General features: G+C 37.0%; 2 protein-coding genes and 1 long non-coding RNA gene across 9 annotated transcripts in view; 2 read left to right on the forward strand and 1 right to left on the reverse strand.

The window, feature by feature from the left end:
• The first annotated feature begins 5605 nt into the window (after positions 1 to 5605).
• On the forward strand, positions 5606 to 101770 carry SCEL (sciellin). Of its 6 annotated transcripts, none has more exons than XM_068676715.1 (21): positions 5606 to 5702; positions 49164 to 49272; positions 49930 to 49964; positions 51294 to 51493; positions 58378 to 58451; positions 62788 to 62902; positions 63567 to 63629; positions 63955 to 64026; positions 69432 to 69500; positions 71264 to 71329; positions 74895 to 74960; positions 76636 to 76671; positions 77859 to 77945; positions 88303 to 88362; positions 90045 to 90101; positions 91168 to 91227; positions 92669 to 92758; positions 94574 to 94648; positions 95994 to 96102; positions 98852 to 98954; positions 100001 to 101770. In XM_068676715.1, the coding sequence occupies exons 5-21, from the start codon at positions 58409 to 58411 to the stop codon at positions 100015 to 100017; spliced, it is 1188 nt and encodes a 395-aa protein (XP_068532816.1). In that variant the 5' UTR covers positions 5606 to 5702; positions 49164 to 49272; positions 49930 to 49964; positions 51294 to 51493; positions 58378 to 58408; the 3' UTR covers positions 100018 to 101770. The 6 variants fall into 6 exon arrangements, with proteins under 6 accessions (XP_068532816.1, XP_068532820.1, XP_068532811.1 ...); XM_068676719.1 differs by lacking the exon at positions 5606 to 5702 and adding an exon at positions 27724 to 28058 and having other exon boundaries at positions 63958 to 64026; XM_068676710.1 differs by lacking the exon at positions 5606 to 5702 and adding an exon at positions 27735 to 28058.
• On the reverse strand, positions 11405 to 14157 carry LOC137850124 (uncharacterized). The gene is made up of 4 exons (XR_011092280.1): positions 13996 to 14157; positions 13093 to 13202; positions 12807 to 12858; positions 11405 to 12546 (listed from the first exon to the last, which is right to left on the reverse strand). It is a non-coding gene; the product is annotated as an uncharacterized lncRNA (long non-coding RNA).
• Positions 101771 to 113496: 11726 nt separating the features above from the next.
• The window catches only part of SLAIN1 (SLAIN motif family member 1), a 49542-nt gene continuing 18859 nt past the window's right edge, over positions 113497 to 144179 (forward strand). Inside the window, exons 1-4 of one of the 2 annotated variants that reach the window (XM_068676738.1) lie at positions 113497 to 114115; positions 117354 to 117493; positions 141366 to 141515; positions 143365 to 143514. In XM_068676738.1, the coding sequence (XP_068532839.1) occupies positions 113712 to 114115; positions 117354 to 117493; positions 141366 to 141515; positions 143365 to 143514 (844 nt within the window). In that variant the 5' untranslated portion in view covers positions 113497 to 113711. The remainder of the gene's footprint in view (positions 114116 to 117353; positions 117494 to 141365; positions 141516 to 143364; positions 143515 to 144179) is intronic. The other variant, XM_068676732.1, reaches the window with a different exon arrangement.

The raw sequence follows: 144179 nt of genomic DNA on the forward strand, positions 1-144179 counted from the left end.
AAGAGAATATTATGCACATCAGAAGGCCCTGAGCTCTAGAGAACGATGGGATTTTAGATGTCTTTTGGTTAAGTCTAGACATTTTCCTGTTTAGCATGCCATCTGTTTTGAATTCCACCCTGAGACATCTCCTTTTACAGTGACAATGCAGGTCATTCTCAAGAGACATTTTGTTCACTTAGCTTTTAGGCATCTAACTTTTTTCTCTGGATTAGTCCCAAAACCACCTCTGATTTATTTTTTTATTTTGTATTATTGATTTTCTATGAAATGAAAGTTAAACATCATTCTGAAGAAACAATATTGCTTTTTGCATATATAAAGTTGTCTCCTGTTTTGACAAGCAGTTAAAGCAACAAAACTATCTCTTTCTAACACACATACATGTATGTTGTATTAAAAGGCAGCACAGCCTGTGTTAAAGACAGGTGCAGTCACACTGCTGTCAGAGGTGGTGAGCTGTGAGCTAAATGAAGCATCCGTGAAGGACCCCAGTAATTAATCCTATTCCTGCTCTAGTCTCTACTGAAAGGGCACTTATGAGTAGAGGAAGCTTGACCTATTATTCACAAATACGTAGTTCCTCAGCTCAGGATACTCATAAGTGTTTGAGAACATGGTCAGCGAGTCCTCCACAACTCTGTCAGATGCACTTTACATTGATCGCCTAACAACCAATGGACAAAATTTTATTTATTATTATATGCAGTGCAGGTTGGCAATAGATTTGTAAGGACAACTGCCTGAGCTTATGTTGAGAATCATTTAAGTCTAACACCCATTTTAATCCTCTGAGCCATGCCAGATCTCTAACAATCCTATGATTAAAGAACCAGCACATTTAAATTAATATTTAATTTACAGAGCTAGTTGAAATGCAGTAAAGATTTGCTGCATTCTTCCAAAATTATGGGGAATTATGCTATCATTTTAGCAAATAACTTGAGATGTGGCACTCCTGGTGAAATATCAACAGGACAATACTATATTTTCTGCTTAATTGTATTACCCTGCTTGCAAGCCTCTGTCTGCACCATAACCCTGTAACAACTGTGGTTAACCACTGTCTGTCTGCAGTTCAAGCAGTTCTTTGAAGAACAAAAGCGTTTAATCTGTACTTTACTATTTATTTATCTATTGTATTACTGTGTCGAATGCGTCTAAAAAGTTGATATGTTAAATACACAACTTGACTCCAAATTTCATCATATTTGTTATGTCTCCTTACAGGAGCTTCTGATATTTTTAAGCCAGATTATATTTTTGTCTTTGTAATTGACCCATAATATTTCCAGGATGTTCCTTGCTACAAAGACAGAACTGCCAGCTAATTTGTTGGTTCCTTCCAAATTTTTTTAAACTTTGTGAGGATTTGGCATCCTAGATTCCTATCTTGTAAGGGGAGCACTGACTCATCTCCATCAAAGGAATCTTACTGCCAAATCAGGGCAACACAACAGTGAAGCCAAGAGGGTTTCACTGGCAATGCATTAAAACCAAAACAAAACCAAAAAACATTAAAGCTTCAAGAAAGAGGACCTGAAGTATTGATTCAGACAAGCATACCAACTTTTTTGAGTTCTTACTCTTCAGTCACAATCCTGAAGGTATAGATGGCATATCCCCAGGGACCATACTGACTTTTGGAGGATCAGCATAGGCAAACACAGCTGTAAACCTGACGTCCAAACACTGAGTAAACTACCTGCAGTTTCTGAAGTTTGCACAAAATATGCTGCTTCTAATGAGCTCCATTTTTCAAATCATCTCTAAGTTCTTAAGGCTGAACATTTTAATATAGATCAAAGACACTCGTACAGTGATTCTAGCCATAAACCAATAAATGCATAAAATAGAATATGTCATTAAAAAATATGGTTTTGAGGCAGTCCAAGCGATGAATGCCGGATTATATAAATGCATTAAAAAAAAAAAAAAAAAAAAGGAATGGTTTCAACACTTTTTTGTACTATGCTAAATTGCATTTTTTCTTTGTTTTACCCCCCCCCCCCTCCTTTTAATGCTTCTCTTTGGAATCCAGCCCCGTGGTATGATACATAACCTTGTAACATCATTGCTTTCCTTTCTCAGTAATTTTCTGTAATATGTAACATCAATTTGTAATCATGTTTTTACAAAATTAAAGACATTATATCATGGGCCTAGCGAGAATTGTTATAGTGTGCTTTTCCAGTAGAAAGGTAAAACTTACCTTTAGTAGCAGACCAAATAAACAATCAACAAGAAGTTCTAGAAAGATTCAGCCTTGTTATAAAGGAAACACATACATCCTACAATTAGTTTGGGAGAGTTTCAAGACACTGTAAAACTTCTGATAAACATAGCAACAATCCCTTGTACTGAATATTTCAAATCATTTAGATAAAAGCAATAATAAAACATGAATACTGTCCCTGCCTGAAATAAGTATTAGGTATGTTAAAATAACAGGTTACAGATTAAAATGACACTTCAGATCAAAATATGTTCTCAGTTGCAGCTGAGTTAACAGTGAGTGATTTATTGAACTCAGTGGAGACATTCTAATGAGAGCAGCTATAAAGTGGTTTCACAAGATAGTCACATCAGTTGTAAAATAATGCATATTAGTATCTCTCCCTCAGCATCTCAGTGTGAGAGAGAGGTGAGCAAAAGCTTATCTACATAAAAGGAAAAACAGCTATAAAACCACAGTGGAAACTGGAAGTTCAGGGATTCAACTAATTAATGCAACAAATTCCCTATGAGAAAGTTTTCCTGTCCTTTTTGATATATATATACAAATATAATTGTTAGAACACCTATTGTTCCATTTCCATCCCAATTATTCTGTCAAGGATGGGTATGTTTGTGTTGTAGTGGAACCTAAGAAACACAATCAGGACCCCATCATGCTAAACAACCAACAGAAATACCACGCTGGCAATCGAGAGACAACTATTTGCATTTGAAAAAAAGAATGAAATTAATTTGCTGCACTGAGGTCTTAATCCTTCTATTCCTGCAGGTAACTCAATTCAAGTCAATGGGATCACTTGCTTGAGTAAAACAAGCAGGATTTAGTTCCTCCTTAGTGCTGTGCATTAATTAAAATGAGGGGAAGAGAGCAGTAGAGCAGTCATACAACAGGCTTGCCTTCAAGTCTTTTGTGTCTGCCGAGAGGAAAAGGGACACTCAGAACTGCAGTTTTCCTTTCAAAAGACAGATTGTACACGCTGTTCTTTTCACATTTCAGTCTTTCATTGAGGAACAATAAAAGATATTGCACTTTCCTCTGCAAGACTTGTTTGCACAGGAAAATCCAGTAGTGCATTTATAGTAGTATTTATTTAATCAGACCAGTGTAACGACCCATTGCTAATACTGTTATGCTGGAATAGTTACACCATACGTTTCTCCATTTTAGACAGCAGCTTTGTTCTGGAAGTATGATCATTTGAAAGGTGAACCCGCTGCTACAACTACAGAAGTACTCACTACCCAGGATTATCTCCCATGTAGTTTAGGTGTCCTCCTGCATACTTCCTGGTGCTCCCTTTATTTAAAAAATAATAAATAAAAAATAAATCTCAAATTTGTATTTACAAAAAGAGCACCAGCAACATCCACAATGTCACCACTGTATGGGCTTATCATAGCTACCTACAATACTTCCCGTCAATATGATTCAGGAGGACTAATCCCCATCCAACAAGGCATACAGAGTTGCAAAACCCCATCATATAATTTGGGCTATTTTACAGTCAGCCTTGACTTCTCCACTGTGATGTTTGTTAGCCCATTGCTCCCTTATCTCACAAGCCACTGCTTCCCTTCTGGCTAGGGACCAGAAATAAGTTCAAGTTTTTGGCAATGCAGACAGGTTTTGTGGACAAGCAGGTTTCTAGGAAGCTAGTGGAATCCCATGTGGTTAAGAGAGGGTGGGGAAAGGTATGTAGGGCTCCAAGGAAACTACAGATAGGATCAATATGTTCTGAGAATAAAGGGCTTTGAGATGCTGCAAAAAGACATGGACTCCCTCATTCCTCTCCAAGACCACCACACCCTCTCAGACTTCTTTTTTCCTCATTCCTGTAGTGATCTGCACAGACCTTTTGCTTATTACTTTTCACCCTCTAGAGTTTCCTGAAATCATTGAAGAGGACAACAAAGTCAAGGTTTTCCCATTGCAGAGGAAGAAAGGAACAAAACACACAAAAGCCAGAACCGTACCATATATTTGTAAAGTCCCCAACACATTCCCTCCCCAAGAGGGACAAGGGATTGTGTAATCAGAGACATTACTTCTCAGGCTAAAGCAGCTCCATCACCTACCCTCAGAAGCAGGTGCATCAATCTACCTTGCCTTAAAATTGTTGCAGGATAGTATATATAGAGACAGCCTCAGAACCTAATTCAAACCATAGGGCAAGAGCTCCAAATGAATTGACTAAAAACAAACAGACAAAAACAAACAAATAAAAACCTTATCTGTCCCTTATTTATTTTCCCTCCTCAGTAGTTCTCCCTGTACTATTTTTTTTCCTCTTAATCTGCAAGACCAAAATACCTCCAAGCCAAGTCACACACCTGGCTCCCCTACCAGCTGCTTTTTATTGTCAGCTTGGGCACAGGTGGAAAAGGAAATTAACCATCATTAACCATTTTTGTGCTCTTTCTCTATAGGACACGTATACCTCATTTTATGAGCCTATACATAAATGTTTTTTATTCTCTTTTCAGTGTTTTCATAACTAGGCTAAAAACAATAAGCCAACATACCCAATGCTCATTTCCAAGGTGATGTCCCAGCCCTGTAATTCTAACAAAAGGCAGTGTGAAAAGTGTAATGAATCTGTTTATGCACTTCTTAAACAGAAGAGGAAATAAAACTACTCGTTTTTTGTTTTTCCTTTTTTGTAGAAAACAACAGAGCAAACATTATTATAACCAAATTGGGAATATAAAATGAGTACAGTATCATAGCAACAGACAGAATTTTTTTTTTTATCAATATTTGTATGGGTTTGAACATCCCTTTTATTTGTGTAGTATATTGATACTTCATAATTAAAATGTAGTAAATTAACGGTATAAATTAGGCTGTCAAAATGGAAGATTTTACATTCCTTATCATCAGTATTTATTTAGCACCATAAGAGTGAATTCTGATTTCCAAACATTTTTTTTTTTTTTTTAACTGTGGAAGACAGATCACAAGAAAAGGAGTGGTAAGTCCTGCCACACTGGGAGAAAAAATCCTCAAATATTTTTGGAATGGACTTCGTGCTTCACAGTTTTCAAGTCAATTTGCAAATTAACAATTTTCTGAAATTAACTTTCATTCCAACGGAGTAACTTGTCAACATGACATGTAATATGAAAACCTTGTTTTATTGAAATTAATGGCAAAAAATACTATCTTCTATAGGATTTAGTGTGTATCAGTCTAGAATTGTGGTTCAGTTGTAGCTTGATTTTCTTTTTTTAGGTGTTTTCTTGCAAAAGGTTGCTTAGGTCTATTTTGTCCAAGCTCTTAAATATTGTGTGCTGTAACCAAGCAACATGACTAGTATTTTGCAAAGCATCTAACTAGCTTCCTATACTGGGGCTAAATTCACAGAAAAATGTGCTGTTACAATATGTACCTTGTAAAGATATTGCCGCCTAGCAAAATCCCTCCATAGCACCATGGGATGAGGGTACCATGCACACCTGCGGAGGTATTTATGTCTGTGCATGTGTGTGTGTTTGTGTGTGCATGTATGTGTGTGTAGGGCTTATGAATGGGGAGCATTAAACAAGCAAGAAAAGTAAACAGCTAGTCAGTAAGAAATGTGGGGGGAAATGCATTTTCAAAAACAACAACAACAACAACAACAACAAACAACAAACAGTAATTTAATCCTGGGTTACAAGATGTACTTTCATTAAACTAGGACCCAGAGTAATGAGTAATACTGTCGATCAGGCTTCATTCTTGTGCTATCTGCCTGTCCCTGTCACATTTCAGTTGTTTTATTCGAGGTAGAAAAGATTCAATAGGAAGGCTTGAGTGTATTTCCTCTTTCCAGGATAGCCTTCGTACTGTGTAAAGAATGGAAATGGTTTTGAGGCATGTGGAGAATGCAGCCGAAATCACCTAATGCAGCTGAATCACCCTCCAACTATATTTTAGCAAACAAGCATGGATTTTGAGACATGATTTTAATTTGTAGGAATCAGTTTCTGTGAGAGGCACTTGCTCCATCTGTGACCTAGCCTCTCTTGTCTGGCTAGAAGAACTTCCAGTGGTACCCTTCTCCTTTGTCAAAAGGCAATTAGGAGGAAGCAAAAGTGTCCCTATTCCTCTGCAAGGTAACTTCATCAATTTTCCCTAAAACTCAGTGCAAACTGGTGGTTCTGGATGCATTGCACCAGTTAGGGCTTGACAGAATGCCTGTGGTTAGCCCAGGGGCACTTTTGTAGAAAGAGCAAAACAATCTTGGCTAAATATGTCCAAAATAGAGGCAGGGAGTAGCTAACAGGCAGCATGGACAGACAGAGTCTAGTGGTTAGAAGTGCAGCTTCAGTAGAATTATAGTTTTTCAGCCCTTTAAAATATGGTACTAAGGCTTTGAAAGTCCTTCAAAAATTGTGTAACTTCCTCTAACAAAGGGAAGTCTTTAGATAAGACTTTACAGTTCTGGTTGTTTTGAACCACAGTATTTTGATCTGATTCTAAACTAAAATGTATTGATTTTTCTGATGATGGGGGACAAAGTCTGGTCCTTTATAGAAGTTCTGCCAAGTATAGAGAAAATCTAGAAAAATATAATGGGTTTATTCAGATATGCATGGAATGTCAATTTCTCTACAAGCTGATGGCTATCAGCCTGTACTAGCAATGGCTAGTAATATACTAGCAATGACTAATTCATTTTAAAGAAAGGGATGATAAGTAAAGAAGTATTCAGGCTGTTGTGTCTTATCTTCTCTTTGCTTTAATGCTGTTATTACTTCATGCTCTTTTTCTCCTGATTGGCATAAATCCATGAGAAAAATTCCTTTCATTTTAAGGAGGAAATTCTTGAAATCAGAACTCTCCTCTTGCACCAAAAATCAGTGTAGCACAGGAAAGACAACTGTTTCCCCGAACTGGTACCTGAGGGTGTTATCACACTCTGAAACAGCTTGTCTGCACCAGAACATTATTTCTTTTGGAAAAATGGATACTTTTTCACTGGGGTTTCAGTCAAACTTCTTTTTTCCTGTAACTGTTAACCTCCCCCTGCCTCCAAATTGCTATTGTAGAGGTAGCTTTTCTTTAAATTAAAGAGACAGTTTCATAGTGTCCTTCCATTGTGCAATAGCAATGGAATATGGCCTATAGTCCTTTGTCATTCAAAAATGCATGCTTTCAGTTGAAAAGGTGCATTTTTCTTTTCCTTGGTCTTTCTTCCCAAATACGTTGAAGTCTGAGAAATGATGCAGCAGATGCTGAGCTGAAAACTAGAAGATATATAATGATTTAAGTGTCAGCTGCCTATTATTTACTGTTCTTTTAGTTCACTATGATAGAAGACTGCAGCTGTGCAAATTAGAAAAAAAAAATTAAAAAGCTCATATATTTCATTACATCTTTCTACTGCTAGGGTTGTTTATTTTCAAAACAATATATTCTTTGCTGATTAAAATCAATATATATTTTATTATGACTTTCACATAGTAATTTTCCTGTTGCCAGTGGCAACTACAAAAGGAGTAAATACAAACAGCTAGTTTATTCCATGCTTGTTTGCTGGTTGTTACAGTGACATGGGTGAAGCACTTAGGGGATTAACCCATTGTCATCATTTTGCACTGGTAAATTAGGGGATTATTGTCTTTGTTACAGCCTCAGTAGACCCCAAGAAGGCATTAAGTCAGAGGGGCTATTTTCTAGCTTGTCTCCACATGGGAATTTTGGAATGAGGTGGGTTTTTATGGTTGACTTCATCATGTCTTTATGCCAAGGATCATAGATGCTATTAGGCATTGGCCATTAGTTATTGCTTAGGAATGTTTTAAAAATCAAAACCCTGGAAAACTGTCTCTTTTTTAAATTATTATTTTATTTCTCTTTTGTTTTAAGATCTCTTATAATTCAAAACTAATTCCTGACCAAGATCACTCAGAGGGTTAGGAAACATAGCCTGTGAGGAAGGATTGACTGAACTGTGTCAACAGAGAGAAGATTGTAAAGAAAATGTGTTCAGATAGTAAAAAACAGCTTCTTAAGTGATGGAAATCTAACTATTCTCTGATACATGTGCTTAAGATAAGAAATACTAGGTTTAAACAAGAAGTTAGGTTAGATATTGAAATGAACTTTCTAATGGCAGAAAGAGAAAACATTAAAAACATGTTATGGATCAATTTACCAAGAGTGACACTGGCAGAGGCAGGGCAAGGAAAGGTGCAAGACAGGGACCCCTTGGTCTGCTCAGAAGAGTGAAACCTGAGAAGAGATGATTTTGTGCTGTGCCTGCCAAAATATGTGTGCCATCTGAGCTGCCTTCAGATAGCAGTTACCTGCTACCTGCAGTAGCAGTCTCTATGACACCTTAGGAACACCGTTAATACATGCACATGGGTTTTTGTGAAACTTGCCCTACCTTTCAAGGAGTTATATATAAAGTAGTAGAAATAAATATTTTGGCTGGACTACAGCTGAACTGTGAACATGGTATAGAGGAAGTTCCCTATATCATTTTGCAATTTGATGTTTGCATTTTAATCTCTTCTTCTAAAACTGTTATAATTCATCATTGATTTAGCTTCAGTGTCACAACTCAGTCCTACGGCTCAAAAGAGATATTCTTAAGAATGACAATTTATAACGCTGAAAATTCATGAATGTTCACAAAAAAAAGCAAGCAACTGCCACCAACAACATTTTTATTCCACATATTAAACTTGCTGATTTTCTGTTTTGTATTCTGGTTTAGGCTTCAATCTAACCTGGATTCAATAAGAAAAGCCAACTTTTCCCTCTGAACCTGTCTTTTCAATATTTAGGCACAAATTACAATACAGAAATGAGCAGTATCACTATATTTTTTTGCTGATATTAGAAAAGATACTACCTGAAGTGGTTATAGAGATCAGTGAAGTATCTTTGCAGGAGATGACTAAATTACTTAAAAATTACAAACTATGGAATGACTGAAGATATTGAAGAGAACACTTAGACTATGGAGCCAGTGACCTCTAAAACAAAAGGTCCAGTTCTGATTCTATTCACAGAATCATAGAATCATTAAGGTTGGAAAAGACCTTCAAGATCATCTGGTCCAACCATCACTCTACCACCAATGCCACCCACTAAATCATGTCCCTAAGCAACACATCCAACCTTTCCTTGAACACCCCAGGGACAATGACTCCACCACCTCCCTGGGCAACCCATTCCAATGCCTGACTGCTCATTCCGAGAAGAAATGTCTCCTCATTTCTAACTTGAACCTCCCCATGTGCCACTTGAGGCCTTTCCCTGTACTATCACTAGTTACCTGCAAGAAGAGGCCTACCCCCAGCTCCCCACACCTTCTTTTCAGGTAGCTGTAGAGAACAATAAGGTCTCCCCTGAGCCTCCTCTTCTCCAGACTAAATAATCCCAGTTCCCTCAGCTGCTTCTCACAGGACTTGTGTCCCAGGCCCTTCACCAGTTAGTTTTGTAGTCTTTCTCTGGACATGTTCCAGGGCCTTGATGTCTTTCTTGTAGTGAGGGACCCAAAGCTGAATACAGCAGTCGAAGTGCGACCTCACCAGAGCAGAGTACAGGGGGATGATCACCTCCCTGATCCTGCTGGCTACACTATTCCTGATACAAGCCGGGATGCCACTGGCCTTCTTGGACACCTGGACACAATGCTGGCTCACGTTCAGGTAAGCATCAGTCAGCACCCCCTCTGGGTGATCCTTTTCCTCTGCACAGCCTTCCAGCTCCTCTACCCCAAGCCTGTAGCACTTCATGGGGTTGTTGTGGCCAAAGTGCGGGACCCAGTACTTAGCCATGTTGAACCTCAATTGCAAATACTTGAAAGTTGTCATAATTTTTCTGTGGGCTACAAAGAAATCTTAGGTTTTACTCTTTTACTTTGCAGATAAAACTCACCCCTCCATATATAAATAGCCAAATGTTTTAAGAAAGGCAAACTGTTCCATAATATTTTGGTGTTCTCTTGTGACACTCTCACATCTTCTAAGAGCAGACTCATTTTTCCTTCCTTTTTGTACCCATCACCCAATACGTGACATTTCATCTGTTGGACGGATAAGAGATTATGCTGCTGTGGCAGTTAATCACTTGTAGTCAGGGATACAAATATCACAGTGGAGCTGGATGAGTTAAATTTAATGGGTGTGTAACTGACAGGAATATACAGGATAAGCATTTTTTATTACGTACTTCTCAGTGCCACTCAGTTCACAGCATGCTCCACAAACATTGGCAAGGAAATATGTCATGTGTCAGGGAATGAGTAATAGAGATTTGTGTGAATTATGGATGCCAGAGAATGTCTAATTATAGCTCATGAAAGGCCAAACAATAGGGGTTAAAAACACCAGAAACATTTCCCCAAACAGAAGATGGATTAACAAGTCTTGGAGAGAACTGCCAATATTAATAGTCACTAAAATTCCTGTGTGGCCAAGAACCCATGGATAAAAGACTAGCCTAGATCTGTGGAAAAGAGGGTCTGGTTGTGACAGAGGACAGGATGAAATGAACGTCACTTGTTGAAAAAGATTTCCAGAATCTTAAATATAAAGCAATGTGTTAAACTAGGCTGGAAGCAGGGAAGGAGCAGCTTTTTCCTAACTAAAAAAAAAAAAATAATAATAAAAATCTGACTTGTACTTCCAACACACAAAATAAGGCAGCAGATGGAGTTGCTAGGAGACAGAAGGCAAAGAATGAGAGTATGAATGTGCTCTAGTGTCTACACAATAGCAAAGAGTACATGAAACAAGCCAGAGCTACAGATCTCGCTGTCAGCTATTACTACTACAAGTGATGAAATATAGTCTTTGTGCTAACCAGGTAAATGATAAACCTGAACAATTTTAATAAGATAATCTATGAGAGTAATACTATGTGATATTTAATTATTGTCTGTAGGAGACCTTTGCAGCCACAGAACTACAGTATAATTCAGGTGGGAAGGACTTCAGGATGTCTCTAGTCCAACCTCCTGCTTAAAGCTTGGGCAGCTTTATTAGTCCAAATGAAATTGGTTACACCTTCTGTCACAAAGGTTGAAAAACATCTCATAAAGCTACTGAAAGTACTAGTTTGAGATCAAATATTGAATTCAGGAGATGTCTACTAGTTTTCTGTGGGATTAAGTGTTATCATCTGATAATAGCTGCTAAGGATCTAAAAAAAAAAATCCTTGAAAGATCTGTTTGTATTCTTATGAGATACGGTATTGCAAACATCAGAGCTGACATGAAAAATACCAAGATAAATTTAGCAGAACAGAAAAAAAATAACAAAGCTTTTTTGGGAACCTGGAAAATACAGGTAATAAAGCATTTGGACAAAACCACAAAAAGCACAGAAAATAGAAACAGGCATTGGGGTGAAAGTGGACAATGAATTAGGGAGGAGTCACCAAACATGAAGACTGTGCAGTGCAGGAATCTGTGCACAGCGTGAAGCCCTGGAGCAATGCTGGTGGTTAAGCAAACCTGATCTACAGCATTCAGCCATTCAGCACAAGCCAGCTCAGTGATTAAATGAACAAAACAAAACAAAAACAGAAAAAAAGAAACGTGTAAAGATGTTCAGTACATGGCTAGCTGATACCAGTTCTCCAGGACTGGCTTGTGCACAACCTGTCTGTAAGGATCCAGTGGGGATACCATGACTGTGTCTGTGCTGGTGCCACCATCTGCTGCAGGGATGTACATGTATTTTCCATCCTTTAACGAGTGAATTGTGTCCTACAGCTTGCCACACTCCCCGTTGAGCAGCCCAGCCCTATCTGTAGCATGTAGCATTTGGATATTGCTGGTACAGCAGCTATCCCTTGCAGTCATTTACTCATAAGCATCTCTAATGCTGGTGTATTTGTGCGTGATGCCAAGGGTGTGTTTGCCTAAGGAGTTGTGTGTTATGACAGCTCACCCCCTGGTAGGATGGTGTTCAAAGGCTGGGCAGGATAGAGTCAGTGAGAGTTGTCTTGATTCACCCTCAACCCTTATTGGAGCAGGCCCTGAGAAGCTTTTATCAGGGAATCAGTTCCATGTTTGAGCTGGGTGGAAACCAAGCTGTCCTAACCCATGAATGATCAGCAAGTGCATGTGGGCAATAGAGGCAGCCCCAACTGGCAGCTCAGATGTACCCAGAACCTGTGCTTCTAGGTGCTTTAACTCACTCCTAGCATCTGGCAAACCTTCAAAGTGAAAGTGGGCATGTTTATTCTAGGAAACCCAGAGGTCACAGTCTTCATTGCAATACTGGAAACCCTCTTTCTGCTAATTTTCATGTCTCCTGGTCCAAAGGAGCATACACATTTACAATGTTTTTCCATGTGCCTATGGAATATAAATATGTAAACACCAGACTTGTAGAGAAATCATTTAATAAGATAACATCTATTTAATATCTGTATAAAAATAAATAGCTATTAATATTCCTTCTCTTATTATTCAGTGGCATTATGTCTATTGCTCTAAGAGGCAGAATTTACAGGATGGGATTAAATTAGATAAGAAAAAAAAATCAAAGTGAGTGGTGAGAACATTTTGCAGTGTCAGCATGCACTGTGGCTGGGACAAGTTTGACAAGTGCTTACCAAAAGATCTGTCAGGGCACTGCACTTTCACCATACCTCAGCTGGAGGAAAGCTAGGAAGGAGCAGAGAGCAGAGGATGAAACAAACCATCCCTCAAGATGGTTCAAGAGTTCTTTCATGCCCTTACCACTATGTCTTGACTTTCTCTGCCTATACAACTGAAGTGGTAAAGGTTGTGTATTATTTTCCTAGGGGTGCTGCATTGAGCAAGTGTTGAAAGAAAGACTGACTACTATGTTAGGATATGTAGCATAAATGCTGAACACCACCAGGCCAAACACATTACCTGATTTGGCGCAGCAAGTCATCTATGGCTCTTTTTGTGCCTTGCTTCTTTCTGCAAAGTCAGCTTTATTTTTCTTTTTCTCTGCAGAATCACAGGTCTCAACAATACTGCTATGAAATTTAAACAAACAGAACAACAGTCAGTCCGTACAAAGCCTCTCATGCCACTGTGGTCTCATTCACATTACCATGTATTTCGACAGCCTCATTAATACATGATTCTGATTACAATTCTGAAACTCTCAGTAGCTCCATTGTGGAATATTTGACAATTTATTTAGGCTTCTTCATCATTCTGAACATTAGAAGTGAATTGCTCTTCAGGAATGTCATGAAATTTACAGGCTTTAGTTGTCTGAATGGTCGAGATCTCATCTTTGAACAACTTCTTACAATTATTTTTTGTAAGATGAAACCTTGCAAATGACATCTCTAATTTTTCCAAAACTTTGCCCAAAATATAGCTCTCTGTTACTAAAGCAATAACGTTTTGAATCTTTATTTATCTTCGTTTCCAAACTGTTAGTATATTAAGAACATCAAGATAATTGATACAACAGAAAAAAAAGGGAAAAAAAGGTTGTGAGAAACTGTTTTCAAAATCCTCTTCCCACCCACAAGAATTTAAAGAACAATATAAAGTGAGTTAAGGTAGCAACATTCTCTGTAAACCTGCTTGCAACCATTCATATTTTAATGCCACATATAACTCGGTGATTTTTTTTAATTTATTCATTCTTTGTCCTTAAGCTCAATATTATAATAATGATTTTAAAAAGTAATACATTAAAAAATGCATTGTAGCCTGTATGCAGAAGCATGGCTCCCTGACTCACACCTATGTATGCATGTCAACTATTATATTTTAAATACACAAAAGAAGAAAACACAATCTTTCAGATACCTTGAAGTGTTTGTTCACGTACAAGGCAGGAAAATAGAGAAAATTCTGCAGTGATACAGAATTGGGTGATACAATCTAGTGGAGGACTAGATCTGATAAAAGCTAAGGCATCTATTCATCCCAATCCCTTTTGGCTTCTTCAGAGTGCCTAAATTAGGAACTAAATGCCATCTGCCACCTACATAGTCAGTCGTGGGAGATAAATTAGTGTGCCCTGCAGTCCTGTACCCCTCCCTGATTGCCCAGATAGGGGAGAGCTGCTAGAGAACATGGTGGTTCCCTTCTGTCTTCTGCACCTGTACCTCATTCACCTGGAAATCAAGACAGACAATAGAACCTCTCTTGGGTGTCTTGCATGTCTTAGTGCTGGGTTGGGCATGCACCCAAGTCTGGGAACCCTAATGGGTCCCCAGGGGCATTTCCAGAAAGTAATTCAACTCTGAGACACTCCCTGGATCTGAGTCTCTTAATAAACTCCAAAAAATCCCTAGGCGCATTATTAAAATGGCCAGAGAGGTAAGGTGAATCCAGGTCTTAGGAACCCAGAAATGAGGACAGCAACATCCTGAATTTTGGGTACATTGCTGGATTTAATATTATGTACATAGTCTTTCTAAATGGTGAAATGCCTCACTCAGAGGGTGGTGAGGGAATGGGTTTCCCAGGTAGGTTGTAGATGCCCCATACCTGGAGGCATTCAAGGCCAGGCTGGATGTGGCTCTGGGCAGCCTGTTCTAGTGGTTGGCAACCCTACCCAGAGCAGGAGGGGTGATAGGTCTTTAAGGTCTTTTTCAACCCAGGCCATTCTATGATTCTATGGGAGCCAGTGGCCTGTTCCAATGCCCGACCACCCTCTCAGTGTTGGAATCTTCTCCTGATATCCAACCCGAACCTCCCCTGTCTCTGCTTTATGCAACTGTCTTCACATCTGACCTTACACTGTACCTAGGGAAAAAATAAAGTTGAATTGCTACTCTTATGTAACCTTATTTCATTGCAGTTAGTCTTATTCTCAGAGAAAATACTGGACTGGGATCTGTGGGCAGGTGAGACAGAGAAAGGGTGTCAGGGGATACTTGGGATATGAATGGAAGGTCAACCCATAAAGGATGTTAAACAAGAAAGTGGCTGGTGAGTCTGGATAGAAGGCAGTCAAACCTCAAATGTTGGATATTGAGGGGCACGCTGTCAGAATACTGCTTCCTCTTCAGCCCCTTTTAGAAAGAGAAAAAACTAATTGCTTCCAAAGGCTGCCTATCTGCTCATCTTTCGCTTCACATACATGTCTCAGGCATATCTGTGGTACTTGGACTACTGTGTAGTCTGCTATCATTCCACACCTTGGCTTTCTGTGGCATGAAATCATTAGTTGGTTCAGACTTGTCAGGATGAGCTCTGCTCTGGGGTACAGTGGGAGGACATCCCTGCAGAGCCAAGCTCAGAGGCAATGCTGCCACAAAGGCAGCAGGTGCTGCGTCAGGTGGCACCGGTGAATCAGGACATGGATTTTTCTCTCCTATGTCTGTATTAAAACCCACTTTCAAGATAGCTTTGTCAGATCAGCCATTTTTTGTGACTCCTGTTGGAACAGAAACTGCTTACGGGCACTTCCATTCCCCAAATAGATCTGTTCTCTGCACTCCAAATCATCGTCACGAGTTGTTATACGGGTGTGGCATTTTAATCAACACAGAGGTAATGGCTGAAGCAATTTCATGTTGCAGTAAGAAAAGGTTTAAGATCTGTTATCTTTCATTAGAATCTAGCGTGTTATTTAGTAGTACAAATGCCATTGCAGAACAGGTTCGTGCAGGAAATGAAGACACTTCAGCGAAAGTAAACGTAGGATAAAATCAACATTCATTTTATTTCACTCCCTTTAAAAGGAAAATACCCACATCAGTTTTGGCTCAATGACATGCAAATTTTTTTTTTATTTTTTTTTTTTCTGTTCTGGGGTTTGAATTAACACCTAGCTGAAATAGTTGCTAATATGCTTTAGTGATTCATCGTGTACCAAAACTAAATTTATCTTCTGATAGAACGAGAGAAACAGTCAAAATATAGTGTTTAATCTATTTTAATGAATTCCTAAAGAAGGGTGAGTCTAATATCCTCTTTTGACTTAGTTGTGGTAAGAATGCTAGAGGGAAGGAATTTAAAACTAATGAGTCTAAATATGTTTTTCTTAATTTACAAGTGCCATTGAAATATTCCTTATTTGTTTCAAAGTAATTTTGAAGGGAATGGAAGCAGGTTTGTAACCTGGCTAATTGGATAATCTCAAAAGGTGTAATGATATGAAATTACCACTCCTTTCTTTGAGGAAAAAAAATAAAAAAAGCAATTATTACAATTTGCCAGCCTAACTGTTGAGGATTTCATTTGACTTCATACTGCATCTTCAGTCATGGTAAGCCTTTCCAGCAAATTCAAATAATTTAAAAGAGTGTACTTTTGCCACTGAATTTGCTCGTTAATTTTGTCTACAAACTGTAAACCCATTTTAAAGGATTTTAAAAAGCAGTCCTCAGTTTTGCAAAAAATAGACTCAATATTCTCTTCTGAGTAAAGAAAATAGGCAGTAATACTATTTATACACATACATATTTATGTTTAGGACTAATTTGCACCTTTTAAAATTAAATCATTTTACCTTCTCGTTTTTATCTAAGTGATATTCTAGTCTAAGTGATATAGTATATTTGCTCCTTCCATTCTGCTTGATTAGCCCTCAATACCTAACAAGTTTGTCTAAAAAGTTGACCAATCTGGGGAGTTTACTCTGCATTTTGAACTTCCAACAAAAGCCTATGACTTGGGAAGCCTGTCTTAGCTTGCTGTAATACACACATCTCCCATAGTAATGGAAAATAGTGAACCAAAATACAAAGTAGAACAAAAAAATCTTGAAGTGTGAAAATCTTGAGCACACCTGCAAACTCTGTTAAGTAAAAGAATCCATGTGTTTTAAATACACAAAATTTTCTGAGGACCCAGTTTCCCTTGTCTCCTCAGAAGAGCAAGCACTCCACCTGCTTCCATTTCTACTTAAATTAACATCAACCCTTATCCAGCCACAGGTTATAAGCTGTTATTTTCACCTCTTGAAGTCTCCTGGTCCCTCCACAGATGTTATTAAAGTTAGGAATCCTACTGATTTCATACCATTCCTAGCAGTAAATGTTAACAGCTTTTGTCTCATCCACATGTGAAATACAAGGGCTACCCTGTACTCATAAATCCTGTAGTCCTAGGATCTTCTGGCCAGCTGGCATGGACTGATGTTGTTTGTGCCACTGAAGTCTCATAAACAAGCTTGCTACACCCAAGCTGCCTATTGAGAAATGGTCCCTGGCCTTTTCTTACTCTGTATCTTTGCTGAGGGTTTGTTTGGGAACTTGTTTGCTGGTCAGGGCCAGAAACATACCAGAGTCTTTTTTAGCAGTTTATCAGTAGAGATAGGAAAATAGCAGTGTCACGGTCTGTGTGCCAATCTACCAATATAGGCATAACCAGGTGGCTTTGTTTTTTAAGGACGTCCTTGGATCTCCTTCTGGATCCACAGTCTCCTCTGGACATGGTGGGGGCACCTCCAAGTGGTCGTCTCTCCCTACCCAGCTTAGCTAGTGGTAGTAGAAGTGAGGAGGGCACCCCTCGCAAAACTCTTCTGGAGTATCCTTGTTCTGGCTTTGGGAAACAGAGAAAATTCTTGGTTTTGCTGTAGAGGAACAGTGTTTGCTTCTTTTTCACAGACAGCAGTTTCATTGTCTGCCCTCTCTGGGAAAGCAAAAGTTTCTCAAGGGTCAGAATTTTATGGAGGAGCTGTAGGAGATTCTGAAAATTTTTATTCAACAGGGACAATTGTATTTCTGATAGGTTCATGATTGGAAGATTTGTTTCATCTAACGCATTTAGAACCTGGCAAAAACAGGTACTATTTCCTTAATTACAGAAATAACAGGTTAGCAGTCCAATATTTCCAATCCAGTACAAAGAGGTCCTTAGGAGTGAGCTGAGGTAGCAGTTTCTCTGCCCCATGCAAACTTGACTCTCCTTTGTGATTTGTTCCTGTAAACTTGCAGCCACGAGCACCAAATCATGAAGCTGAAGTGTAAAAATACCACTAAACTGTATGAAGAAATAACTTGCATAATACCAAGCTCCCAAGATTTCTCTTTCTAATTTTATCATCACCTTTATTTTTATGTTTTTTTTTTTTGTTTGTTTGTTTTTTGTTTTTTGTTTTTTGTCACACAGTAAGAAGGGCAGAGTCACATTCTTGCATCTTATGATTAGGTATGTAAGTCAGCTGAGTCCTAGTGTGAAAAAAGAAAACAAAGCATTTCTAGTTCGCACCAAACATTTCTTTTAACTGTAGCTCCTTTAATTGATCATGGGCCTGCCAGATTTGAGGCAACAGAATAAACAGACTTAAGAGATGCTGTTAGCTCCAAGTATGGTCCTTTTTCACTGAGGCACTTTTTGGTTTTATTTGCTACATATTATTTTATTCAGTGTTGTTTTTAGGCTGAGTTGGAATGTAACATTGTTGTGTCAGGTCAAAAGGGAAAATGCCAGCCAGTGTTTCCCTGTGGTTGCACACACGTAACATCATCATGTCCTTTCAATGAACTCTGCCATTATTCCTGAGACAGAACTGTTATGTTAGCTTGCATCACTGCAGATATTATCAGTTATAAAAATATGCAGCTTTTTATAAGCTACGTGTTCATAGTCAAAGGAAAATACCAACAAACCTTGTCATGAAATATTATCAAATCTAACTTTCCAGAACAGATTTTTTTTCCTCCCTTCCTTCCTCCTTTCCTTCCTTTCTTTCTTCTGTCTGTCCTTCTGTACTCTCATATTGGATTTTTTTTTTTTTTTTTTCAGGTGGGCAAAGAGAGAGGTATATAATAGTTAGTAAGGCCCAGACCTTGGACTGGGTTTACACTAACCTTTGGCAGTGTTTGTCTGTATAACTTGATCAAGCAAAGCCCCCTTTTCTCTTTTGTTTCTAAAATAGAGGGTAACAAGCTTGCCTTTTTTTTTTTTTCCTGTAAATTCTTCAGAGTCTTTTTATAAAAATCTATTATTATATCTGATAGAATTCCTCCAAGTAGTATTTAGAGGCTTTTAGAGAATGAGAGGAGAGTATTAATTCATTATTTGACTTATTTTGAATCTCAGCCTTTTGAATGACAGAAATGCAATGCCCATTACCTTGGAGATGGACACATCTGCAAATCTGTTAGAGTTAAGTAACAGAGTACTGCTTGCACAAGCTGTAATTTAAAGGTCGAAAAATCTTGCATCATCCCTGAAATATAATACCACAGATGCTCGGTTTTCCAATGCTGCATTTTAAAAAGCTCTGGGACAACTTCTTAAGTAAGTCCTTACACAGTTCTGTTCAGTCCTTTTGAAGAGAAGATATCTAATTCAGTTTATCACCTTTATTTTGATGGGGAAATGTTTTGAATAAAGATACATTAAAAACCAAGAATGTATAGTTGAGCAAATAGCCCCGTATACATGTATCTGATGTTCTAGAAGCAATAGAAGCAATGTGTTAGCATGTTAATGGCCTAAACTATTCCTGCCTCTGAGGAAGGGTTACTTACCATAAGCATACTGCTACACTGATAATGTTACATAGCTTTTAGCCTAAATTGAGCTGAAAAACACAGTAATGCATTTCAGATATACACATAGCTAGATACATCCAGCCAGATAGAAACTAATTGTTCATCTCCAAAAGGGCATTTACATCATGAAGTTGGTTATTCTCTGTGTTTATCCCAGGTTCCAGCTCCCAGTATTGCAGACAGGTTAATTCAGCCTGATCTGGAACAGAGTAGTTCCTTTGGAGGGTGAGAAGGATAGAGCTGGGAACTTGTTTATGCTGGAGTCTATGTTACACCAAATGAGCACAGGGCCATCTATACCTCCTGCCATGGAAGCCAGGGGCCTTCACGCTTTGGTGGGGGTGAGAAAAGTAGATAAACCATGACCAAACAGCTTTACAAAAAAAGTTGTCCTTTATTTGGAAGGTTCCTTGCTCAGATGCTGGTTTCTCCATGACTTGGCCATTTTTGTTTTCTTTCCTCAGCTTAACAATCCATGTAGGTACCAAATCAAGGTGTGTGGTTACAAACACAATGACTGCCGAGAAACTTGCAGAAGAAATGCAAGTAACTTTAATTTAGATGATAGAAAGCTAGGCCTCCACCTTTGGAGATTTAGCTTGAAACTGGAAATCAGCTTCTCCTTTGCTACATTTTGCAGTGAAGTCATAATTACGTGTTTGGCGTTAGTCTGTTGCCATGGATCGTAGGAATCAGGGGAGGCCATGATGACGTTGAAAGGTCACTTCAATCTCTAATGGCTATGGTTCTGGGAATGACTAATGTCATTGTGCTGGTACAAATGTAGTGCAGGAATGGTATGATGAGCAGTGACTGACTTGTGTTTAAGCATAAATATCTCCAAGATTTAAAAGAGAGGATGATAGAAGCATATCAAAAAGGTTTATTTTTAAATTTTTCTTTATTTATTTTCTTTCTGTCCTTCTCCCCTTTTAAAATTGGTGTACTTTCATTTTGTTCTTCTCTGAGTGAGATTGTATGGTCATTGGATGAGGTCATTTCACTTATACAAATTATAACTTAACAAAGTGTGTGTATCAATAGATGTTATTTCTCATATAAATTTATGATCACTTTTAAAATGTCATCCTTAGATAATGCTTTACAGGGGAACAAGTTTGACTAATAACCATCATTATTTTTGTTTTCCTATAAATATTTCAGGACTGTCTTTAAGATGTGACACTTCTTGTCTCATCATAGGAAATAAAGTATATTATAAAGTTTATTTTCCAAAGCACATGTTTGAAGTGTTTATCTGAATCAACGGAGTTTGTGCTTGGTTTGGGACAGTTGGGTTTGATCTGGCAGAACAGCATGACTGAGTCATTCTGAATTAATACAGCCCTAATGGTTATGTCAGAAATGCTTTAGGGGATGGGAAGGAGACAGAGCACAGATTTCTACTACAGCAAAAAAATGGCAAAACAAAAGGAAGTAAAGAGTATGCCAATAGTGAAAGCTGTCTTGTAGAATCTCTGTGTAGCTCTGATTAAAACCTTTTGTTTACTTAGTGAATTTGACAGGAAATTAAAAAAAAAAAAAAAAAAGGCTTCCCAACATTGCCTTCTCCTTTCTGTTTCTTTATATCTTTTCCTTCCTTCCTTCCTTCCTTCCTTCCTTCCTTCCTTCCTTCCTTCCTTCCTTCCCTTCCTCCCTCCATCCTTTCTCAAATTTTAAGTGAATCCATTCTATAGTCTGTCTTTTTATTAAATTTTGATTAAATTCTATTAACAGACAATTTTATTAAATTCTTTTTATTAAATTTTATTAAATAAATTAAATTAAATTTAACTGTAATTTTTTTTAGTTGTACCCATTTTCTACCTGTGAAATGTTTATTAATTGATCAGTATTACCACATATGTGTTGTTTTATATTTCACTTCGTCATTTAGAGGAGTTCATTTCACATTTTGCATTCTTGAGAACTGTTTGTAGAAGGTTTCCTTTGTTTGCAAATAGACATCTAGACCAAGCTACTACTCACTGCTACTGTGAAATAGTATCTCCATCTCTGTCTGGACAATACACACAGCTTCATGACAGGTCTGAACTGCTCTTTGTTTTAATGCCCTCTGTCAGTTGTGACATTTAACATTTGCAATTCCCACAACCGGTATTCCAGATGAAAATTTCCTCTTGCCCTTCAATCACTTGTTTCCCAGAAGTATAACTGGAAGATAAATTAAGTGTCCAGAGGAGAGGAAGGCTTAGATTAAAACCTGAATAACCTAGAATGCTCTTCCCACTGCCAATAAAGACTGTGCTTTCAGCATCTGACCTATCCCATAGAAAAGCACTTCATTTAGACAGTATTGCCTGTCAGTCCAAAAGCAACCCAAAAGCTCAAGTATCTTCAAGTTTTAACCTGTGGTGAAATAATCCAGTCCTGATATGAACCAGTGTCCGTGTTCTTGCCAGCCTGGGCTGACTACAATACCTTTGGCCATAGTTTGTCATGACTTTTGGATACATCAACACAGCTGAAAGGAAAGAGAAAGGGATGAATGTTTGAGCCCACAGGCTGGCTTGTGTCCATCTTGCCTATGGCTCATCCCTTCTCTAACACACTTCTTTTGGAGACAGTTGTGGTCCACAGTGGAGCCACAGAAAAAAGAAAAGTTAGGCAGTATGAGTGATGGAAGATCCTGAGCAGGAGCTCACAGACTACCCTTATTTATTTAGCAGTGTGTTAAAGAGTCTTTGGGACTAAATCAGTGAGTGGTCTCGAGCTGATAAGAGAATCAAAAATAAATAAATGAAACCCAAATCCACACTGATGAAAAACCGTCCCAAAATGATGGCAGGATGTTCTGGCCAGTATATTATTCTAAAGCTGCCCTTTGGCAGCAAAGGAGATTTTGCATTGTGTCAGCAGCTTTAATGGGAATTTCTTCCTGAAGGCTAGGGAAAGAGTGATGTTGCCTGTATTTCCCCGGTTCTGCTAGCAGAGAGGACTCTTCACTTTTTTCCACATCCCCTGTCATTAGCAAGTCGTTTCCTGCCCTCTATGGGCTCTGCCTCCCGAGAAGCAGTTTAGGTATGCCCTGGTGTTCCTCCTGTCCATTCTCACAGCTTTTACTTATTTGAAAAGCAGTGAAATCCTTTCGTTTCTAAAGAAAGACTGCAAGTTACCTGAGGTAAATTACCTTTTGTTGCTCAAAAAATCAGTAAATAATCAAACATTAGATTGCCTTTGTGATGCACTTCATAGTCAGGGGACTTGCCTAGGTGACAATGGAAGATCAGGATAAAAATCTCTAACTTCCCCTGCTTAATCCTTAGCATTAATCACACATCTCCACTCCTCTTTGAGTGTACATTGCCATTCTCAGAGGCAGCTGCACTGTGCCATCAGCAGGAGAATAAACAAAGGAAAAGTAAATCCCTGTGTTAATCTCAAGTGCAGAGATATTTTTTCTCCAATAATAAAATATCTTCTGATGTTGCACAACTGCACCATTGGAGCATATGTCTTGTGCCTTGGCACATGCTGCAGATGATCAAAGCAGCAGCATTTGTTAGTTTAAAACAATATAAAAAATAAAGGGTGGCAGAACATCTAGGGTTGAATATAACACCATGAAACAATGATGAAGCAGAGGATTCAAACTTTATGAAGTGCTTTTTCAGCAGTTCACCAATGCACAGAATACCACTGTCAGCTAGATCAGATGCCTAGTTCTGAAATAATTCAACAGATATTCTCCCCATTTTCATTCTCACAGAAATTACTTATATAGATTTTGTACATGTAGATATTTTTTTTCAGTATCTATTCCTTGATTCCATACATAACCATCAACATAATGCTGTCTTCCACGACACTGAGAAACATTTTTTTCCCCAACATTTTTCTTTGCTTGCTAAGCAAATTTAAACTGCATTATTAAATGAATAGTGATCAATCCTATGCAATCTGTTCATTAGTAAGTATTTCTCAAAATACAGCAGATTCTATTTGCAATATTTCTTTGTTTATACAAAAATAATATTGAAACAAATAATAACCTTTTCATAGTATTTCTATGAATGATAGCTTCATTCCATACCATCAAACAGTACAAAGAAGGCAAATACTCTCAATTCAGAACAAATCTTTGCAATACATAGTTTTAGGCACCTGGTTCTTTTCAGGAACATGAAGACTAAAGTATTGCTTGTGAGTAATTGTCAGTATCAGTAATCTTCACATGATTTATTAATGCATTGCTAAAAAGCTCTGATGTAACTGTCCAGCGCTGTTTTATTTTTCCTATAGGGAGAAAAAAAATAAATCCCAAGCACGGTCATCATCAGCTGGCTTGTGTCCAATAATTCCAAGCAGTACTATTTAAAATTAATTTAAACGTCCAAGAACTGGGCATTAACTTCTCTCATATGTCAGGAGAGTAGGTAATAAAATAAAACCAATCAGTCAAACCGTAGCAGTCCTTTCCTCTGTAATAGTGGGAGGAGAGGGTGAGATCACCAGTTGTGCAAAGCTTAAGTGACCAGCTGACTTCTTTGTCTGCCAGCCTGCATGCTCTCCACTAGCAAAGCAAGCTAGGAAACATTTCTCCCTGGTACTTTGTGAATAAGCAGCTTTCACATATAGCCCCATCTGCACTTATGAACCTATGTGATACGGTGAGAGTCCTCCTGAAGACAGTGTATGCCTCCATAAATTGTATTTCTTCTTACATTGCACCTGTGAAAAGAGACAGCTTAGTTAATGAGTGATGCATAGCTTTAATTCTCATGGTTGTGAATATGAGCAAGGCACCTGAGAACACTGAAAGTGATTATTCTGTCTTACCTTCTGTTTTAGCTCCTGGGACTGGCTTTGTTCATAGCAGATATTATGAGAATTTCTCACCATCTTTAAGACTGTCATTTGACCTTTGTGGCTTGGAATGGTTTATGATGTGATGTCTCAATTCTGAAGAATGGATGGAGGCAGTTAGGGGCTGAGCTACCTTGTATGGAAGAAATAGTCTTTGCTGATGAAGTCAAATTTTCCTTCTGCTTAATGTATTAAAGGACCACATGGCCTTCCTGCATGGGAATGGGCTGCTTTCATTTGTGAGTTCTATATTTGAGAACAAAAACAGTCTATTTCAATTTATGTATAGTATGCATGCCTATGATTTGTGTTCAGTCTTCTGGAGATTTGTAGGAGATTTTGTACTGTAGGTTAACACAAAACTGTGAACTGAACTCATTCTTAAGATACAGCTCATATGCTTCTGTATATTGCAAGTAGGAAGACAAGATTTCGTTTTCCACATGCCAAATGGACTTATATTTAAAACACAGATATAAGAGGATGTTATTATCCAAAATCCAACTTTTTTTTTTTTTTTTTTTTCATAAAATGAAGGAGAAGTTGTGCCGCCTTGTAACTGTTTTTTCGGTATACTGAGGAAAAACCAGTGGGCAAGAGTTGTTCAACAGTTCCCTTCATTCCTGCTGGAAAGGAAAGTATTTTTCAGCATCTCCAGGTAGAAATTGCAGCAGACAGGGATGAATGAGAGGAGGAGCTTAATATACTGTAGTTACTCTGAATTAAGATTAAAATGCTGCTTGATAGCTGCTGGCTTTTTTTAGTAGCAATTATTTTGAGTGCATGATAATACTTGTTAGCGACTGCATCTGCTTTAAGCTCTCCACTCCTTGATATGTTCTTGAACTTCTGCCATTTTGCAAGGGGCACTGAATCGAAGGTTTTGATAGGTTGGGGGGCACTGATATTATACAATTAGCATGTCCTGAATTACTACTCAAGAATCAGTCTTGCAGGCAGTGTACATTTTTGTGGAATTGCATTCATGGTTGACTGACATTAAATGACAGTGTTGTCTTATTAAAATGCTGTTAAAACTTCTACTTATCATCAACCATCGACCCATATTCAGCTATGCTAAAATTGTAACATATCGTTAGTTATGAATTATTTTGATAGAAAATTCCTGTGCCAACCTAATATATCAATGTGTAAGTGCCAGTAGTCTCCACTGAGTACTGGCATATACTGGGTTATTTGTATGTGTACTACCATTGCAGTTTATGCTATCCATGATTCACTTATAAAATACCATTCAGACCATCAGTCTAATTAAATAACTTAAAAGAGATTTGATGTACAGACTGAATTAAACACAACTGGTTAGTATGTTCAGGCATGAGTGTGTCTATATATACAGAGCTCATAATAAATTACTTTCAGTACCTATCAGTTACAAAGATGAAGACCAGCATCCAAAAGCTCACCAAACAACACAGATAAACTATTTTTGGCTTTAGATAAGGTTTTTACTTCTAAAAGTATTCTACAGGCAGCAGTTGTGTGTCTAAGATGCTTATCACAGAATCACAGAATCATAGAATCTCTAGGTTGGAAGAGACCTCTAGATCATTGAGTCCAACCTCTAACCTAACACTAACAGTCCCCACTAAACCATTGATTATGTTTTAATCAAGGACTGTCAAACTTTTCGACAACTAAGGGAGAGATTACTTTATTGCTGTTTACTCAAGGATCAGATGGCAAATAAATTTTACAGTTTTAAAGGATGATGGAAAATGATCTGAGGACCATGTGAGAGTTCCTCCATGGCCTGCCACTTTGATGGCCTAATTTGAGTAATGAGAAAATTTTACTATGCCCTGCATACAAATTCCACAAATAACTGTGTTACAGATGTGGCATTGCTGCAAAGATCCAGTTTTCTATTATCTTTGATAAAGCAGAATCTCTACTGCAGTGTGATAAAGTAAAATATTACCCATATTTCACATAAAAATATGTGAAAAAAACATTATCTATAAACAAAATTCAAAGCAGTTCAATAGCCTTGACTCTATAGGATGTCAAGGTAAAGATCAAAGTATTCTCTTTCATGATAATAATTTATGACTGTGCAGTATCGTAGGGACAAAAAAGCAGATTCATTAGTGGATGAGTAGAGTAGGTGATATAAGTAAACACACTAGAACAAATCCTGACTTCAATGAAGTAATTCTTATTTGTCTAATTTCATTTATCTCTAATTTCTCTAATTAGTCTAATTTAGTATAAAATTTGTCTAATTTTGTTTATTCTTTAATTTTCTTAACAAACAATTTGCAGCCTGTGTTTTATTTGTTTATTTATTTAGTTTACTTTATTAAAGATAGCAGGAGTCTACAAAGAACATGAATATGTCTTTCTCTTTGTATGTACAGTTTATTTCTATGCCTTTGAAACACAGATTTCTGAAGTCCTCTGTTGCAAAAGCACAGCTCTAGCTTGCCTGTTTGATATATTCCTTCGACAGTTTTTATACAAGGTTCCTGTTTTAGAGTGGCATTTAGTGGCTTTTGTGAATGAACACAGATTCCTGCTGGTCACCTGCTTAAAATAATGTCTGTCTGCAAAGATACTTTACAGTGCCAAGACTTGTGTAACATGAGATATTAACCTGGGAAAGCAAATTGTTATTCCCACGATATGTAACACAGAGGCATGCTCTAAAGAGCTCAGCTGAATGGCCATTGCTTCACTGCAACTTTTCTCCTGGAAAAAAAAAAAAAGAAAAAAAAAAAAAAAGTATGGAAAGATTTCAGATTACACTATTAGCTGGAATTTATCTTGACCAAAACAAACTTGAATTTAAAGGCAGACTGTCCGAGGAAAGAGTGGAAACAGGCCAGGGAAATTTGTCATGAGGGGTTTTCTGGTAGAAGGAGCTGGCTGGAAACAAATATGGAAGAATGCAAAGAAGGTGCTAGAAGAGTAAGATGGAGAGCAAGAAAATAGGCTCTGTGGGAAGCCTCCCCTCACTGCAGTGCTCTGCAGTGCCTTGTGGCAATGCCATTACTCTGTTGAGATCAATGGGATTTTTGCTCCTGGCTTTTGTGCAGCAAGGATCCCATTCTTGTTGCTTATCTCTAATACCTGACCTTGCAGGCAAGGAAGTTATTGCAATTTAGAGTGCCTCAAAAAATAACTTGTGTCACATGCCTACTGGGTTCAGTAGGAAGATAGTCTTCATGTGTCAGAAGGGCAGATATATTTATTGCATCTAAAGATCATCCCAGTCAGATTTCTGTATCAGATCACTTTGTTTACAGAGCAGGAGGAAAGCTGGGCATGTCTGGATTTATTCCCACATGTTGACTCACAACTATCCTACTCAAAGCCAAAACCACTCCTAGTAACACAGTCACCAGCAGCAACTGCCAACCAGCCAGAGCAGATAACAGCAGAGACAAACTTTCAATCTGCTTTAACCTGAAACTTGAATCTTGGTGGAAGAGGGATTCGAGCTATAGGAAGTAGTGACTGGAGGCATATTAAGGGACCTCTCATCAGCGATCAATAGACCCACAGTGGAAGTTCTTGCATCTGGAAAAGTCTTTCTAGCTACTCTCTTCAGTGCCAAAATTGGTAAGTCAATGTTATAGCATTAAGTTTGCCTGGGGAACTTTGAAATGGGGAGTAATTTAAAAAACATACAAACAAACAAGCAAATGCATTTGTGTTTGATACTCAGTGTTTTCCATATAGATTCTTCTAAATTTACAAGTAGCATTTCCCCTTCCAGTCCTGCTGTGTGTAATCTGGGCTCTGATTGTCATTTTTTTTTTTTTTTTTAATTCTCTTCTCTAATGCTTGACTTCTTTAAGTTGATATCAGGAAACTGATCAGGTATTTAGATAGACTGTATTAAAATTGATATAAAATCCAATTCATACATACTTAGCAGGGTGGGAATAGTAAGACAAATAGAAAAGATGCCAAAGTTTTCTGGTATTGTTTCAAGTGGAGATGATACTGAATGTACACAGAACATGGTTTCTTAAGGATGTGTTGCCATTCTACATTTAACAATTGCTTTATTTTATTTGGGAGTTCATTACCTTTCAGTCATAACTAAAGGATAATTGACACTGTTTTATTGTACTGCAAGGAGATTTCCATGCTCTTTAACAAGTGTCTTCTCTAAAAGATGTCTAGAACTAACTTAGACACTGTTTGTTCTGCAGAATCTTTTTCTTTATAAAAGCTTTGAGGAAATATACAGTCTTTCAACGGTAGGTTGAATTCAATGACATCTACACTGACTTCCTCAAAACTCTTCCAAACCCAAAGCTTTTACTTCATTGTTATATTTATATCTTGCCCTATCTGTGTCCTTGCACCCATCACACACAAACCTTCTCCAGGAATGATGACAGTAGGCCTTATGCAGCTACTTGATACACACTCTTTGAGTTTAGTGTAGCATTTGTTCCTATAGAGTTTAGAAAATATATACAACATCATTTAATCTAAGACATTGAATAGAAGTACTCAGTAGACAGAAGGTTATATTTACTTGGATCAGGAACAATAGGCTTAGTTATTCACCAAGCTTCAACAGGTTTCGAATTCAGTTAAGATTTTGACTTGCATTCCATCAGTATGAATACTTGCTCTGGTATGTAAGCCAACTGACTAAGTCACCTCAGGCAGTTGAAATCTACTTCAAACAGTCTGTAAAACCAGCCTGTTTGAAGCCAGCTAGCATCTGCTGTCTTATTGTGTGAAAAGATGGACAAAGAGGCAGAATTTGGACTAACATGTAGAATGAAGTAGAGCAAGGTACTGGGGATAACGAATATATTAATTAAAAAATAGAAAAATTTGGAAGAGGTGAAAATATTTCTGAAAACCTCACAGTTTGTTATGTATTTATACTGGATGCAGGCAGAGTACCACTCACGTTTTAAAGAGTTATGTTATGAACTATAAATAAAACTAGGGTTGTCCCTTGCTGTTATACCAGCTTCTTAACCATTTCAAATTCTGCAAACTGTACTGAAAGGGACTAGGGATCACTAGGCCAGTCTCTTCTGAGTTTGTGTAAAACATGGCTGCATCTTTTCAGCAGGATGGTCTTATGCTAAGATTGCTTTTTCCTGGAAAGAAGATGAAAATGCCTGAATGTCAAATCCTGACCAGCACTGCTGTTGTGCAGCTCAGTTCTGCATTGTGGTTTGCAGTGAAATGCTACATCATTCCTCTTTATTTCTTATGGGCTTTTGCTGCAGTTGCATTCTGCATATGGATTTTTCTGGAGCCAAGTTTTCCACAAGCAACAGAATATCTAAAGCCATCAAAAGATGGCTATCATCCAAAACTAAATATCATTTCAGTTCCCTTTCTTGATCTGAAGAAATTTGGAATGATAATAAAGAGGCTCCTAAAACTGTGTTACACAAAAGAGTAAAATGAGGGTGACTCTTTTCTTGCTGTGCTTTTCTTGTTGCATAACCATGAGATGGAATATATATATATACATTTCTATTTTAACTATTTATCTGTGACAAGCAAATGGCAGCAAGCAAAAGCTGCTCATTCTAAGTATTCAATCTAAAGTTTTGCAAAACTGAAAAACAATAGGGGAAAAATTTTATATGTTGAATTCTGGTACCAGTTTTCACAGAAATACTTGAACAACGATCAATACAAATACATCTGAGCATTTTGAATTCACGTATCCCAAAATTTAAAGTAAGCCATCAAGGAAAGAAAATCAAATATTCAAGTTTAAGAAGTTTAGGGAGATGATTTCCTCTTCTTCTTGTGCCCAAGAAGTGAAAATCACAGAGGTCTCCGGTGCAATTAAGCAGGTTTAAGCTGCCATTTCTGGCTTCTGGGATTTCAGTCATGTGTGTTGGAGAAAGCTCTTCCATTTGCTGTGCTGCAGATTATTTGATAACAGATCTTATTTTTATTACTTTGTTTCCACCTAGTGTTCAAACTGCAAATTACACTAAATTGTAAGTATGTTCTAGAACCAGTACCTGCAGATCAGCATTGGGCTCAGCTAGGAGGGATTTGCATCAAAAATAAGCAAATGGATATAGTAATATTAAATATTTCTTTTACAGTATTGCTACTATTTGCAGTAGATTCTAGACTAAAGGATGTCAAGCATCTACTATGATCTTTGCTACACAGTCTGTTAAGGAGCAGGAGTATCAGTCATGATCTAAATGTCAGAATCCTTCATGGATATAATTTTTTTTTTTGTGTGAGGTCTGCTGTTAACTGAAGACGAACACACCGTGGTCACTGAAAGGCATTCATTACTCTCATGGGCAAGTGTGTGCTAAGAATGAAGTCCAGAAGGCACTCACTAAACTACATGGAGGTTTCCAGGTGAACTTACCTGGATAGTCTTTACCATATGCCAGTAAAGTATTTTCATGCTTTATAACAACCATAAGATTTTAATAACAGATACTGGAGGCTTCAAAAACTCCATTGTGTTGCAGGAAGAAATAAAAGAGAAATTTTTGTGTTGAACTATGAAAAATATTTTTTTCTGGTTTGTTTGGGAGGTTCAGTAGAACATAGCTAGAATACACAGCTTGCGGCTCTACCTTGTGAAATGTAGCAGGAGGCTTAAGGACAGATAAAAAGCATGTATAGACAGTGATGTTTTAAATTCTGTTATAAGACAAAATAAATTGTGCCTTGGTCTTATACATTTTAATATGTTATATATGCTTACAAAAATTAAAAATAAAATAAAATACTAGTATTGCTAATCTCAGACAGCAATTCATACAACACAAGTACGACAACAGCTTTGATAGCTATGTGATATTTTTTATTTATGCTTTTCTTATAAAATTCTAGATACAATAATTCTGTTTATTTGCCTGTTCTTGTAAGTAGAGCAAAATAGCTAAAATACCTAACTGTACCACATACATCATCTGAAAAAATACAGAATTATTATTTATCCAAGCTTCTAAGCTTCTAATGTCTGATGTGTATGGGGACAGAATTACTTGTCTTGAGGATTTGTAATTTGGACTTTTTCTTTAGGAAAAATGCTTTTTTTTTTTTTTTTTTTTTTTTTTTTTTTTTTTTTTCCCCTTACATTTGCTCTTTGAGCACATGCAAAAGTTAATGTCCAGATTAAGGAACTAACTAATAGTTTCTTGGTCCTTCATTCAGGACAGTGTACTAGCTGTTGTGGTCACCTTCTTCACCTTTTTTTTTTTTTTTTTTTTTTTTAAGTGTCCAGCACTGCATTAGGCATTGCCTAACAACCTGCACTGCACCTTTCAGGCCTTCATCTGAGGAAGTATCTCCTCTAAATAAGTAGATACTTGTCACCCATTTGAGGTGTGGCTTAGACACCAAGGTGCTTGCTCCAAACCAGGCAGATAGCTATGCAGACGTATACGTGTATGTGGCTGGAGAACTCTGAATAAAAGGGAATTTACATTTTGCAAGAGATAGGCAAGAGGCTGGCTAATGTTTCTAGAGTTAAAACTTTGTATATAAATTTCATTTTCATAGCAAATCTTTTTCCTTGATTTGTAAAGTGGTGTATTAATATCATAGACGTGTAAGACAAAGAGTCCTTTCTGTTGAAATGTGGTTTTGTTTTGATTTACAGACTGCTTATAGTGACATTAAAAGACCAATTAATTTAACTTCTCTAAAGACTAAGTGCATATGGATCTACAGGTCAGCAGTTGTCTATCAGAACCTGCTTGTTAAAATATTGGATTATTTTAACAACTGTGAGCATTACTGTCTGAACTTGGAGCTACAGAATGGTTCAAGTCTAGATCAGTTGCTACTACCCAACCTTCCTGCTTGAGTAGTAAACCCAAATTTTATTTATGGCATTTTTTTTTTCTTATTTGTGAAATAATCTTAACTGAGTTGAGCTTTTAATGGTGACTCCATGGAGAGGGTTAGGAAGGAAAGAACACTATTTTATGATATTCTCTGTTGTTACCTGAAAGCCCTATCCCTGCCAGAGAGATTCCTGCATTGAAGTGTAGATTTGCTAGATTTGTAGGTTTGCTAGGTCTGAGTCCCAAAATCATCTGGCAAGACCTGTAAACTAGGGAAGGCATCACTGTGGATGTAGCTCTATGGTGAAGATGCACCCATCTTGGAACAGCTGCTTTTGTTTTGGATCATGGTAAGCTGAAGGACTATTTTATTTTGCACAGTTACCTGATCATATGAAGACAATCTCAGCTTTTATGGTACTTTAAGCAGAGTGGGACTGGGATGGTTTCCTTTTGAGGGGATGGAAGGCAAGACTTTGCTACAGGAGAAAAAACATACTGTCAATATCTAAAACCAACAAACTAGTGCAAGCAGAGTAAATTATTTTTGACAGTATGGGAAACCTCAAGATTACCTGATATAATTAAAATCAGTACATTCACCTCTAAGTAATCATTTGTAATAATAGGTGTCATATTTCTTACCCTATCATCCTTTAAGGAACTGCTCTTGGCAAAATAAATAGATTTCCTTGGAGGACTGCATTTATGCAAATAGATTGTGATTAAACTAAATTAGCACTAAGTATCCTCTTCAGCCTTGTATATACAATCCTGTCCTGGGATCTTTGGGCTAATGAGTATGTGGATGAAAATGTTTTATGAGAGATACTGTGGAAAACTAAATTATTAGAGTGTAAAGTAAGGAGGAAGCTGACTTTGATTTTTGCAACATTTTAATGCTGGTACTATATAGTTTGAATCACTCTTTTCTATTAAGAAGGCTAGTAGAAAGAAGGGCACTTTTGACTAATGTTCTTTTTTGATGCTTTCCATTACAGAGGAATGGCCACACTAGATTAGACATAAAGAACCATACAGGCCAGGAACTTGTTTCTGACAGAGCTCAGTCAGATGCCTCAGAGGAAGGATCTGCATTGCAAGGATCTGCAGTCAGACGTAAGGGCATGGCTCACCCTCTAGCATGAAGATAATAAAGCTGTTCATATACCTAGAACAGTCTGGTGATACCAGAAATAATGAATTAACTGTTCACAAATTTTCTCTCTCTTGTACTGTGTGTGAAATACAGCCAAGCTCCCAAGCCTGATCCTTGCTTGAAGCCTGGATGTAGCAAATGTAACAGTTGTCATAAGCTGGAGGCATCACAGTGGGCTGGGAAGTAGGGGTAGCAACAGCTGTGGGCAGAGCAGCCCAGGACCCATAAGAATTCACACCTGCACATGCCTAAGCAAGTGGACTGAAAAATCCTATCTGCTGATAAACGTTTTAAAAGGGAGTAATCTAACCCCTTGTGTTTGGTGCTGTTTCGTGAGGATTTCAGAACTTCCATGTGTCCCAGGTTTTATGGGGAGAACTTTTGGAGGTCTCAGCAAGAACATCAGAGCAGTTTAGGGAAAGTCAGACATAGCCACAGCATTCAGGGAGGCGTCTGCCACTTACACTGGCATGCAAAGCTCTGAGTCAGCTTTGTATGGAGTCAGAGACCTTAAATGAGGCATGGAAGCAGAGACACACAAATATGGAGCTACTTGAAATTCACTTTTTCTTTGTAGACACTTACAAGTAGTCAATACAAAAACACTGAGGGTTGGGGATTTCCTACACCTAGCTGTTACCTTTTTCTGAGGTCTATCCATCTGGGACCAGAAACAGACTAGTATCCACCATTGTTTCTTCAAAGTTCTGACTAAGGACTACTCTAGTAAAAACAAATTGAGGAGAAAGTAATACAAGGGACACACAGCTGCCTTGTTTTCAGAGACTCTGTATAAGTAGAACTCCTCCTGTTATTATGGCATGCTGCTCATGACAACTATAGAGAAAGCTTGTCATCTGGAACATTAATTTTTCACAGGACCATATTTAAGCTCAGTAAACATTTTTTTTTTTATTTTTTTTTTTTACAATTGTAAAGTATACTGTGGAATTAAAATATATAAATTTATTGTTAAAGTTTCCCTCATCTGTGCATTATCTATGATGTCTGCTTCTAATGCATAGATGTATATTTGCCTGAATGCATATTCTGTACCTTGTTGAATAAATCAAAGCTGTTATGTATTCCAGCTTTCATAGTTCTATTGCTTATGAGATATTGTGCCTGTGAATTCAGGTTAGCTTGGATGTTCTTTACAGATCAACATCTTTAGTACTTACACAATCCTGCAAGTGACTAAATATTATTTGGCTCAGAGCAAAGAATCACAATATAATATGCCTTCTTATGATGTTTATCTCCTTTGCTCATAACAGAAATTTTTATCTGTTTTTAAGAAGCCTCTTGTACATGAATTTCACTTTTTGAGCTTGTACTATACTTTCTTTTCACAAACTTCTTAATAGTCACCTCTGTTGCAACAGAAGAATGAAAATAAATCGGTACATTTATTTTCATAATTAATTAATTAATTATAAGCCAGAAGAGGAGATAGTTTACATTTCATTGACTTTATAATAATAGATATGCAAATGTACATGTGATTACCTCCTTCCGTCTTGTTCATTATTACATGAAAAGCTCAGGGAAGCCCTTAATCTTTTTTACCAACCATAGTTGTCAGAGATAGGATGTGGTAAGGATGGGAGAAAAAAAAAGGAAGGAAACAGGTTAGCACTGTCCGATGAAAAGGTGTACATAATTACAGAGAAAGTGTGGACTCTTCTTAAAGTTAGTAATTCTGGCTTCGTCTTCTGGGAAGTAGCCATTTATACAGTGTACATACAGCTTAGGAAATTGACACTCATAAGAGGAAGGAAAGAATATGTTTTAGATGGTTGAGTCTAACCTAATCAAGTTACTGGTGGTGTACCCCAGGGCTTAACACTGGGCCAATACTGTTTAGCATCTTTGTTAACAATCCGGATGAAGGAACAGAGTGCTCTCCCAGCAAGTTCACAGATGATACAAAACTGGGTGGGCTGGCTGATGTGCCAGTTGGTTGTAGACCTTGACAAGCTGGAGAATGAGACAGAGGGTAATCTCATGAAGTTCAACTTCATGGAGTAAAAGCATGGGAACGAGGGTAAAGGCAAAATCCTACATCCAGGGAAGATTAACCCCAGGCACAAGTACATGCTGGAGGCTGGCAGACTGGAAAGTGGCTTTGCTGAGAAGGTCCTTAGAGTGGAAATTGCCCAGGAGCTGGAAAACAAGATGACCATAAGCCAGCAATGAACCCTCATGGCACAAAAGGGCCGACGGTATCCTGGGCAGGTTGAGGGAAGTGATCATTCACAGAATCACAGAATTTCTAGGTTGGAAGAGACCTCCTCCCTACTTTGCACCAGTGAGGCTGCCTCTGGAGTACCATGCCCAGGTCTGGGCTCCTCAGTATAAGAATGATATGCACTTACTGGAGCAAGTCCAGCACTGGGCCACAGAGGTGATTAAGTGCTGGGAACATCTATCACATGAGGAAAAGCAGAGAGAGCTGGGACTGTTTTGCCTGGAGAGGTCTCAGGGGGATCTCGTCAATTTGAATAAATACCTGCTGGGAGGGAATCAAGAAGAGGAAGTCAGACTCTTCTCATTAGTGCCCACTGACAGGATAAGAGGCAATGGGAAGAAACTGAAAATCTTGAAATTCCATCTGAACGCAAGAAAACACTTTTTTACTATGTGGTGTGGTCAAGCATGGGAACAGATTGTCGAGAGAGGCTGTGGAGTCTCCATCCTCAGTGGTATTCAAAACTCAACCAGACCACCATCCAGGACAACATACTCTAGCTGGTCATACTTAAACTGGGGTGTTGGACTACATGAGCTTAAGAAGTCCCTTCCAACCTCAACAATTCTGTGCTTCAGTGAATTGATCCTATTATTTGATTAAAGTCTGCCTGCAAGTGTAGTAGTGTAAAAACATAGGAAAATATTTCTTTTCAGTTTTGAGTTGTTGACCAATTTAGTGGTGAGTTGACTTCCTTAATGCCTAAAGTGATAATGGTTCCTATCACTCAAATCCCATCCTCTAGTTTTGTCCTTCCCAATAGTGCTTGGAAGATATCAAAGATCACTAATATAGAAACAAATTTGAGATGAAAAAGAAAAGTTCTTCCATATGGAAAATATGATGTATGGATAATATTTGGCAAATGCTTCTCCCATATGTATACATGTAGACATATAAGCAAGATGTGATTTGTAGATGAGAGGAAAGCTAGCACAGTACTTTAAGACTTTATGAAAATCAGGACATACTCTGAAAGAAGCAGAAGAATCTATCTGAAGATAGATTGTTCATTCTAAAAGATGGCATGTCCTTTAGGTTGAAATCCTGTGGGAAATTTCTCTTGTAAGACTGTAGCTGCTAGGGCAGGGAAAATACTCTGTATTCTGGAGGAAGATTATGACTAAAACCAACATGACTGAATTTACAGAGAAGTTAAAATACTAAATTTTGAGGTGTGAACTGTTCTTTTGTTTCAATAGTTGCTAAATTAAGGTACTAGCTTTAAAAGATGGCTTCATGACTGGTGTAAACCTCCTAATAGTACCCTGACAAATGAGTGGTGTTGCCCTACCAGTATCTTTTTTTTTTTTCTTCTCTCTTTTATTTTTATTTATTTATTTATTTTATTTTATTTTTGCTATAGGCTTTATTTCAGTTCTTTTGGTCATGAGACCTGCAGTGAATTGGATCAGTTTACTGACATGACTGAGTTGATGTAAGAGACTATTGCATGAACATGGCCAAGGGCAGGACGAGGAAGACAGAACTGCTCCTTCTGGTGGGAATGTGGTATTAGATCAGTTTAAACTGATAATGAAACCGCGCCCTTGCTGCTAACCACAAAAGCTATTGTCAGCACCCGTTTACTGGATCACTGCACTGTACAGTTAGGTTAGTGACAGAGACACTGATTCATGGCAATCTCTGGGGTGTTTCCTGAACAGATAGTCACTGCAGTTACACCTCTGACCATTTAAGAGGCTGAACTCACAAAATCCTTAGAAAATTTACAGTAAGAGGCTATCACTGAACTTGGCCTGATGTGCAAACCACTGCAGACTGTATATTTGCGGTATTGTCTTCAAATCTCTCAGCTCCCATGTTTTCAGCTAAGCAACCATCCTTCCTCATCCTGTGCGTTTGCCTTTATTTGCTACTTCTGCAGCATAATTCAGATGCTACTCTGTCCTGACCACAGGCCATGTGGAAAGAATTGCTAACATGCCACACATTTTTCATGACATAGCTCTCATGCAACATCACTGCTCATCTGATCACAGATTTTCTAGAATATAAAATTTTTCCTATTTATTTCAACTCCTCTTCAGCTACTTTGCTACCTACTTTCAAATTTCTGTTTCCATTTACTCCCCTTCTTCCAAACAGTGGCACTTGCAAGTCATGTCCCCACTGTGCTCTTTTCATGGATTAAGTTTTGGTCTGACTAACAATGATCTTTGTGTGTGTCATGGTGCTCACCTAGTACCTTTGGAAGATCAAATTTAAAACATGTATTTTCTCAAATAAGTACTGGAACTTTTGGTGCTAGAAGTTTTGATTATATAGAACAAGATAGTACTTCAAGTAATATTGTATAATGTAATGGAAAACATCCAAATTTTAACATATTTATCAGCTGAACAACAACAACAACAACAACAACAACAACAAAATTTCTCTAAGAAAGTGAGGTTAAATGCTTCCAAACAAAAACTTCAGTGTTATTTGCAATAATGGTATGCTGAAATTTGTATATACATTGTGCTCTGCTAATTTTGTTCTCCTGTAGTAAGCAAGCAATTGAAATTGATATTCCATTCATCTTTTGTGAAAGCAAAAAAGATTGTTCTTATTTTCAATTGAAATGATCTCTAGTTCCAGTAGAGATCTTTACCCAGAAGGAGAAAATAACCTTTAATTCTCCAAGGTTCAAAGCCAGCACTATGTATAAGAAAGATTCAAAATAATGCCTGTTCTCCATGCAAAACATCTGGGAAACAAGAGAATCTGAGTTCATCAACATGTGATTTTTGAGAAGGTACCTGGGAACTTGAAAACCAGGTTTCATACTTCATACAGGTATTTCAGACACTAAAGTGGTGGCCCGAGCAACACTTGCAAGTAACTTCTGTACTGCTCTGAGTGGAGAAATAATTTGATCCAAGTGTTGTTTGTCCTCACCACAGCTATTTTTACAGAAAACCACAAGATTTTACTGGCTGAGCTCGATGGCATGTGAATTTTGCTCTCCAAGGAGCATGAAGACCAGCAGTTTTGGCAGTTTCATTTCCTTACTGATGACAAAAAACAAAAAAAAAGACAGAGAGAGAGACCAGCGTGACACATACTGCGACACTGGATTTTGTGGTATCACTTAAACAGAGAGGCAGGGTGCAGCTCAACTGTTTTTAACCACAGAAACAGAAAATGTTATTTGGCAGGAAGGAGGAAGTACACCAAATCTACTATGTCTCAAACCTGACTGTGTCTCTTTAAAATGTTCTTAAACCTGTTTAACACACCCCTACTTTTCACCACTCCCTGGGAACATGCGCCTCATATAGCAACTTGTAAATCAAGAAAAACCAAACCCAGCAATTTATTCTCTAGTATGTGGTGGCTATTCTCACACACCCATGCTGGCTGTATAATTAAGCTACAGCATAGCTCACTGACATGGAACTTTCTTCTGCAACTTAAAATGGTAAAACCACTACGGGTTTAAAAGTTTAAAATATTCTAGAGCAGAATTGAAAGTTTCAAAATAAAAATTGAGAAAAGATAAATAATTCAAATACTGTGATTTAGGCACAATACTATGGAGGTTCTGCTCACGGATACATAGATGATGTCAAATCTCAATTGTACTGGTTTATCTGTAGCTCAGGACTCTGAACAGAATGAAAAAAGTTAACTACAAGACAGCTAAAAATTAAAGTTTTAGTTTTAGTTTAGCAAGAGGGTTTGAATCCAGAAAGATCTGACATATTCCTTCTAGAAATATTCCCTTTGTACCCATGAATGACAGGGAAGGAATTGCCTAAAAAACTCAATGATTTTTTTTTTGTTTGTTTGTTTTCTCTCTGTCCACTAATCTTGCATGTTTCCTGTGGGTTAGACTCCAACATACCCAGTTTAGAGTTTCCTTGCCATGCTTTTTCTGTAAGTGGCCACAGTGTTGCTGGAAAGCTGTTTTCTACAATGCATCACAGGACATGCAGTTTGCTTGAAGATTAGACAAATTTTGATTTAGTATAGGTGCTGTTATTTTCGAGGGTGCAGAATAAGATTTGCAACTATTTGCAACAATTTTGGCCAGAGACAGAGGAAAAAAAAATCTGCATGCATGTTTCCTTTTGTTTGAAATTTGGCAAGAATCATGGCTTTCTACAAGAGCAAAATTTAATTTGAAATCCTGCCATTACATGGGATTCATCTGACATGTCTATGTGTTTACAGTGTAGATGCCTACATCTGACTTGTCATCTTAGGCTCCATTTCAAGACAGCGGAAAGAAATAGCAACTCCTGGAGCCCAATGCTCTGACCTACTTTAGTCATTTACATTAGAGTGAAATGAATTTCATTAGTGGAGTCTTGGGTGACAAATGTAGAAGCGGGAGTCTGACTTCAGATGTTGCCTTGCTATTTTGTTAAGCAAGGCCTGCTTGGAAAGTCTTGCCCAGCACTGAGGAACTGAGTGTTTGAACATAGCTGTCACCAGTTTGGATTCTCCTTTCATTGAGTAGAATTCAGATTATTTACTTAGGCATTAATTTTCATTTAGTTTTCTCAGGCTAATAGCCTGAAAAAGGATCCAGAGCAGCCCACATTTGAAATTACTGGGTTCTTCATGGAATGCTCCTACAGCACCATGGCAGGATCCGGAATGTCAGGAACTGATCTGGGTCTCCATGATTACATCCAGATAATTATAATTCTGTCCAGACTCTTTTCCTTCTAATAACACACAAATTATTTTGGAAACATCCTGTTTTAAAGCCCAGCCTTCTTTCCCTTGCACCTAACAACAACAACAACAAACAAATGAAAAACAACAGCATCAAAAATAAATGAAAAAATCTTCAGCCCAACCCTTCACGTACTGAACATTAAAACTCACTTGAAAGACTGTTTCTGTCAACATTCTTTCCAAACTACTTACAGTTTTTAAAACAATTATTCAAAAAAAATATATGATTTACTCAGAATAAGAGGGAAGGAGAAGTTTGTATTTCAAATATATTCTAACACTCTATTGACAAGTTTCAACATACAAATATTTTATAAAGGCAAGAAGAGAACTCAATCATTTATTCAACTTCTCACCCCACTATGACTTACGTGATATGTGTTGGTTTTGGAAAATTATTCTCTTTTTTTTCACATAGTTTCTTTGTGATTGAAATCTGCACCTGAAATTTATTCCTTGGAATATGCTCAGAAATGCTATTGATCCTTCTACTTCTGTGGACAAGGGAGGGCAACAAAACATCTGAATTATTGTCCAGAGAAGCTTGGAGGGGGACAAGGAGTGAAAATGCCACATCTATAATGCCATTTTCTATTTTACTCCTGCAGCTGACCTACATTTCAACACATATCACAAATCTACCTTGTGATTTTATCTGTCCTTTGAATAGATGAGCAATTTTATTTGACTGCAAAGGTAGTTTTAAGCAAAGGGTCTTAAATATGCACTAGCAAATATACAGTGCTCTCCATAATCACATATGTACATACTCTTCCCATTTGCCATGTAACTAGAGAATAAATTCAGTCTGAAGAAACAAATAAATTTGCTGAATGATTCAGTTAAGTGGCTGAAAGTCAGCCCCTTCACTAAAGAGACTGGCTTATTTTAATACCGAAGCATAAACTTTCAAAAAAAAAAAAAATAATAATAATCTGGTATCACTTTGATGTGGTTTAACCTGGCAGGCAGCTAAGCACCACACAGCTATTTGCTCACTCCCTGCCTCCCCCAGTGGGATGGAGGAGATAATAAAAAAAAGGTAAAAACTCATGGTTGTGATAAAGACAGTTTAATAGGGCAGAGGATGAAGGGATAATAATAATAATAATAACAACAACAATAACAATAATAATAATAAATACTGTACAAAGCATGTGATGCACAATGCAATTGCTCACCACCCACTGACTGATGTCCAGCCAGACCCACAACAGTGGCTGCCACCCCAACCAACTCCCTCCAGCTTTATAGCTGAGCATGCTGCCCTGTGGTATGGGACATCCCTTTGGCCAGTTTGGGCCAGCTGTCCTGGTTCTGTTCCCTCCCAGCTCCTGGTGCACCTCCAGCCTCCCTGCTGGCAGGGACATGAGAAGCTTGAAAGTCCTTGACTCTGCAGGTACTGCTCTGCAACAACTAAACCATTGGTGTGCTATTGGCATTATTCTCATCCTAAATCCAAAGCACAGCAACATGCCAGCTACTAGGAAGAAAACTAACTCTATCTCAGATGAAATCAGGACACAACTTAATCATATTGCTATTTGTTTACATCAGCATCAAATAATTAGGAACAATTTAATACAATTTTAGTTATGTACATTATAAAAATGTTGACCATAGGGGTAAACCATTGGAGTGGCAGTCTTTGGTCAGCCCAAAGGTCTACTTAACCCAATATTCTGTCTCCAACAGTGGCCAAAAGCAGATGCTTAGGGAAGCATGGAAGAACAGGGAAAGCACTGATTTCCCTAAGTGTCCTTATAGGCTCTATCAATTTGTACATTTGAGTCTTAGCCAAATGTAGTTTCTGTTTACTTAGTAACAATCAATGGATTTTACTTTGACAAGCTTATTGCCATTCTCATTCAACTCTTTTATATATCAGTATGTACTAATGCATATATGTGTATAAGTACATGTACACACTCACAGAGCAACAGAGATATACACAGATATGTACAGATATATAGGGAATGGGGGAAAAGATACCTTTCTGCCATTGTCATGTTTGACTTTGATGTGGATAGGGAATGGGATCATGCTCTGTTATGCTTGGAAGGCATACGCAGCAGTTATGTGTGCTGGTAACACAAATGTGGAAGCACCAAATGAAGATTTAATTAAATAGATGGAATATTGTTGCACCGGTCCATCAGTTTTTAGACTGACAATACATTTCCATATAGGTTTTTAAATGACAGGCAATTGTTAATTTCTGTATCACCTAATTCATTCCTAATAATAAAAGATACAGTGATCATTATAACAACAAAAGCTTCTTAGCCCTCACAGATGAATCCAGCACCATACCAAGCTAAAGAGAGAAACCCAATCTATCAGATAAGTATAATTTGAACCTCCTCACATAGATATTATTTTATGGAGTAGATACATCTCTGTATCTACTCTATTAAAAGAACAGCCTGTGGGGATGTCTTCAATGTATTTAAAGTGCCCATGGACAATTCATTTCTTTAAGAAAATATTAGTTAGGTAACAGGAAGGCACGTTCCTCTCTTCAATTTCTCCTTTGGCATCTTTTAACAAGATGTCTTCCCTGAGGTTGCTAACATGGCTTCTTTCCTAGAGCTCTCAATGAGGATTTCTAGGTGATGGGGATATTGCAAAGTCTTGCTTATAATTTAATGAAAAAACACAGCTAATCATAATTCTCACAGTCCCACTACTATTGTAGCCACTCCCATTTGTGTTCTTTGTTAATGATAACACAATAATAAATAAGCTATTTATCAGTAACATGAGCTATAAAACTGATTACAGCCATTCAGCTGGTACCATGCAAATGTCACTTGACTTAGCCAGATTTTTCAGCACAATAATCTTTAGACAACTGATTTTATCAGTAATTTTTATTTTGTTTTATTTTATGTTTGTTTTTTTTTTTTTTTTTTTTTTTAAGCTAAGATAGTAATGGTACTGGTACAAGATTAAGATACACAAGATTAGCATACTGTGGATGAGACTTTCAGGGATTTTTGCAAGATATTCCACTCATTTGCAGAGTAGGGAGGTATTCAAATTATGCAAAAAGCAGGCCTATTAACATTGAAGATTATATATCTGCCATGAAATGTGTTGGCACCTGCTATGATTAGCATGTTTTCTCTATGAAGCAATTTTAGAAAGGGAAACAGAAGAAACTGTTCAGCCATTTTCTGTGGCAACTAAAAGCATTGAAATGGTTTAGACACTTTGCATACTATTTATAGCATTTCTATTTTTTCCTTCTTTAGCTTATGAACTCTGCCACACCTTTTGGGAGAACAATGGGCTGCCAAATACATCTGAAAAGTCACTGATTTCCTAGCATTTAAAAAATGCATATGAAAAAGCTCTGATAGTGCTCCTTCCTGTACTCAGTAAGGTGTGGTTAAACAACCGTAGTGCATACCTTACACATACCAGCCAAAAGGTCTTCCCCAGGAATGGCAATCTGTAGTAGCAGTAGCAAATACAAGCTGGGTTGGCAAATAAATAAATAAATACATACATACATACATTTAAAAAATCCATAAAACCCACCCTTATGCCTGGTGCACTTGTACCAGTCTAAGACTTAATGAAATATTTTTCTCAATTTAACAGAAACATAATCTACTAAAAGTGGTTTAAATTGTTTTGTCTCTGCACAACAGCTCTTTCTACCTGATATTACAAAAAGATCCTCCTCTCTAAATACTTCAATCACACAATTCATAAACTTCTGAAAAATAACATAAAAAGAAAGGGAAAAAATCCAAATATGATATATAAATAATCATTTAGGCAGAGGTGGGATCAATATCTGTATGCTTTAGTAAAAGCATTGTAGAGCGATTCTCTCCAATGAATATTTAAACTTTACCAAGGTAAAATAACTGTGGTAATTGTGATCCCTCCCACAGAAGACACCTTACAACTCAGCCGTTAAAGTAGCTTACTGGCAGAAACGGGCTGCTTTCAAAAGGATCTGAACCCAAGCCTCTCCCCATCATATTTAAGAAGGCCTGTCAGTCAGGTGAAGACCCTGGTGACTGGAAAAAGGAAAATATCACTCCCATTTTTCAAAAGGGTAGAAACGAGCACCTGGGGAACTACGGACCAGAAAGCCTCACCTCTGCCTGGCAAGATCATGGAACAGATCCTCTTGGAAGTGATGTTAAGACATGCAAGATAAGGAGGTGATCTGAGAGAGTCAGCATGGCTTCACCAAGGGCAAATTGTACCTGACAAATCTGGTAGTCTTATATGATGGAGTGACTGCATCAGTTAACAAGGGAAGACTGACCGATGTCATCTACTTGGACTTCTGTAAGGCTTCTGACACAGTCACAGAATGGATGAGATTGGAAGGGACCTCTGAAGATCATCTAGTCCCACACGACATCCTGATCTCCAAATTGGAGTGATATGGATTTGAAGGGTGGACTATTCACTGGATAAGGAATTGGCTTGAAGGCCACACCCAGAGAGAGGTGGTCAATAGCTATGACCAGGTGGAGGCCAGTGATGAGCAGTGTCCCTCAGGGGTCTGTCCTGGGACTGGTATTGTTTAATATCTTCAAGAACAACATAGACAGTGGAATTGAGTGCACCCTCAGCAAGTTTGCACCAAGCTGAGTGGTGCAGAGAAGGAAGGGATGCCATCCAAAGGGACCTGGACAAACTTGAAAAGTGGTCCCATGTAAACCTAATGAGGTTCAACAAGGCCAAGTGCAAGGTGTTGCATCTGGGCCGGGGCAATCCCAAATATGAGTACAGGTTGGGAGAAGAACTCATTGAGAGTAGCCCTGCAGAGAAGGACTTGGGTATTCTGGTGAATGAAAAGCTTGACAGGAGCCATCAGTGTGTGCGTGCAGCTCAGAAGGCTTACTGCATCCTGGGCTGTATCAAAGAGAATTGGCCAGCAGGTCAAGAGAGGGGATTGTCCCCCTGTGCTCTGCCCTTATGGGGCCCCACCTGGAGTGGAGGAAGTATGTGGGGCTGTTGGAACAGGTCCAGAGGAGGGCCACGAAGATGTTCAAAGTGCTGGAGCACCTCTGTGAGGAAAGGCTGAGAGAGCTGGGGCTGTTCAACCTGAAGAAGTGAAGGCGCCAGGGTGACCTCACTGTACCTTTTCAGTACTTAGAAGGGGCTCGTAAAAAAAGATGGAGAGTAGTTTTGCTCAGGCAGATAATGATAGGACAAGCGGGAATGGTTTTTAACTAAAACGGGAGATTTAGATTAGATGTTAGGAGGAAATTCTTTACTCAGAGGGTTATGAGGCATTGGAATAGGTTACCCAAAGAAGCTGTGGATGCCCCATCCCTGGAGGTGTTCAAGACCAGGTTGTACCAGGCCCTGGGCAACCTGATTTGGTGGATGGCATCCCTGCCTATGGCAGATGGGGTGGAATGATTTTTAATGTCCCTTCCTACCTCAACCATTCTATGATTCTGTGAACTTGGGCTAAATAGTCTAAATGATTTTTCCAAGTTGGAAGGTTGTTGCTTTCTCTTTCTGTCCTTTGATATGATATTTCTATCGTTAGGCATGCTCTGAGATAAGCCTAGCAGGCAGATTAGGCAGAGAAATTCTGACCTCTGAACACCAGGGGAGGAAAAAGAGTTATTAATAAGGAGTGCAGGCTCTTGGCAATGCCAGTAGTTAGGCTTTGCAAGGCTGCCCAGGAAATTGCTTATCTACCTTTACAATATACATCCTAGTCTGAGCTAGGATGCCCATGGACATCTCCCATCAAATCAATAAGTTTTTGTTTGTTTGTTTGTTTTTGAGATGTCTTCCCATGTGCAGGAGAACCAGAATCTATAGGGGAAAAGAAATCTACAGGTGGTTTCAGAAATCCTGTGGGGATCTAATGTTGGAATAACCTACCTGTGGAAAAAAAAAACCATATTTCTTATTCCTCTATCTCCTCTCTGTTGCAGCTGTGAATCTTACTGGGATTCATGAACTATTTCTAGCCTAGTTCTGAGTCACAAATATGTCTTGGTAAGTGTGTACCTATTGGCAATATGTTCCCTTGGTAAACTGTTGTCACTAGGGTTGAAATGTACCCTGTACACAGAGTTAGCAAAAGTTCTAAGCATACCCTAATTTTATGAAGTAGGGCTGGAGTGGAAATGAGGGGAGGAGTCACCTTCAAGGGAAAGATGTCACCCCATGTATGAGTACCATTTCCTTACATTTATAGCTTTATGTTTGCTGGGCTGGGTTCTGTCTTCCATAAATCACCCTTTCCTTTTGACTTACTTGTTAAAACTGCTGCATACATATGTAGGTGATCCTAGACCAAGCCTTAGCAAGAAAAATATGTTGGTAGCACAGCAGTGCAACCCTCCTCCCAAATAAAGGTTACATTAACTACCTGTTTCTGCCTGCTAACCCATGCGGGCTGGCAACCTGTCATCATCCACTGCTGACACCTCTGTATGTTATAATTTTGTCACCTTTTGACACAAGTTATGTTGAACATGATTCACTTGGGAAAAATCAGGTTAAATGAGTTGGGCCACACTCCTTAACTAAGTAGGGGTAGACTTGAGCAATATCCCCCATTTGTCAGTGCCATTATCTGTTAGTGTACTCCTTGACATAGTTTTGTCCTTGCCAGTGAGTTCCTTCTGAAACAAACAAACAAACAAACAAACAAACAAACAAACACCTTAGGTATGGATATGTCTAGTAGAAGCCCTGTATTGTTTCTCATAGGAGTGGGGACAAGGCTACACTCCTTTTTGGAAAGCAAGTTTAGCCCTATTGATGCAAACCATGCTGTATCACTTCCCCTTATGCCAGGGAATGGGCTTGGTATGTTTAACTATGTAGGATACATATAGCTATTTTATTTGGATCTTGAAACTGAAAAATTAGAACATCACTTGCTAGAATGTCTTTAAGTCTTTTGGATACAACAATAACAATAATAGCATCTGATATCCTGGAAGACGTGTTTCCCAATCCTAAATAGAAGGTCCAAAGTATTAAAGGACTTTTCTTTTGTAGGGTTGTGCTTATGAAAATAATGTGTTCAGTAAAGTATTCCTTCCTTTTTGGGAGGAGTCACAGAGTTGTATTTGTCCAAAAAGTTGCCTGCTGAGTCATCGCTCATTCCTGTCTCTCTCTTGTGTACCCACATAACAGCTCAACAGGGCTAGGCTGCAGTATGCTGTTTTCATATGATGGCCACTTTATAAACCTTAGTAAGGATTTGGAGGTAGAACAATACTTTGTAGTATGTTTTGTACTTAAAAATGGAAACCCAACAAAAAATGACAAGAAAACCCTGTAGAGAAAATACATTTTAGGAGCTGTCGAGAGACATAGACTTTATAGAAAAATATAAGCTAAAGCTAAGTACATGGAACACAACTATCCTGTTTGGAGAGAGGCAGGAATCAGGAAGGGCAATAACATATTATCACTGTAGGGTGCTACGTAGGTTTGACTTTACTAACACTGAATAAGCCATTCAAATCTAAATGATGGTCTTTCTGAATGAGTTATGTACACTTTTCTGCCAGTGCTACACAACTTTAAAAGTCAACACTCCCCTCTAGAAGCTAGCAATTTATTAGGAGGCATTTTAAGAATTCTTTGACTGACTAAAGAAGTTTGATTGTCAAAGAAGAATTCAAATAAACTTGTTAAGAAATGGCCTCCAAACTTTGCTAGCAGTCTGATCAGCAAGAGATAGAGACACCTGATTACTAATCACTAATGTGTCTATATTACTTTTTAATTTAATTTATTTATTTTTTAAATGAGTTAATATAAGGAGGAATTCTAAGTCACTTCTTGCTTTCCTTCATATGCCTGTGTCAGATCTTATACGCTGCTAATAGGAATCACGCTATCAGAATGATTTTGGTGGAGTTACACCTCATTGTATCAGCTGAGAATTGTGGCTATTTGTGTATGTATCTACTTTTTAAAGAAGCTTATCTCTCTTTTGTTTGTTTGTTTGTTTGTTTTTCCTCGAAAGAAGCAGAGTATTTGCACAATTCACAACAAGTATAGACACAGTGGCAATAGGTAGATATTAAATTAGTGACTGTTGTCACTAAAGCTATTTTATTTTATAGTTTGAACTCACAAAGAGTTCATTCAACTCTGATACATCAATAGGACAGCATGGCCCAATGCTGTGAACTACTGGATTAGGTAAATTGCATCCTTTAGTTGAAAGTCATTGGTGGACAATACAGAGACATATATTCACTTGTATTTTTTGCATTTCTGTGTCTTGACACTGAAAAATCTGTGTCCAGAATACTCCGTCTGTGCTATATCTGGGGAATTTTATCATAGGCAAGGAATGGAATGAGGGAGACATGATTCAAATTTACATAGTCTGATCAATTGTTTCACTCTATGTTTCTGTCCCTCCTTCACTTAAATAGGGCCTTAAAGTAGGGACTAAAACCAAGACTTCTCTAATGCTGACTGCAGAATAGTTCACACAATCTGTGGGTTATACAGAGATCCAGAGGCAAAATTTGAGTTCCTCTGAATTTCTGAAAGCTAAATTTCTTCTGAGTATGGGAAGTTAGTTTATGGGAAATAGTTATGGTTCACTTTCACTGTACACTTATGCTCAAGATGTTGAATTCCTGATATGTGTTACTGCATTATATATTCCTCATTCACCAGGTGAAATACTTGTACAATTACCATTGAGAAAATCAGACAGAATGATTAGCAGTTAGTCATATTTGCTTTAATTTGAAGAATAATTTTTGTTTGTTTTGTTTTGCTTTGTTTGTTTGTTTTCTCTTTTCTTTTTATTTTTCCAGCTTTGAAGCATTAAATAATTACCGTAACTAATGTCAAAAATTTACCAGCCAATAACACCACTGACTGTTGCAGATCAGACAGTCTGGCCTGCTTTTTTCCTAAGCTGAGGTAAGTACCATTGGTAGAATTCCTTATATTTATGCATTTTCCTGTGGAGGTTCTATGCTGCCATGTCAGCAAGACTTTCTTAAAGCAAACCTCTGACTTTGGGTAGCAGAACTGGCTTGCTGTGTCCCATAGTTTTTTTTTTTTTGCTGAGTTCAAAGGTTATAAATACAGGAAAGTATCTATTTAATTTCTATAGACTATTGGTTGCATTTCTTTTTGTGTTTCTCAACATTTTGGCCAAAGAAGGCCATGCTGTGAGACAGGTTAAGTTTATCTCTGATTTGTGAGCAGAACATTTTTGGTTGAATTGAAAATGTCAACAAAGTAATGTCATCCAGCACCTGGACTCTGAAAGAAAAACCCTTCAAAAGAAAAACATATTCTGACGCTCAGGTGTTGTTGTTACAAATCAAAGCTATTTTTCCATTTCAACTGAAAACAGTATTAGAATTTCTTTTTAACTTAATTCCCACTGTGCATTGCTTATGAAGAAGGACTTCTGTTTCATTTGGGAGGCATGCATGTTAGAAATGTAAAACTGCAATATGTATGAACAGAGATGCATTCAAAACATTTTCATCTTGATTGTAAAAATTTAAAGATATAGTATAGCATACTTGAACACACTATGATTGTTGTAAATATTTTTACTTTCAGAAACCTGAAGGCTGAGATGTACAAAGTTCAGAAAGGTATGCTTGCATTCATTAATTGTGAAACTTGTGGTAGGTGGTAGTTTATACTTAGTGTTTTCTGGTCTGTGGCTTCATCAGCTGCATTTCTTCAGATGTAACCAATGTTTAGACGGTAACTGCATGCTAACTACCAAGCCTGTGAAGACACAACCATCAGCAAAAATAAGGACTAGGAACATGGCTAAAGATACACTTACTAAGTTGCTTTTGTCAGTTTGCTTTTTTAGTACTGAATGGTCTTAAGTTTCACAAAAGACAATAGGACTAGGTGACACAGCATCTTGTATAACAACGTCTCGCATATTTCAATATGAAAGCTCCCTGAATATACAGTAAGCATGGGCTTATATAAGATACCTTAAAAACTGACCCTGTGTCTCAAACAGAAACATAGGGTCTTACACAACATTCCTGTCATGGAAAGAGTCCAGAGGAGGGCCACGAGGATGCTCAGAGCTGGAGCACCTATCTTTTGAAGACAGGGAATTGAGGTTGTTCAGCCTGGAGAAGAGAAGGCTCCGAGGAGACCTTAAGATGGCCTTCCAGGACCTAAAGGGAGCCTACAGGAAAGCTGGGAAGGGACTCTGTCGGGGAGTGTAGTGATAATACAAGGGGGAATGGCTTTAACCGGAAAGAGGGTAGGTTTAGATCAGATATAAGGAAGAAATTCTTGAATCTTGGGGCTGGAATTAGATGATCTTTAGGGTCCCTTCCAAGCCAAACCATTCTGTGATTCTATAATGAAGTGATTGTTTACTGCTACTGTCTTTATTAATAGTAAGTCAGTTTTAGCCTACAGAGAAACAAACTGCAGTTATTATAAGGAATAAACAAACAAAATAAAAAGCAAAGGCAGTCTCTTTTTTTCTTTTTACTACTGGCTGTGCTGAAGGAGAAAGTAACTATGCACAGATAAGACTTGAAACAAGATCTCATGTAGGAGGGATTTTCCCCCACAGATGTTTTGCCTCTGCCCACATACTCAAACAAAGCAAATACCTAATGTGTATCAGATTCCAGTGTTCACACAACACTTCAGCAGATTTTTCCTGTGTTGAAATGCACTTTTTCTTTATGTTTGCCTGTGTAAATACCTGAAACACTCTACATGAGACGCAGCCCTCTAACTCTGCAAAATATTTTTCTGTGGAAAATCCATATGAGAGCAGTATATTGTTTCAGATAGTAATTGCTTGGTTTTCTGTTTCAAAGTGTACGCAAGTATTTTATTTTGTGAAGCCCAGCCCTATTGCACTTGAAAAGTACAGCAAGCACAGAAGTATAACAACTTACCAGTACTTTTAATTGATTTGGTATTTCTACAAGGTGCCACCCTTTTCCACACCTCCTACCTCCTCCTTAAGTGACTCAGCCTCTGAAGGAGAAGTCTCTTGGCTTTTCAGACAGCTGGATGGAGAACAACAGTTCAACTCTCCGTCTGCTTTGACTATACCTCACTTGCAGGTATCTCCAGGTTGACTTACCACACTGAACAACACTAGGACACAAACTTCTGCCATATCTAGGTAAGGCGTTTATGTTTCTGCTTATCATATCTGCTTTATCATGTATCAAAAGTCCTACATTTTCAGATGTTCTGTGATTTCTGAGTGTCTAACTTAGGATCACACTTCAAGGGTTATGATTTTCAAGAAGTGCCAAGACCGTGCTATGAAAACCCAGCCCTTAAAGTGTCGTAGTTTAGGTCTTCAAATTTCCTAGACCTTCCTGAAGTCTTCTCTTACCCATACAATCTTAATTAATTGCTTACTTACATTTTATTACTAATTGTATTGCATTTTAGTGTTATTTCTCTCATGACAAACTCACTATTCAGACCACTTTTCATGAATTGCTGTTTTAATGTTATTTTTGCTCTTTGGCTTGGTTTATTGTTTCTTTGTTCTTTCTTCAGAATTTTTATCTAAAATTAAACTGAGAATTATTAAAATCTCATTTACTTGAATGTGCCTTAATTATATGATTTTAAAGAGAAAAATAGCAATAGGTTGCTTTTTAAGAATACACTGCTAGTTAAATATTCGGAAATCATTTCCAGTTTTGCAAAAGGCATAGTAGAAGTATCGTTTCTATTTTGATATTATGACTTATCCACACATTTAACTGAACTCATGCATAAACAGGAAGGGTTTTTCATTTAAAATTTAGCAAAGTGAAAGGAAGTAGGTTAATAAAAATATATATATGATACAATATGAAATTATTACTCCCCTTCTACATTCCGTTAAAAAAAAAGAAAAAAAAAAAAACACATTTAAAACTGATCATATAGTCCTAACTAAAAATCACATACAAATTTGAGTTATGACTTAGCAGCTCATTTTCAGCATACATTAGGGACAGTTCCAAAGCTTAATTTCTTTCAAAACAGAATCTCCTCCGCCCACGTCCTGAAAAACCAGTTTTGAGAGTTCTTTCTGCTACAAATAGATGAATGATTTCTGTTTTACATTCACGTGTTCTCTAGCCCAACCTTGCCTGTCCTAGCCTTGCCTGATTTATCTTTTATTTATATGCACATATTATTCCTGTTCTTTACGAGGGTTGTTATCATTATCAATTCTCTGACATAAAACATATAGTAAAATATTCATTTAAATGCAAATATATTATTTCCAGAAGTTTAAAAATGCATTACATTGCTATTTCTCTGACATGAAACTCGAAAAAAGAATCATTCCAGGAATTTATTTTTGTTGTTCTTTAATGTCTATGAAATAAATCTAGTTATTTTTACATATGGATTTCAGCAAAAGGACAAAAAGATGAATAGATTTCTGAATAAAGAGATACAAGTGGCTTACAAATTTGAAGAATATAAATTATATTCAAGTGTTTGTTTTTAAGCTCAGACTATGTACTTGGTACTGTGCTGTTAGCAGCAGCATTGTTCTTTCCTTTGCATGTCCCGACTTACAATCTTGAACTCCGGCAGTGGATGCTGGTGAGAATTTTGGAGGGAGGAAAGTGTAGCATATGTACAGATCTGCATCTGAGAAGGTGGACTTTTAAGGCTATTTAAAGGATCATATGCTTGTCCGAAACAGCAAATTTATCAACGTGAAGGATGATAGAGATTTGGCTGGCTCTAGCTATGATTGTTGAAAAACAGCCTTTATGTGCAATGAGGAAGTGAACCCATGTTTAGAAAAACAAATTATTATTTAAGTATAGGTAGGGTGATAGCATAGACACAATGTTCTGATAGGATTATGATAGATCTTCATTTGAGGGGAGAAATGATGGGTATAGAGAACAGCAAAATTGGTGTTGACTTCCAAACAAGCAAGATTGCATCTCACACATATGGTTATCTTTTTAGAATTGTAATGATGTGTCTTCCCAGTACCTTATTTCTAAGTCTTGGAGATCCCTATCATTAATCAAGACAAAGAGATTTCAATCAGTTGCTGCTCATCTATGTCTTACTATGTTCAAGAGAAATGATGGACAAAATAACAAAGTTTGCTGACCTGACATAGAATATGTTAACTGAGGGCACAGAAATGTTGTGGTGTTTTAGGCATCTGTGATTAAGTAGGATCAAATGTTGTTTTCTTTAAAATGTCATATCCTTGACATTCATCTCATATAAATGGAAAATAAGTTATGTATTAACTTAAACAGTTATAATGGAAAAATAACAAAAAACAAACAAACAAAACAAACAAACAAACAAACAAACAAACAAACCAAGAAGGTAAACCAAAGTAAACCTTCATTTTATTTAATCATCAATGAAGTTATTCTGGCCAAAATTTCTCCTAGGTTGCAGTGAAAGAATGAAAACCAGTTAAAGCACAAAGGATGTGGTACATTAATGTCTTAATCATCTGTTAGATTTCTAATTGAATAATTCTAAAATTTTGAATTCTGATTACTCACAAGACACCCAATTTTCAACTTACTTTAGAGAAAATTGGGCTTCAAGATGACATTTTAGTGAAAAGTTTTGAATTTGGGATAAAGAACAAAGTATCTGTTCATATTCAAATGGCAGATATTTGTTTGATGTTTTTGAAAAGTTGGAACTTTAAGGACACAGTACATGTAATCAGCAAACTGTGGCTCTGAAGAGCCATGTGTAAGAAACCTGTTTGTTCCATATGGCATTTTATGTGGAAATGCTAAACTCAGAGGCTTCTCTACAATCTAGTTTGTTTTAACAATATAGCACAAGAAGGCAGAAGACAGGAAAATTCTAATACTGTTTGTTTGTTTGTTTTAGAATGCTTCTTCTATAATCTTCTGTATAGTCCAGTTCATGAGTAGGAAGTTTAATATTTTAGACATTGATGTTTGGAAACACTTTATATGAAAAACTGCTGTAGAAAAACAAATTTATTGACTTTTCAGAGAAGAGGGTGTACCTCACATCTACATTTTTAGATTTCCTATGGTGAATTACTTGTACAGTGTGATGATATGCAGTAACTTTAAGCTGAGGAAAGAAATATTGTTTATTAAAAGCAAAATACACGTAATCTAAATATTTATAAATAAGATCTTAGTCACTGTCACAGCTAGAAGCTAAAGAACAAAGATTTTTTTTTGGCTATAACTAGTTCAGTCTAATGTGGAAAAAATGATTCTTACCAGAAATGCTTCTATTATTCTTTGTGTGTGTGTGTTTTTTTTCTTTCCAAAATGCAGCAATGCATATATGTGGAACCTAATTATGTAGAAAGCTACAGCCCAGAACAAAACACAGAAGGCAAGAGAGCTCTGTATTGGAAGAATGGGTGTGTTCAGACTAGCCAAAAACTAGATGGTCTGGCTTTGAAGATTTATGGCAGCCTGAGGTCTTCTGCTGATCAGGATGTGAAAAGGAGATGCAGACACATGAATGTGGCTATTTGTGATAAAAATAGAATTGAAGACTCCTGCTGCTTTCTGAATAACTTGCTACTAGCTTGGAGAGGCATTTGACTGTCTCTGAAGTCATGCTTGAAGGTGTTTTTTTTTTTTTTTTTTTTTTTTTTTTTTCCTCCTGGGTTTCTTTGGGATTGTATTTGGATTTCCACAGAAACATGGAGGATTCTGAATCTAGGATTGGTATGACTTAAAACTTTTTGGGAACAGCTCATTGGACTGGCTGGGGCAGTTTTCATTCTCTTTTAGTTTCCTGACGCTGTTTTAAAATTCAAATTGCACTGGAGATGCATTCCTGTTTGTTTTTGTTTTGCATTCCAGCTGAGTTGTTTTTCTCCAGTGGCTGAGCTCTTATTAAGAATGTCTGAACATAATTTGCTACTTTAGTATAGAGGACTACAACTTCTCTTTCTCAGAACTTAATTTATGGAGTAAAAAGCTTTAAACAAACAAACAAACAAACATACAAACAAAAACAGTGAACTGACTTGCGTGAATAATGTGATGGTTCCAGGTCTTTATAAGTTGAACTTTTTAAAATAACATGATTCTCACAATCTTCTGTCCATTCCTATTTTCACATACACAGATGCGCACACCTTTACATAGACAGATGTTTCACACAACGGTGAAGACCAAGAAAAAAAATGCTTTGAGTTGTATCCTGCCTCTTTATTCAAGATTCTTTTCATTTTTAAGATCTTGAAATTTAAATCTTACTCTGATGATTCTTTATTATCTGTGCTAGAGACTAAAGTAGGTGTTTTTTTAATTTGCATTTTAAATTTTAATGGATTAATCTTTGATATACAACTTGAAAGTACCAAAGCAAGAAGTAAAGCCTGAGGACAACATGACAGTATTCTGTAAGACTAAAGTGCCTGGGTCTGAAATGTCTGAACGCCTGACACATTTTCAGTACTGACTGTACAAAACAGTGAGCTTATTTTTATTTATGTGTACTGCTTTGGAGCTTGAAGACTAGGTAGTAATTTATTTTGGGTGCTATATACATGTGCAACAGAAATATTGTTTTGCCCTAACAACATTAAAAAATGAAAATAAGACAACACAGTTTCAATTAAATGATGGAGAATGAAAGTGCTCTTGTTATGGACTGTTCTTAGTTCTCTGCTGACTTTCTTTTATCATGCATGGACACAAGTGGGAGTAGCAAAATTGTTTTTCAGTTGTTTTTCAGTGTCCCAGCGCCATTAAAGTATGTTTATTTTATTTATTTTTTTTTCTTGTAGATTTTAAGCATGAGTCTCAAAAGGATTGTTTACTTCAAAGATAATTTGTATTTCTGAACTAATGTCTGAGAGTTTCTTGTTTGTTTCATAACAAAGATGCATGACTGACACTTTCTTTGTCAGTTTTGTGAAAAATTTCATATCCCATCATGAATCTATGGAAAAAAAAAGTAGATAGTATACCATGAAGATTACAAAGCAATTTCCTGCCATTTTTAATATGAAATATTTAAAGTGTGATTTTTTTACAAGAAATTCCAAGCCTTAAAATGACCACATTTGGTCTAATTTTGACAAAGAAAGGCTCTGTTTTCAATGTGTTATGATGCATTTCCTCTAGGAAATATCTTTAAAAATCTTGACTAGAAAATATATCAAAGTTCCTTCTACTTCTGTATTTTTTTCTCCAGGTAAAAAAGTCAAGAAATGCAGCACTCATTTCTTGTGAAATATACTGAAATGTCAAGCTTCCTATTATCCAAGGACTAAAATAAATGGCAGTATCAGATGTCCAGCTGGTGCTAAGCTGAAAACATAAATAAATCAGAACCTTTTCTACTATCTTATTTCTTACACAACTGTGACAGTTCAGGAAAATATATAGCAAGACTAGTCATTATCTAAAACTGATTGCTCGATAACCTTGATAACTACTTTAATAGTTTCTAGGAAATTCAGTGCATATCTGTTTAAAACCTTGTATCAGTAATTTTGAAAGGTATTTTGTAACCTATTGCAAAATAAATAAGGCTCATGATAGCCCTGAGCATATTTTTATTGGGTGGGAACCAGACCCAGCAGTCACATGCTTTCTACATGCAGTGTGCCAACATATGTTTGGTACTAACAACTAATGCTCAAAGAGAGGAGTGTGGGTCAGAGCTTTTCAATCAACATGTCAAAATATTAAACTCCTATAAACATCTGGAACTTCAGAGCTGGGTAAGAAATATGTGGACTTTTGTACTCCAATATTATTTTTGTATTTATATCTTTACTTTATAAAAAGATCTGTTTATATCCAGGTATTTTGTTGGTTTGGTTGGTTAGCATAAGCTCTTTTAGCAATCATCTGGCAGTAAAAATATACCAAAAAAAATCTGTTCTACGCACAATTCATTGTGGCATCCACTGGAGTATTTCATTTCCATGCTTTGTTTTAAGCATTGCTTTAATGCCTTTGCTAAGCTTTTGCCAAAATTCAACATCTTCACCTTGTATCAGTAAAGAAACAGCCATAGGCTCTGGTCTGTCAATCCACTGTTTACATCTGTAAATACACACAGAGAACAAGGAATGTTTATGATTTTTAATGATCACCCCTGTCACAAAAATAGTTTTGTTGTCATCTCTAAATCTTAGCAGTATAACAAGTGGAGCTGGTTGGGAGCATTTCAGCTTAATGTTGGTTTCTTGGGAAAAGCTGCTTTCTAAAAAAAAAAATAAAAATTAATTAATTTGCAGAATTTCTAACTAATCCCTAAAGCGGATCAGTTTTGTCCACATGCTTAAGTTAATGTTAGAATTGTTGATTTTTTATTTCTGAAGGGAGATTTTTTTCATCTTTAAAATATCATTATGTTCTACTTGATGTTTTCTGTATAAAACTGATAATGGAAATTCAGAGTTTCAAAGTACAACATGAAATCTTTTGAGTGACTCAACTCCCATATATATATGTATTTTCAAATCCTCATATTTAGAAGCTTGTTTTTTAACCTCATTTGGGACGTGGAAAGAAGTCAGTGACTTGAGAACTGCTGCAGGGGAGAAGAAACACCTCCTCCTCCGTCCCCAGAGCCTTGTACTAGCTGCAGGCCACTGAAGCTGTGAGACCTGTCAGCGGAGCTGGGTGAGCCCATGTGTGCTCCAGGCACTGCTCGGAGCCACTGGCTGATAAGATCTTCCCATTCAGCTCATCATCTCATATGAGTCTTCATTACTATATCTTTTCCTCTGAAGGCTCTCATCACCCCACGTATACTCAGGGAAGAAGCTCCAGACAAGGAGAAGAGAGAGATAGGCACAGATGCAGGGCACGATAATATGTTGTCATAATGAGGGATGGAAAAGTGAACGCCATGTCTGAGCTTCATTTCAAAGAGGTTGCAGCTATCTCTAAGTCATTCTATCTTACTAAACTTGTAGAAGGAGAAGATCAAAGTGGCAAATGAATTTATGCTGGCTTTTGAGCTGATTCCAAATCTCACAGACGTCTTTTTTTTTTTTTTTTTTTTTTTTTTTTTTTTGTCATTCTCTTCTAGATACCCACAGAAGGACTCCCCAGTGAACAAAATGTCAGCTTTCAGCATACGAAAACAATCTCCTAATCAAAGCGGTAATACTGAGTCTCCTTCATTTTCCCTCTGGGCACTTAGAGCTTGAAGCACAGCCTCCTTGCCTTCCTGTTTGCAAGCACGGCCATACCCATTGTGCAGCTACCTTTCCAGGGCACACCACCACTCTTTGGCAGGGGACATGCTAGCTGTGGGATTCACAGTCAGACCCACGTCAGCTGCAAAGCCAGCAGTGTTGTGTGTAAACTTCTGCTGGCAGAGATTCAGGCCAAACCACCATGCTGGGTAGCAAGCCAGGCAGTGTGGTTCAACAGGGTGGTTCCTTGTGGGTGCCTTGTGGAAACTGCAGGGCAGCATGGCAACTGGGAGGGTAATGGGAAGGCAATATCTGTCACCTTCTGACTTGGGAAATAAGGAGAATTTGAGGAGAATTACAGTGTAAGGAAGGAGGGAGAAAATCTGTTTAATCCTTGTCAGATAGGACATAGGATTTCTAAAGACTTAGATGTTTTGAGGTGTGTTGAGGGCCTGGTTTTGGTGAGATATTAGAGGCTGCAGTGCATCAAGATGGTTGTGGCCATGCTTTCAGTGCTAGCCAGGACTGGAAGCAGCTTGACCACAGGCATGAGCACTGTGCAACCTGCCTGGCAGATTGACTGCAAACAGCTTTATTATCTGTGGGTTTATCTATTTACAACTTTCAAGAACTTGTGCTGATGTTTCCATTCGCTGGAGGCTGTGCTCAGGGTGAGGCAGCCCTGCTGCAGAGCAGCAGAGGGCAGGGAGGGGATGAGCTCGCTGCCCTCTGAGGAGAGCTCTTCAGAAGCAGCAAAATTGGACATGGACTCTGGAAACTGGTTTTGGGGGCTGGCACCCTGAAATAGGCTCTACGACCTGTCCCCCTTGAGCTGGAAATCAGCAGTTTATTTCTAATGTTCAGTACTTGCAGCTGAATTCATCTGGAGTTTGAGAAGTAATTCCTCTGCTCCCGTTTTCAAGCTCTGCTGAAAAGATTAAGGTTAAAATAGTGAAGAAGCAGTAAATGGAAAAAAATAGAAAGAAAAAAATTGAATGGTAAGCAGAAACACCATTGTTCAAGTCTCTCAAACCGCTGCCAAAATAAGAAGGGAATAAGTTACCTGCACTTATGTGACTCAATATTTAATTTGTAATTGAAACTTGGGAGGTAATTGATTAGACCAGAAATGAGTACTGTTCAGCAAATCCTAGGCCTTAAGCCTTAGAAAATTACTTGTGATGTTTCTTGAAAAGAAAGGTCAATATGTATCTTTTGACTGCTGCCTTTATAGGAGACCTCCTGAAGCCTTGTTTGTGCTAAGTAATTAAAAAAGTCTTGTTTTCTATGAATTCCAAGTGATTTTTGGGTGGGTGATAGGAATTGTTCTAAAATGGCATTGGAAAAGAAAAATATTGTATATAACAGGCTAATTTTAATAGCTGGGTATATACTGAGTATTTCTTCAACATATCAGTGTGTTTAGGTTATGTTCCTGTCATTTTTTTCAAGATTCAGAGGAGGTTATGGTGGAAAGCACAGCAAAGATTTAAATGTATTGCAGACTGTTGAAAGCACCTCTGGCTAAAACTATTAATATGAAAGGAATGCTGGAGTTATTTCCACCCCTTCAGTTGCCATTAGCTATCAGTGCTGAAGAGAAGTTTTATCTCTGAATGCATATATTTGAACTCATATTTTTCTTTTTTTTTTTTTCAATGCAAATAATTGCACCAAATTAAAAATATCTTTGTATTTATGAAAATAGGAAGCTACAGTTTTTGCTATTGTATCTTCATTCAGGTTCTTTTTGGCTGTTTTTTTTTTTTTTTGTGTGTGTGTGTGTGTGTGTGTTTGTTTTGTTTTGTTTTATATGTAGGTTCATCGAAGTGCCTAGTACATTCCAGTCATTACTAACAGCATATTCAAAACAATAAATATTTCAAGCAAATGAACTTCATATAGTCTTGTTTGCCTCTTACAATGATCTCCATGCAGTGATTGTGAGACAATGACATTTAAACTAATCTTCATCCTCTCTTGCGTTTGCATGAAGTGAAATAGATTTTTAATAGATATTTTAATGAACTGTTGGAGCTATGCAGGCAAGGCTATGATGTATGTTTCCTTCCTTCCTTCCTTCCTTCCTTCCTTCCTTCCTTCCTTCCTTCCTTCCTTCCTTCCTTCCTTCCTTCCTTCCTTCCTTCCTTCCTTCCTTCCTTCCTTCCATCTTGAAGTCTTTAGGTCAGGTTTCAATAAATATTTTTAAGGGAAAACTATCTAAAGTGGAAGTGAACAGGTTGATATGGAAATCATGCAATAAGGATAGATGACTTTGTTCTTAACCTACTGTGATAGTCAGCATGTTCTTATATATCCCATCTTTGATGTGCCTATTCGTTTTGTAATAATCTCAAAGGACTGAATCTGTGCTGGTCAAAAAAAGAAAAGCAAACCTTGGGATGAGAACCAACAGCCCTGTTGTGACAGCAACACACATACATGCTATTCCATCCCTGCTTCTTAAATGTATGTCTCTTCTCTTGGAGAGAGCTAGTCCAACAAAAAGCCAGAGTGCATGCTTGCAACTAAGCAAATACAAATGATGAAGAATCCAGTCCATGAACTCCTTCACTGGTCTTCTTTTATTTATTAATCTGGTCGTATCTATAGTGAATTGCAACAGTTAAGAGCAAGCACGGTTTGGTTTGCAGTCAGCTATAGATTTTTAGATTGAATTTTATCATAATATTGCAGTGTTTTTCTTTCATGAAGGAAATGTATTTGAAAGATCACTCTTGGCCTCTGTTACTTAAAGTAAATGTTTTGGTGCTTTGTTATGATTTTGTGTTCCCCTCACTGTAGCTATTTGTCATTTTTCATGTTATCACTGCAGCTGAAATTCTTGGATCAAATGCAAGAACTATACTTTCTAATAAATCACAGCAGAATGCCAAACACAGCTCTGACAAATGACACAATATGGACTGTGAAGTGTGATCTTTCTATACACAGCCTTTACAATCTAATGTCCCTACTGACCACCAGATAATAACGTCCTGAAATCTGGTGGTGTAGACGTTCTTTTGCATGGATGCTCAAGGATTTACGACTTAGTAGAAAATCATTGAAATCTCTTAAAAAAAAAACCAAAAACACAATAAACTCAGTATTCTTAATCAGTCAGTTTGTTGATTAACTGGATACTAATGGTTTTGTGTATTTAATTTTTCAACTTTTGTTTGGGAAGTTTGGGCACGTATTACAATTCAAAAATGGAGTTTCTATTAGGACTCAACTTACAGTCTTCCATTTTAAAGGGAAATGTTGTAATGGTAGCAAAAAATATTCCATTTCAAAAAGCATCCTATTTGAAAGGATATGATATGAAATTTAGTGGGAAGAAGAACAAACGGGAATGATGGACAATAGTCTTTGAATATTTTTCCTTGCTCCTGGGTCAAACTCCTCATAAAGAGAAACCAAAGGAAATAAACATCAGATTTCTAACATAGTGAAGAATACATATTCATATAGATCAATTGTTATTGTTAGTCACTCAATATACTAGATATTAGCATTGTTGGGCAAAGATTTTAGGTTGTTAGCATAAGTAAGAAAGATGTCTGATTGTCTGTCTGTCCTGATAACCTTTAAAAACATAAAGGTATTGCATTTATAAAAAGTTAAGTAAAAATAGATAGCTGTTTAGAAAAGAGAGCTTTCACTCTCTTTCAGCCACTCCGTTCAGCCACTGAGGTAAAAGCTTCAGAGGGAATCTGACCCCTTTGAGGAACCTGAAAATCCACACATGGGTTGAGTGTGGGTGGAGGACCATGTGATCATCTCAAGATTAGCGTTCATTTGAAATTTGTATCTTGTCACACATCTGAAAATCCAACCACAGACAACCCCCTGAGAAATAAGATTCATTAGGTTAGCTTTCCTGGAATTACAGTTGCATGTATACTTTATAATTCCTTTATCAGATCTATAAAACTTGTTTATAGTAAAAAAAAATATAACAAGCTGTATCATATTAGGGACAAAACTGAATTCAGTTTGGTAAACTGGTCTTCTGTAAGTCTGGTCTTCTGGTCTTCTAAATGGTCTTCTACAACCTTAAAGGTTGTAGGCATTAATCTGCAAACTTTTCAAGAAGAGTCTGTACTAAACAGGATCTTCAAACATGTTTGTGCTTTTTCTTTTCTGATGTTAAAAAAAGTATTGTGTCTGTATCTGATAGCTGAAGATTCAATCTGTGCTGAACTTCTACAGATTTCAGCTCTTCTAACAGTACTTTAACTTTCCAAAGCTTTCCCATACTTTCATTTTCAAGACACTTTTCTCTGCATTTATAGATAATAAGAGCCCTTCTGTTGCAATTAAAAGCAGACAAGTTGTACATGATGCTAACAAGCGACGGACCCTTTTGCAAGATAACAGTTGGATAAAGAAGAGACCTGAAGAGGAAAGGTAGGAAAGATCTGAAGTACATTTCTTCTGTCTTTGGTTTAGTGTTAGTTAGTTGACAATCTGGGATTGTCAACTTTTTCATGAATTACATTACCTAAAATTACATAATTTTCATCAAATAACTATTACTTGATGAAATATTGATTGCCTTTCGGAACTATTAGTCTGTTGGACTTTCACTTTTTTTTCATCAGGACTTTTGTGCAATGATCATTTAATGAGATGCAATGAGTATCTCAATCTTCATCCCTACATGCAAAATACACATTTAATATATTTCAGTTGCAAGAATACCATCTGACTCATTTTTACAGGTGTGAAGATTATAAATATTGACAAAATTGAGTTTAGTGAAGTTGGAATCATTTGAAATTTACTGGGACTTATATTACAGTAGAAACTTTGTCTTGAGACCAGGCCCTCATTATTTGGTCCATGAACAGTACATAGGAAGATATGATAAAAACATTCCAAAATGTCTGTAGTAATCCGTAGTAATCTAACCTGGAGATGTGTGGTTGGTGTGGCTACTGGTAAATGACTGTAAAATCTTGTTGAAGACATGAATCTTTTGCCAAACACAAACAAACAAACAAAAACTACTTTTTTTTTTTTTTTTGATAATTCAAATTTTAGCTAACCACTGTCTTTCTTTTCCTTGAAGTGCTGATGAAAACTATGGAAGAGCAGTGCTTAACCAGTACAAATCCCAAGATAGCCTACACAGGTATAGTAGACTGTCTAAATGTCTTTCTAATGATATTGACAAAGAAAACTCATGACCCCTTTACTATATCGTGTTTATAGCAAGAGCTTTCTTTAATCAATTATAGTGTAGTCATGCTGCTTCCATTGCAAATCCATTCTTATTGTTCTTATTGTAAATATGACTTAATTGTTGAGTTAATGGATGCAGAGTTGGATCCGTTAACATCTGAATGGTCTGAAATTGTGTATGGTACTTTAAAATTTAAGACCTATGCATTGTTTTATTTGTGACAAGTTGTTTGATAAAAGCAGTTACCAAATTGTCATTCTTAACCTTTTTATAGCAGTAGCACAAATGAAAAGGAAGATCAGAAAACTGTACTTGGACGATACAGGTCTGATACTACCTTGGACAGGTAGGGCTGTTTTCCATATGTGTTGTATTTTGTGATTCTCATATGTATGAGTGGACTTAAACATGAAGGTGTGAATGAAATAAATTATATATTAAGTTTTGTATTTATTAAGTGTCTAAATAGAAGATCATGTATGATTTTTGCATGAACTGTAAATGAGACAAATGGAAGTATGATTTGAGAGAAGGTTCTTTCTGATGTCTTGCTCTTCTTCTTTTGTATCAATTTCTGTGCATTCTTGTGCTCATAAATGTACATATCCTTGTACAGATGAACTATCCACTTTCCTGCTTGTCAAACTATAAATCAGAATCCTATCTCCAATAGTCAAGCACAACATGTCTAAAACCATAGCTCTTTGCAAATCTTTACTGCCACTTCATAGAGCGATCAGTACAAATATCAGAACCATATATTTATCTTAAAATTACTTGTTTTGAATGTCCTCTCCAGCTTTGACCTCTGTCAAGACATGACTACACCTGTATTTTCAGATTCTTTCTGCATCACTTCTTCAAAATTCAGTCAACATTATTATCTGGTATCAGCAACACCCCAAGTCTATCAGCACCAGAATTTAAATGCACACTCTGGAAAATGTGCACGTTTGTTTGGATCGTGGCTCTTTGTAATTTTGTTCAATGATCCTTACTTCTTGTGTTGTAGGAAACAATGAAAAATTGTTGCATAAAATCTAGTGTGCCCATGGAAGGCTGAGATAGAATGGGCTACAGAGCTCTTTATCACCCCTACATCAATTATTCCATGGGCTGGTGGATACAGGCTCCTACTGTATTTGCTTCCTCATTATGAGGAAGCCAGTCTGTAACTTTATTTTGCCTGTTGCTCTTCTCCATATCTTTTCTATCTCCGTATTAGTCTTTTTGATCTTAGGATCCACTTCAGAACATACCTTCTATATGTACAAGAGCATAACAATAGCTTCAGGTTCATTTGTTATTCCTTTTCTTATACTTCATAATATTGAATTTGCTCTTTTGAGTGCTGCTGAGAATTGAGCTGTCGTTTTCACAATATTGTATGTATAACTCCAAGACCTCTTTCCTGAGTGATAATAGCTAGTTCAGAGATCAATTGTTTTTCTTGTCAGGCATTACTTTGCATCTAAGAAAAATGAATGTCATCTGCCATTTTAGAAATCTGACATTTTAGCAGATGACTTCTGAAAACTCTGCCAGTCAGCATTTGTTTTGACTACCATGAATTAGTGCCATTGGCAAGCAACATCATCTCACTTTTCTTTTCCAGATAATTTCTGAGCATATGGAAAAACACAGGTCTTGTACAGATCCCTCTTTCCACTCAAAAAAAAAAAAAAAAAAAGCTATTAATTCCAAACCTTTGTTTCTGAATTTTTAACCATTTATTTATTCATGAAAGAACCTTCTCTATTACCATGCAGTAGATGAGCTTATTTAAAGTCTTTAACAGGGAAGTTTCTATGAGTCTATCTGGAAATTCAGGTAGAATATATCAGCTATATCACACTTACACATATACTCATTGACTTCAAAACTAATTTTGAATCTTTAATGTCCTGCATAGAATCCCTGACTATTACTTTAGAAGTTGTAGGGCAATTCCAGTTTCTCCAGCATTGCTGAACATCATTTTTCCTTGGGATGTGCACATCTCTATCTCTGCATGACTTTTTGTTTTATGCTGAGATAATATAGATGCCTGCAGTATTTTAGGTTGTAAGCTGCCTGTCTTTGTGTTCTCGTACACGCAAATATCTAAGATAAATAGTTCTTATTATGCAACAGATGACAAAAAAAAAGAGAATACATAGAGAAAATATTATATATGTGAATATGCATTTCTGATAATTTGGATTATGTCCATTAATGGACTGAATATTGTTGGTTCTATCTTAAAATTATCAAAATGAGGAAGCTGCAGTCAAGTAGTTTATTTTTTTCTCAGTCATCACTCATCTTCTCAAAACTGAAACATAATCATTCCAGGATTAATTTGTGCACACCCATTGCCAGCAGACAGTTCTGCAAGGGAGGACCACGTGTTCTGCATCTCCTCAAACTTGCAACCTAAGGCATAAAAGGGTGTGGTGATGTATTTTCCTTTAGCACCTCTTTGTAGCCTGCAGTCAGATTTGGTACTTTTGCTTCCTCTTTGAAGGATGTTCTCTACCAGGTACAATTCCTTCATTTTCTTATAAATTGTTTCTGGCAAGCATACCCATAGTAAAGAAAATCTCAGCTTAGAATAAACTAGTCTCCAGAACTATTGTTTAGTTGCCTAAATTGTTAAAAAAAAAAAAAAAAAAAGCAATAAGAAAGCTTTTTTTTTTTTTTTAAATCTTTTCAAAAGTCGTGGTTGAAAAATGGAGTATGATTCTGGAATGTAGAATAAAATCTAAAGCTCTGTTCTAGCTTGACAGTTCTTGAGAAGAATATCCTTAGTATTAGAAATCTCTCTCAGCCGTTTATCAAGGTATTGCCAGTCATGTTGTCTACATGGAAAATAATTTCTATTAAAAAAGATCATAAATAAACTGATTGAGGAACAAAGGAGTAATATTTGGTTCTTCACAACATGTAGAAATCTGACAGTGAAAGAATATATACATTCCATTTTAAGTACAGATCTGCTTCCTGGATACTGCCATTTCCATATTCAAAGAACCTATTGTTTGATATGAATTTAGCCTAGCCTAATATTTACAAAATTTGAACTTCATTTTTAATATTAAGGTCCTGGAACAGATGTTGGGGATGACTACATGTTTGCACCATTGGTTGCAAGCATAAGTACAGCTGACCTGTTAGAGATCCACAGCTTGACTGCAGTAGATGCACATATTATGAGCATGTAGATCTACACATATCACAGAGAAAAAATGCAACATTCAGATGCGAGGAAAAGATTTATTTATCCATGTATTCCTCTCTTATTAATAGCAACTAGCTAAATATTAAACAAAAGATGGAAGAAAGCTTAAAAATCAGATAGTGACAATTAAAATATTTTTATTTTTCCAAGTACTAAATGCTACTATGTCCAGAATAACTTCCAGGAAGAATAAATACTAACTGTATTTATAGCAGTCAAATCATGGGATATGGGACTGAAGCAAAACAAACAAACAAACGAAAAAACATGTTCATTGTCTGCTTTATTAATAATCTAATCCTTTGAAATGGTAGAAATTATTAGAAAAGGAATTGAGAGCAAACCAGACACCACTGTTCAGTCATGGTATGAACCAGTTCTTCACATCTTGAACACTGAATGCAATATTCACTTAAGTGAAGAAAATACAGTAGATCCTGAAGAGAAAAAAAAAGGGAGGGGGGAGGAAGGTCAGAAAGTATGCTTGCAGGTACAGAATAGCTTTCATATGCAGAATGTCTGAAGAGAAAAAAATTCTCAGCTTGGAAAAGAGTGTGATGCAGGGAAAGTGAGTAAGGAAGAATTTGCCATTTGTTTCACTTTAAGAAATAGGAGAAGGAAAGGTATAGGTAATGATTTAAAAAAAGAACATTTGTTTTTCATTTAACACATATACTTATTATAGGAATCATCATTGCAGGATATTGTTAAGTTCAGATGTTTAAATTGGTTCAGAAAAATATTAGATGGATAAATGGATTACTGATCCAAAGGTTGGCTGTTGGAGACAGCATTGTGTGTGCAAATGGATATTCTTCAATCACTTGGAAAGTTTTACTAGTAAAAGTTAACATGATATTTACCTTTATTATTCACCTTTTTTTTCCAAAATATTGCTACATTGAGCAGCAGTAGAGTAGGATGCCAGAGGGGCCCTTTAAGTGTTATCTAAAATGAGAAAATACATCACCACCTAAAGTATTGTGCTTAAATCCTGAAAACGTGAAATGGAACTCTGATGAAATGCTGGCTCATTGGATAGTTGTGAATTAGAACACTCATCCACAGCAATGTTTGCAAGTTTAGTGAGACCTCTAGTGATCTTTTGAGTAACTGTAACTGCGGGTCACAGCCCATGATATCAGGTAGTTGTCTGCACAATTAAATTTAACAGATTGTGCTCCAGAGCCCACTTGAAGGGTTTCCATTAAATACTTGTGATACATGGCTGACAATGGCATACAAAAAGTTTTGTACATAATATTGCGTTATAGTTGTAGACTTAATTATTTTGTATCTTCTATTGTAGCTCCTGTAGTATAGATGTGAATACATAACTAAACAATATTATGTAATTTATACATGTAAATAAGTTGTAACTCAAAATATTCTTCAGCTAATTTATCAGGATATTTAAGAAAAACACCTCATCTTAGTATTTGTGATCTATTTCATTACATATCGATTTATATTTGAGAATTTTGTACTCTCCTTATTAAAGGATATTCTGGTTGTCTACACATCTACACATCCAACCTGCCCTAGTTAACCTTGTTTAAGCAGGGGAGCTGGACCAGATGATCTCCAGAGGTCCCTTCCAACCTTAACCAATCTGTGATTCCATTTTTGGAATGAAAATTTAAATATATCAGTATCTAAGCTATGTTTCAGCTATGAAACATAGCTACGTAACATATAATATATATAATATATTATATAATATATAATATAAATTATATATAATATACATGTATATATTATATATACACATATTATGTATATTATATAATATATAATATACATAAGCTACATATCAGCTACATAATGCTTTCTGTAAAACCATGGATGGGTTTTGGGCAGCAACTGTAGAATCCATGAAGGGTTTGAAAAATCACATTGTTTTTAGTGTAAACTGAATGACTTAATAAAATCAATTTAAGCTAAAACAATCTAACTGCTGTGGTGTATATTGCTCCTATAGGTCACTACTATGCTTTATCAGGCATTTTACACTAGAGCATTTTCAAATCAATTTGATCTCTAGAAACTGTAAAGAAGACAAGAGTTGCATCTCTCAAGTGATAGTGAGGGAGATGGAAAGGGGATGGTTTTTGTACAGCTTCTCTGAGAAACATTGCCTTCTTTCTAGTATTCTGATCTAATTTAAAGGAATTGTTCTGATCTATTCCATAAATTAACTGTTGCAGCAATAAGGCTTGATATATTATTCAGTGTATGAATATAATCTTTTAAAAGGATTTTTTTTTTCAGTGAGCTACTTAGACTGTTTGTATATTAATACACTAAATTTATATTGTCTAATTCTGTTCTAAATGTATAGTGATTCTGATGAATTTTTAATCTGTACACAGGACAAAACAATACTTCATTTTTAAATTTTATTCAAATTGGTTTTAAATAAAGATCTAGGGCATGTTTTACAAATAATACATAATTTATAAGTATTTATTTGTATGTACATAATTTATAAATAATATGTTGTGTTTTGTTGTTATTTTTTTTTTAAACAGAATTCCAGGCAGAAGTGATATTGATAACATAAATAAGTCTCCCACTCTGAATAATAAACAAAACAATAGGTAAGAGTTTTGGAAACTTTATCATCTAAGTATTATGTATCATTTACCATGTATTCATCTAAGTTATATATATGTATCAGGAATATATGGAGATATAATATGTATATAGCTTAATATAGCTTAACTGTAGGCTTCATTTCACCATCTGTCATCTGGAATGTAGCCATCCATACCTAAGTTATCAGACTCTTTTTACAGTCAGTGAGATGAAAAATAGTCCTTTAGAGGACAATTCATCTGATGTCTTTCAGATGTTTTCTTATTCTTCAGAGTAAGAGGAATTTTCCCCCAGAACTGCCACATTTCTACACATGGATTAAAACAAGGACCAGCTCAGATTTACAAATTTACATTCATAACAATATAAGAAACGCAGTATTTTAGATATGAAGCAGGTGCATAAAAGAAAGAACATTTTGAAACCCGTCCAATGTGGTTATGTTCTAGAGCTCCATACGTGTCTGTGTGAATTCTATCAAATATAGTTTTTCTGAGGAAGGTCTACATGAAAAAAAAAAATCAGCTTCATGTTTTCAGTGGAAAATACCATTGAACATTGACCAATGGACAACTTGAGAATCAAAATGTAAAATATATTTTTGTTGATAGCAAGGCTAACTGATTTTTCCAATTGAAAGCAAACGGAAAATGTAGGGTTTATTTGACAGATTTGCTCTTATCAGAAGATCCCTTTTTCATTTTGAACAGGTTGATGCCAATTTTTCATTTAAAATAAGACATTACAAAATCTTTGACATGTTATAAGTAAGTCAGTTGTGATGCAGAAGTGGCCACATGATATATCTAACATGTTTCAACATCACTGAAAATTTATTTTCTAAAGAATGTAAAGCTCTACTAATTGATTTTTCTTTATTATTTTTATTTAAAAAGTGGAAGTCAAAAAAACTCAGTTGCCATACTTGTAAAGGAATAAATATATTACTGTGTATCTTCAGCAATGTCAGTAGAGTTCTACAAGCAATAAATTAAAATGAATACCTTTGCTAGTGAAGACTGAGCCCAGCAATTAAATGTCATTTTACAAAGTGCTGAGATTTCACTCTGAAGAGCAAATGAGTATCTCTGGCATTTAAAGTTCAAGCAGGGTCATTTTTTAAAAAATTATGATTTTGTACCATAATATTGGAAATCATAGTGATGATGATGCATGAAATATCATATAAATTGGGTTTTGTGTTATTTTGTATGGAGATAATTAAATATTAAATTATTAAATATTATGAATTCTGAAGAGGGACTTACGTGAGACCTAAATGGTGTACATTTTTTTCCTGCCATCCAGTGATAAACAAGTTTTTAAAACTGTGTTCTTCAGTTATTCTCATTACATTAAGAATTGAAGAGGACAAGACAAGTTTTTGATTAACTTTATGAGAAAAATCACTGACTTGGAATTTCTGTAGTTAGAAATATGAGGTATATCAGCTCCTTTTATATGCATATCATAAACTAGCGCAGCATTGATATAATTCAATAAGATACATGAAATCTAAAGTCAGAAATGAGTATCAAGTAAAGATGTAGTTTTAAGCGTCAGAATACCTTACAGTGTTACAAATTTGATAATCTTTGAAGTGTTTCCAAAATTTCAGTTGGCATATGTAAATATAATTAGACCATATCAGAAAGTTGTATCTTTCTGATAATGGAAATTTCATTTTTATCCTTGTTTTCTCATTTTAAATGATGCACTTATTGAAGATGATTGACTGAATGAATTAATTTTGTTTCCTTAACAGACAATCTTGGACTCCTAATGCATCATCCACAAACACTGCTGCCACTTCTCCAATCAAGAAAAAAAGGTATTCATTGCCACATGTTTTGATTGCCAGAGGATATATAGCACTGAATTAAACCTCAGTATTGTATCGCAATTGTACTGAAAAACTTTTTCCTCTATCAAACTCTAACTTTTCAGCAAGTGTCAGGAAGAATTCGTCTTTTCAATGCTCTTTTTCCTTGGGAGTACTGTATTGCAAGACTGTCTCTGTACAGCCAGTTTGCGAGCTCTGTGGACACAGAACAATAGATGCTGATTCTTCACTGCAGCCCCTAACTCATCAAGAGTGTGTCTTTTCAGTGTCTAAATTTAAAGAAATGTAGCTCACACTAATTGCAACCAGCTGAAATCTCTGATGCCAAACTTGACCCTGTGCTGTTTTCAGTACATATGGACTACATAAAGGTTTTCGGCATGTTACAAAGCTAGCTTTAAAAATTTGTATTTCAGATAATATTGTCTGAATAAGAGAAAAAAAAAGATTTAGAACAAGGAACAACAATTTTTATTTAAAACGTACTGCTGGGGAAAGATGTACTTTCGTCACTGGATCCTAGAATAGTTTGTGTGTGAAAGGACCTTAAAGCTCATCTAGTTCCAACTCCCCTGCCATGGGGTCATTGAAGTCATGTTTGCCGTCTCCAATCACTTCTATGTCTTCCATATGACTTAATGTGGTTTCCAGGAGGATCTGCTCCATGATCTTACTGGTCACAGAAGTGAGGCTGACCAGTCTTGTAGTGTTCTCCTTTTAACCCTTTTCAAAAATGGGGTATTGTTTCCCCTTTTGCAGTCACTGGGGACTTCACCTGACTGCTATGACTTTTCAAATGTGATGGATAGTGACTTAGCAACTTCATCTGCCAGTACCCTCAGGACCCTGGGATATCTCAGTAGGTCCTGTGGATTTGTGAACATGTAGGTTCCTCACATGGTCTTGAACTTGATTTTCTCCTATGCGCCATAGGACTTCATTCCTTCAGACCCTTTTTATTATTCTTCATGTCCCTAGCCAAGTTTAGCTCTATTTGTATTTTGTCTTTCCTGATTTCATCCCTATACTATATCCCTATAGTCTTCCGAGGATGTATGACCCTTCCTCCACTGCTAATACATTTTCTTATTGTGTTCTAGTTTGGTTAATAGGTCCTGACTCAGCCATGCTGGTCCTTGCCTGATTTCTTGCATGTTGTAATTGAGAGCTTTAGCGTCCTAAGAAAAATGTATTTTCTGCTTCTTTATTCCTGAGGGCAGTTTCCCAGGGGGTCCTCTCCATTATTCCTTTAAACAGTTGAAAGTTTACCTTCCTGAGCTTCAGGGTCCTGACTATACTTTTGCTTGGCCTACATCCCTCAAGATGTTGAATTCTACTAGGGCACAGTCACTGCAGACCAGGCTACCTCCAGTCTTGTGTTCTTCAATAAGTTCCTCTGCACTGGCAAGCAAAGGTCCAGTAACACTTCTCCTCTGGCTGTGCTTTCAATCATCTGGACTTTGATTAGAGGACTGGACCACCTGTTGTACCATGACAGGCTGAGAGAGCTGGGCCTATTTATCCTGGAAAAGAGAAGACTGAGGGGAAACCTCATCAATGCATGTAAATATTTGAGGGGAGGATGTTGAGAGGATGGAGCTGGTCTCTTTCCAGTTGTGCCCAGTGACAGGACTAGAGCCAACAGGCACAATGGGCACAGGAGATTCCAGCTGAATATGAGAGGGCACTTCTTTACTGTGAGGGTGACCGAGCACTGGAACAAGTTGCCCAGAGAGGCTGAGGAGTCTCCTTCTCTGGAACCTCTCCTTCTCAAAACCTGCCTGGATGCCATCCTGCGCAATGTGCTCTACATGTATGTGATCCTGCTCTGCAGGGGGTAGGACTGGATGATCTTCAGGGCAGATCTTCTTCCAACCTTGTCCATTCTGTGATTCTGTGAATATGAAGTTATCTTCAACGCTCTCAAGGAGTCTCCCAGGCTGTTCTTAGCTTTGTGCACCACTTTTCCAGCAGATGCCAGGGAGGTTGAAGTCCTGTAGCAGGATCAGTGTGGGTGAGCATGATGCTTCCTGTAGTTGAAGAAAGAACTCTTCATCAACATTCTCCTCTCCATCAGGCAGTGTATGGTAAATACCAACCAAGAAGTTTTATTTGTTGGCTTGATATCCAAATTTCACCCATAAGTTCTCAATCTGTGTGTGGCTGTTTTTTAGAGACAGCTCTGTGCAATCAATCCTGTTGTTTTTGTTTGTTTGTTTTTTCATACAGGGCAACCTCCCACTACCTTTCCTTCCTTGCCCATCCATTCTGAGCAGTTTATAGAAGCTGATTGCAGCACTCTAATCATGTGATTCATCCCACCACGTTTCATTGATAGAAATCAAATCATAGCTTTCCAGCTGGACAGTGGCTACCAGCTCCTCCTGTTTGTTACCCATGCTGTGTTTGTTAACGCAGACATTTCCATTGGACTGTTTAACTTTTCTGGCAGAACCTTTCTGGAGGGCTGGGGAGCATTCCTCACTACTCTAGTAGGTGCATTCTTCCACCTTGTAGCTTGCAAGTATACAAGTGTCATAGCTTTGAAACCCACTGCCCAAGTTCATTAGGTTAAAGCCCAATTCGCTAAGTCAACCAACCTGCCAGTGAAGATTCTTCTTCCTTTCCTAGTCAGGTTGATCCCATATCTCTCCAGTGATCTGTTTTTGTTGAGATGCGTTATGTGATCAGAGAATCCAAAGCCTTGGCTGTAGCTGCATAGCCAGGTGTAAATCTGCATGAGTACAATTCTTCCCACACTCCTGTCTCTGGCAATATACAGGAGGCTGTCTTTTGGGCCCCCATCCCTTCACTTGTGCCCCCAAGTCTATGAAGTCCTGCTTTGTGTATCCTTTCCAGTTATAAATTCTGTCTGTGATTTTATTTTCCACATTCCATGTGCAAACATTATGGTCAGCAGTATTATGAAAGTAGAAATTAAAATGTCATTGTCTTCATATTAAAAACCTTAATTCAGTGGAAGTTTATGGTGTTTTCAGCCCAAGTAGCTCTCTACAGGCCCTTTGAATATGTGAAAGGCAATCACTGAACTGCACTGTTTATGGTACAAATGCTTTTTCTACACAACTGCTTGAGTGATAGGCTTGAGGAAAATTTAAAAAAAGACCTGAAGGTGCCTGTGATGCTTATAAGGCCTCTAATACCAGCCTGAATGTGTTTCTTGGGTTGGTATTTGACACCCTCTGTTTTTTACATTCTGTTGGATTGTGTTTTTCAAAAATGATCCACTTATTTTTGAATCATTCATGTTGCAGAAGAGACTTGCAGAAGTCTGAAAATGAGTCAGAAAATACATTTTATACAGTAATTAAAATTACTATGTTATTTCCAATTCCATTCAGTTGTCTGAAAAAAATATCTAAAAAGTATCATTATGAAGTTTTCAAAATACTAGTAATTCAAGGACATTTACAGGCATTTCTGTAGCATTGCTGAGATTCTAACATTCATTTGAAGAGAAGCAGACCCAAACTACCTTTGAGTCCCATAACGTTATACTAATACTTAATAATTTATTTGTTAACACTGACAGACAATCCTGGATGCCTCCCCCTGTTTCAGGTAGTAAGACCACAACAGAAACAGTGGAAACCAAATTGTAAGTATTGATGAACGCTGGTTATTTCCTCTTGTAATTTTGGTATAGAGTTTATTTCAGGAGGGAGCCAACAGGTCAATTCTTTCGGGGGCATAGTATGCTAAGATGTCATGGGTAGAGAAAGCATCCCATGTCTAAATACTTGTTTGGGCTCTTAGATTGATGCTTGTCATTGACGGGTCTGAGTATGTGAAGTGCAAGTGATTTGAGGTTACATAAGTGCTCCCAAAATTTTCTATTGCTGGTATGCTTTCTCTGATTTTACTTTGGACTGTTCCAGTTAGCTCTATACAAGACAAGTCTGCTATAGAGTAACTAGTCATAACAGGCAGGAATCTATTGGTGCCGTTTACTCAGACAGTCGGGCTAACTCTGAGCGCTTTTGGTTAACAGTGTGGACATAACCTCACAAAACTGCTTAGTTAACTCCCAGTAAGGTGTCCAAGAAACAGTTTGGAAGAAAATCTCAAGATAAAGTTACTTGCATTTGAATGTTTAATGTTTATTTCTAAAATCACAGTTGTTTCTGGCATCTCAGACAGAAAGGGAAGACATTCCTTGTGTGCACATAGATAGCTCCTAGATGCCAAAGTTTATTTTATTTTAAGTCAGTGCTTAAAAGAAAAGTTTGTTATGTCAACTATCATGAATTTATCTGGCTTCATTTGAATATCTTACTGTACCATGGTAATATTGAAAGCATGGGGTGTATCTTTACATGACACCTACCCATCTTCCAGTAAAATGTTGGGATTCCTTCTCAGAACTAATTATCCAATTACTCCGTTATTATACAGAGATGACCAAAACAAAGGCATATTCGTGATGAAATTTTCATTACCATTGCCATCATATAACAACAATGCCATCAAGGATACTTGGTTAAACAGTGATGGGCAGTAAATGATTAATTTTTTTTATCTTTGAAAAGTTCTTTGAAGATGTGTGAACTGTATGAAATTGCAATATTACCATAACTAATAATAGTCAGCAAAGAAGAACCATTTATATGTTTGTGAGTTTAAAGAAAAAAAAGTGTCATGCATAGATGCTAATAATAATTACAATTTTAAAAGGTCACTCTCAGTCTTAAAGACAGCTGGAGTGAAGACCTGTGCCTTTTCTTCAAATATGAGAATGGCCTGTCTTCAGGAAAGGAATTCAGCAATTAAATAATTTTTTTTTGGTCAGTTTATTTTTTAATTTGCTTTTCTGATTCTGAGACCTGATTCTAGCATGCTCTATTCAAGCATGACATGAACTTCTGTAGTGCTTTGCCTTAGTTCAAAACTGATTAAGAACACTTTACAGAACCCTTAAAAGAAATTGCAATTAAAGCTAAGAATATAAGCAGATGACTGTAATTGATTTTTTTTTATTTTTTTTTTTGGCTGTGGAATATGTGCAGGAAACAAAACACTACTGATCAGAGTGATTTGCTGGAGAATTTTAATTGAAGAATGATTGTCTTACTAACATATAAAGAATATGATCAGAATTTAATATTATGCTACTTGGGTTAAACAAGTTATGTTCCACACTAAGAAACAAAACTGTAGTCTTGGAAACAAGGAAAAAGAAAATTAATTGCTGATGATCCAAAATCTTGTAAAGTGCTTCAGTAATGACATTTTGTTGCCTGTTTTCTGAAATATTTACTCTTCTTTCTCTACAGGACCCCTTCTTCAGAAAATTCAAAGGCTCCAACAAGGTATATCTTGGTTACTTTTCTTCTTAATAGATTTAGAAATGCAACACACCCCTGTGCACACTTTTTTATTTTTATTTATTTGATATAATGTATATACATTTAATTCAGACTGTGTAATTTATTGAGGATGGGGTGGGTTCTTCAGTAGCCAGCATCCCAGAAGTGCATGAAAAAGATATCTTTCCTTGCAGAACTATAATTATTTTTGTATAGTTTAGAACAGTTAATTGGATCTTTATTGAAATTGAACAAAAAAAAAAAGTAAATTAAAAACTTTAAAAACTACTTTGCAATTTTAATTCCACAGTTGCACATGTTTTTAATGCAACTATTCCTTTATGCTAAACTGTTGTTTTAAAGTGAGAATGAAAAGAGGAATAGGAATAGGTAAGCAAAGTAAAGAAAATAGTAAATTAAATAGCCATATAAATGCAAAGGCTTGTAGTAAAAGGCATTAATATAAAACTAATTGATGTACTCATAAGCTTATTTGAGTGTCAGCAAAGGTTGCTCTAATTTTAGAAAATAAATTCATTAAATCCATTCATTAAAGAAAAGTACATTTCACATGGCCTAAATTAGGAAAAGATTACTTAACTAGCTTGTAATTTCATGGCTTGTGATTAAAGGAGCTTCAAAACTTGTCACGGTTTAATTGCCATCCTAATAGAAAGATTGTCTAAAGAAGCATGGACTCTTATTTTCAATTGTATTGGCCACCTTCTTACTTTATTATCATTTCATAGTATTCCAGTAGTGACCAATCTAACTGGTCCCGTCAGACCAATCTGACACAAATAAATAAAAATAGGAAAATGCAAATATTTACTTTTTTTTTTTTAATTGAGTATTTCACTTACTAAAACTTCAGTCTTTACTGGATAAATAAAATTTGTTTAGTATGTAGTAGAAAAGTAATTAAAAATTCCTTTATTACTAAAATAATTTTTGAACAGTAAAAAGACTCTATTACTACATCCATACTAGTAAAACAGCTGGTCTTGGCATATTCATTTTTGTATGTATAAATATGTATAAAGAATATAAATGAAAAAATTCTCAAAAAATCCAAATGCACTGTGGTTATGTTTGTTAAAAATATACATCTACAATGATAGCCCATATAAATGTTATAATCTGTTTCCAAATATCTGATGCATTGCTTCTTTTCACATTTTGTATTGTAGTGCTGCTTTTTCATCAGAACAAGTGACCCCTCAAGAAGTGACCCCTCAAGAATCAAAGACTGATGTGGAAGATAAATCTACAGCAAGGTAAATAGCAGACATATAGTGTGTGATAAATATGATTTTATTCATATTATTAATTTTTTTATTTCCATGTTTAATAGCTTTTTTTTTTAGACACAGACAAATGCAGCATTCCTCTATTCCTAACAAATGCCCTAGAAGTATAAACTTTGAGTTCTACCTTGCTAACTTACCTCAGATGTTTTCATTTTTTATTCTTCCATTGTGTCTAGCCTGCATCATAAAGAGTATAGATAGTTGATGCAAAAGAATAGAAGCAGATGAATTGCAGTAATATGGATTATATAGTATATTTTCTTTGGGCTTCAATAAATTGTGGGAGCGGTAGGTTCTTCACACAGTTGTGTACATAAAAAGTCCAAATGAATGTACTCTAGTGTTAACATTTTAAATAGTAAAAAATAACATATACCATTTAGTGTGACAAACAAGTGTGTTTAAGCAGATGCATTTTTTTCTTGTGGTATGTTAGATGGCATATGTAGTAATGTATCTTGTAAATGTATCTGTGTGTAGAATATCTTGAAGACTATTGGTGGAAAAGACAGAAATGTTTTTTAACTGAAATTCCAGTAAACTGTAAGGTTCTCTACTAATGGAGATGACATATTTTTCAAAACAATCAGCAATAACCATCTGTGGTGGTTTTAGACTGATGGGCAACTAGGCTTCACCATGCTGCTCTCTCACTCCACCTCCTCAAAAGAACAAGGGGAGAAAATATGGTGAAAACAAGCTCGTGAGCTGAGATATTTTGACTTAAAAAATTTGTCTTCAACCATAATAAAGTGCCTGAACATGCAATTAAAAAGTGAATTAATTAGAAATAGATTTCTAGATATGCACCAATAATTATGGTAGCTCATATTTGCAGTTTTTAACTGGTAATGGTAAGCTGTTCAGGTACTAAAATGAGTTTAGATTAGCTAATTGGATTTCATTTGATTCACAGTGTATAGTTTTCTAAGGTCTGAAGTCACAGTCTATATTATTTTGAATCATGTCCCCTCCCCTCAGTACGTAAAAACAAGAAAAAATAGGTAAGAATAACATGCACAAGACATGTGACAGTGTAATCCCTAGGAAAAAAGCAATGCTTCAGTGAAATATTTTCCAGCCAACAACTGTGGGAAATCTTAGAGAATTAAGTATGCCACCGTATTAACTGGGGAAGTCACAGCCATTCACTTCTAAAAGCGTGTTAAAGTCTTACTTAATCCCCACTCTCAATCAGTCGACATTCATCATCCCCCGGTGGCTCTCATTACCATATCAAGCTTTGTATTGCTCTCCCTCCATTGGTGGAGAGCTGGAGGAATATTTGGTCTACAAGTTACTATGGTAACCTTGCGCTACAGCTATTTGTGTCAGTATGTAAACTATAAGTAGCCTGTAATCTTGGTGGGCAAAATTCCGCCCCCTCTACTCTTGTTATAATTCCTTCAGATTTGGCTGGTGTTTCAGATGTCAACCATCTGCTACTCATGTGTCAATTTCACAAAACTACAAATTTTGCTAAATTTATGCGAACCAAATATGCATTAAGCAGCTGTCAGCAGAAGTGCTTTTCTTCTATTAAAGATGCCATATAAATACTGTGCTTTTGGCAAAAATGATTGTGCCGCACAGGGAAAGTAAATAGTTACATGAAAAATATATGTAGTAATAGTGAAATTTATTAAAAGCAATCTTGCTTCCTTTAATTTAATATATTTTTACTTAGAATGGAGAGATTTTCAGGTCATGCATTTTAAATTTATTCTTAAATGTTTGTTTATCTTTTGTCGAGGATTCTGATGAAGATGTTAAAGGCATAATGGATTAATTTCAGTATAAAATAAATAGCAAATGGTAATTGGTTTTCTATCAAACTAGTCAGTGATACAAAGAAAAACTCCTGAAAGAGACTTACCTGAAAAGGATGTCAGATACTATATCTCTTTCGGCTAAGAGTTAAGCTTCTCTATGCAGTGTTCCATGCCAGGCCTGAGCCTGCTTCTATTCAAGTACAAAACAATTTCTCCATTGTTTTCAAATAGAACAGTTAGATGTAGTATCTGTCTTAAAACAATAACATATATAGAATATATGGAGGTATAATTAATAAGTGGACATACACCTTTTGGATGCAGTTAACAGAATAGAATAAGTATCTCACCATTTTTAGGGCGTCTAACAGTATACATCTTGTTAACATACGTAAGTAGGCAAGAAGACAGTAGAAGCAAATATAACCCTGTCTAATAATTATTGTGTATTTTTTCAGAGTATAATAGGTTGTCCTCAAATAAGGTCTCTTGGTCTCTCTGTCTCTCTCTCTTTTTTTTTTTTTCTCTTTACTTACACTTTTTAGAGACTATATAATGCTTCAGCAGACCTGTAAAATGTTAAATGGTATGAAAGATATTTGTGTCACTCAAATGTTGGAAAGAAAGATACTAAAACAGGAGTCACATAAGCATACCCATAATTCAATAGTAATGACTACAGCCAGATCTGTCTTTGGCTACAATGACAATGTATTTCTTATGGTTAGGAGAAGTGGCTTAAAACTTTCAAAATTTTTTTTGATAGTAAAAATTAATAGTATTTTTGATGATACATTTTTGTATTTCAGTAAAAGGCAAAAACCTTAATTTACTTTCTAGTGACAGGGACCTTCTGCTTCCCCATTCTGACAGATCTGGCTTTGAATGGAGTGCTGATTTACAGCTTTTCTGCATGTTGATATAAATGATTTGCTGTTGCAGAACTTGTGTACTGAGACCCAAGCCCTTTATTCCTGACTGAAAAGTTAATGCAGTGTTTGCGGGGTCATACGTATTCTCCAAGCAAAACTGAATAAGTTCTTGTCCTTTCTTCAGTGATCTTTCCCAGTCTACCTTCTACAAAACATCCCGATCAACAGCTTCTTCCTCTTTATTTAACTTTGAAAACCTCAGGGCTAAGCATTACACTGGTTTTGGCACAGTTTAAATTGGCTTTCACAGTTGACTGCAGAGCTCTTCGGTTCCTCAGCCTTTCGTCTGAATGAGGGCTCCTGGCACTGATTAGTGAGCATAGTGGTGTAGAAGGAAATGCATCCTGCCTCAGAATAAATGCCACTGTCTTCTCAAAGAACTTCTTTATTCTTTCTCATTTATACAAGACTAAGTGTGATATGGAGACAGTAAAGCAGCCATAGATGGCAGATGAAAATTCAGACAGGCCCGTGATGTTAACCTTTATTCAGCAAGGTACCTGACATGCTTAATATATTCTAGACTAAATTGTAGTTCAGATTTGGAAGGCTCACTTGGCAGCAATTTGTTTCTGTAACCCTAAACTGTCTTCTTCTGTTCTGACATTACTAGGTAAGGGCAGAAATGCCCTTAAGGTTTTAGCCAGATTTCATTAGTGCGGCCTTTACATATTCAGTCATGGCAGAGGGAACAGATGTAGATCAGATGCTTTGTAGGAGGTCAGCTGGGAAAGATCACTGAAGAAAGAAGAAGAAATAAAACTTGTTTGGTGTCATATTTAGAAAAGTCATTGCTGAACATAGAGATGGGGGCTTCTTGATGGTTAGCAGCAGATTTTAGGAATCATGATCAATATTAAGACCAAGGGACTTCTTGCTCAATATAGCTCACCATGGCCTCTTGGCCTCAATTGACCAAAAGAGACAACAGTCAGCATGGTGTTAAGATCCTTGGGCAGCTGTTTTCTCCATCATACCTAACATTCAGCTGAGCATGATAGCAATAATGATGGTGGTAAGAGTATTTTGAATTCCCATGAATTTATAGGAAGCCATGCAATGTAGCTGCCATGAACTCAAAAGCAAATTCTATGCAACTCTTCCATGAGCATCATTATCTTCTTAGAAAAAGGGGGTCACCTCAGTATTTTTATAAGCCTGCTCATGGCTTGTAATCAGAAAAGAAATGGAGGTCTATTAAAAATCTTGTGTATGACTTCTTCAATATAAGCGTCTTGATTATTGAGGAAGAAGCTGATGATAGAGTGAGTAGATGTAAAACTTCATTGAGTATCCTGAGATTTGACACTAAGTGCCCCACTGATTACAGACATTGCAGCAAGTCTTGTGAAATTTGTATGCTCCTGTTTTCTCTTCCATGAAACTCCACCTACATTACTGGAGTCTTTATGTGAATTGTTTTTGTATCAGCAAAAAGGAATGATGAAATTATAAGTAATAAGGCAATAAATCTTTCAGGAATTAAGGAACACCTAGACCTAGAAATGGGCTTAGAAAGACCTACAGGATGAGTATACATCCACTGAATGAGTAGGGACTTGTGACATATTTTCCTGCCTTATACTCAGAGGATGCATAGTTCAAGAATATGGCCAGGTCTGTTTACAATTTATTTTCTCGCTGTCTTTCCCAGATGTGTCCAGGATCAACTTCAGTTTGGCCTTAGCGTAAGAACAGTCAGAATAATGTGATCAAAATCTTAAGATCTATTTTTGGATTATGTTTTTCTCCATTGCCTTCCAAATTTGCAAATACAAGTGTTAGAAAGGTTTGCATTGCTTTCATCAAACAATCAGTGACATTGCTAAAGCTCTTTTTTAGGCAATGATTCATACATTTCCTTTTTCTATGACATTTGGAACTTTATCTGAATGTTTTCAAGACCAATAAAGTATTAGCTGTGCTTGAATGTCAGGATGGGATTCACTTGCCTTTTCCTTTTTGATGGTGATCTGACTTGTCACCAGATAAACCAGAATTACAAAACCATTATCCACTGAAATAAGAGAGACTCACAAACATATCTGACAGAACAGAAGGACTGGAAAATATTAGAGCTTTATCTCAAGTGAACTGAGTTAGAACTCAAATGCAGAGTGAAAGTTATAGCAAAATATAGGCGACTCAGTTTCTCTGAGTTTTTAATACAGAGCATAAAAGGAAACAAATCATACTTGGTGATTACATTATATATTAATTTTGATACCTTTAAATGTTTACCTACAGAATATGTCTATAGGTCTTTTATGCATTAAATCAAGAAAGACATGAGTAAAATGAGATAGCCAAAAGGAGAATTTTTGTGTAAGTGAAGAAACTTTTGCTAATACTGATTCATGGTCACAGATGTTAAGCTTTTGAAAATTAGCTAATTTTATGACAGCTTGTTACACAATCCCTGAATAATTTCCCTTTTTATTTGTGTCTGAGAAGCACAGAGGTTCAAGATACGGCAGAATAGGAGTGTCTGGTTAAAGTAAGCCATAATTTTTGCATGCAGCCTGCTTTGACAGCTTTTTTTAAACCTCCTTTACTTATCTTTGCCAGCCTTTTATTCTGCTGGATTCTTCATTAGTTGTCAAATTTCTAATCCTATTTTACAAAAGGTGCTAGAGGCAAAATAAAAGGCAACAGCATGAGGCCCACAGTGGCCCAGTTGCACATAGGTTTTTCTGACCTTCAAAATAGGAATTTCGTGTAGATTCATATTGCTATTTTAGGCATTTTCTGCAAGGAAAAGTTAAAAGCAGAAAATACTTTTTTTTTTCTTTTTTTCTTTCTTTCTTTCTTTCCCCCTCCCCCCCCCCCCAAATATGGTTACTTACAAAGGGAAAAGTAAATGAATCAATAGAAATGTTCTCCATACTTCTGTGAAGATTACAAGTACAGCTAGGTCTTAATTTAAGGCTTAACATTTTTAGTTTATAATACATATATTAATTTTGTCAATACTTGATTTAACAAATCCTTTTGTATAAAATATGGCAAGAAAACCCTCTGGACTGCTATTCCAAGTCTTTTTTTAATGCAGAATACAAAATCATATATTTATTATCCTGAGTTGGGTGTTCCTAAAAAATTCCAGTCATGTTCTGAGGTTGTATTAAAATATTTCATCTTCTTGAATTTATGAACAAAGAATATAATCTCCTCCTGGCAGGCTGTCTGTCCTGTCTTATTCTCATCCATTTCTAAAAATACCCACCCCAGGCAGTATGTTTGTAGTGGTGTAATGGCTGTCTGAAAATACTGTGTTTGGGGGTGGCATGCTTCAGAAGGACCTTTGAAAAATGTCAGTATCTGTTACAAGCCACCTACCATATTTGAAAGATATTTCCTCAAGTTTGTCTAAATTGCTCTGTGTAATCCCAGAAGTTTTATGCTGTTGTTTTCCATCATGATCTATATCCTAAACTACTGTTGACAAACTTAAGAAGTATGAATTCAATTCAGCCAGCCTTGGACACCGATGTAGTTTTTTTTTTCAGATGACAGTTATACCTGAACTGGAAAGAATTCTCCACAGTGGCTTTTCACTGCATGTGATTTTCTGGTATTAAAGGAACTTCTTTAATATATGACCTTATAGGTTAGTCTCTTCTCTACATTAATACTTAACATCTCTTTTAGAATTGTTAATAAATCTAACACTTGTTTATGTGGTTCTATCAGCATTGATGTCCCATGTGTACTATTGCTAAAGTAAATGTCATTTTTCTAAGGACAGCTAGAGAGATTTAAAAAATCCCAGAAAGTATGCCCTATATCTAATCAGATAAATTCAGATTTACCCACTAATTCCTGCAATTAGCCCTATTTTATATTTTATCCTTTTATAAAGAATAGCTCTCAAACATTAACTTCAGTTGCTAACCTGCACTATCCTTGAACCAGTTGCCTGAAGTTCTATATCCTGTGACCTCTCCTTTGCACAAGTCAGCTACCTCAAGTCAAAGAACTTGCAAGATGTCAGCCCTGATTGCATGCCACAGTCATGCCAAGCATCTGTTGCATGAAGTTGAAAGTTAGAGAACTCTTGCCAGTGCGATAAATTAATATCTTCTAAGGGTTATGTTTTATATAAGAAGTTTTCTACCTTGGGAACCATAAAGCATAGCTGAACAGGTCAGTCAGCATGTATTTTTGTGCTGAAAGCTGCAGCTGCAGTTATTTCTATTCACTTACTAGGCCTTCTCAGGGTTAGTATTCTATAAATCAGGCTGCTTGTTGTCAGGGTGTGCACATGCAGCCTAGACTTTTACTACTTTTGTTACAATTCCTTTGGACAGCAAGTAAAATCCTCCTTTCAAGCCAGTTAGTGCATTCTAATACTCCAAGTATTGAAAATAATGTAGGAGGAATTAAAAAATGTTGCTGGCTGCATAGTCATGATGGTTTGAAGTCTACAGAACAGGACTACCTCATCTATCCCTCACAGGGATTAATATGGCCAGGAAACACATTTCTAAAGTAATGATTCTTAAAGTATTGCAAGCACGTGAATATATTTTTGTTGTGATTTACAAAAAAGCAGTACATAAGGGGTGAACTATTTCAGATAAATTTTGTTGCTGTTGTCGTCACTGTTTGAAAACTCTGTAAAAAGTGAACAGAGTAATTTAAGGTAAAGCAAATCTGAAGTTACCCAGGAAGAGAATTAAAATACATATAAAATTTTTAAAAGATTGGGCTTATGGCTGATCTTGAGATAGTTTCTGGCTTTGCCATTGACAGAACAGTGTTAGCTACAAGAAGAACGAGAATGTGATATAACTTGCCAGTGTTCTACAGTTTCTAGGGTATTATTAATTACATTATGCAGCTTTTGATACAAGATCATTATGACATTTTAATACTTCTCTCAAAGATTAATACAAAAAGTTCTTGTATTTGGGCCTTGTAGTAGGGACATATTTTCAGAAAATCATGGACTCATTCCATTCGGAAAGACCTCTAAGATCATCTGGTCCAACCTTTAACCTGGTAACTAACAAGCCCACCTCTAAACCATGCTACGAAGTTTTGCTGCTAAGCATTTCTTGAGGACCTCCAGGGACTGTGATGCAACCACTTCCCTGGGCAGTCTATTTCAGTGCCACACAACTCTTTCAGTACAGAAATTTCTCCTAATATCAAATCTAAACCTCCCCGGCACAGCTTGAGGCCATTTCCCCTCATCTTACTACTTGGTGCTTGGGGAAGAGCCCAACTCCCACCTCACTACAACCTCCTTTAAGGTAATTGTACAATAAGGTCTCCTCTGAGCCTTCTTTTCTCTAAGCTAAACAATCTCAACTCCCTCAGCCACTACTCATAAGACTTGTTTTCTACTCTCCACCAGATTCGTTACCCTTCTTTGGACATGCTCCAGCACTTTGATGTCCTTCTTGTAGTGAGGGGCCCAAAATTTGTCTACAAAAATTTGATTTTTTATAGGAAGGTGTCTTCAATTAATTTATCTCATTCTAAAAAAAGAAGAATACCCAGGAGATATTAAAAAATACTAAACTGAAAATTGTAATAAAGTGAATACAATATATATATATAATTTGATTAAAAATGTAAAGTGTATCTATTTACTGAGCTAAGTCTTAAAAAAGCCCATTGGAATTTGGTTCCCCGAATGCCTGTATTCCATGTATTCCTTTGAAAATCAAACACAAAAGCAGGGTGCTGTAAGGCACAGATTTGATACTGTCATAGCCTTTCTGTTGCTTAATGCTATGAGTCAGCAGAAGTAAGCAGAAAAGCTACTGACAACCCTGTTGAGTAAACAGCAACCATGACTGTCTGCTGAATGAACAGGAGCCTCAAATCTAATGATTTTTGTGGTTTTGGTGAATACACGACCCTAAGGCTGATAAATACTTAAGGGTTGCAAGGCACATAAAGATGATAATTGACATAGCTGCATCCACAAAGCTTCAGTAGACTTTATAGAAGACTTGAGATGCATATTTTAAAAACTTGTGAGAACGTAAGGGCATAGAGGATTCAGGAGACAAGTAATAATGTATATTTTATGCAAGCCAGACATATACACGGCTGAATGCTTAATAAAAATGGTAAAAATACAAGTGAGCACAGTAACTGTCTGAGGCCTTATTCATGACTTAACTACTCGTCTTACTATTGCCACCTCCAAATATTGAGGAAACAATATGTTTTCCAATTCATCAAGGAAATATGACATAACTTCATGACTTCATATTCTGGAGAAAAACTCTGAAAAGCATGAAATCTGTGGTAAAGAGAATTTGCAAAACTCTGTAATATACAGGTTATTTATTCATGGCTGGTATGGAATTCTAGCTAATTAGCAGTAGACTCTCCATGCATTGAGCTGGTTTCGTCTCATTCATAAAGAAATAGATATCCTGATATCTAAGTGAACTCCAAAGCTGACCAACATGACTAAGAAGCAATTTGAAAGGTCTGTCTTTATCTTTCACTAAAATGCTGTTTCATGACAGAACTGTTCAGAATGAAATGTCAGTAACAAGACATATGGAACATTGTTGACTACAAAATTAAATTTAAGTCAGCCCCTATAGGGGAACATTGTAATATAATCATGAACATTGTTCTTTTCCTATTGCTGTCTTCTTAAGACAATTTTTTTTTTTCTTCCAGACCATTATTTATTGTTGTTGCAAGTTAAGGTTACTAGATGGTAATTTCATAGGTAAAGTTGTTGGAAGCTTTTCAGTAGAGGGGTTTTCAGCTGAAAAATGCATTTTCATGGAAATCAGGTGTTTCACAGAAACATATTGACACCATTTAAATCCTTTGAAAGGAAATAAAGGCATTCAAGCATCACCCTATGTTTGGCTTTGATACTATTAAATGTTCAATTAAAAAGTATGAAAGATATTGCCTTAAGTTTCTAATAGTTATATTACTTTATTGTATATATCTTTAATGTTGAAAAAGAGAAAAATAATTAACCAACAGGTTCTAATTTGAGAACAATTTTTTTTCCCCTTAAATCAGATAATAATAACCTCTTTTCTATCTCTTTTATGAGAGTTCAATAATTGGTGGATGTAACTACCGCTCAGTTTCCTTCAGTTTAAACCTGCAATTTATTGTGAGAGAGGAGAGTTTAAGTGGGAAGGAGCAGGTCCAGACAGCCTACAAAATAGACTAAATGACTCTTTGACTGACTTAAACAAAAAGAATTAGTCCACAATTACATTTCAGATAAGACAATGTTCAAATATATATATCAGGAATATTTGGCTGATTTGGGATTCTGGTAAAGATGCTTATATCATAGCATATTAACAGACAGGCAGTCTTTGAAGTTGCCCATGATATGCTTAGCATGAATTATCTTTTTTGAGACAAGGTATAACTTGTTTCCGAAACCTAATTTGGTGCTTGTAGCAAGAGTGTGTGTTTATGTGCATATGGCTGATTCTATGAATATCATTGAATTATTAAAATGATGTGTGCTTTGAACTTCTTATCAGTTTAATTTCAGCTTTCATAAAGAATGTGTGAATTATTGTTTCTGTTTAAGTAATTTTAAATTGGCTAATTTTTAGCCAGCTATAATAATTGTGATTTGATCTGTTTTTTGTTCTGACTGTAAAGGAAACAAGATCTTGATGACCTCATTAAAGTGAATCCCAGGTCTTTCACAAGTGACAAAGAGTAAGTCTTCAAAGTTCTCAGGCCTTGATTTTCTAAGGCAGTGAGTAGTTTGTAATGATAAGAATGTCAGGAAAGGTAATGTTGAAAATATTTAAAATGTTCCTAGATATTATAAGTAAAATTTCTTATACAGAATTATATTAACATGAATATAAAAATACAGATGAATTAAATGACATGTGCACTGTCAGCTGAACAAGTGGTATCTGTGGCAAGCTTCCATACTTGCCTTACATGCTTTCTCATAAAACTATTACACAAATATCTTAATATAGTTACGGAAGGGGCATTGAGCACATTATTGTAGAAATCATGGATTATGAGTGTTGCCCCAACAGGGTGTAACAAAGCTTTTCAGTCACTAAGGGAAGTAAGCTATAAAGAGCAGCTTGAAAGTATGCCTTTGAACAGCATGTCAGGTCAGTGTGTTTCAGGACAAATTTATTGTGGTCTGTAAGCAGCCCCTCAGCATACAGAATGGAGAACTGCCCAGTACTATAAGAGCTATGGAATATTATAATGTGCTAGTAAGAGCTATGTAATATTTCTCACATATAACACTAACATTGTGCAGATATCTTCATGAATGATTATCTAAACAGAAGCAGCACATAAATGTTGCCAAGATGTGATCATCTGTTTTGTAGTAGACAATATGACATATATGCATATACATTATACATTTGTACACTTGGCAGCAAACTGTAAGTTGCATATGATTTTTTTTTTTCAAATTTTAATTCACAGAGAATTTATTAGGACAGAGGCCAAGATTTTGAGATACTACTTAATTCTGGGAGACACACAGAGTTTCAAGATTAATAATTCCATTATGAATTGAAATGTCCAACTATGTTATCAGCTTCATAGAGTTAACTGGGCCTTTTGCCTTCTCTCCCTTCATCTGCCTAAAGAGAATTAGGGTTTATTGTATCAGTTAGACTGTTTTTCATAGGTCAGTCCTTTCTCTAATTAATGGAACCAGTTTAAAGTCTGTTAAAAAACAAAAACAGAGGCAAAGGGGGCAAAGCTTACATCTAGTTTCATCATACTTCTGAAAAAAAAAAAAAGAAAATCTTTTCTTATGTGTGAACTTTGTGAGTCTCTGGATACTTAGTTTTCAGTACATGGACAGACATAATCAATGCTTTCATTGCTAACAGTGATGACACACGCAGATAACTTCTTGTCATTCCAGAAGCAAAAACTATGTAGATATTTGGACATATTTTTAGGTGTTGTCTTTAGAAGTATGATTGTTTTAGTCTTTTAGTCTTTTAGTCTAGTTATTGTGGTTAGGATGTTTGAACTGGAGTCTGTAATTTAATGCTGTATTATTTGGAAGGTCCATGTTTCTCCTTTACTATTTCCACTGGCAAAGAAGAGTTTTTAACTATTGCACTGATATGTTTAAACAAAACCTTCTGTATTTTCTTGTCTGTACTAGATAATAATTTTTGTTTAATTTTACAGATCTTTACCTTGCCAGTGGAAAATTGTTAATATATTTTCTAATTATAGTCAAGAACTTAAGTGTCTGCAAATGCTGAACATAAATGTAGCCAACAATTTAATTTTATCCTTTTAAATGTGTGTATAAATACATTCCTTTATTTTATTACACTTTACCTCTTCCCAGCTAGAGGGAATATTGTAACGCCTGTATTTGTTTGTTGTTTCAGAGGAAAGGATCTTGAGGATTTTGCTGAAATAAATGCTGCTTCTCAGAAAAATAGGAGGCAAGACTGTCATCTTTCCCTTACACTCTTGTAAAATGTATTTGGTTACATAATGGTATTAATAGGTTCTCTTCTATAAATATCATTAGGGGAGTAAAAATTAATACTTTGATTTCATCTAACTTTTTAAAATTCCCTATTAAATATAGGATAATAAAGATAAGTAATTCAATGTGGAGGACACTTAGTTTTTATATTATTGTAACTCTTAATAGTCAATGCAGGATCATTTTTTTTTTTTAATTATAGACCATTTAATAAAAATATTATCATCAAATCGTTTTTTTCACAGCCAGTGAGTTACTAGTTACTGGTATAGATGTGGTCATATAGTGTCCTAGAGAATATATACAGACTGAAATAACAGTAAGAGGAATCTCTGCTGGATATATCAATAAAGCAGATAACAGTTTTGCAGCCATATCTATAGCTCACGGTACTGGTGCCTGTACTAAATGAAATTATGTTATCAAGTCAAAATAATATAGCCATAGTCCATTTACAAGATGTAGTCAGACTCTTCAGCTCTAGCATGGCAAGATGAGATGCAATGGTCATGAAATGCAACACAAGTGATTCAGACTGGATATAAGGCAGACAGTCCAGCAGTGGAACAGGGTGCCCAGAGGGGCTGTGCTATCACCATCCTTGGAGACTTTCAGGGGTCAAAAGTCATGAGCAAAAAATGGAAAAAGTCATGAGCAATCTGGTCATAACTCAGTGCTACCCATGCCTTGAGCAAGAGGTTTAGAGACTTCCCAAGGTCCCATACAACCTGAATTATACAATCCTATATAGGATTTAACTTAACAATTTTGAGTAGCTAGTCATACTTTTGTAGTGACACACTGGAAAAAAACTTGAAAAATACTGAGGTTTGAACTGATAACAATTCATAATTAACTAAAAATTTGTAATTTGAAACAATTTTGGTACAGAGTGTAGTGAGAAATCTTTGTTAAATGTATACTATCTTTTTCTTTAACATAAGTGATTCAACTTATTTAATGTGCTTAAGTTGGATCAAATAATTTGATTAATTCTGAGGTGTTTCTAACTTCCACAGGAATGAGGACCGTGGTGATCTCACTGTAGTAAAGTCTGCTGATGACCAAAGCAAAAAGGGGTGAGACTCAATTCACAATTCTCTCTAAATTTTTAAGACCTAATATCAAGAGTTGTAGTTTAGTGTGGTACCTGAAAATGCTAATTCTCATACAAACCAGAAGAATTTGCATAACTTGAGTAATAATCTATATTATTTCTAAAATGTGCCTAATTAACCAAGTATAGCAATATAACTGCATGTGTTCTGATAACAATAATGAATAACTCAAACCTATTATCTCTTGTAGTGAGGGAAAATGAAGATCCACATAAGTATTTTTGTACTTATCTAGGTATTTTGTGAACTCAGCCATTAGCTTCTCAAAGAAACATAAGTAAATGCATTCATAGTTTTTAAAAAATGCTACTGGCTTGTCAACTAATGTGAAGCTAGTATTATGTTTTCAGGTACCAGTAACATGGTATTTGAGTCTTCCATTTATTTTTATATCTAAATAATGAAGAAAAACGGCTACACGAGTACATTTTTTTTATATATATATATAAGTATTTTTATCCTAGCAGTCCCTCTTGACAGTATGACCAGAGAAACATTTACTGAAAAGGTACAGTGAATGAGTTTCTCTTTTAGTTCTGAAAAGAAGCCTGCCAGATTAGGACTAAAGCACAATAGAGGGTGCTGCTTCATGCAGCATGCTATGCATATAAAACAGTGACCAGCACTAAGCGAGGTTCATTTAGCAAAGCTTCAGAGCTTGGCAAGCTCACTGAAATAAATCAAGCTGCAGACCAAACATTCAGAGTTAAGGTTTATAATCATCAAGTTGTTTCAGAATATAACCTTTGGCAGAACCAAACAAGAGCAGCCTTTGTCTGAGCTGCTTGGTAAAATCAAGAAAATTATTAGCGCTTACTACGTAAATCCTATAATTTGTCTGACAAAGTTTATTCTTATGTTTGATTGCATATCACGTTTATGGCATGAAAAACTGCAGGAGACAAGATTTCTTCTGCTTGTATCATAATCCTGCTTGTACAAATAAGAGTTTATGTGTCTGTTTAGCTCGTCATTTCAAATAAAAACATCACTGTAGTATATATAGGGGGGAAAATTGCCCATTGCTGACTTGGAACTAAAATTCAATAAAAACGATAAAACATTACAGACTATGTCTAAGAACATGCAGAATGTTATCAACCATTGAAACGTTACCATACAGCAGAAGACATCATTGGGAACTTCAAGGAAAATAGGGTTCAATTTAAGTTAAGTTTCTGATATGAATTTATCTACCAACATAAACTGGAAAGCTTAAAATTATAGGTCTGATTCTGTTACTTTTCACAAGCAACAATTTAACAACAATAAGAAAAAGATAAATTTATTATACCTGCTGTTACTAGCACAAACTTCTACATTTATAGATGTAAGTGTAACTAAAAGCTATGTAGCTGAAAAGGATTTTTAAAGCCTTTGTTTTCTTGTCACTTTTTTTTAGGATAACTAAGAAAACATATGAAAATCGTCCAAGCGCTCCAAATAATCTCCCAGAGAAAAGCTACTCCAGCAACAGTGAAAGAAAGATCAGGTACTGTGGACAATGAATTGAGAACCATAACATCTAAAGTGCCACTTCTTAAAAAAAAATTACAAAAAAAGAAAAATAAAAAGAAAAAAATAAAAAAAAAGAGAAGCCATCTTTAACAAAGAAATTTCAGGGCAATCTCACACTGATCTCCAGAATCATGCCCAACCCCCTTCCAAATTCTTCCAAATTCTGCTTCCAGAATTCCATGAATAGAAGCCCACAAAGCATATCTGTAGTGCACAGGGTGGGCAGGGCAAGACATAGCCTGTGTAGCTCTAGAAATGTAGCTGGGGCATGAAATCTTATGAGCAGTTAAGCCAGCATTCTTATATAATCAATAGAACAAAGTTATTTCCAGCACGTTACTCGGATGCTAGGTTCACCATGGGGTTGGAGGGCTTGTTTCTTTTCCAGACTATAAGACAAGCATTATGTTCTTCAGGTGCCTTGTGAAATTCCTAAAGCTATATGGGATGAATCTGAATCCATGTACCTACCTCTCTCACCCCAATCACTGAAGCTGTGATTGGGGCATTTCTGACTTTTTAACTGGGTACAAACTATTTTTAAAACCCTCTCTCTTGTAGTACTCTTACTTTATGTGGACTCTGTCCCTAGAAACACACATATTGCAAATCTGAGTGAAAAAAAATGTGATATAGGGATAGTTAACAGAACTGACTAAACACTAGGTCTCTTGCTAAGGGGAAATCATTGGATGTTCACCTGAGGAGATGCTTTCTGTCTGATGAGCAAATCCAGGTTTGCTACTTTATTATTGAATAACAAGAATATTGTTATGATTTATAAAACAAAAATAAAACATTATTTACATTTTTCACTACATCTGCAATTTTAATGCGTTTATGGTGTGGCATAGTAATCAAATATGACAAATATACATTATAAAAGACAAATAAGTGGAAAAGTATACCTGGGTTGTGTAACACCTTATACATGCATGTTTTCGGTCTGCTATGCTTTCCCTGAAAATAGGTATGTTCTGCAAATATACAGTTATTAAAAAAAATCCCAACATTACTGAATATTAAACTAGCATAATATGAAATGTAATAATTGCCATATACCTTATGAATTTCTGGAGAAATAGGATAATTAAATCAGCTCAGAAACGTTCAAAACATGTATGACAAGATGGCTTCTTCAGCTGTCACATACTTGCTCATCCCTTCCATGCCAAACAAAACTGACAGTTCAGTAGCTAGACCTGGGGCTGTTAAAAAAGGAAGAATTAAATGGTAGCTAAATTCAGTGTATTCCATCCTAATCTGTATATAAGGAACAATACAGTTATTGTAGGGAACACAAATAACACATCGAACAGCCTGTATTTTAAAGACCCTCATTCTACTTCTAGGGACATATTGTAATTTTGTTTGGCTATTTGACAGCTCTTTGAGGACTAGCAAAAGAAAAAAAAAAACAAACAAAAAACATGACATACAACTGTTTCCTGATATGTATCACTTAGGCTGGGATGTGAGCACAGGCAAGGCCAATACAATAGTGTAGAATTCACTTAGTGGGCTTGTGGATTTCATTTTTGAAATACTGAGGAATCGTACAACAAAGTGCAGTCTAAAGACACTTCATGTCTAACTTACTTTTTTTTTTTTATGTGATATGTATTTCTCGATGGTTGGGAAAATAAAAAAAGTAAGAAGGAAATAAATCACTAAGCATGATGATTTTTTTACAAGCATGTTACATGTTTAATTGTCATACTGTCAGTGTAGTGAAGCCTTTAAAATAAAAGTACTATTTAGTAATTGTTATGTACTCACTACTTCATAGCAAATCATCACATCGTGCCTATGAAGAAAATATAACTGGAAATACCATCAAAACTGTTTACTCTACTTCTGATCGGTAAGTACACATTAATAACGTTATATGGTGTCAAAGGGCACAGACATTTTACATAAGCTTTCAGGTGTTCAGACAAAAGAGAGCAGTGGAAGTCATCATTAGGCTAGTCAGGCAGCTTTTCATACAAAGCTCTCTTTCAGTGGGATCTTGCCATCAAATCATTACCACAATTTGGCAGCCTAATATTATGTTAGGCTTGTCAGAGCTGACATTTAAAATATCTAAAACAATAGCCAGTGCCTTAAGTGGTAGAGTTGGCTTTGTGATTATGTAGGTTTCTGTCTTTTATACCTTCTTACTCCACAAAATTTCCTTCCGTTATGAAAACAAAATTTTGTTTGTGGTGACCAAATTTAAGCCCAGATGTAGGGGAATAGGTTCACATGATAATGTTGTTAAAAACTTGATGTTTTCACAGTGGTTAATGCATTCCCAAACATAGAAACATATTTCCTCAAATCAGTAGTATCTTATCTCTTGGGGAAAAAAAAAAGTAAATATGCTTGCTATTTTCAGTTCAGATACTTTGGACATTCCCATTGCTTGGAAACATACAGAAACATAAAAACTTGTATTCTTGCCAATGTAAGTATAAGGAACTCTGGGAATGATTAAGGAATGAGTACAATGGTTTATCATGGACTGGAAAAGAGCAAGACCAGTTAATTTTATAGTGCAAAAACAGCACCAACACCAATCTAGAGAAAGTACAGATTGATGTCATATGAGGATGCAAAAAGAAATGAGGGAAAAAAAAAAAAAAAGTATAATTCTTATGAATGCCAGCTGGGCTGTTTTATGCATATGTTCCCTATAGCTGCCTTGAAAGTAGGCTTTCTGTCTGCAGTACAATAAATAAAAAATGTTTCCAGGCACTTTTGCAGCATAGAGGAAAATTCTATACCAGACTGAGTGAATGATAGCAATTTAAGTTCAACTACCAATTTACTTTTGCAATTAAAATATTCTAATCGTTACCCTCCTCTTCATCCCCATTTAACATACATGCTCCTAGACATTCAGCAGTTTAGTACAGTTTCTGTTTGTACTCTCTTTAGTACAGTCTCACTGTTTGAAATAATTCTGCTCACCAAAGAAAATGATTCTTTTTCTCAAGGTATTGTTGCTATTTGGCAATTATGTTCATTGATTGGCCCATCACGGGGGCATGTATATTACACATCAACTAGAATGGAGGAAATACACGTGTGACTCTTTTACATTTATGGCCATTGTACATTATACTAATGTCTTTCCCACATAATGCACTAAGCTTATCAATTTTATCCTTGAGATTTCAGTGGTAGTTCTTTTTCTGACAGTTGATTTTATATTATATACACAGGAGTATAATTGGAAAAGATATATGTACATACTGCAGGAAGCCCTTGGGCATAGATGCCAAAATGATCTTAGATGCCTTGCAGATTTGCTGTCATTCGACTTGCTTCAAGGTAAGATTTCACCTGCTACTAAGAAATAAAACTTAAATGTAATACCTGCATTATAAACAGATTTCTTAGGCCTTCCCCACCTGGAAGAAGAGGAAGGCTTGCACACTGGAGGAGAAGATTAATCCAGGAAATACTAGTCTCTAGTCTCTCTCTTCCCTCCCCAGTACTTTCTTCTCTCTCTCCCTGCCTCTCCTTTCTTTCTCTTACAACCACAAGGATAAAGGATGCAGCAGGACATGACCGGAATGTCATACACATTTATAAGCCTTCAGTTATATATACTTCCAGTCTGATATAGTGAATTATATCATACTTACTGTCTCATCATACTGTAATTTTTATTTATTTTTTTCTACTTTTCTATGAAGTTGCGTGGATTTACTTGGTTGCGTGACTTCTGAAATCATGGTTTTGTGGGAAAGCCATACTCAAAGGCATTAGTAAGAGGTATTTAACATAAGTAGCAGGGGTGAAATCATTTTACCCATTGGGATCAGAGTATTGGTTAAAATTGTGTTGCTATGGATAGTTCATGCTATAGGATAAATTAATCTTGGTTCTGCTTGCATCTCCATGTGCAGTTTGTTACTGTAACAAAGAAAACTCAGGGAAATCACCTCAGTAGCATAGTTTATTTTCTGCTCAGTCTCCCATGGCCCCAGGGATGGGGCATCCACAGCTTCTTTGGGCAGCCTGTTCCAGTGCCTCACCACACACATTCCCAGCTCTCTCAGCCTTTCTTCATAGGAGAGGTGCTCCAGCCCTCTGAGCATCTTTGTATCCCTCCTTTGGACCCAATCTGACAGGTCCACATCCTTCTTGTGCTGGGGGCCCTAGACCTGGATGCAGCACTCCAAGTGGGGCCTTGTGAGAGCAGAGCAGAGGGGATGGTCTTTGGATCTGCTGGCCTCTTCTCTGTTGATGCAACCAGGATACAGTTGGCCTTCCTGGCTGCAAGCACACACTGCTGGCTCCTGTCTAGCTCAAAACTGTTCTTATAAGTAAATACAGACTCAGGTTTGCTTTTATTCTTTTTAGATGGATGAATCCACATAAAGAAGAATGGGCCTTTTTTATGCAGTTAGGAGTGTTAACATCTTCTGTTGGTACTAGCTGAGCTATTGTTTAAATATTTCAGATTATTTCTTAGATGGTATTCTTTTTGCTACTATTCCCAAATGGCAATGTGTCTGGCCAGCAAAATTCAGCTTAAGTTTTGTGTAACCACATGCTTATGAAAGCACTGATGGAAAATTAAACAACTAATGTAGGTCTGTGGTTCATGCTTACAGTTATGCACTTAGCTAAGTAGTGCAATACCTCATTATTAATATTCATTTAGCATCTTATGAATACCATATCCATTAGAGATTTGCAGTTGAAAGAACTTTACAAGGTCTTTATTTCTTTGTAAAGGTATATGGCAAAAGTTTGGTGAGCAAATAATGTAAGTTCTAGGGTGTTTTTCTATATAAAAATGCTAGTTGATCTTGGTTATCAAAGCTCTGAAAATATTCCTGTCATCTGTTTTGGTGATTTATGAAAGAAAACATAAAAGGAGAAGAGACAGCAGAGTTTTTTGCAGTACTACCTTAATATCAGAAGATTATTTAGAAAAGGCATAGTAAAACATAATTCTGTAATACTGAAAAAAAAGATTAAAAAATAAAAAAAGTGTGATCTCTTGTGCTCTAACACATCAGTCAAACTACATTTCAATTTCATGCTAGCCCTGATGAGCATAGGAAAAATACAATAATTGCATGTTGTCTGGATCCTGGATCTGATAGTTCACATTTTATTTTTGTCCATAATGTTGACATTAAACAATTTCTTTACTCATTTAGCTGCAAAGGCAGGTTATGGATAAGACTGTTATTTTTTTATTTTAATAAAGATTCTCAGTTGAAATTTATCTGAATAGACAGCCATTGTGAAAATTATGGAAAAACATACAACCCTCTGGGATGGGTGAATATTTGTTTACTGAACAGAGCTGTAAAAGTAATGCTCATTTTCATTTATCAGTGAATAAAATATCCAAAGAAACCAGAATTTGCCATTCACTCATTCAATCAGGAAAAACAAACAAACAAACAGACAAAAAACCACAACTGCTCTGGTGGTCAAAATTCTGTTCTGTAAGTAGAATTCCTTTGCTATTTGATACACCATAAGATTTCCTTGTGAACTTGGCAAGTTAGCATCTGTGTTTATCTGTGCAGTTTCATATATGAAAAAGGGAAAATACTTCTGTATCTCAAAAGTTAGCTTTTCCATAAATTTATTACAGCGATCTTTGGAATCTACAGTAATGGGTAACATATTTTATGGTTAAGATAAGTTATTATAAAACAGTTTGAAATAAGATTTCCTAAAGATGATGGATGTTTAAGTCTGATTGTGCTCCCTTTAATCAATGAAAAAAAAAAGACCTTGACAGGGTGAATCATCTTATTTTAGAATAAGTTTCTATGCTAACAGAGAAATTACCCTCTGGAAATGTCTGGGGGAGAGAAGGATTTGGTAAATAGAACATAGGGAACCAGCTGAGACAGATATCTAACTAGATGTCTAGTTTAGTGTTCATGAAACCTATTTTTTCAAAGTTCAGATTTGACAATATAGCAGTTCTCATAACCCCTATTCTTGTCTGGGTATGTTTACTTCCTGAAAGACAGCAAGCTGGGAATGAATAGTGAAGGGTTTTATTTTAATTTTTCTTTTTACTTTTACTTGTGCATTGAAGTGTGAAGTATGCAAAAGACCACTGGAAGATTTGAAAGCAGGAGACAGCATTTGGATTTACAGACAAACTGTGCATTGTGAGCCTTGCTATTCCAAAGTTAAAGGTAAGATGCCAGATATATCATATTGAACATAAGGAAAAAAGCATAAAGAACTTCATTCAAATAACTTCAATATATTACAATGCAGCTACTGCTTTCACTTTTATCTGTGTACACAAATCTTTTCAAAGTATTTAATTCAGAATTGCTTAACTGAGTTGTTTATGATTATATACAAGCCCAGGTTCTAGAAACAATAATTATTCTGTAACTGTGAGTGAGATGTCTTCACCTCTCATTATAACCTGTAGAGTCCTACCTGTGCAGTCAATGGAGACCCTACAGTAAGGCAAATAAATCTTGCTCTGAAAGTCACAAGAATGTATTTCAGGGGTATCCAAGGATCAGGTTGTTATTCTGAAATGAACAAGCCAGGGTTCTGAGGTATTTTCACCTAATGTAGTCATTGGTGCACACACACACACACACACACACACACACACACAAAAAAAAAAGCAGTTACAAAATCTATTAAAGTATAATGAAAATATTAGACTGTGAGTGCCATTCTTTCCCATGTGAGGAGGACAGTGAGTAAACAAACATGCAACACGCTGAAGAAAGAAGTTTTTGTTTTAACTCCTCTAAAAGTTGCTACATTTTAAGTCTTCTTTGTTCATGGCAATTATTAATTTCTAATACTATGTCAGTACCAAATAAAGACAAATGGAAACCTAAATGAAATGTTCTGATAAACTGGTGTTCACCTCTGTACTTATTTTGGGAGAAAATCATGTAAACTGTTATTATATCAAACACTGTGTGTTGTTAAAAACCATAATGTTATTAACCATTGCAAAATTGGATGAGAAGAGTGAGTCCAGATTAAAAAAGTAAGGCATTGTGACAGTTACAAAACTGTATAAAGAAATGCCAAAGTATGCATATTAAGTGTTATAAACTTATATATCCTATTTCAGCAAATGACAAGATGTGACAGGCAGACTCCAGCAGATTTTCTAAAAAACAATTAATTGTCTTAAATTTCAGTGATGTTTAGAGAATGTTTATGTGCTTGGCATTTCTGATCAATCTCTTCTCTCTTGCAGAAAAATGGATCTACTAATTTTAACATAAAGAAAACAAGACAAAGAAGTTCCACAAATGTTTAGTAAAGTGTATTGGCCTGCTACTTCAAACCACTGTGGAAAATTATCAATTTTAATTTCTAGAAATAAGTACTCTAAATGCAGTCCTACTGCATTGTTCCTAAAAGAATTAATTCCAGGAGAATTTAGATGCCTTTTCATACACACATTCCTGAAAGTGAAAGAAGATGTCGTTCAGTGATCATCAGATCTCTGAAATTGCTAAACTGTATGGAAAACTAATGATAATTTATTGAAAAGTTACGAACTGCAGAACTTACACACCCATTCTGAAGGATGTTGTATTCTATTCAGAAACCACATCTCCTCAGAAGTAAGGAACTGTTATCTTTATGTGGTGTGAATGGGATTAATCTCATCTAAGATTAGCCATCTGAAAATCATCTATTCATTTTAAGCTACTGGTTTCATACTCAGTGAGGTGGGTTTTTCTCCATGCTTTGAGGACAGACATCAGTCTCCAGAGTAAGATTCTTCCCAAGTAACCTAGATCATAATTTTAAGATTATTGATTTTCCAAATAATCTTTGGAAAATAGATCTCTCTTTATAAACTACAGAGGGATGCTAGACAAAAATTATTAGGAGGGTTAAATTATTAGTATCAGACTCCATATTTTTAAGCTTGGTAACTATTGTATTACATTTTTGTTGTTGTTAGTTTTTGTTTGTTTGTTTTCTTTTCTTTTCTTTTTTATGTGCACACTAATAGTTGCCATGAAATCAAGGAATTACATACTTACTGTGACATTATGTTGTTGTATTTATCTTTTCTGCTATTTTAATCCGCCTATCTGAACACCTGGGATGGATTAATCTCTCCTAAATTTAAACCCCTACAGTGTGGACATCTACATTTAAGTTACTTAATCTATTCTGTCTTTATAGTCACTAGAGAGAAGTAGATATTTTTAGAAAATGATTCAGTTGGTCAGATTGAAAACATCTATTTTGTGATGAGGTTACCCATACTCTGAACGTATGTTTTACTTTCCATTATTTGCAGAGGAAACTGGAGTGAATAGTTGAAATTTAGACATCTCCATTAGGCCAGATGCCCTGCTTCTGTTGAGCCTACGGTGAAAACTTCTTTTTTTTTTTTTTTTTTTTTTCCTTTTGTACAATGTGCATCTGTTGAGGTATAGAAACTGAAAGAAGAGTTCATTCTGTGTTATAATATGTTTCTGCAACACTAATTTGTTATCTGCATTATTTGTCTAAAATAATAATTATTTCAGTGGTTTACTGGAGAAACAAAGGTGTTAACTACTAGTCTCCACCTTGAGAAGTTTTAGATCATGGTTATTTAAAAATGCTTTTCCTCCCTTACCTATCATCTGAAAAGGATTTCTTAGACATGAATATGATAGCATTAGGGTGCTTTTGGAGGCTGCTGAACCTCAGCAGAGCTTAGAAAGTCAGAAAGTGCCAAAGCCATAGATTAACACTAGAGTGTTGAACAATTATTGCAGCCAAACTTTCTCTCTTCAACTGCACCTACACTAGTGGAGACAGGAGCTATGAATTTATGTGTAATTTAAACCATTGGACCCTCAGCTGAATAATGATACAATCTGTCTTGCCTGGCTTAAAGCATGTTTGTACTGTTATATGAAAAAGAGCCATGAAACAGTGGATAATTGCTTTCATTATTTTTATGAAAAAATCTTATGAATTAATGGCAGTACCTTTATTAAATCTATTATCAATATTTTTGTGTGTGTGTGCTTATTGCTGACAACATACTGTAGTTAAACTACGCTCAGTATTACCCAATGCTTCAACAGGGTAATGAGACTTGCACAACAGGTGGAGAAAATCAGTAGAGATGTTTTAATATTGGGTCATAAATTTGGTCCTGTTCAGAGACCAACAGTTATTGCTAAGGCTGAGTTGCCTTAAGATAAAGATGTTGGATATTCATCTGAGCTAGTACATTAGAATCCAGGACATAGTTTGAGGGGATTTTAGTTGTCTTCATTGGAGATCAGGAGAAAACTGTGGATCCAAATATCTGCTACTTAAATGCTCACTGACAGAGACATAGCAATACAGAAACAATAAATAATAATTCTGTGCTCATTAATTCATCCTTGCTGAACAGCCCTGGTAATTTTGCCTCCCCCCCCCCCTTTTTTTTTTTTTTGTTCTTTTGTTATTTTTTATTGTATGTTGTAAGTTTCCTGAAAAGAAACACCGGTTATGTGTTGCTTTATATTTCCTATATAAAAGCGTGGATAGCAGTACTCGTTAAAAAAAAAATAAAATCATATTAACATCTCAATACCAATGTATCAAAACTTAATTGTTTTTTGTCCTTTTTGCATATCATTAGCATGTGGTGTTTTATTTCTCTTTGACTAATGCTTCCACGAAACAATCCAAACGAATAGTTTGCTGGCAGCTGTTTTAATGAACGCGTTATCTTCAATAATGCATTAAATTAGACTGAAAAGCTGTATTGAGAGATAATATACTAAATTACGTGGGGTTTTGTGATTCATCAGGCACGTTTTCTCAATGTGTAATGGATACTTTATTTTACAAAGATTGGGCATAGCTCTACAGGGGGAAGATCAAGCAATAGGAGAAAAGGAGTGAAATAATGCATATGATACATATTGAGGCACTTAAACATGTAGTTGGTATCAAAACTACTGATATTCACATGAACAAGGAATGTCACAAGTACACGTTCAGAGTAGTAATGTATCCTGTTTTATCCTTTATAGGTCCTTACAGAACACTCTTAGCATCCCCTCCCTAGTGGTGCTTGAAGCAAAGTGACAAACGTGTTAGCATTGTCCTCCAGTCCTTTTCCTCTTGTAATAAACATCTCTGTGAGTTTGACAAGGTCAACTCGATATGTTTCTTCTTGGTGTGGAGATGCATGTTGTGTTGGGATAGTTTCATGTGTTCAGTTTATTTCCTCAGAACGTGTATAGGTCAGAACTATGCCCCCTCTCTTCCCTTCTTGATATTTTTACGTAATCCTATTATTTAGGATAAAAAAGTATTCTCTTTCATCATTGTTTTTGCTTTTTGATCATAAGTGTTGTTCATTGTAACTACTCAGTTACACCAGGAGACAGTTTTAGCTTCCAGTCAAGTCAGTATCAGACTACAAGGGAGAAATGTAGCCTCCTTTTCTGCTGTACCCAAACACCTTGCTTTTCTTCACAGCAGCATAATACCAGAGAGGCACTTCATTCCATAAAGACAGTGGATAAAGACACTTAATATTTAGGTAGGTTTGATGTGCCAAAGTCTAAAATTGTTGACCAAAAATGCTCTGTTTGGCTGCTTAACTGATGAATATCCTTGACGTCTTAAGGTAATCAGATATTTCCTTCTTTAACTTGAAAGGCATCAAGATGTTTTGCTCTTTGCCTTGTCTGAGCAACTCAGTTCTTATCTCCCACATCAGTAAAATTGTGACTTAGAAACATTCTGTGCATTTCAGGGAGAAGAATCTGCAGATATTCTCAAAGCATATTAGGCATGTGCTGTGAAGATCAGACCCCTTCAAAAATTTCATCTTTTAAAGTCATGGTGATGGTGTTACTCTCCTCTTTGAAAAGCTTACTGACCCAGAAAGTGGGATGGCCAAGTTCAATTTCTCCCCCAGTGTTACCTATGTTTTTACCAGGTCGTTTAAGGGTCTGTTGTGTGAAATATAACATGTTCCAATCTGTGCAGGGTGGATTCTTATAGCCCACGGACCACAGGATAGTTGTACTGCCTGCTCACTCACTGTCTGTTCACCTATTGACCCCTCAGGAATTACAATGGGATAGAAAGTATGGGAACAGTCCCAGGAGCAAGAACACATCCTGGAACTGATAATTTTTCAGGAGGTATAGTGATAGGACAAGGGAGAATGTCTTTAAACTAAAAGAGGGTAGATTTAGATTAGATATAAGTAGGAAATTATTTACTATGAGGGTGCTGAAGCACTGGACCAGGTTGCCCAGAGAAGCTGTGGATTTCCCAACCCTGGCAGTGTTCAAGGACAGGTTGGATGGGGCTTTGAGCAACCTGGTCTGGAGGGAAGTGTCTGTGTCCATGGCAGGGAGGTTGGAGCTAAATGATCTTTAAGGTTCCTTCCAGCCCAAACCATTCTAAGATATGATTCTATGATTTTATCAATTTCTCCATGCCATCGGATTGGTCTAATTTATAATTAAAAGCAGTCTTAATGATTCTCTATTAATCTCTGTTAATGCCATGGTCCCTTCTAGCAATATTAAAAGAGTTACCTGTGGTCAGATTTGGTAAGAACAAAATAGCAGGGGAGTGGGAGTTTGGGGGTTTCATTTCATACTACTAGAAATGTCTTCAGATGATCTCTTTTGAGCCTCGTTATTTTATTTGCCTTTTTAGTCTCTGAATTCTGCTGGTCAGGGACTAAATTCTCTCTGTGCAGTGTCCAGCACAGCAGTGGCCTCTGGGTGGTACTGCTGCACCTGTGTATGTGGCTCAAGGAAAACTGATCTCACCTCCCTTTGCAAGCAAACTACTTGAAGATTTACTATTTGTGTGGAGTTTTTATAACTGCGCCAGTTATAAATTGACAGCTACAGACTCATAGCCTGTGCCAAGACTTAAAACTGCTTGGTTTTGTCCTGTTAGATTCAATATCTGAGAATAATCATGCCAAAAGCACTTGTCTGTGTATTGGCATTGCTGTACAATCATCAGACATCTGTTTAGGAAGCTCAGACAGCTATTGTGGTCAAAACAACAGCAGCCAACATTCTAAAACTACCTCATCTGGAAAAAAAAAAGAAAAAAAAAAAAACAACAATAATTTCTGAAAAGGAAATTCAATATTTTTCTGGCTTACAAGATGTTTTTCCTAATGGAGGAAAACAATTAGTATTAGTGTTAGTGTTCACATGTCAAAATAAACAAAAGAAGCAGAAAAAGGAGAAAAGATTCAGAAGAAGATGAAAACATTATGCAAAGAAGCCAATTAGGGACAAGCAGAATCTATGATTTTAAAACCGGGAATAAGAATTTAAAAAATTGCCATAAATAATGGTGCCATTGAAATCAATAGTAAAACTTGACTGCAAGATGAATATTCTAGAAAATGTTACTTTATCTTCACATCTTCTAGTTCCTCTAGGAAGTTTTCACAGGTGGAACTTTGAATTACAAAAACCCTGTTTTTAAATCAAATACTGGAATTAAGAATGTGGTACCAGCTAACCAATTTGCTGAACTCTGACAGCCAATAATTAAAAATACTAACTACTATTTGGAAAGTCTACAAAAGCATATTATTGATAATACATTTGAAAACTGCTTTTATCTGTTTACCAAAGTATCTGTAGGAAAAATATTCTCTGTGTTTTGACATCTGTGGACAGCTTGGGAAAGAAAACAAGAAAGAATATTATTTTTTCTGCCTCTTCCACTGTAGTATCAGACAGAGGAGAGCACATGCTTTGAGAACTTTTTTTTTTTTTTTTTTTTTTTTAAATTGAGCCTTCTAAGTAGAATCAGATCTCCTCAGCAGGAACACAAATGAAACAGTGAAGCAGGGCTAGGACGATCTTTGTTTCTTATGAAGAAATCTGAACAAACACAAGGAAAAAATCTAGCTGAAAAGGATATGCTCTAAACCACAATTTGTATACACTGACTGTACACCTGCTGAATGGACCAAAATGACACAGAGTCAGCATATTGGGCTTACACGGCAAGGTTTTGGGAGTAGGGCAGGTTGAACGGGTGGCCTCTGTGAGCAAAGCCCAGCTGACTTGCGGAAAACGGACTCCACAATCAGTAAGATTGTAAGGTAGGTATGTTTATTCTGCACTGGGCAGCACGGGGAGTAGTTCCACCAAAGTCGTGCACACCTGAGGCAGCAACTTGCCTTGGTTATATGCAGTAAAGAGTTACATATGCATGAAGTTTCACAATACCCCTATACATATTCATAACATCTCCCTGCTTCGTATTAAAATTTGTTTCAAGGAGTCATTTCCATAAACTCCTCACATCACACAGTGTATTCTGGTGGTGGTCATTGGGGGTCGTGGGGATGAAGATTGATGACTCTTCCTCATCACTACTAGTTGACCTCTTGTCTTTGCGCAGACTCAGTTGCTCCTTGGCTCTTGTCCATCTGCAGGACCGGTTTCTACCAGTTTCTTAAGATAGGCTCACACTCTAATTAAGAGACTGACCTTGGTAAGGGGCCCAAGGCTTCTTGCTTTAGTTTATTTGCACAATGCACCATAGTTAGCAAAGACACTAAGTAGCATCCTAGTTTAATGCCGTCAGCGCTCTATCTCTACTTGATAAGATTCTCTTAACTCCCTCTCTCACAGCAGATACCCGATGTCAGATCAGAGCCAGCTCCAAAAGGGACCTGCAGCTGGCCAGAACCAAGCCAGTGAGCGACACTGCTTGGGCATCTGGGAGAACAGATTTAAAGGGGGAAAAACCTGCTGCACAACAGCAGCTGGGAGAGGGAGGAGTGAGAACCAGCCCTGCAGACCCTCAGGTCAGTGCAGAAGGGCAGGAGGTGCTCCAGGCACTAGAGCAGAAGTTCCCCTGTGGCCTGTGGAGAGGCCCCTGGTGGAGCAGGCTGTCCCCCTGCAGCCCATGGGTCCCACATGGAGCAGATCTCCACACTGCAGCCCATGGAGGAGCCCCCGGTGGAGCAGGTGGATGTGGCCTGGAGGGGGCTGCGGCCCATGGAGAGCCCCCGCAGGAGCAGAGGGTCTGGGGGGAGCTGCCACCCACCCATGGGGGACCCGTGCTGGAGCAGTTTGCTCCTGGGGGATGAACCCTGTGGTACAGAGCCATGTGGGAGCAGTTCCTGAAGAGCTGCTGCCTGCAGGCAGCCCCTGCAGAATCAGTTTGGGAAGGACGGCATGCCGTGGTAGGGACCCTGCATGGAGCAGGGGCAGAGAGTGACCGTGAAGGAGCAGCAGAGATGAAGCATTAGGGACTGACCACAGCCCCCATTCCTTGTTCCCCTGCACCGCTCGAGGGGAGTAGGTATAAGAGAGTGGATAGGGAGAAGGTGTTTTTAGTTTGCTTTTAGTTTCTCACCATTCTAGTATGTTATCATGAGGCAATAAATTACATTAATCTCCCTTATGCTGAGTTTGTTTTGCCCATGAGGGTAACTGGTGAATGATCTCCCTGTCCTTACTCAATCCATGAGCTTTTTTCACCATTTTTTCTCCACCTGTCTTTTTGAGGAGGGGTTGTGAGAGAGCAACATGGTCATGCTGAATTATCCTTCAGTGTGAAACCATCACAGCCAGAAAGACTGATACATCATTACTGAGACCTAGAAGGAATGGAAAATGTTTTTAATGCTGGAAAATGATTTGTTGCAGGAAAGTTCTCAAGGTAGTGCATGAGGAGGTTTTTGAACATGAGGGTTGTTGTGTTTTTTTTTTTTAATCTCATATGATGGGAATTAAGAAATCACAAAAAGTAACACAGGTTTTTCTGAATGTTCAGCAAAGATTTTTGCTTGAACAAAGTGAATTTGGATGAAAGTTCAGATACTCTATGAAACCATTCCCCTCTCTAAGAGTTAAATACATGCACACTGTGACACAAATAAAACCTTCCAAACAACGGTAAACTTTCCATGCTCTTTAGACATTCATTCAACTGTGTTATTAGTGCACTCAGATTTGCCTTCTCAACAAACATATTTAGTGCTGGACTTTTTTTTTTTTTTGTGATACTTATTTTTTTTTCCTACATATATCACATGACCAGTGCTGAGCATGTTGCTATTTATTTTTTTAACATGGTAACTTCTAAGTCACTTTACAATATCATAAAGCATTCAGTCTGCTGGCCTATACTTATTAAATTTTACAAATTTTGAAAATTACTTAGTTATCTTAATGATAAGGTTCATAACATGGATGGTAATTTTTTCCCCACTTTATTGTACAGCTGCTGAATTTCTTGAATCTGCTTCTCCAAATAACTATAGATAGAATTAATTACGACAGAAAATTAAAAAAAAAGAGAGAGAAAACTAATGACCTGAGTTAGTTGAACACTCTCAGTATATTCATGTCATCATGAAGTAAAACATTTTTCCTCTGTCAACAGCCACTTTTCCCTGAAGACAAATCAAGCTGAAATCAAGTCAGGCAAAATGTGAACTGTGGATTTTTAGCCATTTGGAGTGTTATGGTTTTGTGTGGGACAGGGTTAATTTTCTTCACAGAGGCTTTGTATGATGCTTTGTTTTGGATTTAGGGTAAGAACTATGCTGATAACACAGCAATGGTTTAGTTGTTGCAGAGCAGTGCTTGCACAGAGCCAAGGTCTTTCCAGCTCCTCACACTGCCCAGCCAGCGAGGAGGCTGGGGGTGCACCAGGAGCTGTGAGGGGACACAGCCAGGACAGCTGGCCCAGGCTGGCCAAAGGGATGTCTCATACCGTATAACATCAGGGGTGTAGGTGGCCTGCTGATGGAAAGTAGCGAATGAATTCCTTGTTCTGCTTTGCTTGTGTGCACAGCTTTTGCTTTACCCAGTAAACTATCTGTGTCTCAGCTGATGAGTTCTCACACTTTTAACTTTCTGACTCTCTCTCCCCCATCCCATCTGGGGAGAGTGAGACAGTGGCTGTGTGCTACTCAGCTGCCTGCTGGGGCTAATCCACAAGCTGTGAGCTGTATTTCTGTCATTCTTGGTGAAGACTCATAAGAGAGAAACAAGCTATCTTGATTCAGGCTGATGCTTTATGAAGGGAAGGGAAGGGAAGGGAAGGGAAGGGAAGGGAAGGGAAGGGAAGGGAAGGGAAGGGAAGGGAAGGGAAGGGAAGGGAAGGGAAGGGAAGGGAAGGGAAGGGAAGGGAAGGGAAGGGAAGGGAAGGGAAGGGAAGGGAAGGGAAGGGAAGGGAAGGGAAGGGAAGGGAAGGGAAGAGATGTTTATTGCACAGGCAATATTTTATAATATTATTTTATAATATCATAAATACTGATTTCCTGGAGAAACTGGGGCTCAGAGAAAATGATGCAGTTTTGAACTTTATTCTGTAGAAAATTCATACTAATAGTGACTACTATGTACTTTAAGTTTAATGTTAATTTAATAAGGAAAAAGCCAGAAAGAATTATAGTAGTTTAAAAAATGAAATTATATAAAAATAATAATGTAAATTAGCAGGAAATGGAAAATAAGAACTAAGAAGGCAAAATGTTCTCAAGAGACATTGAAAAGGAAGGTTCCACACTGTAACTCCAGGAAAATATTTATCTACTCAAGTACTTTAGAACAAATCTGTAAGTCTAGCTGTAACAAATATCTAGGACCAGACAGTACCCATGCAAAAATTCTCCAGCAGCTCAAATGTCCCATTGTTGAACTTCTCACGGGCATTTAACCTATTGCTCAAAGCATGCCTGGTGTCAAATGAATTGGAAGCATCAGCTGTGACATCAGACACGAATAAATATGAAAGCTGCTCTGGGGAACTACATTGCAGTTAATTCAACTTTTCTATTGAGCCAATTTGTACAATTTTTAATAAATAATGGAATACGCAGGCATCTGGATATGTATAATACATTGGAGATTCTGTGTAGCTTTTTCAAGGCAAGGTATGCTCATGAATACATGAATGTATCTGAAGGCATCAATATGTTTTTGGTTAAGGCGGCTTCTTGAAGTGAATATATTGGGATTTACAAGCAAATTTTCATAGTTGTTCCCAAAGCTGTCATGATATAAGAAAACAAGGAATTTTAATTAAAAGGAAATAATAGACTGGAAAATTCATTTTTTTATTATGGGGGGAGACAGGAAACAATGGAAAGTTCAGCCTGGCTTCTGTGGGGGCAAGGCGATATAAATTAGGGCTTGTCAGCTTGGAAGGGAAGTAACTGAGTTTTATAAGTCATGAATGACAAAAGAGAAGCTGAATAGAGAATGATTAATCATTCCGTCTTAGAAAAACAGAACTAAGGGACACCCAATTAAATTAAAAGGCAGCAGATTTAAAGTAGATAATAGGAAGTAGCTTTTCTTACAATGCATAATTAAATTGCAGTGCTAATTGCCACAGGGTGTTGTGGAGTCCTAATGCATAAATGGTTTAAAAATGGGGCTCAGCAAATGTAATATTATTGCACATTGGTAGCTGTAAAAAAATAAACGATCCAGATGTCCCAGTCCGTGGACTACTGAAAGCTGGAGAGGATCCCTCACTATTTTTCTTGCTTCTTGTATGTTTTTATCTAAGGAGCTGCTATCAGTCTTTGTTACTGGTTTAGATGGATTTCTGCTGGTACTTTAGTGTCTCTATTTTTATAAAGCTACTTTCATAATCACTTTTCAGAATGGAGCTGCACTTTTAAAATCTCACCAGACTTGGAGGTTACCATCCGTGCTCTGACCTTATTGTAACACGTCTTTTGTATAGCCCAGACTGGATTACTGCAATTAATTCTTTACTGGCTTGCCTGAAAGGCAGGTCCAGCCTGCAGCTATTATAGAATAAAGCAACAGGCTTATTATCAGAGAAGAGCAGATGGGATTTGTAGACTTCCTGCTTCTTTGTTCTCTGCATTGGGAGTCTATCAGCAACTACATCGATTCAGAAATTTCTGCTAGAGCAGGCCATGTAAGTAGCCAAAATCAGCCCCTTCTCTGCCACCCCAGTTTCTCAGGTGCAGGAATAGCAGGTTCATGGGCATGCTCGGATGTTTGGGGTCGGTGTTAAAACACATTTTATCAATAACTTTATAAAAATGGATGGAACCATAAAGGCTTTACTGTGTTTTGTAAAGAGCTTATGGGTTCAGTAACTCATCAGCTAGTGTTGGGACACTGAATGGAGCTTGTTAACATTTTTTTAGTAATGACAAATATTCTCTCTCTATATATATATATTTTAAACAGTTAGGTAAAAATATTTTAATGATGTTCAAACCATCTTTGCAGAAGACTAGCAAGCCAGCATAAAGACCATGAAACAGTGTGTTTATGAGCACCCTTGGGTGAAGATGTGTTAGTGAAATTATACATACATTTGAAATACAGCAACAAAAGCAGAACAGTGAAATAGATTTTTACTCTTTAGTAAATCCAACCATCCAGGAAATACCTGGAAAAGAAAAGAAAACAAAACACAGTGTGTCTCACGTTGATTATTAGCACAGCATTTGAAGTGTGCACAAGTTTAAGCTCTTTTGCCAGATGGAGATTAGGTTCAAAGCAGCCCTACTCAAAGAAGAGCCAACCTCCTGGCCTGCTCTCTGGGGTACAAGATGTAGTGAACCTTATCCCACCTGTGATCAATTTGGCTGAGCTCCCTGAAAAAGTCCTTGTACCCATGCTAAGGCACTATGCTTGGTCCTAACCTCTTTCTCTTCTGGAAGTCTGCCTGAAGAAGTGTCTGCATACAACATTTGTGTAGGCAGCACAAACAGAAGAAGGTAGCTGAAGATCTGCAACTACTTTTACTTGTAACTGAGGACAAGCATTTCCATGGTGACTCAAAGTCCCATGCTGTGGTGTTACATACTGTAGTGCATCTCCAGATTTGTGTCCTGATTTGCCTCCAAACTGGTGTGTGCATTAGACTTGTTGTCAATGAAGGGCCCTGACCACACTGCCATGTTCCTGCTCTGGCAGTTAGAGGACAATGTGTCTGCTTGTATGCCTGGGACATTTGTTTTATGCTTTTCAGCGAAAACCTAGCTGGCAAAGTGATCAAAATACTGTTTCCAGATCCATTATTAATAGTTTCATTGAAGCTAAGCCTATGCTATCAACATGAAAAAGCACTATACAGCTAAAAGGTGTAACAATCAGATACCTGCTTCCTTTTTGTTGGTCTAACTTTGTCTGGGTTAAAGAGAAAAAACAACTCCATTTTGAATCTCTTTTGAATATTTCCTCTGCCTGATTGTATCACAGGCACTGACATTACCATAAGCTTTTTTTTTTTTCCTTTTTATTTTTTTTCTTGTTGTATATTACTGATGTCCAATAAACTCTATATAGCATACGCTGCTAATTATCACTTTACAATCTTAATGGATTAGCATATGTATTTCTAAGAATTAACACTAGTACCATTATTAGCGATAACGACCTGAGAGATATGCCTGTTGCCTGGGGCTAAACATGTAGAAGCTCAATTCTTCTTTTCCTTAGGGGAATAAAGATTATGGCTATCTGTAGTAGTGGAAACTGGATTAGGTTACTCTGATGATGCTTGGAAGAATTGGGGCCAGGAGTTTTTTACACTCTCAACATTTTTCTACTTCTCTCTTCCAAATGGACAGAGGAGACCAAATGAAAATTTTGGATTAAGTGCTGTCTGTTTGCAGTCTGTTACACTGGAGGCTATATGTATTCTCTTCAGTGGTAAAAGTCATATCATCTGGAAGTCAGTGCTTTGTTCCCTGCTCTGGCTTCCTTTCCAGCCATTCTCGTAGCACTAGCTGTTATTACTTACATTGCAAGAGTGCTTAAGAGATTACCGAATAATCGTGGCATTTTCCTATCCACGTGCAGAAAAAGGACTCTTTTTCAAAGAGCATAAACAAAAGACGGGAGGCTTGGACAGGCTGCATGGTTTCCAAGTTTACTTATGACTTAGACAGAGAATCAAAGCAAAGCCTGTCCCTCCTTACACACCAAACATGAGATAGGATAGGGACACTGACAGTGCTGGCTGCTGTTGCTGCTACTCTGTCCAAAGCTGGTGCTGAGCAGTTGGGTGGCGATGAACTGATCCAGACGTCTCTCAGTGGTGGCTGGCCTGGCAATCCATGTGTTTCCTGGAGTTTTGGTCTGCATTTTGTGTCAGAGCTGTAAGAAACTCAGGAGGCTGTCCCCTGTAAGTGTAAATGAACCCAAAGAGGGCCAGACCTGGGTATGTAATGGCTGAGCTGCGGGATGCAATGGGAGGTTTCTTTCAGTACTGAAGGATAATGAAGGATAGCAGATTGATCTGCTTATGTGAACCACGTCAAAGGGAATCCTTTCAATATGGGGGCGATTTTTAATCCCAGGGGTTGTCCTACCCATCACCAATTTCCCCGTGTATTTTTTTTTTTTGTATGCATAGCCCTGTCTTCTTGTTTCATCAGCAGCGCATCTCCCAAACCCATAACCCACATCTCAATGCCACCAATTGGCATTTCTGGCTGCATGGGTGGCCCGACACGACCCCTGGCTGTGACTCCCATTCCCACCCCACTTCAGGCCGCGCAGTGACAGCCCCGCCACCACCGGGCTCAGGGAGAGGGGGCAGCATCCTTGGGCTGGACCCGAGCCGGGGAGGAGCGGGGGGGGCTCCGCGCTCCTCTTTGTTCCCTCCCCGGGCGGCTGCCGGAGTGGGAGGGGACCCCACTCGGGGGAGGGGACCCCACCCGTGGGAGGGGAGGGAAAGAAGGGAGGGGAGGAGAAGGAGGGGAGGAGAGAAGGAGGAGAGGAGAAGGAAGGGAGGGGAGAGAAAGGAGGGGAGGGGACCCCACCCGCATCCCGCTCGCCGCGCACAGCGCAGCGCAGGGCCCCGGGCGCGGTGCTCCCGGTGCTCCCGGAGCCCCCGGAGCCCCCCCGGAGCCCCCCCCGAGCCCCCCACCCCAGCCGCGGTGCCGGGCGCTGCCCCCCGGCGGCTCGGCGGAGCAGGTAGGGAGGATGGAGGCCGCCTTGCTGAAGCCGGCGATGATGGCGGAGGTGAAGGGGAGCGGCTCCGGCCCGGCCGTCAGCGCCGAGCTGGAGGTGAAGAAGCTGCAGGAGCTGGTGAGGAAGCTGGAGAAGCAAAACGAGCAGCTCCGCAGCCGAGCCGCCGCCGCCGCCGCCACCCCCGGCCCGCACCTGCTGCTGGCCCCCGGGGGGCTGCGCCCCTCCAGCCCCCCCGTGCCGCCCTGCGTGCCCAGCCCGGCGCCCCCCCCTACTCTGCAGGAGCCCCTCGCTTATTTCAAGCCTTCTCCCGGCGGCGGGGGGCAAGAAGACAGCGCCCCGGGGGCTGCCACGGTGCTGGACGAGGTGGCGGTGCTGGAGCTGCAGGATGGATGCTGCGGGCAGGACGAGGATACGTGGTACGTGCGGCTCGCCCCGCGGCACGGCACGGCTCGGCACGGCTCTGTGCCATCCCCCGGGCACCGCTGTGGCCCCCCGAGGTGCTCCCGGCACGGGTGGGGGGCAGCGGGAGCGGGGCGGCACGGAGGGGTCGCTGCCCCCTGGTCCGCGCATCTTTAACCCCTGGGGATGCGGGGATCGCCTGGTTTTGGGTCTCAGCCCGGTTTCGGGCTCCGGTTTCCATAAGGAATGGAAATCGAGAGGTCCGTTATCAGGGCAGCGCTGCATCCCCGTCCTAAAGCCCCGGCCCGATTGTCGCAGATCTTCAGGGAGCTGGGAGGGCTTTTGTCTTTTAGGCGCTGATCTAAAGGCTTGTTTGTGCGTCTCGTGTAGTTGCAGGACGCATGGCGGTGTGCTAGTGCGTTAGTGCCCAGAATGAAGCAGAAACGAACGGCAAATAATAAAGCCGAAAATAAAAATTCATAGATTTCATAGATTCATACAGTGTGCGGGCTGGAAGGGACCCGCAGGGATCATCGAGTCCAACTCCTGCGTCCCTAAAGGACGACCCAAAAAATCAGAGCATGTGTCTGATTGTCCAAACGCTCTCAGATGCTTTGACCTAGAGGAACGATTCCTTGAAAACAAGCGGAAGGGGTCATTACAGACTAAAGATATCAATGCATTTAAAAGTCTGGCGCCTCAAAACTCGCCTCAGCAAAGCATGCAGACATCTTAGCAACTATCCACATCCTGCAGAATTACTATGGAAATCATGCTACGTAACCATGTTAAGCATAATTGATGCCCGATTCTGTTAAAGTGTCAGTAATAAAATGTGTATTATCTGTATTCAAATACCTGTTTCAATTGTCTATCAATGCTTCAAGATAGCTTTTAGAATGGTTACAGTATTTAAATAGAGCGGAAGTTTACGTCAGCTTAGAATAAAATACAGCGTAATGCAGCTGAGATACATATAAACATCCTTATTTTGGGACTAGAGATAGGATTTAATAATTAGTCCAAACACCATAAATATTTCTTCAGTGTTGGTTATGTGTAATTCACAGTATGAAATAATGCTGTGCTTCAGTTTTTGAAAACTGCTTTTTCCAATTAAGAGTCATCCAAAAATTGAATAGAAATTCTGCCAGTGCTGCTTCATTGTGTGCATTATTGGTTGTTCAGGGCTGTTTGGGATTGTTGGACCTGCCTTGAATCTGCCTTGAACCTGAGTATCTGAATACTCTCCTCAGTCCTGTAACCCATTGCTTATGATAAATGAGCAGGAATGATTAAACTTTCTTTCACACTGAGTGCTGTAGAATGTCAAATTTGTGTGAACCAGTCATGTTAAACAAAATGTTGTTCCCACTTATTTATATTTGAGGGCTGTACAAAGTCAGCATTATTTTATGTGCCTCAACAGAGTGATGATCTTGATCGAGGTCCTATTTGATTTGCACCCTGGAAGCAATCCTAAATGTTTCCTTGAGGTTAAAACTTATCAACATGTCATGGATGTATGTGTCTGTGGGAAGAATTAGATAACTTATTCTGCTAAGAGTGAGTTGTTTTAGCTGCTCAGCATTTTTTGTTCAAGGCTGAATCTCCATCATTGTCCATCAATGGTCAGCTGTGTGATGTCAGCTGCTTGGGGCTTTTTGTAATATAAGTCTTCAAAGCAAACTGATATCTGGAAAGCTAAAGACCACTGTGTATCCTAGTTGTTGATTTATTAATTTTAGACCTCTTTTTTTTTTTTTTTTTTTTTTTTTTAACTGCAGTTACAAAAAACTAGGACTAGCATCATTGCAGACAAATAAAAACTTCTTTTTGAAAACTTCTTTTTGATTTTCAGCTTTTTAGATATCTGATCATTGAGAATTCATTACTCAGATGTTTAGGTTTTGAAACAGTTCCTCAAGTTAGCAGGATAGTTCAAAGCATTTCTTTTGTCTTTTTTTTTTTTTTTTTTCATTTCTGTTTTTCTCAGGATAATTTTTTAAATGTGTAGCCAAGCACGGCAAGGAAGCAAGGGGAAATGAGTCCTCTCCTCAGAGAAATTCAGCAGTTGAACTCAGCTGGAATTGCCAAAGGAGATACTGATTGCAGAGAGATTTATTCATTGTGAGCTGGACAGGGAGTGCTGATTCACTTCACATAAATAAGACACTGAGCAGACATGGGAGAAGAGTTACGCTCAGGGTTGGGTAGCTGTTGAACCAAAACCCTAAAGGTGAAAGACTAAAAGTGGGCACCCGAGAGGTTCAATCATTTTATTGCTGTTGTTGTCTTGCCTTTTTCACCCCCTGTTTGGATGCCAAATTCCTTTACAGTTTGTGGAGTGTTTTGGTGCCAAAAACCTAAGACTGTCTGCAGTCACATTAATCAGAAGTGGTAAGGCCAAGGAGCTGAAAGCCATCTTTGGTGGCTAATAATAGTTTACATCCTGGGAGATTTGTGTTCTCCCAGGTGAGCTGACGCACTAATCTATGAAGACCGAAGCAGCAGCACAGATTCCAGCTTCAAGAATTTACCCGTGCAATCCGCTTTGATACCTGGCTTCCTAATGTGCTTGACCATCTGATTAGTTGCCTGCTGTAGTCTGAGAATAACACATATGTACTAGTTCTTGCATATTTTTTTTTTATTTTTTTTTCCCCCTGTAGGAATTGAATATCAAAATGAGGTTTTCATTGTTTCTCAATGGATGTTTTCTAATCTTAAAAAAAAATGACTGCTGTACAAGTAGGAGAAGATAGTGTGTATAAAAATTACATTATAACCAGCATCCTGACAAGTTGATCAAATCGTAGGTAAAAGTATGAAGTGGGTAACAATGAAATTGTGATTCAAATGTAAATTCAAATGCTGAAATTATCTAATCTCCAGTAAAGATAAATATAGAAGGGAGAAATGGTAGCTTCTTTAGAGCACCTAATGCATTTGAACTTTGGGCTGTGCTGAAATTCTGATGGTGGTAATAATGTGTTGCAAGATTTTTAGAAGAAGTCTAATAGAACCTAGATTTGAAGTTCTGGACCTGTAGAGTTTGTAATTTGTCACCTAGTTTTCTGAGGAGGCAAGAAAACGAGTGAACGAGTGTAAAGTTTTATTCTGGAATGTATTTTGTTATTAGTGTATTGCAGATTTGCACTGTTATAAATTATTAGAGAGCAGAAAGCTGAGAATACAAAAGTAAACTTTTAAGTATTGCTTATCTTGCTGACATTTGTGTGTATTTTGGTTAAGGTTGTATGTCTTGCCTACCAAGACTCTTACCCTTCAAGAAAAATCACTGAGCCCTCTGCAGTGGTGCAGACGTGTTCTGGATCATCCAAGTCCTGAGATAGAGGCTGCAAAACGTTCCCTATGCTTTAGATTGGAACAAGGTAATCCTATTCTTTGAATTTCTCTGCTAGTAAGTTGACATTTTTGGCCTAGCATTTGACTAGCGTTCAGTGTTCAGCAAGCTCCAGAAGTGGCCGACACGCAGTTTTTCCCATGTACCCAAGTATTCCTCCACTCCATGGATGCTAACATTTTTTTTTTTTTTTTTTTTTTTTTTTTCTGGTGATGTAGGTTTAAAAGTATTCTCCTTCTAATTCTTTTCTTCTGCTGCAAAACTCCCACTTTTTATATTTGATATTTTTCATATGTTTCTTAAAATAGGATTTATTGGGCTCTTTGCAAGAAAACTTTGATGCTAACTTTACTATTGGTCTGGCATTGGGATTTGTAAAACAGTGCTTTTGGTTTTATGCAAAACCAAAATTATCAAGATGCAATAAATTTTTAAGGGCATTTTTATCCACATGTAATACAATTATCAGGACTTTGTTAAGTACAGGACAGACAAAGAGAATCTATAACTTGATTGCTTGTACTGCTTTGTTGGTAGACTTGAGTATTGGGATAAATCAGATTGCTGTTCAGTGCCAGTGAATATAGCTGTACCTCAGTGTGCTGAATTTTGTTCTAATTAAGTATCAGCCACCATTATTTTTACTCTTTTATCATACAGCGTTCTCTTAACCTTGTAATAAGTGTTGTTGAAGAAAGTGATTAAGATAGGAATTAAGGTTTATAAGTCACTAGGAAAGAAAACATAAATGAACAGTATAGGAAGATGACAGGAGAAGGAAATAAAGCCAATGGCAATATGAGCATATGGTTGTATAAGTCAGCTACAGTCCTTGTTAAAAGAGATTGAGCAGGTACCTTTATGCTTTGGAGGATAAAGGAAGTTGTGGTTAGTCTCATCCAAAACCAGGCATTTAACTGAATCAGTCTCTGAAGGTATCTGCCTCTTTGCTTTGACTATGAAAGACCCCACAACACTTATTGTCCTAGCAATATGCAGTTGAGCTCATTTGCCTATAGTTAGGTAGGTGAAACTGAGGTCCACATGTTGGTTATCATCCCACCTAACTTTAGGGTGGAATTTGGCTCCTGATTCAGACCACTGAGATCATGTCTGCAGTGTGAACTGGATGCCCGTGCTTGCAATCAGTGCAAGTCTTGTCCAGAGTCAGAAGAAGCTGGGGAGCTGCTCAAAGGGTATGGTGTAGGTGTTGACCCAAGGATGAAAGCAGTGACTCTCTTGAGTCCATTGATGGTGCTTGGCACCCACCTGAAGACACATCTTTGTCATGCAGGGTGTCCCAGTCTGGAGCTGAATCCCAGTGTAGAGTCTACTTTCAGACTGACTCCTGTAGGCATTTAGCACCATTCAAGATGCCCTCAGTTGCCTCTGGATGACTCAGGAAGGATACAGACCTTCCATAGTTTCTGTGCCTTTTCTGCTACTCCTTTGGCCTCCCAAGAGCATCTTGATACAGGCCTGTGCATGTAAGTACAGGCAACAGAATCAAATCCATACTGTGAAGGTAGAAACAAAACAGAGGAATGCATGACCTGTTTTTCCCTTCCAATGTATTATTTTAAATTTAATTGACAATAAAGGCATTAGAAAGGCAATTTTATTGTTTGGAATTTAAATCACTCTATGGTTATCAGTATAATTTCTAAGTAGAAGTCACAGTGAGTAACATTTGTTCCATAGACGTATTGACCATGGGTCACTTTGATCTCTTATGTTTTAGTCATTGTTGTGGCATCATGAATTTCCTGGACTTTGCAGAAAGTTTCTCAGAAATTACAGGCCATGTGTAAAACCCATTATGGGAGCAGTATGTTCAAGGAGGGAATGGACTCGTTTCTACTGCAGCAATTCTATGATAAAATTGTTTTAACTAATATTGACTTAATATTAACTTGAGAGCAGGGGAGGGACTATTTGTGAGGTAGTCTAGTGATAGGACAAGGAGTAATGGATTTAAACTAAAAAAGGACAGATTCAAGTTAGATATTAAGAAGACATATTTTAGTATGAGAGTGGTGAAGCAATGGACCAGGTTGCCCAGAGAAACTGATTCCCCATCTCTGAAAGTGTTCAAGGCCAGGCTGGATGGGGCTTTGAGCAACCTGGTCTGGTGGAAGATGTCCACACCCATGGCAGGGGGTTGGAGCCAGGTGAGCTTTAAGATCCCTTCTAACCCACGCCATTTTGTGATTCTATGATTCTAGTAGTTCAGTTATTATTGCTTGTACCTTTACAAATAGTGTGGGTTAAGAAAGCATCATCTTTCTTACTCTTAATTGTAGAAGTTGGTTTCATATTATTTATTTATTTTCTGGTTTTGAAACCAAATATGAGATTGTTTTAAGAATCTATTAATTCCATTTTAAAGTACAACAAACTTTCTGCAGTCTGACCTTCCTGTTCTTTTATTTTGCTGTCCACTCTGTCAGTAAGCATATATGTATAAATACATACATGTAATTTTATTCTATTTTTAACAAATGACTCAATAAGAATAGCATTCTTAGTTTCTGGTACTAAAGTTTCAAACTTCATACTTGTGAGTTGAACAGTGTTTTCTCCCTTTAGCCATATGCACTGAAAGGGTATTTTAGAGGGATTTTGAAATCTAGTCATGCCTCTTCTGTTTGGCACAGAGTCAATAGTAACACTGATGTATGTGAGAAATATTAAAAATGTAGTGAAAAAACATTTATAATGTACTAGTCTGTGCTTCCTGAGATGTTTTATAGGTAAAATTCGATTAGTAATTTTGTCCATGATGCATCAGCAAAAAATTAATCCAGTTTAGATTCTCATAGCTCTTTAAGCACTATAGTGCACATAGAAATAAAAAGCAGTAAAAATTGATTTTTATCTGCATGGTCAGCACATCTGAATGACTACATGCAGAGAAAAGAGCTGTGAACCAAAAAAAGGTAAAATTTTGTGAGGCTGTTTTTCTGGGTTTTAACTAATTCATGTTCTCTACTTGCAACTTGTAAATCTGTGCTCATTTATTCCTGCTCATGTAAGTTTTCCTTATTGCATTACATTCTGATCTTCATATAAATATTAATTTGTTTTGTGAACTATCCCAAATTAGGATATCTCATAACAAGACTAAAGGTCTTGTGAGAGACTTATGTCAAAGCAATCCTAGGTGATAAAATAATAAAATAACTACTTGATTTTTCAGGCTCAAGAGTCACTTGGATCATGCTTTTCACCTTGCTGTGCTTACCAACCTGTTTCTCTCCTAGTGAAAAAAAAGTGTTTTATGTGTTTCATGGTGGAAATAAGATTTCATCTTGGAATAAATCATTAAGGGCATAAGCACGGTGGTGGTATCCTGCAGGTGGTTCTTCTGTGAAGCACTGTGACAAGCTTCTCATCATTCCTCTGGTCTACCAATAAGTAGTTAAAGCTTATATCTAGTTTATAATGAACTAGGTTTATTACAAGCCCTACTTCTGTGGACTGAGCGTGCTAGCTCTAAGGAGGATGAAAGTTAAATGTAACCTCATATGATAAGATCTTTGCTTGGATTTTTTCCTGTTTTTCATGAGCAATTTGTGATGAGGTATTGTTATTTTTATTTTATTTTTTTAATGGCCTGACCTGGATCACTTTTTTATTATTTTGCATTCCTCATTCTTGTTTTCTGTGAAACTTTTCTGGTTTGTTTTGTTTACTGCAGCTCTCTGTGCAAAATCAATTCCCCGTCACTCAGTTTTTAGTATTGCTTTCTATCTTGTTTCCTGAGATTCATTCATATCAGCAGGGTCACATAATAGTCTTAAAGCTGTGATGGAGCTTCTATATTTTTTTGCTAATACTTGAGGATACTGGGAGATGTCAGTGTTAAGTCCAGTGAGAAGAGGGATGTGGCATGTAAACTTCTAGATGCTGCAGGTTGGTATAACTCCTCTGAAATCGATGAAATGATGTTGATTTACACCCTGGCTGAAACTACACTATGTAGCTTTGCTTCTGTAAACTGCTGTCGAGCAGCCGGATGGATAAACTGAGGAGTTAAGAGGCTTAGCAAGGAGTCAGTCTGTAGGAGCTCAGCTTTTATGCAGAGCTTCAAAGCATATCTCATCCAGTTCAGCCTGCCAGACAGAAAACCTCACTTCCTTGGAGAATATGAAATACTGGTTAGATTCAGAGTTTGCCTTGGATGAATTTTCATTCAGAAATGAAATTAATTTATATCCTTAAGGTTAAACTATTATTCGTTTAATAAAGTAAATAACATATTTCAAGATGGATGCCATTTTGTTGTCCATGGATATGGTATGTTGTAAAACAGATCCACTGTCAGTTCTTCCTTTGTTTATGATTTTACAAAACCCAAGAACCCAAGAACCTCATCAGTGAAATTGTAGCCTTTATTGTGCTAGATCCCAATGTCACATCAATTAAGTTTGATGTCCAAACAAATAACAAACCTGCAAGAAAAATGGAGTGGGGTGGAGGAATATGTAATTCAGCAGAACTATATTCTCTTTACCTGTAAAAAGTCTTAGCTGATAGGGTCCCAGAGAGAATGTTTCACCTGGATGAGAAACTTTGTGCTCACACAGAACTGGGCCATGTTCTGTCCTGTTCACCTAATTCTGTTTTTGCTTCCCAGGGGTTCATCTTGAAGTCATTTAGTTTGACATCTTTAAGATATAAAATACATCTTTAAGATATAAAATACATCAGCTACTAAAAATTGCAGTCATTAGGAACTTTTACACTGTGCTCTGTTAACAGCAGAATCAAACAGGAGATACTATAAAAAAAGCTTATATTGTGTATTGAGTTGAATCCAGTGGTGGTTTTGAACTTCAAGTGGTTTTCTTTTTTTTTTTGTTTGTTTTTTTTTGTTTTGATGTGCATTGATGCATCACACATGTATGTTATGGCATTCAGGACAGGATTAAGATCTAATACAGCTTTCTTGTCCTTATTTGTCATATGTAATGGAGATTAAAATTTTACACACAATGGTTTTGGGGTAGCAAATGATAATGTCCTGAAGCTTGCAAATGATAGGATTGTTGTTTCCATCATAAATAATATAATTTCTAATGCTCTAGAATGAATGAAAGAACTGGCAAGACCAATTCAGTTCCTCTCTGTATGCGATTCTGATAACAAAACGTGCTGGGTATCTGTAATTCCTGTCAGCATCTCAGTACTTTTGGGGAGATACGACATTGACCAGGAAAAGATGTATAGCTGTCTTTCCCCACAATGCAAGTTAAGTGCTCAGAGCACACATATACATTTGTAAGAATTATTTCCTGTTAGATTTCATTTGTTTGAAATAACCCCTTGTAACACCTGTATAATTCCAAGCAGTTCTTAGAGGTTTTGCAAGTGTTGCTGTCACTGGATTTTCTAACACAGTTGCTGAAGATGATTTGTATATTTCAATTGGGAAAAATTCATGTTTTATATTCTACTTGGAACCGTGTGCTTGTATTTCAAATACAGTATTTCTCTTCTGCACTGGAACGTTTCTACTCTGCACTTCAAGATAGAAGTGCTTGGTTAAAAATTCTTATGACAACAAACGCATAGAAGATCAGACACTTCATTCACAGTGCAGATATCCCTTGTCTTTTTAATATGGCTCTTAGATATGACATCTACTTTTTATTAAACTATAATAAGCATGCTACTTAAAAATTTATTTTCATATTTGGGAATTGACTGTTATGTGACTTGTAATTAAATACTTTCTTAGAACTGAGTTCTAGTTGTCATTATAATTATGAGAAAATGCAGAATTTGCAATCTGAAGTCCATAATTTAAAGGATTGTAGAGTAGTCATGTAAGGTATTACCTCTGTAGAGATGATATCTGTCCCATTTTAGAATGCTGTAAGGTAGCATAAGTCTAAAGACAATAGTAGTAACATCATCCTTGACAGTTATCCTAAAAATACAGGCACTGTTATTGTTATCCAGTGGATTACTAATCGCTGTTTTTGTTACCAAGGTATAAAACTGCTTTCCCAGATAGAATTTAAAAACAAAACTAGGTTTTATTAATGGGCACAGATCATCCTCTGAGGATAATTTTTCTGTGGGAAAGAGAATATTTTCAAAACTAGACTGTTCTGGAAGCTGTCATATAATTTTTCTCCTGATAGTCTGTGTATCTTGCTCACTGTTTGCTAGTCCCCAAATGATCATTATAGCTTTTATATTATTCTCATTATCTTTCACTGCCAGTTTTTGATATCTACAGAAGAGAACTGGAAATAACATTTAAGGATGTAGATGAGCCTCCCCCATGTGGTAAATAGAGGTAGCACTGCTTCTTTATAAAGATATTGTTTATTTCTTTTCTTCAACTTTCAGGGAGCACTTTGTTTCTTGTCTTTGTAGCATTGCATCTTTTGTTCAGATTCTTCTGTGCCATGATGTCTATCTTCTGAGAGCTGTTTTACTTCTAGGATATAGTCCACAGGCTTGTAAATATGACATATAGTCTTTGTTCTCAGTAGCTCAACTCGTATTTTAATATATTAGAAAGAAGTTGATTGCACTTTCTTTACCAAGTGTTCCACATCCAGTATATCTGTTTTCACGTTTTATGGATATACAACATATAGACCAGAAATTAGTTTTTAACTGGGCTTTGTGCAAATGTTCTTGTAATACAGTAAAACTTTCTGACACCGACAATGGAATATAGTCAGTAAGCTTTGATCTGAATATTAGTGAGGAGTGGGCATTCACAAATCATAGAATCATAGAATATCCTGAGTTGGAAGGGATCCATGGAGTCCTGCATCCAAGTCATTTATGAAAAGATTGAAGAGAACTGGCTTAAAATGGAGCCCTGCAGAACCCCACTAGATTTGTTTGATCTTTTTAATTTTTCAAGACGGGTTGTCAGTTTGAATGTTAGAGACACTGTATTTTATAAAAATCACATTCCTGAGTTTTCAAAGCCATGAAAAAAATTGTGTCAGAAACAGAAGTGGTGTTTAGACTGTCAGCTCTTAGGGACAGGGGCTGTAATGTATTATATCCTTCAGGAGTAGCTCGTATAATGTAATACTAGTTTCATTGGACTCCGGGTAATACCACAGTAGAAGGCCTTAGTAAAAGAGAAATATTGAATGCTGTCTTCAGAATTTGAATCTGACTTTATATTTTAAAGGTATTTGACAATTTGGCTCCATGCACAATTCTAATTATGTTTATTGCTTCATAGTGTGTTTTAAGTTTGTTAAGGGAGCAGGAAAAGATTTTGTGGCCTCTAAATGTGGGTAATATCAGCTTAATTGTCTGTTCTGTTGTTGCCTGAAAATTGAGAGGACTGGGTTCAACATCCTAATGCTTTTAGGTCCTTTCTCTCATAGAATCATTCATAGAATCACAGAATAGTTGAGGGTGGAAAGGACCTCTGGAGCCCATCTGGCCCAACCTCCTGCTCAAGCAGGGACACCCAGAGCAGGCTGCCCAGGGCTATGTTCAGGCAGCTTTTGAAGATCTCCAAGGAGGGAGGCTACACAGCTTCTCTGGGCAACCTGTACTGGTGCTCAGTTATCCTCACAGTCAAAAAAAGTTTTTCCTGATGTTCAAACAGCATCTCCTGTGTTTCAGTTTGTGCTCATTGCCTGTTGTCCTGTCACTAGGCACCACCATATCTCTCAAGCAAAACACTTCCAAACCTTCTTAGTGCTCTTTATTCCTCCATCCTAACACATAGGAAAAGCAGGAGAGAGAGTATGTAGGCAAGCACTAAATATGACAGGATAAAGTGATGGAAGGAGTCATTGTTTCTCTGTGGTGTCATCAAGTTTCTTTTTGTCATTTCTGCTTCATGTACTGTAGTGTATTGAACATTACAAGTGTCTCACAATTGTTTCTTAACTTACTTTGAAATAGCGGGTTTGAAATACTTCACTGTAATTACAAATTAATCTTTATTTATAAATAAAAAAAAGTCTCTTTGTGAGGAGGCACGTATGTTTTTGTGTTGGACGTATTCCAAGAAAAAGATATCGTTATTTTTGGTATATGTGGGTGCTGATAAGTTTGAAATTATTACTTTGATGAAACAATTTATTTTTTTTTAGTGAATAGCTGGAAAAGCATCTTAAACTTTGCTGTCTAAGCTCATTTCTGTTTATTGTGGACCTGACTAGTTCTGGGGGTGAAAATGCTTAAAAAGATACTGTAGAGTGCTTTTTATCCCACAGAGTAAGGCTTGGGAAGAAAGGTGTTGCAGAAGTGTAATAATTGTGTTGATGGTTTTTCTGTAACTTGTGTGCTTTTGACTATTCTGTTTTGTGCTATTCTCATGCTTTCTCTGTCGTACTGTACTCTTTGTTGATAGTGTTATACTCCTCTCTCTTTTCTGTGTTACGTGTTTGCAAGAAGCAAGTATTGCCTCTTTGTTAAATGTCTGTTCAGTTCTCACTGCAGTGTAGGTACCTACGGGAAGTACTGACAAGGCAAAATTTGCTTAGGGTGTCTCTGGAGAGGTGTCTGAAATTTTTTTAGAAGAGCCTAAATTTAGCAACATGCTCTGAGTTAGTGCCAGGAGGAGACAGTCTTTCTCTTGGGAGTCTGAAGAGAGTAGTCTCTCTAAAAATTGTCATTACAGAAGTCCTGACCCCACAGACAATAATAACGATGACAATGGTATCTATATCAAATATCTGTATGTCATTTTACTCATTTTTCTAGAAGTGGCTATCTTGTTAGTGCTTCTAAGTGTGATGCTAGATTGGTGTTGTACCTTAATTCTACAGTAGGATGTATATTCCTGATACTTTCCTGTTACATTTATCAGTCACTTAAACCTGTATCAGAATTTTCTTAATCCCAGCATTGTGGTTTTTGACCTATTTGGATGAAAGCTGTATTTTACAATATCTTTTATTTTTTGAAGGATTTTATATCTTTTCTCTGCTTTGAGTAAAAGTGTTAACACTTTCTCATAATAACCTTGTCACTGTGACACCTGCTCTGTGTATCCAAAAAGCACAGGGCTCCTGGAGGGTAGTGCTGCTTTTAACCTTGATTTGAGCCTAACTTTTACCTTTTCTGCTCTGATGTGGTATAGGCAGTGGCTATACTTGTGCCACTTGTGCACACAAAAAGAAGTGTGACATCTTGCAAGAGAGTGTTAGATTCAGAAATGTATCTAGAGAGTGTCCCTTGCAAAACCCTCCTGCCAAAGGTTTAAAATGTAAATAAAGGCATCAGGTAGACACAGTTGTAGGGGAAACTGTAATGTTGCATTTAAGGCTGTTTCTTGGATGTAGGGGAGATTTGGGACTTACCCATAGTGTTAGAAAAAACATAGGGTTAATGCTTGAATTATTTGATCTTTTTCACTTTGTGATATGATAAAGTTATATCCTTATGAACACATATATTTCGGTTCCATCTGGTATGTAATTATTATCTTATGCTGTTAAGAGAAGGGTGTGAAATTGTCATTCTATGAGTCTGTTGTTTACAGAACAGGCTCCTTACCTGTTCTCCTTACCTCCATTGGAGATGGTGGGCTCTATTTGAAATAAATGAGTCAGTGTACAAAAGAAAAAGAATTACATATGCTATCAACATTTTAAATTTAGGAAATTCAAATTAGCTATATTTTTCTTGCAGCCAGTAGTTCTTCTGAGAAAAAAAAATTACATCTGTTTGACTTGGATTTTAATTGTTGTTAGTGTGTCTGCTTAACAGTATAGTATATGTCTCCTTGGAACTGTCTTCTATCCTATGTGGCAGGTGGAAATGAAATTCTCTCATTAATAGAGAGGAACCCTAGGCCCTTCTCTGAAGTAGTATGCTAACTGCTCAGTCACAGTCTGTTTTTGCTTTTCCTCTAGTCCAATGAATAGACTAAAGGAATAGGAGAGCTTCAACAGAAGATCATGAAAGCTCCTTGTGTTTGTTTATACAGTTTGCCGTAATTCTTACATATTTGTGAAGAGTTTTAGTTGATGTGATTTTCTTGTTGTTGTTGGAATGGCTCTTTCATTACTGTCTGCTCCATTCCTTTATTCAGCACCTGAGACTCAAGCTGCAGAAAGGGAGCCTGTCCAGCAAAATGTTGTGTGACTGCTGTGGTTGCAATGACTTTTGTACTGAATTCACAGGAAGAGAAACATGATTGCACTGACAATTGTAGATCTACCAGTACAAAGACACAAAGACTCAAGAGATCACAAAGCAGCTGTTGTTCTCTAGGGTTGAAAACATTTCCAAAAGAGTACTATCATTGAGCATTTTAAACTGCTTCTGGCTGAGTAAACTGGACCCGTCTAATGTACAGTTGTTAGAGATTAGAGAGACTTTATTTCTGCACAAAAAAGCCCTATCAGGTTAGCTGGTTTTGAAATCAGGCCTCCTTCTCAGACTGGATTTAAGAATTTAGACTTCACCTGTCATTTTTTGCTATGTAGAAAGCAGATTGCTGACAAGATGAAAGCCTCTGATGTTCTTGGTGGTCTTGCAAGTGGTCTTGAAAGGTAAACATGTATATGGAGCACATACAAGATCTCACTGTTGCTTTATCAAAACATAAGTATACCATAAGACTTGCTCCTGGTAATACGTCAAACTTGTCTAGCTTCAGTAAATCCACACATGGCAGTGCAGTGCTGCATGGATGATATACGTGGATATATATATACATAGTCCCTTGGATCCAATTTAAATACATGTCATGATACTCCTAGTATTTCAATTTTCACATCTCTAGCTACCATATACATGTATGTCTGTATTTCTCTGTGTTAAACATGCTGTAAATGATTTCAAGATAAGGTTAAAATTTCTTTACTTAAACCTTCTTAAATGTCAGGCTTGACATCTCTAGTCAGGGACTGAGGTGTCTGCTGAAAAACAGATGTCCCCAGAGTAAGATTCATCTCATGCTGTCTTTCTCAAGTGGCTGGAAGGGACAGAGAGGAGCACAGCTGTTTAGGTAGGACTGGAGGTTGAGTATAAACTTTGAAAATTAGTTGATCTGAATACTGACCACAGAATTTATTAAAGATGAAGGGCACACTGAATTTTGCAAAATGTTGTTCTCCACTTCTCCTCTTCTGTGTGGCTAAAATTCAGATTGGCTTCCATACCATTGCTTTTGTAAGAATTATCAACTATCAAATAAAATGAATTCACAGTGTTTATGTATGTTGTGGTAAACTGGAATTGATCCATGGAAAGGAGGCCTTCCACCACTGTAAAATTAACCTGAGACATTCATAATGTTTCCTTAATATTAAGGCAGGAAGGAAGGTAAAAAAAAAAAAGTAAAAAAAAAATGGTGTTATGATAAGCTTTTGTAATTATATCTCATATCCTAGATAGCAGGAGAAGAAAACTCCTAGTAGTAGAAAATCAGATTGCTAATCTAAAAACTATTAAAATCATGAAAAGCTGACTTCGGTGTCATTACAATGTCTTTATGTTAGGTCCTTAAAGTATTTTGGTTGCTAATGAGATGAATATCAAATAACTTTGAAAGGAGTTTGAAAACTATTCTTTATGGCCTAAAATTTGACAAACTAATATTCAGGATTTACTCTTTCTAATGTCACTGAAAATACGATAAATTAATGCTCTTGTGTTAGCTGGCAGTGATTAGTACAAAACTGCTTAAAACTCTGGAGTTTGACTGCCTGTAGTCAGAGATTTTACTTGATGAGGACTTTGCAAAACTTGACTAGACACAGTGGGGTTCTTCTGATACACATTACAGAGGTAGGCATGGTGTTCTTGCAGTTGTGCCAATGTCAGGAAGGTCAGGTCTGCACTGGAGACCTGAATGTAACATAGTTTTGTTTGTTAAGAATGTGAAAAGAACGTGAATCCATGACCTGCCTTGGAAGGAGCCTCTGGTATACTCATATAGTTGTTCTGGAAAAAAATCATCTTATTCTTATAACTTTAGTTCATGGCATGTTTGTAGAGTGTGGACATAAAGAACAACTTTTCTCAGTGGTGTAAGAGTCATTTAGAAGTCCCTCAATATAGTATTGTCAAAATAATCTTTCAGCAACAGGTCTATTTGGTCTTTATTAAGTAAAGAATTGAGTGGATATGTGGAGTAGACTCGTTCCGGGAAACAACTTCTTCGAGCTGCAAGAAAGATGCCCATGGAAATGCTCATTCTCGTAACTTGTAGCTTAAGGAGTAATCTGACAGAGAATTGTCCAAAAATTATTTTACATTTGCCAGCTGTCAGTAGCTTTTACTGTAGCTGAAAAAGACTGTCTCTGCATCTCCATATCTTGTACATGGGTGGATGCAGCATCTATGTGAATAGGGGATGTGATACTGCTGCTCCTTCCCCTTGGATACTGAGGCAAACTCCCCCCATCTAGGTAGTCCCAAGGGACACAGCTGCGTGACTGGGGAACATAAGAACCTATAACAGAAGTCTCATACCCAATGTATGTACCACATGGAGTAGCAGCTTAAAAGCCCACTTTTGAACAATAGGTAACCATGTCCAAAGGAATGACAGGTCAGGTTTCTCCTAAGTCAACTTTATCACCAGATATTTTTTAGGATGATGAAGTGCTTACTTAAGTGCACAGTTTTTTTATTCATGGGCCAATACTGTTAGCAACCCTCCCTACCCTCCACCCCCTCACCCTAACATGCATTATTATGCTTATAGATAATACTAAGTTTTCCTCTTTGTTGATCCAGAATCTTGGCTAGTGAGGGTGTTGAATTCAGCATACTCAAGAGAATGTGCCTTGGAAGGTTTGTAGAGGTATTACTTCCCACCTCCCTTCTGAAGAGTGAGTCACATAGTCTCTCTAAATAGCAATCCTGGTAACTACTTTCTGTCTCAAAATCTTCTGACCTGTCCTTGAGATCTAGTACTGGGATAGTAGGTGTTTCTTATGGGGCAATTTCCATCTCCTCTTCTGGTTAGGGCAGCTTAATTAGCTTTTTTAATATATATATATATATTTATATTATTATTTTTATTTATTTTTTAATGACTTTATTAGATTATGGTCCTGGCTTTAGACTTTAAACTTTTTTGGCTTCTTTACAGTATACCTGAAACTTGGTTACATAACTTGATACATTTTATGTAGAAACAGGAAATACTAATTGTATTTATTCCGGTGAATACTATATAAGCTTTGCACAGGAACAACATGCAAAAGGCAAACCCTACAACAGTCTATTTTCATGTTAGGTTGCTTAGATAGCATCCCCTTCCACAAATCCACATTGTTGATACCTTTGCAGTCAAAAGCACCTCTCCAAGGGACAATCATGGTGTGGAAGTTCTGAGTCAGAGAAAACAGATTTAAGTTCTTCATCTATTTTTGATAATGCTGTCCTCCACAGAACTGTGGTGATAGTGCCGCACAGTCATCTCAAACTGGTAGTTACTAACCCTACTGCGTGAGAGCTACATCCTGGTAAAGTATCTCTGATGAGGATGCTGCAGGTGTTGAATTATCTAGGCTGTGGAGATAACTCCTGCAGCTGCATAATCCTGGATGCTTGTTTATCTGCAGACATTCCCATGATTCCTTCAGACCTCGAAGAGGACATTGTACTGTTCTGCAGAGCAAATGTCTGCTGGGTGGGAGTGGTATGAGTGATATGGCATACATAGATTTCCAGGGCTGGCAAGCAGCAGGTTAGTGAAGAGAGCTGCTGAGACCCAGGCAGGCTATTTCTCAGACCTGGGAGACACTTCAGACCTGAAAGCCAGCATTTAAAGAAAAAAACTAAAGGGCAGTTTTCATTTCAAGACTTAGTCATCCACAAATAACAAAAACAACTATAGCAAATGGAACGTGTAAACCTGCACTGAGTGATTGCAGGTATGTTTCCCATAGTATTCTGTGAGATTTTGCTGTATCACACAATCACTGAAATATAGACAAAGCAGTTAACAAACCTAATGAATTCAAAGGAAAAACAAACAAAACAAACAAACAAACAAAAAACAAACAAACAACTGAGATCATCTTCACCATGCTTATGCAATAAGCATGAGATTTCTGATTTTGTTGGTGGTGTTGTTACAGAATATGTCTTTTTCAGAATGGTAATATGAGTAATCAATGACAGACCTGTGGTTTAAAAAGGAATATGTAAAGTATTTCACAAATTGTGCCAACCAAAGCATTTTCCCTTTGGATTAGCAGGCAGTGTTAAATGGATAGGGAGAAAAATGTGATTTACACTGATCATTATGCTCAGAATGTTAAAACGATATGTGTGCCATATCTTCTGACACTGCTCTGCTTAAATCTGCTTTTCCATTTTGTAGATTGAATGGGAATGCCCCTGTGAGGACACCTGTTTCACGCTAGAGGAATGAAAACACCATTCATAAATTGGTAGGGTGTGGAGCTTTCTGCAAGATTATTTGAACTATGTGAGACCAGATTAGTTATACTGGATAGTTTGGATGCTGTTAGTTGCTAGTGAAGCTGTGCTGATTGTGGAACTGGTGTTAGTTTTTCATCAAGGTCTGACGTTTCTTTAGGTATATAGATGTACCAGCCTCCTCCTGTTCTGGGCTCTTAGACACTCTGCTCTGCTCTGTGGTGTAAACAAACCTGCAAGTCTCTCTTCGATCCACATATTTCACACTTATCCCTTATCCCGTCGATCCACTTATTCCACATGTGGAATAAGACAACTTAGGTTTCTATGGTTGTGTCTTCCTCTAATCTTTTTATATGGAAATATAACCCACTTTCTCTTCAGCAGGCATACACATCCTGTTCTAACTTCAGTCTTGCCTGCAGGAACTGCTTCCCTTTCAGATCTGCTAGCTGAGATGATTACATGACATTTTTTGGATGCTAATTGTTAAAATCAAAATATGATGGAATTTCCAATGATGTTACTCTGCTCTGTGCTATATGTGTAAGTAAGTAATTATTGTAAGACATTAAGTTCATCTCACCTTCCTTTTGGCACATCGTAGAGGCTGTTCTCTAACAAGCATTTCTTTTGGAGGCAATGGTAACTTCATCAGCCCCACATTCCTGCTGCTCTTTTCTGTTTCTCCATCTCTCTCTTAAATGTCCTGACAACTTGCCAGCATCTTCCTGGTAAATTGGAACAAAGAACTCTTCTTTATTAAAAAAAAAAAAAAAATTACAAAAAGTTCATTTTAGCAAAGATGAATTAATTGGTCTAATTGACCATGAAGTCTTGCAAGGGCAGTTTTAATTGCTGGTACAGTGTACCGGTACAGCTGAGAGGATGGCATGGGGAGGGCTGGGGTAAAGCATCATCCTGTAAGAAGGTAGCAAGGCCTCCCCTTCAAGCTGCCAAGAAAGATGTGCAACAACTTTAATTGGATTGTGAAAACCGTTTAGGTTGGATGATTGCAAGCATTGCTGTGCTTTAGTGCTACAGAGGAGTTGTCTTTTTCATTTGCTTTGAGAAAGAGAAAACTGAAGGCAGTCTCTCAAATCTGCTTCTAAGCTCTGTTTATTGTTCCCTGTAATGAATGTTGTCAGAGTTAGTTTCTTTTGAATATATGCAGAGATCTGTATCTGAGCCAGTTACACTGGGCTCCTTTTGTAGTCAGTGGAGACAAACAGGCACAGCTCTTGTCCTTTTAAAGCGGAGGGAAGGTGAATCATGCCCTGTTTTTTCTCTTTTGAGTATATTCTGTCCTGTGGTGACGAGGTCAGCCATAAATGTCTATACATAAGTGCGTCTTTATTGTGTCTCTGTGACACAGGTTCCTGTGCCCTAAAGCACTATAAATAGATAACTAGAAGAGAGTGATAATACGGTGAAAGAGCATACACGCTTTCCCTGACACTCACAAATGTATTTCCAGTACAGAGACTGACTGAACCAGATGTGATTTCTGATTTAGATGTAATCATTTAACCTGAGTGAACTCGTGTGGTCTCCCCGTGTAAAATTTAGCATTCACAGTGTCCTTTAGTAGAATTCCTTATTCTGGAAGCTCCTAGTTCTTTGTTTGAAGACTCTTAACATTAAGTGATGCAAACACCCTTCTTAATGAATGAGATTATTATAGTTTGGCAGAAGAGATTGGGGCTATAGATTTGTTCCAGGTTATCTTATGTAGTAATTCTCATGAGAATGAGTCTTCTGCTTAGGTAATTGTATCTTGTTTCAGGCTAGTTGAAATGTGAGAGCTTGTATGCTTATGATTCTGATTAAGAATCCACTAAACAGAAGGAAAATACATCAGACTAGCAGTTTATATAAAATGGCACTTGCTGAATATGGGAGCTGGGGAGAGAACAGATATTTGGGCCCTAGGTCATTCCTTAGGTCTAGTATTTCAGCACCATATTTGGCCAATTTCTCTAAAAAGGGAGACTTGGAAGCCAGATTTGTCTGTTACCTCTTCCCTGAAAATTTGTTTTTGGATCTGTGCATGCAGGGAGAGTTGTGTGCCCGGAAAGAAAATAAATGCTGAGACAATTACATTTTTCATGAAGCATCTGTACTTGAATGTTTATATAACTGGTTGATTAAAAGTTCACCTAAAAAGAAGAGGCAAACTAAAAGAAAAAAAACAAAAACAAAAAACTAATTATCCAAAGCACATAGTTTTTACAAGGGAAGGTATCCTTTTTTTTCCTTTCTTTCTTTATTTTTATTTTATTTTATTTTATTTTATTTTATTTTATTTTATTTTATTTTATTTTATTTTATTTTATTTTATTTTATTTTATTTTATTTTATTTTATTTTTGTAGGAGGCATGTCACTTATAGCTCTCAATTCCATTTTCTTTCTATTTTTTTGAATACCTTCAAAAAATCAATTTTATGAAAAAGTTGGGTTGGGAAGTGGTGGTTAGAGACTCTGCAATTCAGTACACTACAGTTGGAATGTAACGTAGTAATTTTTCCAGTATATAATGTGTCCAAAGACGATTTTCAGATCAGCCTTTCATTAAATTACTTTGAAATAGAGTAGCTCATCTGTCTTAAAAAATGTAGAAAACTTACCTGCCCATACTGATAGGTAATAATTGGCACAACTGGAATATGTCTAACAAAGTACAGCATTCCCAAGTCTTATTTAGATTTATATTTTGTTCACCAGTCGCAGTGTGCCAAACACATGCTGTTGATTACATTGCTTTGCTGTACTAGGTGGAAGTTCTAGAAACTACTGACATTTAGATACACTTTCTGATTGTACTTTTAAAAGAGGCCTATGCTATCTTTGTGGGGGGCAGATCTTGAGGTATGTGAATTGCTGTAGTTTGATGTATTTAGACAGTAGTAAACCAATACAAACCAACAGAACTGCTTTCTCATTCTACACTAATATTTAATCCTTTTACGGTATTTTTCAAAAAGGACTTGCTTTATCTGAATGAATTGGGAAACAAGCTTTTTCTGGTCTCACATACACTTAAAACTAACATTATTTGAAAGTGGGCAATCTTTATTAATTCTCTGAGCTCCTCCTAATGTATCACTGTGTGGTGTAGCCATAGTGGCAGTTGTTCTCTTCAGACATTTGACATGGAATTTGAAGTTGATTTGGATTGTTCTTTTTGTAAAATGAGTATTTAATCTCTCTTTTTGATTTATTTAATTATTTTACATGGCAATCCTGTGTATTGACTACTAAAAACACTGTGAAAATGTAGAATTTTGTAGCAGAATCGCATTCTTGCAAAAAGCAATCAAATGAAAACATTTAATTGATATGTAATTTCTCACTAGCTAATCTACATTAAGAGTTCAGGAAGTCATATAATTTAGCATAGAAAAACAAAGAAAACTGAAGGAAAATATTGGCATTTATTTATTCAACCACTGCAGTTTGGTTATGGAGGTTTAAGGATAAATACATACACAAAATTTTATTTTGGAGACCCTTGTTTATGGACTTGTGTGGTCTACAGTTACAGAGTTTATCTTTGTCATCATTGCATCTGGGGAAAATGAGGTACCTTGCCTCTCTTGAACAAGACATCAAGGGACAAAAACAGCAAACAAGCCCCAGGAGCATTTTGTGAGATGGGCATGGCAGTGCAGGGAAATAGTTTTGGACAATGCCAGATTCAGTGTGAGTGAAAATGTGCATTAAACATATGAAATGTGACTCTATGCTGATGGCAAAGTTTCTACTGGTAACTGAGTGGCTAAGGGAAATACAGCTGTGGTTTTAAAACCATAAGAGCTAAAACAAGCTGTTGAGATGACCACGACTGCTGTGGGAGACTGGAACTAAGAGTGTGATGCTTGAAAAGTTGAGACTTTGTGGTATAATAATATTCAACAAGAGGGGGATATATACATGCTCCAGACTAACTTCCAATTTTACAAGTACAACTCGATGCTCATACACCCAGTTACTAGAGGCCCAGAATTCATAATATTTTTAACTAATAAAAAGCCAGATTTTTCACAGACAGGTTTTTAGTCTGGTAATTACAGAGGGTAGCTTGGATGTGCAGTGTTCAGATAAATGCTGGAAGATGTTATAGTCATTCTCTTTTGAGCACAGAAGCTGAATGCCTCAACATGTGATGCAGGCCTAAGGACTGTGTGTACTTCTGAGCTCCTTCTGCTGGAGAGCTACTGAGGTAGTTGAGAGACAAGATCTGCTTAGGCTTTGCTTTGAAATTTAGGTACCTGGAGATCCATCCCTGCACAGTGGCAGCATGGCATTGGATGCAGCTGGGCGTATAGCACCTCTTGTCCACCTAGGAGTGTTTAAAACTGTTATATACAAGCTCTGGATTTTCCAAGAACCTGAGTAGATCTACACAGTGAGTAGTAGGAGCCCATGTTTCCCACTTCTTAAGCAAATGTCCTCAAAATTGCAGTATTCAGCAAGTAGTGGGAACTTGCATCTTCCTACTCTGTCTGTCTTTTCAAACGCATTATCCACTCACCTGTTCCCAGGTATACATATACCCTCAGGAGGAGTTTGCAGACTCTGAATCACCATTTTACAGGGATATAAAACTAAGGTTAAAAACATATCTTTGAGAGGGTGTTTTTACATATGTCTCAGTTGGATGATGCCTCTTAGCTGGTTTAGACTACAGTAAGGAGTGGGTTTTGAATTTTCTTCTAGCACTCTTTAATTTCCCCAGTGATCAACAAAATACCTGTATTTCCCATGCAGGGTTGTGTATTTTACTCATGGGAAAGACATTTTTCTTTTAAGCGTAGATGTTGTGCAACTGCCCATATGCAGAATGTACCACAGAAGTAGTTTGGGTTTCCTTCTAAAAAGAAAGTACGTCAGCAAGAAAGGGCTGTGTGACTGATATGCAGACAGGACATGGTGACAGTGCAGGGGCACAGGGCACAGCAGAAGACCCTAGATTTATCCTGATCTGCAGTTTTGAACTTACTGAATTGACAGTATTGTAAATACTCCTCCAATTTTTTGGCTCTCTCAGTGGAGAGATTTTGTTGAAGCCTTGTAGTTAGTACCTGTGTTCAAATAAATGTATATGTGCAGTTCAGTTTATTCTTTAGATTTGAATTCAAAAGGTATTTTTGTCTCTAGCCAGAAGGCTTATATAAAACTTAAGCTAATTGAGTGGATGAACAGCCTAGATGGTAACTCAAATATAATTTGTTTAGTCAGTAATATTATACATTTTTTATGACTTTATTTTCTGTTTTTATAGCAAAGAAATATTTTTCATTTGTGTTGTTAGAGAGAAGGTAAGTTGCCATGTTACAGAATTCTGTCAAACTGAGTTTCATAGTGGAATTATGAAAATGGACGGTGTTTAAAATGTGCATGTACTTCTTTTGGTTTCTTGGAAGCTGTTATCCTTAGGTAGTACGGTGTTTTACATACAGCACCAGAGCTTGATCTGTCTCTGTTCTGCTTCAGTGTAACTCCACAAAATTAAAACATGATGAGGGTCAATGCCATTTTTACCTTGTGTCCCAGCTTATGAATGATCCCATTAATTTTAATAGTACATTTTGGCTTTGCTTTCAAGACCAGATTTTTGTATGTGTGATTAGAGTACCTTATGTAGCTTAAATTAGGAATTGCTTCTAATAAAGGAATTGTTTTAGGTATGGTACAGCATGCTCTGAGTTTGCAGTGTGTTCCATTACTTTTGAGCCATGAAATTCCATATATATGTTTCCTCATTGCCATTTTCATGTAAATTTTTCCATCAATTCTTATCAAAAGTTGATTATTAACAACAATCAATATGGTGAATATTTCTGTGTATATAATTGCTCTGAGTTATTACTCTAGTCTACTGTAGCTTCTGATATCTCCAGAAAAGTTATAAAAATGAGATCTTAATTAATTTTTAAATTTTTCAGTTGTGTTAGTGAACATTTTAAAGTTATGAAAAATCCCCCTTGTTGCTGATTTAACTTTTAAAGGAAAGGTTTGGTTTGATTATGTACATGTAGACATTTTGAGAAGTCCTTTTAAAAAATATTATTGTGCATGTAGTAGTTATAGTATATATAACACGTTATGCTATCAGCAATCTAGTTATTAAGAATTGATCAAATCCAGGAAAATCATGGGGCACTTCTATTCTAACTGTTTACTTTGAAGACTAGGACAATTTATATTTTCATATTAAAGAATATTAATTCCATTTGTTGGCGTAAAAGGCCAACAGCTTCATACTTCAAGAAGTCAAATTGTTAATGCATTTAATACTTTTCCATGAGTAAGTCAGATGGATTTTTTTTTTTGCTTCTTTTCTCTTGATGGTTCTTTAGATATGCTTGCTTTCCTTTCCATGGCTGAAACTTTTTATTCCTTTATTGTGTCTTCAGTATAAGGCACTCAGAGAGGGATTATTCAAGTTTCTATTCAAATGCAAGGGTTAGAAACTTCCTTGTTTTTGAAGGGTAGGTGAGTTTTTTAATTCATCTCTGGACAACCAGAGTTGGGGCTTTAAGATAAACTACAAATATTATAAAAATTGGAGTCTAACAGATGGACTTTTAAATTTAAAATAAGGGTCATCACAACATTGTCTCATTCTCTGGAAAGAGTCTGCTGCAAACAGTGAAGGAAGTGCAAAACTTTGCATGAGTAATGGTGTTTTACTGTGCTAATCTGGGCAGTCTCAGAATCAGTTTGGAGTAAAATAACTGTCCTAAAATGACTATCCATTTCAGTATTCTGTGATTTTACAAATTTTTACATTAAATTATAGTTTTACTTAGATGTATGTATCAGTCTTTTCCAACGTACCTTTTTATATTTTTGGTATAGCACAAGACTTATGTAAATCTGATTTTGCTGTCTTTGTTAATACTGCTGAGGTACTCAGTATGTACTTCATTTTGATATTTCAATTTGAAACCTAATGAAAATGTTTTTCTATATTTGATCCTAAATAATGAAACTAATTGTATATATAAACAATGCCAGTTCTTAGGTGAAGTTTAAACACTCTCAGGCTATAGATGGTACATGGTGACCAAAAGCCGTAGAACTGGGGACATTAGAACAGTATTTCTCTAGAGTTTGTTGGCATCCTTCTCCCTCTTCCCTTGAGAACCCATACTATTTGAAAGAGTAATTTGGAATCTGTTTTGCCATAAATACTGATTATATTTGTACTGCTTTCACAGTCACGATAACTGTTGCTTTGTGCTTCATGGGCCAGCTCACAGTAGTGATTGTACAGAGTAATGAATGATGTTTATTTGTGCTGTATGGTTGACCACATCTGTGGGTGAGAACATGCTGGCAGCTAATTGGACTGGCAAATGATCAGACTGTGACAAAACCAGATCTTGTGGTAAGCAGAAAAATAGAATTTTAAAGAACTGTCATCCTTTGCTCCTCACTGATGACTTCTAGTGGAAGTGGCAAGTATTAGCTGTGTATATGATATTTAGATCTATACTATCATGCATGTTTCTTTAAGTGAATGCTGTGAAGCAGTTAAGTTTCTGCCTTCTTTTGCATTAATCTGATCCCTAGCCATTGTATTACACACTAGTTTGTAGAGTTGTGGTCATCTGAGTTTGCTCTCCTTTTCATCCTGTAACACTTGCATACTTGACTTTTAAACTGATCACTTCAATAAATGTTAAGGACAAATAGCTCTGCATGGAAGCAGTTGTGTTGCTAGTCTCTGGGCAATTTTCTAGAAGTGGTGCTGATGCTACTCCTAGTTATGAACTGTAGGGTGTTGTTTTTTTTTTTTAAGCTTTTTTAAGGAACTAGAATCATGAAAAATGAGGGAATTGTAATAATTCTGTGATGAGATGACAGAAAAGATCACAATTTGCATTCTTGCACCTTACTTCCCTCCTTCAGACACTAAGGATTGCAGGTGCTTCCCTTCCACTGCAGGCTAGGGTTGGAAACAAGCAGTTTCCTTCACTGTAAGCTTAGTAACACTGATGGGAAGAGTACAAAAGGCTGATTTGTCCTTGCAAACCCAGGAGTGGGACAAACTCTTTGAGTGGGACGAAGCAAAAGGAATGGGGGAAACACTGTATTTTGGAATGATAGCTAATTGATTACTCCAAAAGGTTGCAGCAATGAGATTGACAGCCTGCCAACACAATGCATTTCCCCTCGGTCCCCATGGCCACTCTGCGTTGATGTTATCAAGAAGGAAGAATAAAGTTTGTATGTCCTGCTAAATCATTTCAGTGACGGAGAGGTTTTAAAACATGGAATGCTTGAACATTGTTTGAATATCTGTGAGCACATAGAACAACTGGATGAACAAGTCCATATAATAGAGTAGATTAGTGATATAAACTCCAGTGCTAGACACTTAGCTTTTGAGGACTTTTGGTTTTGAAACTGGTTGGCAACACTTGTCACAGCAAAGTACTCCTGCTAAATGTCAAAGTTATCCCACTGATTTCTAAGCTAGATATGAGTATGTCCCTAGCTCCCTCCCTTGTGTCACTGTAAACAGCATCTCTCAGGACAAAACAGAATCTATCACAAATAAATATATGATCTTTTGTTTTTCTTCTGCACAAACTGCTTGCATCTGAATGTGTTCCCTGAAATTAAATTTTTAAAAGTATACCTTTTCCTTTTACTTGCAGCAACTTTTCTATCTAGTATTTATTTTCCAAAGACTGCATGAATATTTTTTATTTTAACTTTTTTTTTTTTTTTAACACATGCTAAAAATAAGCAAGCCAAACTATAGGTGTATTCCTATTTTAATAGGAGAACTAAGAGAATATAAATTAAATAAAGCTTTAGTATTTTTGCCCACTCTAAGCTCTTTTTGACATTACTGAATAAACCATATGCCTTTCAACCTTGTTGTAAGCCATCCATAGAAAAAGATATGCTCTGTTCTATTATTTGGTTGGTCCTCAAAAATAGTGAAAAAATTTCATGCTTTTGTAGCCACAAACTTAACACTGTAAAAAGAGAAGTGAGAATATGTCATGGTAGCTTAAACGCCTGCTATGGGATTATGCTTGTTTTTAGCACTTGGTTGGGTATATTTTACTGCTTTGTCTGAACTCTCACAGCTGATAATTCTAATTCAATTGTGTGATGATTGATTGCCATGAACGATTCCTTGAAGAGCACTACAAATTTAATTTGTTTCTCTATTAACTGTAACGGGTTTTGCTTCCTCTGTTACTTTGTCTTGACACACAATGATGTATGTGATAAATATATGCCAAAATGGTGTATACATAGAAAATAGCAAACAACACATACTATACTTACTAGAAAACTCAGTGGAACAAAATCTTACATGTAAAAGGCTCTGCTAGTCTTCTGTTTTGCTGCTGAACTTGAACCATTATTTCCCATTTGCCATAAGTAAACGATGTGTAATGAAGAGATTATTGTTAGATGATTTTCTCTCTAGTAGCACTATTCTATTTATAACTATAAATCTTTTTTTTTTTTCTTTTTTTTTTTTTTTCCCCTCCTCCCTCACATCTGTAACAGCTAGCCGATGGCGGAACCTCTTCTCTACACCTGTCTCCTTGGCTTTTCCCTATAGTCCTGTTGCAAGACTCACCCCATATACCAATGGCTTTAATAGTCCCAGCTTCTCTAAAACCTCCAGTAAAGCAATACTAACACCTGAACGGACAGGTAATGCTTAACTTTTTGTGGATTTATGGGGCTTACAAAATTGTTTAATCAAATCTAATCTTGCTAGCATTTAACAACAATGCACCTTTCAGATGATAGTGTATAGACTCTCATCTCAGAGAGATTCTTTTATTAAAATGACCTAAAATTTTGCAATTAGCTAGCAATGTAGGTTGTTTTCTGTGTTCCACGGCAAGTGGAATTTTTAGATTCCATTTTTAATTTTTGGATTAGCATTGCCAGGGAAGGCAATGCTAATAAACAGCCTAGTGCTCAATAATGGTTAACCTGAGCGTATAGTTGCAACAGCATCAGTTTAAACAGTCCCCAGCTTTGCCCTTTCTTCCCTCTTACTCCACCATGGAGAATTTACCTGTTAGAAAAGCAGCCAGCAGAAAGGTGACTGTTTTCAATCTGGCACCAGTGCTACTATCCAAGATTTATTTTACTTTTGCCACCAATTTTAAGGGGACACAAGAGTTTTAGGAAAAAGACCCACTTTTTCAGTTAATTGTGAAGAGCTGCATTTTTCCTTCTTCAGTACAGGTATCAGGAGTCAGTTTATATCTATGGCTTCTCTTAACCTGAAATGGCAATGGAGAAAATAATCCCTTGGGAAAGAGGCATTAACATTGTATTGCTGGCAGTAGCAGGTATGCTCTGTGCCACACTGCTCTCTGTGCAATTTTCTTTACCATGTGTGAAATCCGTGCACAAAGCCCTGTTAAGAAATAAGGGTGCAGCAGGTGAGATACAGACACAGACTCTAAATGCCTCATGTAGGTGTGTGTGAGCTAGATATCTAAGCTCCCCTATTCAGTGGGATGCCATTTAGTTCCTAAACAAAAGCATCTAGTTCTGTCTCTCATGTCTAGTTTCCAACTGATGCTCCAAAAGGGTACAGCTGTTACTATCTCTGCAAAACCTAGAGAACCATTATAACTTGCAAATTTGAAAAGGCAAACAAATATATTTCCCCCTTACAATCCTTCCAAAGCAAAGTACTTCACTGCATGTGCTTTTCTGTTGGAGATCCTGTTAGAGAACGGCTGATTTTATGATGAATTTTAGTGGATGCTGTGCTAGAGGACGCAAACACATCTGTGATATAAGCACAGGTTAAGAGCCTTCATCACAGTGGTTATTATCCTGTAGGCAGTGAGTCTTTGGTGGTCCAAAGGATATTAAGAAGTAAACTGCATTTTATTTGCAAAAATTATCTCTAAAGTTGGGCAAAAACTAGCTCGTTCAACTAATTGCAATTTAGTTTATACTTTTACAACTATGCAGGAAAAAGTAGAATCAAGAGCCCTCTCTGAAAGTTACCTCTGTGAAGGAGGCATTGTTTTCTCTTTGTTGTTGCATCATTTTTCAGTCTTAATTTTTATAATAACTTATTTCTCTGATGATAATAAACAATTTAAAGAAAAACAGGTAAATTGCTAGAATAAGGAATCTGAGTACTGAGCAGAAGTTGGAGGCACATATGCACTCAGTTTTCAGAACAAAACAGGGAGAACCAGAGTCTCGTAAGGATTCAAATGCAGATAGTTTTAGAGTACACTATCTAGTCTGAGCTATCAGAACTGAACTCAGTAAATTATTCATTGTCTGGGCTCTGTAGGACTCTTTTGGGAACAAGCAGAGGGATTCGTGATCTGTTACTATACTTCTTATGAGTATCAAGTCCCTTTGTTAATTGTTAGTCGGTTGCACTATACTTCTGAAGGTTTTCATCTGTTATATATTTAAATATTTTAAGCTACTGTAACATAAAGGGAAGTTAGTCATGAATGAGAAATGGCCAGACATATTCACAAACTAAAGATTATCTGTTCTTTTTACATAGGTTACATTTCTAGAAGTTCCCCTTTGAGCCCACAGTCATCAATAGACAGTGAGCTGAGCACCTCAGAGCTGGAGGATGACTCCATCTCCATGGGATACAAACTGCAGGACCTCACCGACGTTCAGATCATGGCTCGTCTACAGGAGGAGAGTAGGTGGCTTTTTTCTTAACTGTTTTTCAGAATAATTAGAGGAAGATCACCCACAACAGTCAGAACTGCTCCTGCCTGGTCTCAGTCAATTGGACCTTTCTTAAAAGGAGTCACCTCTTCAGTGGCAGGTGGAAAAATTTTTCACCTGGAAGCACAAGGTGTCAACATTGTTGGGTTCATGTTAAGGATACTGGATATTTCAAAACATGATTCTTATGTATTGCTGGATCCCAACTGGTAGCTCCATACCCCTTGAGCACATTTTTAGTTAGCTGTTTTAAATGTCTTACCATGCTATTTAAATTATTTTATATGAGGGGGAAGGGAGATGCTAAAGCATTTTTTCATGCATAAATGTCGTGAGAAAATAAAAATATAAGCAGTTCTCATGGACTTTTTTTTGCCCCTACTTTGTTTTTATTAATTCTCAAATTAATTTTGATACTTTAAATTCTTAATTTTGAGGTATAGGAATTTGACATCTTGGTGTAAGACTTGTGATTATGCACAAATCTGAGCCCATGGGCTTTTTTGACATTATATTCTGGCTTGATAATAATTTATGGAAAATTATTTTATTAAAGACTATTTGACTTAGAATCCATTCAGACAACAGACAGTATCTTTCTTACTTTCTATGAGTGACAAGTAATACATAAAAGAG

This window comes from Anas acuta, chromosome 1 (genome assembly GCF_963932015.1).
Source record: "Anas acuta chromosome 1, bAnaAcu1.1, whole genome shotgun sequence".
Lineage (NCBI taxonomy): Eukaryota > Metazoa > Chordata > Aves > Anseriformes > Anatidae > Anas > Anas acuta.

What these genes read in the sequence shown, in the direction of transcription:
- SCEL (XM_068676715.1), top strand. Translation starts at nt 58,409, where the DNA reads ATGTCAGCTTTCAGCATACGAAAACAATCTCCTAATCAAAGCG. An exon ending in GAAACAGTGGAAACCAAATT is followed by an intron (nt 74,961 to 76,635) that starts GTAAGTATTGAT and finishes CTTTCTCTACAG; the next exon opens with GACCCCTTCTTCAGAAAATT. An exon ending in GCTTCTCAGAAAAATAGGAG is followed by an intron (nt 90,102 to 91,167) that starts GCAAGACTGTCA and finishes TAACTTCCACAG; the next exon opens with GAATGAGGACCGTGGTGATC.